General features: G+C 39.1%; 3 protein-coding genes across 5 annotated transcripts; all 3 read left to right on the forward strand.

Annotated features, from left to right (window-relative positions):
• The first annotated feature begins 49,900 nt into the window (after nucleotides 1-49,900).
• On the forward strand, nucleotides 49,901-73,133 carry LOC149149442 (cyclin-U2-2-like). Of its 2 annotated transcripts, XM_089443574.1 has the most exons (5): nucleotides 49,901-50,268; nucleotides 50,411-50,689; nucleotides 50,822-50,954; nucleotides 51,166-51,306; nucleotides 72,917-73,133. In XM_089443574.1, exons 2-4 carry the CDS (start codon nucleotides 50,595-50,597, stop codon nucleotides 51,229-51,231), a joined length of 294 nt encoding a protein of 97 aa, XP_089299700.1. In that variant the 5' UTR covers nucleotides 49,901-50,268; nucleotides 50,411-50,594; the 3' UTR covers nucleotides 51,232-51,306; nucleotides 72,917-73,133. The 2 variants fall into 2 exon arrangements, with proteins under 2 accessions (XP_089299700.1, XP_089299701.1); XM_089443575.1 differs by lacking the exon at nucleotides 72,917-73,133 and having other exon boundaries at nucleotides 50,822-50,940; nucleotides 51,166-51,214.
• A 14,530-nt stretch (nucleotides 73,134-87,663) lies between these two features.
• On the forward strand, nucleotides 87,664-88,727 carry LOC149149443 (uncharacterized). Of its 2 annotated transcripts, none has more exons than XM_089439569.1 (4): nucleotides 87,664-88,025; nucleotides 88,134-88,235; nucleotides 88,366-88,494; nucleotides 88,605-88,727. In XM_089439569.1, the coding sequence occupies exons 1-4, from the start codon at nucleotides 88,020-88,022 to the stop codon at nucleotides 88,647-88,649; spliced, it is 282 nt and encodes a 93-aa protein (XP_089295695.1). In that variant the 5' UTR covers nucleotides 87,664-88,019; the 3' UTR covers nucleotides 88,650-88,727. The 2 variants fall into 2 exon arrangements, with proteins under 2 accessions (XP_089295695.1, XP_089295694.1); XM_089439568.1 differs by having other exon boundaries at nucleotides 88,625-88,727.
• An 8,716-nt stretch (nucleotides 88,728-97,443) lies between these two features.
• Nucleotides 97,444-105,378, forward strand: LOC149149444 (uncharacterized). Its single transcript, XM_089439567.1, has 2 exons — nucleotides 97,444-97,476; nucleotides 102,713-105,378. Exon 2 carries the CDS (start codon nucleotides 103,398-103,400, stop codon nucleotides 104,295-104,297), a length of 900 nt encoding a protein of 299 aa, XP_089295693.1. The 5' UTR covers nucleotides 97,444-97,476; nucleotides 102,713-103,397; the 3' UTR covers nucleotides 104,298-105,378.
• Nucleotides 105,379-144,179: the final 38,801 nt, after the last annotated feature.

Below are 144,179 nucleotides of genomic sequence, written 5' to 3' on the forward strand. Positions count from 1 at the left end.
GTATTTGCTTTCCATAGTTTAATAACTCATGTTGTAAGTGAATATTTCCGAAAGCCCTTGGTTCACTAAGTGGTGAAGTATTTCATTTATGAATGAGTCTTTCTCTGCATTTTTATGTTTACTTTTTTTTAGAACAATGAAGTATTGGATCCCTCCAAAATGCTATCACAAGGAGGTAGTTCTCCCAAAATTGTGTAGCAAAGTGATAAACACTTCATTTAGCTATTATAGTAGATTAGTTGCAATTTTAATTTCAGTTAGTCTTTCATTTAAATCTCATTTTCAGTTTTAGAACAATGAAGTATGGAGTCTCTCAAAATGATATGACAAGGAGGAAGTTCTCCCAAAATTGTATAACAGAATGATAAAACACTTCATTTAGTTGTTATCATTTTTGCTTTCATTTCATAGACATTTTTCCGGCTTAGATTAATCTAATTGTTCAAATTTTTGATTTGTTTTTATCTAATGTTCATTTCCTTTTCTCCCTTCTTTAGAAATTAGATTTTAACATTAAAAGTCATTAGATTTAGTTGTCCATTAACATTTATAGATTTCACTTAGAAGCATAACTTGTCTTTCTTAGATTAATTTCCTTAAGCATGAGAAACAAAACCCCAAAAAACAACATAAACTATAAAACAACGAAGTAAGAGAAATGTTAACTAAGCACATATAGTGCACCACACTTCATCAGTTTACGATACCCGGATTGATAATTTATGTAGAGCAATTTAGGACACTAAATTGACTAGACATTTTGGCGTCGTTGCCGGGGAAGTGTAATTAGGAGACCTTATTTCTTACATCTAAAAAAAAAATTAATAATTTCTTGAGTATGCTCTCCTCCTGCACTTTGTGTGATCTGGAGGATCAGAAAAATAATTTTTATGTTAATAATAATAATAATAATAATAATTTCATCATTTAATTTGATTCAATGAAAAAAAAGAATATAAATCCAATTGCTTTGATAGGTTCAACTGTCCAAGATTGACTGGTTAGGGTTTGTAGTGACCCTAAAAACACTGTGTCTTGTTTTAATAAGATTTTGCAAATTAGCTGCGGAACGCAGCCCTGTTCCGCGGCTATTTCCAAGGTTTAGCATGCTACAAGCATCCAATGAAGAAACCAACCACATGGGCATCTCTGGAATCGTCTCAACATGGATCCTATCCTAGTCACCCAACCCAGATTGATAAAAAAAACCAACTTAAGACCTCAGTCAAAGTCTCGTTTTTAGCACATTTACTTCGAAGCCTTTGCTCCCTGAAATTGGGAACCATTAGATTCCAATCTGTTGTTGTGATTACGACTTCATCAAAACCTGTCAATGGAAAAATCTAATTGTGCAAATCATCTGAGCTTTAGTTCAATAGGAAAATGTTGATTTGTAAATAAGAATGGTGAGAGACAAATCCAATTTTTTGTGCAAGCAAGACAAGTTTCATTTGTGCGGTGGCATTTTAACAAATTTCAAAGTGTCATTTACCGGCAAAGAATTTATATCAAGTGCCATGATTTTTTGTTGGCTTTGTTTTATCCACTATGTCTTATCAGTGACCATGGTTGATATCAAATCCTACTTCAAAACATGTGTTTAACTGGGCTTCAAACGACCATCCAGAGGACTCTCTAAGGCCTTTGCGAGAGTTATCGAAGCTGTAAAATCTCTGCAAGAATTTCCCAAGATTGGATGGAATATTGTTGATGCCATTGTCTACGCTGTGATCGCATCTAAAAACAAATTTGTTTCTTTTTGAAATCAATTTTATAGAGGATGTAATTGACAAAAACACAAAAAAAAAACCCATCAAACTTTAACTGCACGATTTGGCCAAATGAAAATGAATTAGGAAAAAATAAAACATGGGTTTTTTCGAGGACAAGGTCAATTAGATAACTTAGAAATGGTTTTAAGAAATTTGCGGCGGTTTGGGAGAATTTCTCAGTTTTCTGAAGCCTCTTTTTGCATGTCGTGTGAAGAAAAACGAATTTTAATTGATAGACAGTCTATTGTTTTAATTCGGCGTCTTGGAGAGGGCAAATCCAAACTAGGAACTTATTGTGCGGTGGCATTCAATCCTGATTACACCATGCCTCTTGTCTTTAATGCTAACGGTCTCATGCAAATCTCCATGACTTCATTATACACCTATTTAACGGCAAGATACATGATGTATCCCAATTGAATACGACTCTTCCAAATTGATAAATGATCGAGTCTTGAGCTTTTCACATCTGTTGGCTGCACAGTTCGAATCTACCTACTGATGGTTTTGATATTGCCCACCTTCCCCCCTCAGAGATCCGAATTCTACCATGCAATTATGGCGACCCTCTCCTCTCCGGAATGAAGAAAGCGTGATCGGTTAGGTGTTGAAAGGGCCTAGAATGGCCTCTGAGGTGTTTTTGGTAATCCCTCTTCGTTTCAATATTGTGATCGGATCTAGAATTTCAGGAGATAACATGCCCATAAAAATCAGGATTATGATTCAATTATGCTATCAGTTCCATTAATCATAAGAAAGAGGGAAAGGAACGAAGTGTGAAATTGCTACAACAGTGTAATCTTCAAAGTTTGGCCCAAAAAAAAAGTTAAGATAAGCCTAATACACTTAAATAATCACCACAGTAAGTTAAAGGCTCAATAAGCATTGTCTTGTTTGATTTTCAAGTGAAATTTTAGGACTGTTTGCATGCTAATTGTGGGTTGATCTGAATCATATCAAAGTCTGGTGTGTTATCATTGCACTCTTGAAATCATTGGTTGACTTGTTGCATTGGTTTCTATTTGATCTTGGGAATAAGCTATCATTCTTGCATACTAGCTCTTGCATCCTTGCACTCTTGCATAAGCATCTCATTGGTAGTTGAATGCATTTGTTTGTCTTCTCTTGCATTGCATATCACTATTAGAAATCTCATATTTCCTTATGCTTATTGGTTACATTGCATATCTTTTCTTGTGCCATGATCTAAGTAATAAGAAGAAATTGCTCTCATTAGTGCTCTAAAATTGTTCCTGTGCCTAATTGCTAAGTAACCAAAAGATTGAATTCATCTTCAAGGTTTATGATTCAGATGGCAAGGGGAAAGTGACACTTCGAGTATATCCCAAAAAAATAAAAAATTTGAATCAATGAAATAAGTAGATTATTTGCTCATTTTTCTGAAAGGTATTGATTAATTTTGGACTGATGCTGAAAAATGAATGGCTAACTTTCTGTTAAGATTTTTAGTTACAGAAACTGTGCATGTCCTGCAGCTAAAGTCGTTCCGTAGCTAAAGCCATTCCGCAACTAAACATCAATTTTGCAACTAAAAAACCTCACTGTTCAAATTGTTGAGATTGCAACAAGATGATGGAGCTTAGTGAAAAGATTCGTCTTCACTAAGTGGGCCCGCAGGCAAATTATGGCGCAAGTTCTATTTTTGATCACAGTGTGGGTGATCAAAGTCTATTTTTAGACTGGCTGTCAAAAATAGAAAAGTCAAATATTATTGTCTCATAATAATATTTGGACTATAAACTTGATCTTATTCTCTTGGAGCACTTCAGTTTGAGCTACAGATGTGGCCCATGCAGCTGTCAGAAGGAAGTACGCTTTTCTTATGAGTCAGTTGACTTGTTGCATGCATGACTTCAGTTAGAACTCAATCAGTTGAGTTTGGTGGAGTTGATTATGGAGTTGATGGAGTTGTGTTCAGTTTGACTTGGTTAAACTAGTTGTAGTTAGTCTAACTGCAAATAGACTAATGATGAGTTGTTAAACTAATTATTAACTCATAATACAACTATAGAATACATCAGTTAACTCAGTTGCATGTCAATGCATGTTCAGTTCAGCAGGGACAAGTGTTAGAGAATCAGATTGCTATCAGTCGTGACTATAGTTGTGCATCAGATCTTGCACAATCAAGGGATTGAGTATGCCAATGAGTTTGCTCATGTATTTGCCCAGTTTGTAGCTTCTGCTCACGTCTTACACATTGTGAGTGATTATTTGGAGGTGAAATACGAGTTTGGTAGACCATTCTCATTCATTCTTGAGTAGGTATTGAGCAGTGGAGGCAGGCAAGCAGTGGAATAGATTTGGAGATCAGATCTTAGCTGTATTGTGTGTAACAGGTGGAGCTGGTACTGGATTTCTTGTGATAAGCATTGTACTTTGTAATGTTACATGGTCTCAATCATTAATATACATATAGTGTGGGGTTTTTAGCGAGATGCTTTCCCTGGGTTACATATTGTGTTAATGTGTGAATGCTCTTGATGTTTTATTGTTATTTATGCTGCTATATTGATGATCAACGTAGAGGAGCTTATGTATTGTGTATGTATTCTGCAATAGTGCATGATCAAGATAATCTCTGTTGAATATGTGTTAAATTATTCAAAATTTCTACATGGTATCAGAGCAGTTGATCATCAGATCTACTATTCAGGAAGTGTTTACATTCTATTTCTTCAGGCAGAGTCTGTAATCGGGCCAGGTAGCCTCTGGATTCATCCTTCCTTTGGAAGGTAAGATATCTGGTGAATGCCCATACAGTCAATCTCTGTATGAGAAATATTGTGTTCTCACGAATCTTAGATCCGAGGCGGTTGAGTTGGTTGCTGGTGGAATTCGAATTTGCAGCAATGTTTTCTTGGTGACAACGCAGCAATGTCTTTCAACGGATTGCGATTGGAGTATGCTCTTGAGGGCAGCTCAAACTATATTGCATGGAAGGACAGGATGGAAGCAGTATTGGATGATAACAGGCTGAAGGAGTTCATAGATATGGATATCCCAAAGCCTACTGATGCTGCTGAGGCGGAAGTTTGGAAAAAGAAGACCGCAAAATGTCGAAGGATTCTGTTGGAGGGCATGAAGGATCACATTGTGTCCAACCTCCATGGAAAGGCTACTCCATATTTGATGTGGAAATCATTAATAGAATTATTCCAAAGCAAGAGCGATCAGAGGAAGCTGGCGCTCAAAGATAAACTCAGAAACATCAAATGCGAGAAGGGTGACAGTATTCCCAAGTATCTCACGAAGTTCACTCAGTGTCGAGATGAGCTGGGAAGTGTGGGGGTTACTGTCGATGATGAGGACTTGGTGAGCTTGGCTCTCCTTGGTCTTCCGAAGAGTTGGCATTCCTATCAGGACTTTGTCAATGGTCGGGAGAAATTGCCAGGATGGGAAAGACTATGGTCAGATCTTGTGCAGGAGGAGATCAGGCGGAGTACCAGGGACGGATCTTCGTCAAAGGGAGTTGATGAAGAGAATTGTGCTTTGGCTGCCAAAGCAAAGAAAGGGAAGAGCAAGAAAGCTTCTCAGTCTGGTGCGAAAGGCAAGAAGCAGGATATGTCCAAGGTGAAGTGTTTTCACTGTCACCAGCACGGACACTATGCCACTAATTGTCCGCAGAAGAAGAAGAACAAGCAGGCTGCTGGATCTTCAGTAGGAGAGGCTCTAGCCTCACAGTTTGAGCTTGATTTTTCATTGATCGCATGCTTGGTTTCAAGTGTGATGGGATCAGTGTGGTTCTTGGACAGTGGTGCGTCTTTTCACATGACGGGAGATAGAAATTTGTTCTCTGATCTGGAGGACAAAGATCTTGGAGTGCACATCGAGATGGTCGATGATGGTAGATACAGTGCGACCGGTATCGGTATGATTTCCTTTGAGAGGGAGTCTGGTAAACCCTTCGTATTGAAGGAAGTCATGCATGTTCCAGGATTGACGAAGAATCTCATCTCAGTGGCAATGTTAGAAGACAAGGGGTATGATGTTGTTTTCAGCGAGGGAAAGGCTTTCTTGCGCAGCAAGACAACTGGTGAGACCCGGAAGATAGGGGTTTGAGTGAGGAACCTTTATTAGTTGCATGTAGATGGATGCGCAGCAATGGCGTGCAAGGCAAAAGGATTGGTGAGCCGGGATGATGGCGAGTTGTGGCACAGGAGATTGGGTTACCTTCACCATGGAGCCTTGAAGATACTGCAGCAGATCAGTACAGGGCTTCCTAAAGGCACACTTGCACAGTCAGATCAGTGCAAGGGGTGTACTTTGGGGAAGTTTGTGAAAGCCACCTTTCACGAGAAGGATAGTCGCGCCACGACGATCCTTGAGAGAATTCACACAGACGTTTGTGGACCTTTCTCAGTTTCTTCGACAGCAAAACACAGGTATTATGTGATTTTTGTTGATGATTTCTCTCGTAAGTGCTGGATCTTCTTCATGCAGAAGAAGAGCGAGACATATTCAAAGTTCTGTGAATTCAAAGCACTGGTCGAGAAGGAGTCGGGGAAGAAGGTGAAGGCTCTTAGGAGCGATAATGGTGGTGAATACATCTCGGACGAGTTCAAGGATTTCTGCAAGGCAGAAGGGATTCGTAGAGAGCTCATAGCTCCCCATAACCCACAACAGAACGGGGTAGCAGAGCGGAAGAACAGAACGATTGTGGGTGCTGCACGGGCAATGTTGCATGATCAGGGCCTACCCCTTCACTTGTGGGCGGAAGCATGCAATACAACAGTTTATGTGCAGAACCGTTGTCCTCATAGGATACTTGGCATGAGTACACCTGAGGAGACTTATTCTGGTAAGAAGCCTGATCTTTCTCATTTGAGGATTTTTGGTGCTAACGTTTACATGCATGTGACGAAGGATGCCAAGAAGAAGTTGGAGCCGACCACAGAGGTTGGGATATTTGTGGGGTACACTGATACGCCCCACAACTATCGTGTGTATTTGCCAGACAATGGTAAAACTGTTGTGCGACGGGATATAAAATTTCAGGAGGAGAACCATGAAGTGTTCGCTTGAGAGGGAGCTACACTTGCATGCAGATGAGGAGCTATTAGTTCCTAAGGATGAGCTTCAGGATGTGGATCAGCCACAGGATGAGGTTCATGGAGTGGAAGAGACCACTCATGCAGCGCCAACCATCAGAGGGCGAAAGTGCTTGACAGAAGCTGAGTGACTGGCTCAAGATGCAGAGAAAGTTGTAGGACCACCTACAGCCCAACGCAGGCAGAGACAGTCACCTGATCGGTACATTGGATACATGGCTCTGATGAGCAAGTGTGTTGTGACTGAGCCATCCTCTTTCGAGGAAGCTGTGGAGGATCCTGCATGGGTAGACGCCATGGTGGAAGAGTATGATTCTGTTGTCAGAAACAGTGCATGGGAGATTGTTCCTAGACCGGAAGGGAAATCAGTGGTGGGTTCGAGATGGATCTACAAGGTCAAGCAGGCAGCTGACGGGGGTGTGGAGAAGTACAAGGCAAGATTTGTTGCCCAAGGCTTTTCACAGATAGAGGGGATCGATTATGAGGAGACCTTTACACCTGTCGCAAGGTATTCTTCCATACGGACGATTCTTGCTCTCTCAGCGCAGATGGGATGGCACATTCATCATATGGATGTGAAGACTGTGTTCCTCAATGGAGTCATTGAGGAGGAGGTGTACATTGAGCAGCCCGAAGGCTTTGAGGTCTTCAGCAGCGAGTCACATGTGTGCAGGCTCAAGAGAGCACTGTATGGGTTGAAGCAAGCACCACGTGCTTGGTACACACGGATAGACAGCTATTTCACAGGACTTGGATTCTCCAAGAGCGAGGCGGATCCTAACCTATACCAGATTGTGGTGGAGGGTAAGTTGCTTATCATTGTACTGTATGTTGATGATTTGATTCTAACGGGTGATGAGTTGTTGATACTGTCATGCAAGAAGGATCTTGCTACAAAGTTTGAGATGAAGGACTTGGGCCTCCTTCACTATTTCCTAGGATTGGAAATATGGCAGCGCAGTGGTGGACTGTCTGTTTCTCAGGGCAAGTATGCTCGAGAGATACTGGAGAAGTTCAACATGCATGGCTGCAAGCCTGTTGATACTCCTCTTCCTGGAGGTTGGAGGAAGGAGGATGCCACTTCGGGAGAAGAAGTGGATGCCACTGTTTATCGACAGTTGGTGGGGTCGCTGATGTATTTGGTCAATACACGACCCGATATATGCTATGCAGTTAACAAGCTTTCACAAGCTATGGTTAAGCCTACCAAGCTCTTCTGGAAGGCGGGCAAGCATGTATTGCGCTACTTGAGAGGCACATCGGGATATGGTTTGTGGTACAGACAGGAGGATGAGGTGAAGCTATGTGGCTTCACAGATGCAGATTGGGCAGGGAGCCCAACGGACAGAAAGAGCACATCAGGAGGGGTCTTCAGTATTGGATCGACAGCAGTTTCTTGGTACAGTAGGAAGCAGAGATCCGTGGCATTCAGTTCAGCGGAGGCCGAGTATATGGCAGCAAGTTTGGCTGCATGCGAGGCTATATGGATGAGGAAGATCCTGGTTGGTTTGTTCGGTTCTCATTTGGATCCTACTGTGATTTACTGTGATAACCAGAGTTGCATTAAACTCTCGGCTAATCTTGTATTTCATGATAGATCTAAGCATATTGACATCAGGTACCATCATATCAGAGATTGTGTGCAGCGGAGGATCATGTTGCTTTCATACATTCCAACGGAGGATCAGGATGCTGATATTCTGACGAAGGCTCTCACCAGGAGCAAATTCGAGTACCACCGAGGCAGGATAGAGGTTGCTGATAATCCATATCTTGTCGAGAGGGAGTGTTGAGATTGCAACAAGATGATGGAGCTTAGTGAAAAGAGTCGCCTTCACTAAGTGGGTCCGCAGGCAAATTATGGCGCAAGTTCTATTTTTGATCACAGTGTGGGTGATCAAAGTCTATTTTTAGACTGGCTGTCAAAAATAGAAAAGTCAAATATTATTGTCTCATAATAATATTTGGACTATAAACTTGATCGTATTCTCTTGGAGCACTTCAGTTTGAGCTACAGTGGCCCATGCAGCTATCAGAAGGAAGTACGCTTTTCTTATGAGTCAGTTGAGTTGTTGCATGCATGACTTCAGTTAGAACTCAATCAGTTGAGTTTGGTAGAGTTGATTGTGGAGTTGATGGAGTTGTGTTCAGTTTGACTTGGTTAAACTAGTTGTAGTTAGTCTAACTGCAAATAGACTAATGATGAGTTGTTAAACTAATTATTAACTCATAATACAACTATAGAATACATCAGTTAACTCAGTTGCATGTCAGTGCATGTTCAGTTCAGCAGGGACAGGTGTTATAGAATCATATTGCTATCAGTTGTGACTATAGTTGTGCATCAGATCTTGCACAATCAAGGGATTGTGTATGCCAATGAGTTTGCTCATGTATTTGCCCAGTTTGTAGCTTCTTCTCACGTCTTACACATTGTGAGTGATTCTTTGGAGGTGAAATACGAGTTTGGTAGACCATTCTCATTCATTCTTGAGTAGGTATTGAGCAGTGGAGGCAGGCAAGCAGTGGAATAGATTTGGAGATCAGATCTTAGCAAGGTGTAAATTCTTTTGGTTTTCCTTTGTGAACTTGTTTCATTAATACGAATTCTTTGTTTTGTGTGTAAATATGATAACTAGAGAGATTGATCACCTCTCTCCTTTAATAATCTTACATTCCATTACAGAAGAAGTATTAGTTTTTTTGCAGGTTCCAGGAAGAAGGACAAATGACTACAAGTGAATAGTGTCTCTCTTAAGAGACCAATTTGTCTCATAAGAGGATGATCAGCAACCAAGAAGAAACATGCTAATGCAAAATAAGATCCAAACACTTGAAAAACTTTCAGATACTATTGTCTCCATTACATCCATACTTCATAATAAACCATTCACCTCATGTCCCTTCATATTTTCCATTTACATTCACATACACTTTCCATTGCTTTTTGTCCACTCCTAGCCCACAAATAAAAGCAAGAAGCTCAGTTACATGCTTACTGCCCATTGCCATTACTACTTTCCATTGCCATTTTCCATTTTCATTTCACAAATAAACCCTGCTTCAATGCAAATTATTGAGTCCATAGTCCTTTGAATCTAAATTCCTTGCAAAAACACCTTGAGGCTTGCATGCCTTAATGGCAAGTCCTCATGCTGATGAACAATGGGAATACATTAATGTCACTTGTTCATTGGATCTTCTAGGTGACTTGACATCGACAAATTTATTCGTACCTAGCAAGATGTGTTTGGTCATCTTGACTCTCATTGTCATCAATGATGAGAGTTCTCGTGTTGACTAGTGGCATCCATTAATGGCCACTAAGTTAACAATTTCCTGCTATGTTCGACATCAGAACATCTCTTCACATAGTAGGAATTGTGCCAATGAGTTTGGAAGACATAAAGACTGTTATTTTCAGCATTTTTGGAGCAGATATAAAATAGATCAGCACTATTCAGCAGTAGATTCAACAAGTTCTAGAAGAAGCAATAAAAAGTCATCTTGACTCTTTTATCCATGACTCTTTTTGTCCAGCCACTTGAAGAAGATTATGATGAGAATTTTGTAGCCACCACACATACAACTCATCCATTTCAAATGGTAAGTTAAGGTACATCATTTTCTAACTTTTACCATAGAATTCCATAAAAAGCTAGAATGATAATTGTTGGAAAAACATTTCTCTTCCTCATTTCATAAAATTGCCCATACCATTAGTGGGGGGTGGGGAATACATTCATATTCGTATCTTTCCATGTTCATATCATATTTAGAAGCCCACATACCTCCAAAATATATTAACTATTACATTATTATAATGAGCATACATTGGTTTTTCAAAAAGTTCTTAAAGGATAATTGGATACAAATACAATCATGGTTTTCACACAAGAACCAACCATCATGCAATCCAATAAAGATATACTTTGCAACAATAATCAAATTATCATTATGCAAAGTTCAAAGATCAAATTTGAATACAACAACAAAATATGGTTGTAACACAAGGACCAACCATGTTGCAATTCAAGTAAAACACTTTGCAGAAGTATGAAGTTATCAAATGATATCATGCAAAGTTAAGCCAGAAGCTCAAGGATCAAAAGAATTAATGTAATATAGATTGCATGAGGACATGCAATAGCTTTAGTTGGGGGTATTTTGGGTCTTGAAATTGTCATTCACTTCCATTAAACTTTCACTATTATGTCCATTATATCACCTCCATTTCACTACCATGTCACTACATTCATCTCACTTTCATTATCATTGGGTCACATTTATGTTTTTCCAAACTTCATTAATTCTTAGCGTTTTTAAGTGAATTTGTGGTTAAAAATTAGAAAATAATATGCATATGCTTATACCTAACAAGTGGGTTGAGATTGTTGACATGTGTAGGTCAAAAGGAAGCTTTTAGAAGACCTTTATGTGGCACCCTAAGGCCAAATTCGAATTTGAGAGGAAAGGATCATGGGATCATGAGGATATGTATCACATTTCCTATTTGTATTGAAACTCTAAGAAGACATGTGTCTTATCATTTCCTATTTTGATTAGAACTCTAGAGGTATAGGGAGAGATTCATGGACTCTCATTAATGAGATGACTTCTCATCTTTTTGTATAAATATGAAATCTCTCTCCTTCATTTGGTAGCTTTTTAGTTTTGAAAAGTTTTTTTCGAAAGCTTTGGAGAGCTTTGTAAACTTTTGTAATTTTGAAGAATTTTAATAAAGATTTCATGTTCTCAACATGGAAGGAGATGTGAAGTAGATGTCATGGAGAATATTAGAATGTAAGGTAGAGTAGATTGTATTTTGTAGCTTTTCTTTGATTTCATTCAAGTATACCATTTTATTGTTTTCAAGTTTAATAGTTTAGATTTTCCATTCATTCAAGTTTAATTCATGCAAGCGTGTTCAATCGGTTGATTGTATATTTATCTAACTGTGTAATCTATGCTTAGCAAAATAGTCCAAGAAAGTATTTTCCAATTGATGCTTGGAGCATTAGAGCACATAGTAGATTAGTTTTCATTTACATGTTTTGTATTTTCTTTCCATAGTTTAATAACTCATGTTGTAAATGAATATTTATGAAAGCCCTTGGTTCACTAAGTGGTGAAGTATTTCATTTATGAATGAGTCTTTCTTTGCATTTTTATGTTTATTTTTTCTTAGAACAATGAAGTATTGGATCCCTCCAAAATGCTATCACAAGGAGGTAGTTCTCCCAAAATTGTGTAGCAAAGTGATAAACACTTCATTTAGTTGCAATTTTACTTTTAGTCTTAGTATTTTATTTAAATCTCATTTTCAGTTTTACAACAATAAAGTATGGAGTCTCTCAAAATTCTATCACAAGGAGGAAGTTCTCCCAAAATTGTATAGCAGAATGATAAAACACTTCATTTAGCTGTTATCAATTTTGCTTTCATTTCATAGACATTTTTCCAGCTTAGATTAATCTAATTGTTCAAAGTTTTGATTTGTTTTTATCTAATGTTCATTTCCTTTTCTCCCTTCTTTAGAAATTAGATTTTAACATTAAAAGTCATTAGATTTAGTTGTCCATTAACATTTAGAGATTTCATTTAGAAGCATAACTTTTCTTTCTTAGATTAATTTCCTTAAGCATGAGACACAAAACCCCCAAAAACAACATAAACTATAAAACAACGAAGGAGGAGAAAGGTTAACTAAGCACATATAGTGCACCACACTTCATCAATTTACGATACCCGGATTAATAATTTATGTAAAGCAATTTAGGACACTAAATTGACTAGACACCCATTCAACCCCCACTTGAAGGTTATATAACGGATATTGACTCAAATAAACCTAAAAGCATGAAGAACATGCTTTACCTAATAATAATAATAATAATTTATTTTTATTCTTTTGCTTTTACATGAAATACTTAATGAGACAAGTACAATGATAATTATGAAGACTAAACATAGTTACATTTCCAAGAGGAAGTTTCATTACAATTTGTCATAATTCATTTTTTCACATTGACTTTTGGAAACATGGAGATCAATTTTTAAATTTTGATCCTCTGAAGAACCTCTACAACCATCATGATTAGCTAAAGTAATAACCTAGTGACTAAACTACATAGGAATTATTATTTTCAATTTAGAACATAGACTATTGTTCAAATTCAATGAAATCTACCTAGGTTAGTCCTTAGTCAAAGGAGAATGTAGTGAAGACCCTAAAGTATGTCTATGCAAAGTAGGTCACCGTACTATATTATAATGTTGCTTCCTTCAACTAGAGTTGGGAAGATAATTTGCATCATAATGAAAATACATTGTTCCAATTGAGAATGAAATGCTTGATCAATAGGGAGAGATAACAAACCCTTGCAAAGTATAGTGGGATTAAGGGGAAGTTATTATCACCAAATTGTGTTTCTTTGACATAGGATGATTCCTCCTCACATTGTCCTACTCCTCCTATCTCCAAATTGACCCATATTCTCACCATATGGATAGTTTGCATGACCATGGTGTTCAAGGCTCTCTACATACAAAAGAACAAAAGTTATGTTTCATGAAACCAACCCCTACAACTTGAGCCCAAAAGACACTTAAAATAGTGTACACACCCACACATGCGTGAGATTAATCTAAGCTCCATCTACGACACACCACCTCAAGGTAGTTGTATTTTAGCATTTCCTCTATATGATGTGCACTACTTGCGATAGTTTTTATATATTGGTATGCATGGCATCTATGCTTATATTCTCCCTTGATAAGCCATGTGTCTTTGATCGAAGTCGATGGAAGCATTGTTTGGGAAGGAGGATATTTGTGAGTGGGGATGCAATCAAATTCTTCCAAATGTTGCAGACATGACACAACAATAAATGAGAAGGAAAATTGAAACTATAAAAATCAGAACATATAATGACATCCAATGAATCTCACTTTGTTGCATTTCTTGATTAATTCATTAAGAACTACTAACACCAAACCTATCATCAAAATTTCACATAACCTTTATAGATATCAACAATATATTTTAAATCTAACTATTAAATTAATTTTAATTTTTTTGTCTAGCCCAACTCTCTTAGGCTCTCCCTCCCCCCTTTTAGGGATATGCATTATGAAAGGAAAAAGGGTCTTGGCTCTTATTTCTTTAAAATCTAATTGTTTATTTTAAAAAATTTAGTGACAAGATGATAAAAGATTGGTGGATTTTGATTTAAATTTTAGTATCAAGATGATAGTGGATTGATGGATTCTATGTTCACTTAGATGAAGTGGATTGTGTAGCTTAGATGGCATGGATTGTGCTTTTGTTGTTTAGCTAACGTGGATTATGCTTTTATTATTTAGATATAACTTTGACTACATCATCCTCCATTTGAAGAGGAATATTTTTCAAATACTGCAATCCCATCCCTATGATGGAAACAAAATTGGCAATCTTTGATAGATCAATTGGTAGTTCCAGAGAGACAATCGGTAGTACTTATCAAATTCCAAAGGTGGAATTGGTATTGAAAGGTATTGCAACAAATAAGGGATCTTGATTCTTCTGATTAATTTCATTTTTGAATTCCCAATGGCTCTGATGCAGGAGCATCTAGCACCATTAGACAAAGGGAGGAATCCAAAGCGGAGCGAAGAGGAGCGCGTGGACCAGGGGAGAAAAACAAGGAAAAAATATGTTCTAAAACAGATTTAAAGATGGAAGCGATAAGTCTCAAAGACTTGATCTAAATGTAATCTGCCATGTGTTGTATGCATGCATGTACCGAGAGCTTTAAGGGCTTTTGTTAGAGGGTTGATTGGATCCTTCCATGATCCGATCCAACAATACTTCCTTATATATATGTGATTGAACCTGCGTGTTCAAAGTAGTAGATAGAAGAAAGGAGAGACAGAGTTATATGTGTTGTGTGAATTCAGAGTGTTGCAATGTAGTTGAGGGGAGAACCCGTACTAAGGCTGAAATGCCTTAGGATTGTAATCGTGCTGCGTTAATAGAATATAGTGTGTTTATGTAGAACTGTGCGCCTGTCTGTGTTACATATATATGCATTAATGGTCTTTTCAACTCTGTTTCGTATATGTGTGCCGAGGGTTTTAAATCCCGATTGCATGCATGTGTTCGACCATCGACCATTGTAGGGTCAATGGCGATCCAACGATATATATATATATATATATATATATATATGTATATATATATAATTGTTATGTCATTTGTGGAAACCAGAGTTTGGCAGAAAACTGTGTTTAAAGTGCAGAAATCCCATCAAAATGGCAAGAATACACAGGAGCCGTTTGATCCCATGGATCAACGGTCCAGAACCTTTATCGCGTTAGCGGCAGAACTCTTTATGAGTTATCGGAACCGACCTTTCAATATAGCGATAGTGAATTGCGATTTAAATCGCAACTGTCGGATCGAGGCTCCAGATCGACAGTTTATATGCGATCGATGATCGCATGTTGGAGAGGTCGAAGGCGGACGACAATGGGACGCCGATAGTGCGATGGCCTATATTGTAATATCGCCGATAAGCGATTAGAGCGATCACTATCGGAGATTGGAGGTTGGCGCGGTACAGAGGAAAACGATGAGAGCGGACCCGCTGACAATTCTAGTTGCGGGCTTATATAATTTGAAGTCCGGTTATGTGGGCCGGAGCGGGTTTTCACCATTATTCCTATGTAATTCAATTAATGTATGGCCACGAAGTTTAAGGCTTAAAAGCATTAATGTAAGCTCCCGATAATGTGAAAAGACCCGATAGTGGAATGGTTGAAAGGGTCTAATGTTTTTGAAGTTCGATGCATGGACTCTAAGTGGGGTTCCTTTGTAAATCCCGTGTTCCCGTGTTTTCCGATAGTTGTGTGGCCACAAGGTTTTTAAGGCTTAACGCCTATATTACAGCTCTCGATAGCTATATTGGCTTCGATATGTGTTGTGGTCCATGGTTTTAAAGGCTTAGAGCCTAAAGAACGCTTCTGATAAGGCTTGTGGGCCATAACCCACAGGTCTCAGAATCAATTTATTTAAGGGAAAGGGATTTTGGTTAACCCCCAAAATCTCATTCCCATCACATTGGCATTCCCCCGCCTCTCCTCCTCTCCTCTTAGGGTTGTTGTGTTGTGGTTTGTTTAGTCTCATTTGATTTGTATATTTGTATGTATGTACGAGTCTGATCTGTTGTAGTTTGTGTTGTTTAATTTGCATTTGTCTACCTTTATGTATCATTTGTTTGGTGTGCATGTGTGCTCTGCAAGGTGGAGGTGAGATTGCCTATAAATACTCTGTTTGGTATGCATGTGTGCTCTGAGAGGCTGTGTACATGTGTGCACTTCAATTTTCAAAATAGTAGAGGAACACAATGAATCAAATGCATTTAAGCGAGATACATGCTTTGTGTGTCAAGTTTTGACTTTAAGGACATGTATACATTGTTCCTAGAGATCTATATCCTTATGCACATTGTATGGTTTAGGCCCCTAAGAATGATAAATCTAGCATTATCCTTTCTTTAGTGACTCTTAGTATGAACATTACTCGTATCCATTCATGCCATTTTGTATACCCCCTAGAGTAGCAATAAAGTGAGCCCATAAATATAGACACACTTGCCTCTATTGAAAATTGTCTCTATCTTGTCATAGATGAGGGTGTTCCTTTGAAGTTTAATTGTTTTTCCCTTTCCTAGTTGTTATAGACATTTTTGTGCCTTACAGCTATAAGCATGAAATGTCCATAATTCAAGAGATCCAAAGTCCCTAAAGATGTTGTTACAGCTCCTAAAGGAACAAGGTCAACCAATGACACCTTCTCCCAGAAGTTCTCCACCAAAAACCACTCAGAAACAGTCAATTCAGGATCAATTCAGAAGCTCTTCTAGCTGCCTGCGTTGAAATGCAGAGACTACACTGGCTAGGTGCACTGCAACGCAGGTGGAAGCACTACCAGGGTGCACTGAGCGGGAAATGACAAATGGCAAGCTCATTCAACAGGGTGGAAAGACCCTGGAAGCTTCCAGAATCTTCTCCAATGACACTTGCCTCAATGAATTCGACTAGTGATGAGTAAGAGGCTCTCAAACTCCAAGTGGAAGCAAGAACTGACAGAGAGAAGCCACAAGTCAAAACATAAGCTGACTCATCCTCTCTACTTCCATCTATATATGGATCTCTCACCCAGAGGTTCAGGAGGCTGGAATTTTGTACTTTGCAGAGAATTGCTGTTGGTTTGAGATTGAGATTAGTACATTGGGTGATTTATGCTTTATTGGAGGAGAGGAAGGGATTCCTTTGCTGGGAGGTAGATGCTGGATCGGAAGTCACTTGGTTGTATCTCCTCTTGGACTTTATTATCATATCAATAAACTACTTGAGTTTCTCCTACATGCTGTGTACCAATGATGTTTTGTTATGCTTACATGTTTAGCTTAATCTGATCTTGAGCTTTTTATGAATGTATATCTGTATCTTTGTGTAGTTTCTCTCTCTTGTGATCTTGCAGGAATTCGGTGAAGCTGAGCTGGTGAAGGAGCAAGAAGCTGGGAGCTACTGAAGAGAGGAGTGATTTGGATCGACAAACTAGCGGAAGACACAGGTTAGTTACATCCTTCTTCCTCATTTACATTTCATAAAGAAGAATACTCAATTAGTTTACCTTGTTTGTTGCTAAGGCACTATCACACCTTAGAGTGGGATAGGGGCATTCCGAATTGGATACTTTTCCCAACAACAAATTGGTGACTCCACTAGGGAACGTATCTTGTTAGTTTATCTGTGTTTCTATTGTTGTTCTTCTCATAAACTCAGGAGTGCCGAATCGAAATGCATTTTCCATTTTCAAATGCAAAGTAGAGATCTGCTACTCTAGTCCACTCACTGGGCCTGTTTTTATGATCTGAACATCTGATCCACAAGTGCTCTAACAGCCCTTTGTGATAGATCTTAGTCCTCCTTTAAATCATCCTCCTAATTGTACCTAATTGATAGCTTTTATCCGGCCAAAAACTGTAGATTACACTGCAAACCGTGACCCAGAACCCAGAGACAACTCTCGTTTCTGCTTCAGCGTAGACTCTGTGAAGAGGTTCTGCATTTCAACACAGGTCCCGTGAAGGATACTTGCGCTGAAGTTCAGTTTCTTTGTGCTGAGGGTGCGCTGATCAGCCCTTGCCTTGTGCAGCTGTGGTTCCCTGCTTCCTTTTGCTCAGTTTTATCTATGTTTTTTGCAGCCTGTTATCAGTCAGTGTACCTATCTGAAACCCCTTTTCTTTGCCTCAATTCCGCCTCAGTTGTATAAAGAAACTGTATTTGTTCTTTGTGTATTTGTTACATCATTTGCAGTTTCCCATTACAAAAGTAAACTAGTCATATTGTCGCCCTTAGATCTAGACCTGTCGTAAGTGTCGTTTTGATCTTAGGAGTGAGTTTGTTTGCTGTTCACAGTTGATTGAGCTTTTACTTTTGTCGTTTGGTTTGAATTTATGCATTTCTAGTGTCGAAACAAGTAAATCATAAAGTGTTGTAATCGTCTTTTTTTATTTTGAAAAAGGAACTTGTTTATGTTTTCACTTGAAATCGAAATCAAATTTGTACAATAGCTTTCTTTTTAGGCATCAATATTAAGAAAGCGAAAACAAATACATGCATATGTGCATTTGCATTTTGATAGCTTGCATGGTTTGATTTAGGGAAAAGTGCATTATAGTGTGCTCTATGCTCTTTGAGAAAAGTTTGTGTCTTCCTTTTCCCCTTGTAGCTAGGATTTTCATTGTTGAAAAGATATAAAAGCTTGCTTATCGTCTTTAGACTGCATTTAGGAATTGTATCATACATCTCGTGGTGATCCAAAAAGGCAAACTTCTAAGAAATATCAACCTAAAATAAATTGAATGAACTTAACAACGCTTTGTAACTTAACGCACAACATAGAGGTCTAGGCTAGAGACGTGTTCCGGCGTTGATGAGCCCCAAAAATGTACAATTATTTGGGCTCATTCAACCTCCTAATTTGGCTTAGTCCACCATTCTCATTTGTTTATTGCATGTTTTTTATTATTTTTATGTTAATAGAGTGAATTTGGTTAGTCATTATGCCAACAAGTCTAATGGGTGCTTTGTGTAGCCTTTTTGGTCAACTTGGAGACAAAATTGAAGGTCTTAATGAGCACTTGGCAGCCAAATTCGTGGGAGAACAAGCTAGAGGATTTGTAGGAAGGTGTCCCCCTCATTTATGGGCCCTTACCTCGAATTCTCCACCATCAGCTCGGAGTTCAAGGGCCACCGAATCAATCAGCTCAAGGGCAGCCAAGCAAGTCAAGTTGGACTGCTGTTAACTACAAGTCTTGGGCAGCCAAGTCCCTAAATTTTAGGAGGACTGTTGGGTCCTCAAATTGTATAAATAAGAAGGCTTAGGGCCTCATTTTGGTTAGCTAGTGGTTAGTAATTTTTGTAGCCAATAGTTAGTCATTTCATAGTCTTGTTGTAGTCATTTTGTAGTTCGATTTTTAGGCCATAGATTAGTTTTGCTGTCAGCTCATTTTCGAGTTCTTCTTGTGGACAGTTTTGATGTAACTTTTCATTTCTTGATCAATAAAGATGAATCCAGCTTTGCACCAGCTCTAAATCTCTCTTGGGAGGCTGTAGCTCTTGGGGTTGGGCCCATCTCAAGCGCCCAGTACCTCCCTTGTTTATCTTTATGTGTTTGCTGCATTCTTAGAGTAAAATCTGCTATTTAGATTTAAAACTTGTTGTGTTATTTAGGTTGCTTTTGATGATTAAAAAGGTTCTTCATGTTCAGATTTACTTGATATGTTAATCACAGGGAATATATTCAGAAAAAGGCTACCAAGTACTTTGGATCTCACCTCCCCTTCAGTGGAATCATGAGCTGGGACCAATGTAACCTTGTTGCCCACAAAAACACATTCTTTGCTTCACCATGCAATTAGTAGTGTTGGATTTTTAGTGGTCGAACTTGATATCAGTTTTGATTGCATGCTTCAGTTTATGATTGCTTAGTTGTAGAGTCATTTCACGTATTTCATTTCGAATAAACTTCTATCCATTTCCTTTTGCTGTTAGGTCCGATTAGATTAAAGTAACTAGGTCATAGGTTTTATATGTGTGTGTTCGTTCAGTTTGGAAAACCACTTGCAGAGTACCTATTACCCTTCCTTACCTGCACATACCCCATCCAACCGACCTGTTTCATCCTTCACTCAGAACCCTTACCTTGCATTTACCTCATTCGCTTAATTTGCCATGATTCTCATCTTTTTGGTGCAACCTTACTTCAGTCTTCTTGTAACAAGTCCAGCCATCCACACCTTCTCCTCAACTCCATCCTCCAAGTCCTAGACCTCTTCACACCCCTATTTCACCCCCATACTCATTCCATCATCTTTTTCCCTCCATCCATGCTCCAAAATCCTCTTTTCAGAACATCCTGTAGAAATCTCTGAACATCCTGTAGAAACCCCTGCAGACATCCTGTAGAAGCCTGCAAACTCGGTTGCTGAGCATCTGAATGTGTGGAACTTCTGTGGGATGATGTTAGAGATCCCCTGGAACCTCTCCTAGCCCCCCTGACCTTTCCCAAGCTTTCCTTCCCTTCGCACCACCTCTGCACAACCAAACCCTAATAAGAAACAAAATCATCATCACTCCAACCATTTAAGCAAAAATACAAAAACATGTTCTTTTCAATAGAAGTAGTTTAAGTTCATGCATTTCACATCATTAGAAGTAATGGCATCATTTCCAGACACTTGCACTCCCACCATTGCATCATAGAGGTTAATCTAGTCAGATTAGGGTTTACTAGGGTTTCCATGTTTTGGTTGGCTTTCAGTTCGTTTTTGCAAAGTAGATTAATTTCCTCTGAGATAGCCTTCGTCCATCATTTAGAAAGCTTCTTCTGAGAACATATAGAAGTTGGCTTGAGCCCTAGCGGACTTGTGCCAGCTGACCAAGTGACAGCTGCGACAAGAGCTAGTACTTGTGCATACAGCACTGTCGCTTCCAAGTTTGTACAAACTACCGGGTTGATAAAATTAGAGATTGGAAGCTCCAGGAGTTGTAGCATTATTGCTACAATACTGGAGCCCACCATCTTTTTGGCGCCGTTGCCGGGGAAGCGTCAGAGTATTGGTGATTGTCGCTTTTCTTCTATTTTCCACTACAATCTTCTTCTAAGTAGTTTATTTCATTTCCATTATGCAATTTCGTTTATGCAAAAGTAGATTAGCATTTCCCGCTTTCATAGATTAGCATTTCTTGCTTTCATAGATTAGCATTTCAATTCCGCAATTTCATTTCTGCAAGCGTAGATTAGCATTTCAATTCCGCAAGCGTAGACTAGCATTTCATTCCTGCAATTTCATTTGAGCAAAATAGATTAGTCTTTTCCTGCTTTCATTTCAATTTCGCATGTTTATTTTAGCGAGATAGTTAGTTGTAGTTCAATTTATTTCAGTTTTGCAAGTAGAAGTAGAAAAAAAGCAAAAATCAAGCAAAAAGATTTCATTTCATGTCTTGTAGGAGTAGAGATAAGTTAGAAAAATGATTGCACAACACCCCCACTGCTTCACACAACCTTCTCTCTTCTTCGATGGCTGTGATTGAAGAACCCCTGGGTGGACATCAAGACATATTTAAAGAACCTCTAGGGGAGAAGGAGAAGAAAACATTCCTCTGGAGCAAATGGCTACAAGCAAAAATGTTGGGAGCAACATCTTGTCCAAAGATGAATTTGAAAATCAGATCAAAGATTTCAAGAGTGATATGAGGCAGTTTCTTGCCATGCAACTGGATACCTTGCGGATCCAACGGAAGCAAGAGGAAGCCAAGAGGGCTTTGGTCATTTTTTGTCCTAGGTGCACTAGAAAGCATCCTAGGAACGAATGTCCATTGCACTCCCTAGAAGTGTGTTTTGTCTGTGAAGAATACCATCCTACAGATCAGTGCCCTTCCTTACCCAGATTCAAAGCTGCATATCAGAGAGCCAAAGGAGCCACTGAATCACTTTATTACATGAACCAAAGTTGGCCGCATGGACCTAGATCTTACCAGCAGGAACTACAAGGGACACCCGAGACCTATTATGACCCTTACCAAGCCACCTTCATGCCTTCTTGGGGTCCCCCTGCTCATCCTTCCTGGTTCACACCTCCTCCTTATTCCTTCACAGATCCATATTATGCCCAACCAACTGCTCATTCGTTTCACTCTAATGCTCAGCCACAGCCTCAGTGGAATGCACCTTATCAGGAGTGGAGGCCCTAGTACAACTCTCATCCCGCTCATTTTCCTCCACCACCTGCTCATCCACAACCATCGCCTCCTCCTCCACCAAGGCAACCCCAAATGCCTACCCAACCACAATGCCATCCATCTCCATCTCAATTTCACACCTCCACTCAGCTACCCGTACCATTTCCAAAACCACACAATGGAGCAACTCAACCCCATTGCAAATCTGAGGCACAACATATGCAAACAACTCCTTTTGAGCTCAATAATGTTCACCATAGCTCAGGAAAAGCATTGCAAAAAAGAGATCATCTTGAAAGCATTGAAGGACCAAAGGAAAAAGAAGGTTCCAAAGAGGAGATCAAAGAACCATGGGCTGCACTTGAAGAAGAGAAGACATCAGAATCAGAGATCGAGAAAGATTCCTCATGGTTACCATCAAATCTTCCATGTATTCAAGAGAAAAATCAACAACAAGAGGAAGATCAGAAGGTCATGATAGAAGGTGACATGAAGAATGATCCAAATCAGCAAGATGACCAAGGATATCAAAGCTATATGGAGATATGGTTTCAGAAGGTCACTAAGTTGCAGCAGTACTCTCCTCCTCAGCTATGTTTTGTACTTTCAAAGTCAGATCATTTTGTCTCTGAAAGTTGGATAGTTGTCAAAGCATGCATTCCGAGCCTTTACATCATCTTGTCTCTAATCTTGATGTGCACATGGCTCCATTTGAAGTATTCTTATACTTGAAAATGATTTTGTTTTTCAAGTAGGGTAGGATAGAAAAAAGAAAAAAGAAAAAAAAGGAAAAAAGTAAAGAAATGAAAAAAAATGAAAACAAGAGGAAAATAGAAATCTAAGGTGAAAACCTCCTCGGAGGCGCCTTAGATTGGCTCATTGATTGAAAACCTCCATGAGGTGGTCAATGGGTTGGAAAAAAAGAGAAAATAAAAGGGAATAAGATCTTTGGGTGAAAACCTCCCTTGGAGGCGCCCAGGGCAGGCAATTAGGGTGAAAACCTCCATGAGGCGCCCTAGTTGTTTTTCAAAAAAAAAGAGAAAAAAAGAAAAGAAAAAGAAAAATAAAGCTAATCTCCATTGAATAATTTCATGTTGCAGCAATGACATTGCAGGTTGCAAGAAGGACATGTCATGACAGGAGGAGCACTCAAATCAAGGTCAAAGGACTTTTTCTTGTGCCTTCTACAGGAAGCTCTGTATTTCTACAGGAAACATCCTGTAGAACCTTTGGACGAGCCAAATCCAACTTCAAAAGTGAATCTAATGGTGGGAATCTGTTGATTAGGCCTACAAGCACTTGTGTGTCCATCCCTTGCCTTCATCCATCACTTTTTCCACCTCCTTGTGCTTCTCGTTGTGCTTCTACAGGAACTTCCTGTAGAAATTGTGGGAAACTAGGCATGCATTTCAAAAAGTGGTTTGGCAAGCATGGTAGCTTCCTCAAAGGTTCAGAAGTCCTCCTGCAATCTCCAACTCCTCCTCCATCATCTCCATACCTGCATCACAACCAAAATTCATTTTGTCATCCCATGCAACCAAAATGCAAAGTGCCTTGAAGCAAAAACACATAGAGCAGAATTTGTTTTTGCCATAACTTGAAAACCATGCATCCATTTGACAAACCGTTTTATGGGGAATTTTACAAGGTTGATGACAACATGCCTGAGCAGTTTCATGCAATTCCGGTGCACGGTTTCCAAGAAATCAGCCTCCATCACCATCAGCCATTTTTGCATTTTCTCCATATCCGCGCATCCGTTTTAAAACCTGTTTCATGGGGAGATGCACATGGGTGATAGTAACCTACCCAAGCAGTTTCAGCCGATTCCGATGCACGGTTTCCGAGAAATCGAGCTCTAAAATCTTCAGCCATTTTCCATTTTTCTCCAAATCCGTGCATCCATTGATCACGATTTTGCTATGGGAGATGCATAATGATGGTAGGAACATGCTCACTGAGTTTCAGGTCAATATGATCTACCGTTTGGGAGAAATGGCAAAAAGAAGTTCTGGTTTTGTGACCATGCAGCAGCAGCAGCTTGAACGGACAGAGTTGAACGTGTAAACGATTGCATGCAGCTCAGATCCGGCTAGAGGACACTTGCACAAGGAAAAGCAATCAAAAATCATTAGCCAAGCCTCATGCAATCAAAGGATCAGAGCATGCAGCAGCAAGAAGCTTCACAAGCAGCCGTTTGGCTTCAGGTACGTGACAAAACCTATTCCTCTATTGCATGAATCTAATTCAAGAACTGCATGAATGAATGGAGTGATGGAATTAAGCCACGAATGGAATAAGTTTAACCCGACATCCAGTTCTCTAGCACTCCTGAAAAATCACGTAGCATGCGTGGATGAGATTCACGTGGAAGTTGAAAAATACCGGCAATGGTAGATGTGTTGAACTCCAGTGAACAGGGCATCAGTTGATTAACAAATAGAAGGGGACTACAGTTCATAATTACACTGCAGTGGAGACAACAGTTGCATGGGCCAGCACACGTCTTGGCCACCTCACTCAACCAAAAATCACGCAGAATTCTGAGCGCTCAGCTGAAATTCAAAGACGGTTGTTCAACTTGCACTTGCATCATGCTCACTCAAAGTATACATCCTCTGCTTCCACAATCGGCTTAATCTATCGACCTCCGCTGAGTTTCCTACCTATTTTCGAATTTCTCTAGTGCGTCGGGCTCACTCAAAGGCCGAATCACGTTCTACAGGAAACGGGTGAAGTCTTCTACAGGAAACGCAGAGAACAGCTCTGCAGAATGAAAACCTGAGATTTTTGTCAAAATTCAAGCTTGAAATGAGGTAGGCTTGGGGAAATCTATCTGCATATGACTTATTTGAATGATTAAAAACACAGCAGTGGATTGAAAAAGAGTCAAGTTTGAAATTATGCATGCACATTTTCCCTGAGTTCTACACAGTTCTCTGTTTCCTTCTCTGCACTCAAAGTTTGTCGCCTTCTTTCTCAAATTCCACTGTAAAGAAAACATATGCAACCATAGAAACCAGCCTGTGTGAAAAGAAATGAATTTGCATATCTGCCTACTCTCTGAAAAGAACCTGTGTTATTTATCCATTGTTCTGTCAAAAAAATTTGTTTTTTCAAAAAGCAGAGAGTCAAATTCGGGATAAAAGCAGTTTAAAACAAAGGGAAATATTGCAAGGTAATCTCGTAAGGAGAAGCACATGGGAAATTCCTTATTTGGTTTTAGAAAAAGATGACAATTCAGCTATCCCTCTGTTTTCAGTTCTACCTGCTTTCTCACCTGAGTATTTTATTTAGAAAAAAAAAACACTCAACACCACATGGAGGACAAGCTAAAGGAATTAAGAGAACAATTGGCCATGGTGAGACACATTGGAAGCATTAAAAAAAATCCCAGCTACAGGAGGAAAATGCACTGCTAAAAAAAACAGTTAGAGCAACACGAAGGCATAGAGGTTTCTACAGGAAGTGAAGGGAAAGAACAACAAAAAGAGCAATCCCCTGAAATGTTGGCAAGGGAGGCAGCAGTTGTGCATGCTGCATTAAGCACACCTACAAAACAAAAAGGAAAAAAGAAAAAGGCAGGCATCTATGTATTTTAAGGCTAGGAAAAGCATAAGAATTCAAACAAGCAGAATAGGAGGAGCAGTGGAAGGACATGGAAAAGAAACACAAGACAGACCACCACAAAAGGAACAAGAAGAATGAGTGAAATGCCAAGCTGCTGAGGCCAAAACTGTGGGAGGAATGAAGGCACAAACACCAAGGGAGAAATGGTTTCAAACACGGGCAGAGAGGACTAAAAATGTCAAAACAAGTAGGGACACACCCAAGGCAACCACAACACAGTCAAGGAGAAGGCACCCTCAGCCAAGCAGGCCAAAACAGTGAAGATTGTTTCTACAGGAAGACAGAAAACAACCACTATAGGACTTTCTACAGGAAGTTTGGAAAAAGGGCAGCAAAAGGAGAAATCGGCCGAGATTTTAGCTAAGGAGGCAGCACCTATGTTGGCCACCCTAAGCTCATCCATCCCCTCTATGAACACTCATTCTTTTCAGGGTTCGGACATAATTTACTCATGGTTCAACTTTCTACAGGAAGTTCTGTATTTTTACCAGAAACATCCTGTAGAAGCCTTTGGGTAGGCTAGAATCAATTATGGAGAGGGATTTGAAGATTGAAGACTGTTGAGGAGACATGCAACCACTCTTTTCTTCCATCCTCCACTGGTCTCATCTCCTTTCGCCACCATTGCTGCCATCAGATTGAATATACTTGCACACTCATACCAAGGCTGAGAATTCCCTAGGAAAAGGAACAGGCAGTGGGAAGAAGCAAAGAAGCATGGTTTCATGACAGAGAAGAGGGCATCACTTCAGAAGCTTGGCATCACAGGGAAGCCACCAAGGCCATCAAAGATGAGGAGAGAGATTGGTTGCTCAGAGGATGAGCAACACTTTCAGTAGGGGGGTGATGATGAGCCCCAAAAATGTACAATTATTTGGGCTCATTCAACCTCCTAATTTGGCTTAGTCCACCATTCTCATTTGTTTATTGCATGTTTTTGATTATTTTTATGTTAATAGAGTGAATTTGGTTAGTCATTATGCCAACAAGTCTAATGGGTGCTTTGTGTAGCCTTTTTGGTCAACTTGGAGACAAAATTGAAGGTCTTAATGAGCACTTGGCAGCCAAATTCGTGGGAGAACAAGCTAGAGGATTTGTAGGAAGGTTTCCCCCTCATTTATGGGCCCTTACCTCGAATTCTCCACCATCAGCTTGGAGTTCAAGGGCCACCGAATCAATCAGCTCAAGGGCAGCCAAGCAAGTCAAGTTGGACTGATGTTAACTACAAGTCTTGGGCAGCCAAGTCCCTAAATTTTAGGAGGACTGTTGGGTCCTCAAATTGTATAAATAAGAAGGCTTAGGGCCTCATTTTGGTTAGCTAGTGGTTAGTAATTTTTGTAGCCAATAGTTGGTCATTTCATAGTCTTGTTGTAGTCATTTTGTAGTTCGATTTTTAGGCCATAGATTAGTTTTGTTGTCAGCTCATTTTCGAGTTCTTCTTGTGGACAGTTTTGATGTGACTTTTCATTTCTTGATCAATAAAGATGAATCCAGCTTTGCACCAGCTCTAAATCTCTCTTGGGAGGCTGTAGCTCTTGGGGTTGGGCCCATCTCAAGCGCCCAGTACCTCCCTTGTTTATCTTTATGTGTTTGCTGCATTCTTAGAGTAAAATCTGCTATTTAGATTTAAAACTTGTTGTGTTATTTAGGTTGCTTTTGATGATTAAAAAGGTTCTTCATGTTCAGATTTACTTGATATGTTAATCACAGGGAATATATTCAGAAAAAGGCTACCAAGTACTTTGGACCTCACCTTCCCTTCAGTGGAATCATGAGCTAGGACCAATGTAACCTTGCTGCCCACAAAAACACATTCTTTGATTCACCATGCAATTAGTAGTGTTGGATTTTTAGTGGTCGAACTTGATATCAGTTTTGATTGCATGCTTCAGTTTATGATTGCTTAGTTGTAGATTCATTTCACGTATTTCATTTCGAATAAACTTCTATCCATTTCCTTTTGCTGTTAGGTCCGATTAGATTAAAGTAACTAGGTCATAGGTTTTATATGTGTGTGTTCGTTCAGTTTGGAAAACCACTTGCAGAGTACCTATTACCCTTCCTTACCTGCACATACCCCATCCAACCGACCTGTTTCATCCTTCACTCAGAACCCTTACCTTGCATTTACCTCATTCGCTTACTTTGCCATGATTCTCATCTTTTTGTGCAACATTACTTCAGTCTTCTTGGAACAAGTCCAGCCATCCACACCTTCTCCTCAACTCCATCCTCCAAGTCCTAGACCTCTTCACACCCCTATTTCACCCCCATACTCATTCCATCATCTTTTTCCCTCCATCCATGCTCCAAAATCCTCTTTTCAGAACATCCTGTAGAAATCTCTGAACATCCTGTAGAAACCCCTGCAGACATCCTGTAGAAGCCTGCAAACTCGGTTGCTGAGCATATGAACGTGTGGAACTTCTGTGGGATGATGTTAGAGATCCCCTGGAACCTCTCCTAGCCCCCCTGACCTTTCCCAAGCTTTCCTTCCCTTCGCACCACCTCTGCACAACCAAACCCTAATAAGAAACAAAATCATCATCACTCCAACCATTTAAGCAAAAATACAAAAACATGTTCTTTTCAATAGAAGTAGTTTAAGTTCATGCATTTCACATCATTAGAAGTAATGGCATCATTTCCAGACACTTGCACTCCCACCATTGCATCATAGAGGTTAAGCTAGTCAGATTAGGGTTTACTAGGGTTTCCATGTTTTGGTTGGCTTTCAGTTCGTTTTTGCAAAGTAGATTAATTTCCTTTGAGATAGCCTTCGTCCATCATTTAGAAAGCTTCTTCTGAGAACATATAGAAGTTGGCTTGAGCCCTAGCGGACTTGTGCCAGCTGACCAAGTGACAGCTGCGACAAGAGCTAGTACTTGTGCATATAGCACCGTCGCTTCCAAGTTTGTACGAACTACCGGGTTGATAAAATTAGAGATTGGAAGCTCCAGGAGTTGTAGCATTATTGCTACAATACTGGAGCCCACCAGGCGTCGTAAAACCTGGTGACTGTCGATCTCGCTGATGGTTGGGTGATTCCTCCTGAGAGACGATAGTGCCAGTACGGATTGTGCTCCCACGTACCATCGAGTATATATTGGGAGACCCCTATAGGCATAAAACCTTTATCCTTAGGAAGCCGTGTCGGCCGCCCTACTGATCGCAATGTACTGAACACAGCATTCGGGAAGATTGACCGCCCGTACCTTAAAAAGTATTCTGCGGTTTTGCGAAAAGTTTGGCACACCCTCTACCTAGAACTCCAGAGCAATTCCTTTTGGCCATTTTCAGACTCTATAACGGAAAAAGTCCATCCGATCATTTGTCACTTCGGGCTCGTTAAAACATCGAAGGAGACTAGAGTCATCTTTAGCTTTTTCTCGACTCTTTAAAATTGAAAAAGCAAGTTGTGTCTAAAGCGTCTAAAAAATTCATTTAATTCGGAAACACACTTTCCCCTTTTTGTATTTTGGTTTATCGAGTAATCCGCAATCGTGGAAGAAAGTCAATTGAAACCCCGTCGTTCGCGGAGGCTTACGAGTCAACCGTCTTTGTCTCCAGAATCGAAAACAGTACGGACAAAGCGAACTCGTTTAACCGGTTCGAAATCTCCTATCAAAGTTAGAACAAGTGTTCCAACAACATCTGAGATTCAGGTTACTCCAAACATTTCTGGAAACCCTGCCTCTACAGAAGAAGTTCAACAGCCACAGAGGGACAGTGATACTGACCCTAGTCTGAGAACAAACACTTGTGTTACTGAACCAGTTCCATCTGTAACCGGTTCAGAGAGTCTTGTTCCTCAAACATCTGTCGATGTTGATTCAACCCCTTCTTCGACACCAGAAATATTTTACAGACCTGACGGTCTTCCGCTTCCACCTGGTTTGATTGCGATAGAGGAAATTGTAGAAGATTCGCAAGCAAGTACTCCAACACATTTTGGAGTCGGGGTCACTCTATTTCCTTCGACATCAGAAGTTAGTCTACCACCAGTGGAAGTTCCTGTAGAATCGCTAGGTAATCTTTTGGATAGACTCAAAATGTCTGAACAACCGTCAACATCTAGGACTGTGTCGACTGACACAGCGACAGCAGAACTCCCTGCCGTCACTCCGACAATGTTTGCCGGCATACCATCTGTCCCGACTAGCTCACAACCGCTAGAAGGAGTCCATCCAGGGACTATTTCGACAGTGTGGTCCGTTCCTGTTTGTTCCTCTGGAATAATATCCGGCAACTCTTATGTTGAGACTCACCAAATTGATCCATTTGGAGGTCAATTTGGGCAATCCAGTCCCCAAGGGCAGACAATCCCCTTGAGTTCCGGATTGCCACCGTATGGGGGGCAGTATGCCCTTTCATTACCCCCTTCGGGAGGATATCCATACGAGAGTTCACAACAGTATTCAGGTTATACTGGAGTTACATCAAGTGGTTGGGTACCTATACTACCCCAACAACCAAGGGTTGTGTATTCTATGCAACAATGTGTACCTATGTCGAACATCCCGACTACACCAGCTATTGTGACAGTGTCGCAAGTTCAAACGTTGCCTGTTGTATGTCAACCTCAAATTTCTCAGGTTATAATGCAACAACCCCTTGACGCTGTGACTCAACCACAATCGCCTACTGGTGGGGTGACACAGGTCCAAACGGGTACAATTACTCCACACCTTGGTCCAACGGTTAGTATAGTGCAACAGAACATGGCTTTGCAACCGTGGCTGGTGCAATATCAACAACCACAATTCCAACAGGTATACCAAGGTTCTGAGCAGCAGATCTTTGCGAACAGTGGACAACCGTACATTCAAAACGGTCAAAATCAACCACTTTACGGTGGTCATGTCCACCAACCGTATCAATCATACCAGCATCAATTACATTATGCTGGTATGCAAAGGCCAACTGCTCAGGCAATTCCATCGTATCCTGGGTATGCTTCACCTAACCTGAATCAACAGTTACCATTCGTGGCAACTTTAGAGTTACCCGAATTACACCGGTTAACAAACGATCCAATTGCTTACGCCCCTTGGTGGCCAGTGATTCCTCACAAACTTCCTTCAGATATTCCTAAATTCAATGGAAATCTAGGTGAAGACCCACCGAATCACGTGATGACATTTCATCTATGGTGTTCATCAAACACCCTAAACGATGATTCGATAAGGCTTCACATTTTTCAGAGGACGTTAACGGGTCCAGCGGCAAAATGGTATATTGAATTGCCTAGAGCTTCGTTCGACAATTTCAGCACCTTAGCCACGACTTTCTTAACCCATTTTCAATTACCGATAAGGTATGAAACGGGAACGGAAATCTTAACCAACTTCAAACATACAATGGCCACTCACATATCTGATCATATACATGAGTGGCGACGTCGTCGTAGGATGGTAAAAATGTACATTCCCGATCAGCTATTAGCTGAATGGTTTATCAAGTCATTACTTCCTGCTATAACGGAAGATGTGGCGAAGGGGGGGGGTCGTAACGGAAGAGCAAGTTATCGCTCGTGCGCAATATCTAGACTTAGTATATACTCAGTCTGGCACGCTCTACGACAAAATACCTGACGCCCCTAGACCGGAATTCTCAATTCCTCCTCCTCCTAAATCAAACAATGACTCTCATGCCAGTGACGGCGTGATTGGAACGACAAACGCGAAATCTACAAAGGCCAACTCCAAGAAGGCCCGTAAGATTTCAAATCAAAATGCAAAAGATGAAATTCTTGCTTCGGAAGTAAATGTCGTATCAGTAGATAAGGGCAAAGAAACCAAACAACCAGGAAGCAAGAAGAAGCAAAACAAAGGGAAGAAGAAGAAACAGGGTGAGTCATCTCCTGAAAAAACTTCTTCAAACCCTCCTGGAAACAGGAAACCACCCCCCTCAGGGTGTCAGATATGTGATGAGGATCATTGGACCTCACAATGTCCATAGAAAGCTGAGCTTAAAAGGTTCTTTAAGAGTTCGCAAACCTCAGCAGTGTTAACTGATCCGTTTCCAAATCCAGGAACAAATCTGGTTGAAAGTGGAAATGCTTCCCCATCGCAAGTGCTAATGTTGTCGATTTCGAAGCAGCAAAATGATGCTTTGATTTCGACAAGGAACAAAGATTACGGGAATCTGCAGCTGTCGAACGACAAGGAAAAAGATCAACCAAGCAGTTCGACAACAACCTCGACAGAATTTGTACCACCCATCATTCCTGAATTAACAATAAAGCCGCCAAAGGGAGTAGTACACAAGTCGACATTTAATCCTCGCGCCAGAGCAGCGCAGCATTATAACATAGTGGAAGATTTGGCCTAGTCGCCATCCGCTATGTCGACTCTTGAAGTACTACAAAATTGCCCATCCCAAAGGCAGGCTTTGTTATCAGCCATTGGTGGGGTTGATCCTAAGGATTCCAATCTTGTATCCTTTGACCACAAAGGATACGATCCTCAGTTACCAGCTCAACTAGCTTTCCTTATCCAAGTGAAAGCCCTCAACAAAACTGTTCATCGAACAATTATTGATGAGGGGGCATCTACATGTATTATGTCGATGAGTTGCTGGAAAACTTTAGGATCTCCAACCTTGTCGCGATCCTCGACAACATTAAAAGCATTCGACGGAAGGACATATACCCCATATGGTATCCTAAATAACTTGAAGGTTGAACTAGGGGGAAAAACAGTAGAAATAGATGTTGAAGTCATCGATGGGAATCTTGATTACAACATCCTACTAGGAAGACCGTGGATCTATGCCATGGCAGCTGTTGTGTCGACCTATTTTAGAAAGATTGCATTCCCCTTTCAAGGGGGGATTACGATCGTCGACCAACAAAACTTCCTCCCTAATGGTTCACAAGTTACAGGAAGCATTCCCATGATCCATGGAAGCCCCCATTCGCTTCAGAATATCGGAGTAGGCCTACTAAAAGATCCTATACTAATGGGAACTTTCGCTCTTCCACCTCCAATCGACTTGGCGGAAGTAGCGTCGATAGGTACCTGCAATATGATATCTTCCACGAAGATCTCAGAAGACGATATCGACATGGATCATGCAATGGTTTTGCCCCCAAGCCCAATAGAAATATTGTAGCAATCAATTTTTCTGACATGGGAGGCGAACCCAAATCAACGCTTATCAAGCGTTTGGGTAGATAGGTCTAGAGAATATGGTACCCCTTTAGATCCTTGGTCGAGAGTGCATGGAACCGACGAAGGAATTCTACAATCAATGTTGATTGAAGGGACACCATGGAATGATTGCCACCATCGTTCCCTTCTTCCAGAATATGAAGAAGATACTCAAGATGACCTTTATCACCCTACAGTTTTTGAATTCCTATCAAATACTGTAAATACGGTGGATTCCAAGCGAAACTTATCCAATATTGAAGAGACTATAGCCATAAATATCTCGACTAAAACAAATGTTGTAGAGAATATTTATGTCAGCAAAGGTTGTTCTCCTTCAGAACTAGAAATATATAACGCTCTTTTTCGCGAGTTCAGAGATGTCTTTGCTTGGTCATATGATGAAATGCCAGGCATTGACTCGAGTATCGTTGAACACGAAATTAAGATGTATCCAGATGTCAAACCGGTACGACAACGGCTCAGGCAGGTGCACCCCAAGAAAGTCGCTGCCATTAAGGCAGAAGTTGAAAAACTTCTCCATGTTGGTTTCATCTACCCGGTTCCTCTAACCGATTGGGTATCGAATATTGTCCCTGTTATGAAGAAACAAGGGACAATTAGAGTGTGTGTCGATTATAGGGATGTAAATCAAGCTTGTCCGAAAGACAACTACCCTACACCCTTCATCGACCAGATAATTGATGAATGCGCCGGATGTGAAATCTTTTCATTCATGGATGGATTTTTCGGGTATAATCAAATAAATATCCGCCCACAGGACCAGTCAAAGACTGCATTCATTTGTCCGTGGGGCACATTCGCATATCGAAAATTACCCTTTGGTTTAAAGAACATAGGGGCGACGTTTCAGAGGGCAATGAATTATGCCTTCCATGACATCAAGAACATCGTTCAACCATACCTCGACGACCTTCCGGCTCATTCGTGAAAGCGGACTGATCATCTGCAGCATTTAAGAGCGATATTTCTACGTTGCCGACACTACAAGAAACGACTCAATCCGCATAAATGTGTATTTTGCGTCAGTTCTGGTCGTTTACTTGGCTTTGTAGTCTCAAAGGATGGGATTCGTCTCAACCCTTGCAAGGTCCAGGCAATCATCAATTTGCCTCCACCTTCAAATTTGCTTCAGATTCAGAAACTCCAAGGGAAAGCAAACTTTCTGAGGAGGTTCATTCCAAATTACGCCGAACTTGCTAAAGGTTATACACATCTTTTGAAAAAGGAGGTACCCTTTGTCTGGGATCAGGTTTCGCAAGCTTCCTTTGATGCTTTAAAGGATTCCTTAATAAAAGCATCATTAATGTATGCACCCGATTATCAAAGAGACTTTAACCTGTATCTGGCTGCAGCAGATACAACCATCACAATGGTTTTAGTTCAAGAAGTCGATGGAATTGAACACCCTATATATTATTTAAGTAGAAACTTAAATGATACAGAAAGTAAATATTCTTATGTTGAAAAACTAGCGCTTGCAGCTGTTCAAGCGATACAAAGGTTTCGACACTATGTCCTCTTTCGGAAAACTACCATTTTGTCTGATTGCAACCCCATGACTTATATATTGTCGCGACAGTTGCTGGGGGGCAAATATTCAAAATGGATAGCAATCCTTCAAGAGTTTGATCTGGAATTTGTAAAATCCAAATCAAAGAAAGCTCTAGTTTTCGCAGAATTATTGTGCGATCTCCCATCGTCGTCCAACGATGAAACATCCGAAGAATCAATCGTGGATGAGAATTTGTTTCTGATATCTACAAGCAATGAGTGGTATGGAGATATAATAATTTATCTCCAGACCCAAAAATTCAGGCCAAATACCTCTCACTCTGAACAAAAGCATATACGATACCAAGCAAAAGACTACATGATCGTCGGTGATACACTTTACCGTCGTGGTATTGATACAATTCTGAGAAGGTGCCTCACCCATGAGGAGGCCGAAAAAGCCCTGAATGAGTGTCATTCAGGCGCGTGTGGGGGGCATCAATCTGGATATGCTACAAAAAATCTTACGAGCAGGATACTTCTGGCCAACCATGTTCAAAGATTGCATAACCGCAGTCAGAAGTTGCCATGCTTGTCAAATTTTTGATAGCAAAACCAGAAGACCACCCGCACCTTTACAGCCAATAGTTGCTGTTGGGCCTTTCGCCAAATGGGGCATCGATTTCATGACATGTAACCCCACCTCGACCGGGGGGCATGGGTATATTATAGTCGTCGTTGACTATTTTACCAAATGGGTTGAGGCGATGCCTACATTAGATAACACTGGTGAAACAACTGCCCTTTTCTTTTTCAATCATGTAGTCGCCAGATTTGGCGTACCACAGGCTATAGTTACGGATCATGGATCGCATTTTCGCAATCACATGATGGTTGAATTAGCTGCCAAGCTAGGACTATCTCACGACAGATCTACCCCGTATTATCCGCAAGCCAACGGACAAGTTGAAGCGATCAACAAGGTCCTGAAGCGTATGTTGCAAAGGATGATCGGAGTTCACAAAAGAAGGTGGCACCTAATCCTGTACTCAGCCTTGTGGGCTTACCAAACATCGGTAAGGAATGCGACCGGGTTCACGCCTTTCCAACTGGTATATGGCCTGGAAGCAGTCTTACCAGTCCAGTGTGAAATCTCGTCTCTTAAACTCGCAATTGATCTCCTCCCCGGAACTTCGGAAGAAGAGGCCCGTTTCTTGGAATTAATCCAATTGGATGAAACCCGTCATGATGCCGCTTTGGCTAACGAAGCCCATAAGAAACGAGTCAAGGCGCAGTTCGACAAAAATGTCAAACCCCGTGTCTTCTCAGAAGGTGACTTGGTCTTGCTTTACGACCAAGAATCCGATAAATTGGGAACAGGTAAATTTAATTCTTTATGGATGGGCCCCTATATTATTAAACGAGTGTTAGCGAAAGGAGCCTACGAGTTAATGGATTATGACGGAATTCCACTGGCGCAACCCCGTAATGGGTTGTACCTCAAGCGTTACTATGCTTAAATAGTAAACAATATGCTTTTGTTGTATTTTGTTTTTGCTGAAGTGTTTGTTTTGGTCGAGTAATCCACCTTTTTACATTTATTGCAGATGTCAAACCTTTTGGGGACATGTGTTGGATATGCCGACGGAGCGAGTCGTAGTTCGCGGAACCTGTCCTCCGCAGCCTGGGCCATTTTCGATCCAAGCGGCAAGTTAGTAAGTTTCAGAGGTGTATGTATTGGTCGATCAACGAATAACATCACTGAGTATAGCGCGTTGATAGAACTACTCTCTGATGCCATCATCCATGGTATACGCCGACTAATCGTCAGGCTAGACTCACAACTCGTAATACTACAACTCAATGGTATATATTCCGTCCGAAATCCAGCCATTTATCGCATGTTTCTAAGGGTTAAGATTTTGGAAAGACAGTTTGATTTAATTCAATACCAACATATTTCCAGAAACTTAAACACATTAACCGACTCATTAGCAAACTATGTGTTAGATAGACATTTGCGACATTTATAAAAGAAACACATCATCAATGTTGTACATGTGGATCACATAACTCAACCAGAATAAAACCCCGAAAATCAAAATATATATATATAAGTTGTTTATGGTTTACATATAATGTTCTGTAACCAAGACAAAATCGGTCACATGACCCAAAAACTCAAAATGCTAGGGGGCACCCTAGTCTAGTGATGCTCGTGATAGCACGTCACAGCCTGTGCGATCATGCGTAAGAGACGAGTCCATCGTCTAGGCACACCAGTAGTATGCCGCTGCAACTGTAAAGGTAACTCGTCGATCCTCACATCTGGAATACCGAGAGTAAGGCTCTCAACCTGCTCCTGCACAGCTGTAAGGGTCTCGGCCACATCAAGGTCACGAAGGATAACCCTCCCGGCGGCCTCTCCTGCTGGGGCAGCGGCTGGCACTCTCAGGCGAACTACTGGACGAACAGGACCAACATCTGCATGCACACATGAGTTTGATTAAAGTCTTGATAGAATAAAGCACAAGGACATTATGAATAAAAACAGTAAACAGTGATATGGTCGAAGATTTTACCAATAGCGCCCCACTGCTCGCCGTCCGGCAGTACTAAATCTGGATCACCCCGGAAGTCCATGCCAACATATGGATACTCGGAATAGACCATCTCCTGACGCTCAAACCACCTGAAGAAGATATCAGAAAAATAAATCTGAGATTGACCAGCATGCCTAGACATGTGGTCAACCCATCTCTGCATGCGTGGTTCAGTAGGAGAAGGCAAGTCGAGTGCAATGTACTGTGGCTGCATCAGTGGTATCTTCTCCAAAGCAAAGGTGGTCAAAATAGAACCGAACCCAAAGTTCTTCAACCTCCCGTCCTTTACCTTGGTCAACTGATTTTTCATATGAAGAAGTACTGCATCACACCAGTTGAATATTTTCGGTTGGAGGCACTCCAAGGCATGCTGCATATAGGATCTGTTGGCTACATGAAGAGACGCACTACCGGCCATCCTACCAATAGTATACAGGATAGACCTAAGGGACCTGTCAGCAACCTCAGGGATAACGATCTTGTCGTCTTTACTCGGCTGAGATCCTTCCCTGCAATACTGGCGGACATAGTCTCTCACGGAGTCACTCCCTCGGGCCGAACCTGACAAAGAAATGGGGGCACCCCACCTCGACAAGCCAGTCAAGAAGTAAATGTCTACTGCGATCAAGGGGATAGATTTGCCCCTAATCTGGAAAACTTGGTTGATAGGATCCCAAGCATCGAGCAAATACTGCAGTAGGTTGATCTGCTGTCTCATGCTAGAGATGCGGAAGAACTTCAACAGACCACAGTTCCGCAGCGCGTTCACCGTAACCGGATCATGTAGGGCAATCATGTCCTCTTCTTCATGTTCCCATTCTCGCCATGTAAGGGTCATTTTGCTCCAATATCTCTGAAAAACAAACATGAGATGAGTTAGATCCTGGTTTTGATGAGAAACAGGCAAAAGTTTTCATCAAAAACTGTGCAACAAAATCCTTTTCTGCGCCCAACGCACCCTGCACAGTGTTCCACCTGCGTTGAAGGTCAGACTGCCTTCATGCTGCTTGACATTCAGCGCAGGTTTCGAGTGCACTAGGTGCGCTGATGGCAGAGTGACCCCATCAAACCCCAAGGGCTCAGAAAAACAGGAAATCAAGCACAGAATACAGAAAGGAAACCATGAAATGAAGGAGCTCAGGATTAGCTCCTACCTGGTCCAGACGGCGCCGAGAATCGTCCACAGAATCTCCCGAAATCAGCTGATGAAAATCAAGGGGAAAAGGCACCTCCAAAGCTCCAACAAACCAAGTTCAAATGAAATGGTAAAATGAGAGGTAAAAACACTTTTTAATAGCTTTTTACTTAGTTCAAAGTGAAATATTAGTGTTTTTATCTCATTTTCAAGCAAATGTTATTCATTTCTAACTAGTTTGATGCAACAATTGAGGGTACAGTACTATCTTTGAAAAGGCAAAGCTATTTATGGTAAAAAATCAAAACTAGACCATGTTATCGAGCAGTTTTAGCACATAGTTCATGCTCGTTAAAAAATAAACATAAGACCGAGCAGTGTTTTTCCGCGTTTAAGCTCGTTAAAAAATGAACTACCCTCCGGTAAATAACCACCGTGAATGTAACATTATCAGCCATTAAAGCCTTGGTCGTGTTTGCACCGTCACCTCCACTTTTCATTTGGCCGATCATTCACCTCCATATTGATTGTTTACCCATTTTGAGGAACAGCTGCGAAGAGTGATTTCACTAGCCATCCTTGTGACACTGCCGTGATTGGAAAATTCCAACCCTTACCTGGAATCATCTGCTAACCCGTTTTATCACTCGTTCCTCAAAAGACGGGTCTTCTTTAAGCTCTTTTCATCTGACTCGTAAAATATGAAAAGATTGTTGAGTTTTGGCCTTCCAGCTCGTTAAAGCGACCGGAAGTGCTATCCCTCCTCTAGATTTTAATCTTTTTGGACTTGAGGGATTATTGCACAAAAAGATCGAGCGCTTGTTTTGTTCGGCTCGTAAAAACTATCGAAAAGTCATCCTTTCTGTATTGTTTTATACTTTTTCGGACTTAAGGGATTAGATGACGAAAAAGGAACTTTGGAGTTATCTTTACGTACCTTTTTAGACTCTCTAAAAATGAAAAGGGACCAAGTTATCTTTGTCGTTAAACTCGTTAAAAAACATTAATAGCGACAAACTTGTCTTTAGACGAGAACGAGTTTCACTATCGCTAGGCTCGTTAAAACATAGCGATGGGTTTGCCCGAAGGGCAAATTATAGAACAAGCATATGTTATCCTCCTCAAGCTTGACAAAAATAAAGAGGTACTGGTCAGCAATGACTGGGGAAAAATTGGGAAGAAACTCAAAGAACTTTATTGGTAGCAAGTCGCTCTTGAACATGACACTTCCGCTCCGTGCCTGAGTCGGGTTGGGTTGTTTCATTCACCGGTCACATCACCATGGTCTCGCCATACCATCCACCTTTGGGGTAAATGCTACCAATCCATCACTTAAGTGTCGCCGATATGTTCAAGAGAAGTCATCCAGAGAAGTCAACCGTGTCCCATCCACTACCATACATTATCCTTCATTCTTTCATGACCGCCACCCTGAACCATATATCATCAGATCGTTTTCACCTCCATCAAAATCATTTGCTCCGTTTCGTGTCACTGATGTGGGATACATTAAGGCCCTCCTTTGACGGATCGCTTCTTGTCGACATCAGCTCATTATCCAAGAAGTTGATCTAGGGACACCCCCTTCAGTACTTTGAAGCTTGCATGCCTCAATGGCAAGTTTCTCACTTCCGACGACAGGTATACATCAATGACCTTCAACCGAAAGATTTTGCGTGGTGTTCGACGCCAAGTCCTTTATTCACACCACGTGAATTGTACTACAGTACCTTGAGGGTCATTATCATTATCGGTGATTCCTCTCGCGCTTGTTAACGGTTTACCTCATTGACTGGTAATCAAGCGATGTCTTTCCATGTTCGACTTCAGAACATTTCTCACATGGATCGACTTGTACTTAGAGTGAATCGAACGAGATTGAAGACCCCGGATCTAGTTTCATCCATCCGGGCTGCGATATATATTCAAGAAAAATAAAGACATTGACATGTACAACATTGCAGCACAAACAATCATCCTACCAAAGGATGATGATTTCAGCAGGATCATCAGTCTATCATCAGACAATTGTCTGTCCTATGTACATAAAAATGAATTTATAAAGCTGAGCATGGGAATGCCCGCCTCGGCTAGATCATGAAAACAGTATGAAAAATAATGTATTGTATTGTATCTTATTACAGGTCTCCTCCCAGCATTGAATGAACTTCGGATCCTCCTAATAAAGCATTTCACCCGATAAACGGCCTCATACTTTAGGGGGCAACTGTTATAGACATTTTTGTGCCTTACAGCTATAAGCATGAAATGTCCATAATTCAAGGGATCCAAAGTCCCTAAAGATGTTGTTGCAGCTCCTAAAGGAACAAGGTCAACCAATGACAGCTTCTCCCAGAAGTTCTCCACCAAAAACCACTCAGAAACAGTCAATTCAGGATCAATTCAGAAGCTCTTCTAGCTGCCTGCGTTGAAATGCAGAGACTACACTGGCTAGGTGCACTGCAATGCAGGTGGAAGCACTACCAGGGTGCGCTGAGCGGGAAATGACAAATGGCAAGCTCATTCAACGAGGTGGAAAGACCCTGGAAGCTTCCAGAATCTTCTCCAATGACACTTGCCTCAATGAATTCGACTAGTGATGAGTAAGAGGCTCTCAACCTCCAAGTGGAAGCAAGAACTGACAGAGAGAAGCCACAAGTCAAAACATAAGCTGACTCATCCTCTCTGCTTACATCTATATATGGATCTCTCACCCAGAGGTTCAGGAGGCTGGAATTTTGTACTTTGCAGAGAATTGCTGTTGGTTTGAGATTGAGATTAGTACATTGGGTGATTTATGCTTTGTTGGAGGAGAGGAAGGGATTCCTTTGTTGGGAGGTAGATGCTGGATCGGAACTCACTTGGTTGTATCTCCTCTTGGAATTTATTATCATATCAATAAACTACTTGAGTTTCTCCTACATGTTGTGTACCAATGATGTTTTGTTATGCTTACATGTTTAGCTTAATCTGATCTTGAGCTTTTTATGAATGTATATCTGTATCTTTGTGTAGTTTCTCTCTCTTGTGATCTTGCAGGAATTCGGTGAAGCTGAGCTGGTGAAGGAGCAAGAATCTGGGAGCTACTAAAGAGAGGATTGATTTGGATCGACAAACTAGCGGAAGACACAGGTTACTTACATCCTTCTTCCTCATTTACATTTCATAAAGAAGAATACTCAATTAGTTTACCTTGTTTGTTGCTAAGGCACTATCACACCTTAGAGTGGGATAAGGGCATTCCGAATTGGATACTTTTCCCAACAACACTAGTAGTTTAGAGTATGATCTTCATGGTCACGTAAAAATCTTTCTCTTAACCTTGCCTTTGATTCGAGTGACATGGGGAAATACAATGTGGTACATCCTAAAACCATGAGGGTGGATCCATCAATATTTTCTCATTTATTTCCCTAACTTATTCTTCTTTAATTGTATTTATGTCACTAAGATATTGGACTTAGACTGAGGGCATGCTACCACTCCTATTGTTTATCTAAATTATCCTTCTTTTAGGTCTTCCATGCTAATATCCTCTATCTATGGCCTATGTGTAATTCATATATTCTATGGGATTTCCATGCTAATGAATATCTAAGCGTCTATGATTCATAAAGATCCACACATGAATAAATATCCTTTTGGTTCTTTTTGAGGACAAGGTATTATTTATTTCAGAGAAGGACAAATACCCTGCAATTTTATTTTTTTTTTTCCATGTAAAGCAATGTTTGATCTTTCTTTTTTTGTTTAATTTGACTTCTCTCTTCTTTTTTTGTATGTTAAACAATGTTATTTATGGTGCACCTAACTTGAATGATGTTGTTTATTTACTGTAGTGCCTACTTGCTTGAAGTTGTTTTAGCAAGCAATAATTTCTGATGATGGTTTGGTTAGCGGGACTGTGACTGATGTTGTTTATTCACTATACTTTGATGAAAGCGATAACTAGAGCTTTGGTCATGGGAGAGCTATTTAATCAACGAGATATAGAGGAAGAGTCAAAGTTCAACGTAGCCCCCTGAATGAACCTCATCAACCACCTAATACTCTTTCTTTTTCCCATAAGGAAAAAGTCGTAACTTCTATTAATGGAGAAATTACATTTTATAGATGCAGTAGCATTCATAATTGTGGGACGATAACCATCCTGTAGGAGCCTCGTTTATCATGTCTTCTGATAAGGAGTCCTATCAGCTAATGTTGAATATGCCTGAAATAACGGCTCACATTCCGGCTCTGCGCAGAGAGCCCAGCAGTTGTTGGTTCAGCTACATAGATGTTATACATAAAAAAAACAAATGGTCAAGTAAACTACAAAAAAAAAGCATTGGTTATATGTGGGACCAAGCCCAGTCCTAAGGTATATCGTGAAATGGTCTGTGGTAGTATTGATGGGATGATCCATCAATCTCCTCTTGGATTAGCCAGCCATCCCTTTGAATTTGCGCTGCTGCTTTGGATAGCTGGTCCGCCACAGTGTTCTGTTCCCTGTATATGTGGCTGCAATTGAAGGATTCAAGTGATGCGATCAGCCTTTTTGTCTCATGGAGAATGTGACTCAGAGAGTAAGAATAACAGTGTGCTGTATCGTTCAACCAATTGCATACAATTTGTGAATCTCCGAATAACTGAAGATGGCTGCAATGTTTTTGTATGGCAAAGTGGATGATATGCTTTGCTGTGCATAATTCAACAAAATTGTTGGTGCCACGACCAAGATTAATCTGAATTTTATAGAAATGGGTATCGCTGAGATATAGGAGCGCTCCTCCACCACATCCTATTTCTTGGGCAGAGCCGTCGAAAAAAGCCCAAGGCATCGATTTATCCAGATTAATATGCCTGAAGGTGCGCGTAGTATTTTTTGGAACAGCTGTAGGAAGTAATTCAAAATCTGCAATGGTGTGGCTCAGGATGACAGGCCAATGAGGCTCCTTGTTCTGAAAAATAACCTGGTTTCGAGCAATCCATATTGCCCAGCAAACAAGTAAGGGCATGTTGACGGATTTGCCTGTGTGAGATCGGCACCATTCGCTCCATGTTTCCATGAGATTCTGTCCCTGCCAGACCTTGAGGGATGGATAATGTGAAGCGATGCTTTGCCAAAATGATATAGTGACCTGACAAAAAAGGAACAAATGCGCTGTGCTTTCCTCACCTGAACAGCACAGGTGGCATCTGAACGGGCCGTGGAATGTTCGTTTCATGAGGTTGGTACCTGTTGGTATTTTATCAGCTAAAATGTTCCACATAAGGAGTCGAGTGCGGGGGGCAGCGTCCAGTTTCCAGAGCTCTTTCCAGACGGGGAGAATAACCGTGGGCTTGAATGGCTCCATAAGAGTTATATATCCCAACCTGGGAGAATAGTTACCATGGGGTGCCATTGCCCAGATTATGTCATCGGGGCCTTCAGTGAGTCGTATGTGGGCCTGCGAGAGAGCATCGGTATAAGCCTGCCATTCTTGATGCCATTGATCAGGTAACTCTAAGGTACGGGGGGATGCCCACGCTTGATGAAGAAAGGTGGTGTTCGCCCTGTCTCCTATTTGCTTGATATGCGAGATGCCTTTGGCATGGAGGTGCGCTATTAACTCATCAGGTAACCTGTGCGAATTATCGCACCCGACCCACGGATCCACTCCAATCCTAACACAGTTTCCCTCTTTGATGCGACAGGTGATTCCTTCCCTCAATAGCGGCAACGATTGGAGGACAGCTTTCCAGATATTTGAAATGTTTCGGCCAGGGTTTTGTTGTAGGCGTAACCAGTCCATAAGGTGCATTGGCTTGATATATTTAACCTGTGCGACTCGAGACCATAGGCTATCTGTGGTCAAGAGGCACCACCCAAGTTTGGCAGCCAGCGCCTTGGCAAAGTAGTCGAGGTTTTTAATGCCCCATCCGCCCCATCGCTTGGGTTTTGCTATGGTAGCCCAATTCACCCAGGCAAATTGCTTCCCTGTGTGATGCCCTTTCCATAAAAATTTGGCACATATGGCTTGTAATCTGTTCAGGATGCCCCGAGGTATCCATGCCAAGGTCATCCAGTATACTGGAGTGGCCTCAATGACTGCTTTTATAAGAGTCAATCTACCAGCTCTGGAAAGATATCGGTGATACCAAACCTGCAGTCTTTTCTCCACCTTTGCTATTAACCAAGACCAATCTGCAATCCGATAGCCAAGAGGTTTTAATCTGTACCCCAGATATTTGATGCCGTCAGCTAATGATAATGAGATGAAAGGGAAGCGCTGTAGTGCAATAGTACATTCATGTTGAGAGCAACCTACAACCGTGATTGTAGATTTGCTTTCATTGATCTGCATGCCTGTGGCCTGTTGAAAGAGAGCAAATATGTTCTGGAGAGTAGTGGTGTCACCTGTGCAACCATTAAGAAAGATGAGTATGTCATCAACAAACAAGAGGTGTGTAAGATGAAAATTCCCAGAGATGTTGATGCCATTGAGTTGATTCCTGTCTCGGGCAGATATGATACGCTGGCTCAATCTTTCCATGATAAGGAGGAATAGAAGTGGAGATAATGGGCATCCTTGCCTGAGCCCTCTTTCAGAGGTAAAGAAGGATGTGGCTTCACCATTAAGAAGTATGTTGTAGGACACATCAGAGATGCAGCTCATTATCCATTTAGTGTAGCTATAGGGAAAGCCTAGGTGAGTCAGGAGAAGCCTGATGTAGAGCCAGTTGGCTCTATCGAAAGCTTTTGACAGGTCAACCTTTAATATCAGGCCCTTTTGTTTTTTGGTATGAAGAGTATGAAGGAGCTCTTGTGCGGTGGCGATGGCCTCATGAATCTGCCAATGATGGAGGAAAGCGAATTGTTCAAGGGATATGTGGCGAGATAAAATGGGCTTAAGACGATTGGCGATGATTTTAGCAATGATTTTGTATAGGCAATTGCAGAGGGAGATGGGGCGGAAGTCATTGTAGGATGACGGGTGATTGGCTTTCGGGATGAGAGCGATGAAGGTGGATTTAATAGCGGATGATATTCTGCCATTTCTTCTACTTTGCTCAATAATATTGAGGAGATCATTGCTCAGCAGGTCAAGGAAAGCGATGTAGAATTCGATGGTCCAACCATCCGGACCAGGGCTTCTATCCTTCTTGAACCATTTAATGGTGGATTCAAGCTCCTCCATGGTGACTGCCTTTGTGAGATCCTCTGTTTCATCTTGAAGGACGAATCTGGGAAATTTCTCTGCCACTCTCATAATCTCCAGGATGTTTGCCTCTCTGGGGGCATTATAAATGCCTTTGAAGTGATCGATCGCTAAATTGGCCAGGTTCCTCTGTGATGTAATTGGCTGATTTTGTTCATCCCTTAGCTCCCAAATAGAGTTGATAGCTTTTCGACCGTTGGCGAACTTGTGATAGAAATTTGTGTTAGCATCTCCCTCAGTAAGCCATATGGCCCTACTGCGAAGCCGCCAGCTTTCCTCTCTATTTTTCAGAATCTGTGTGCGCTCGGCAATGAGGGAGTTGAACTGTTCTTTGCTCCCTTCGGTAGAGAAGATGCCGTCAGAAGAGGTCGCATATGCTGCAATGGCTTTCTCAGCCTCTTTTAATGTGTGATCGTCCCGGACTCGCTTCTGGTGTGCCCAAAGTTTGGTTAATCGCTTAAGTTCAGCTAGTTTCCTCACGAAACCAGTCGAAAGATCCTCATGTTCTCTTATTGGATTGTTCTGCCAATATTCGGTGACCAGGTGAATATAGGAGGGGTCCTTTAACCATGTAGAATTGAATTTAAAAGGGCTCTTGATCTTGTCGTAGAAGTCGGCTGTCTCCAGGAAGATAGGGCGATGATCCGAGATGCCGCCGGAGCCGACCCATTGCCTTGTGCGAGGGAGATGGTTATAGAGGGATTCTTTAAGCAGAAACCCGTCTAATCTTCTAGCCAAGCTCTGATTTCCACTTCTGTTGTTCGACCAGGTGTGTTGTAGTCTGGCAGAGGGTATGTCTACCCAATGATGCTCCTCCAACAGGTTGGATATGGTGTCCGAGAAAGGGTCTGTCAGGGCAGAGTGACCCCATGATTCACACAGACCCAATGTGAAGTTTAAATCGCCACTGAGCATAATATTGTCCTCCTTCAATAAATCAGATTCAAGTAGCGCACTCCAGAAGGGAGCCCTGCTAGTACATGGACCATAGACGTTGACGATTCGTAGGTTCATTTCCAAGGAGTGAACATAGACGTCCAGGCTTATGAAGCCCCTGCCGCCCCAAATATTACTGATCTTGACTGCTTTGTTGAGGATCCCAATAGCTAATCTGCCCGATCTCCCTGATGCGTCAATAACATGAAATGTCCAGTAAGGCATACAAGATTTGAAGGACTGGATTAGGGTGTCTGTAGGACAGAGGGTCTCTTGAAGAAGTATGATGTCTGGTTGAGATATGGTGAGCAATCTCCCGAGAGCTATTTTTTTGGGGGAACTAGCAAACCCCCTGCAGTTGAATGAGAGTACCTTCATGAGGGAAGAGGGGCAGGGCCTTGCTTCGCTCTAAGGGCCCGGAGGATGGTTTGCTGTCGCCCAATGGCAACTTCAGCGTCAGCAGTGTGTCTGGCTTTTGTAATACGAGATGGTCGACCACGAGATGGCTTAAGAGGAATAGGAGCTGATATAATGTCAAGACCGAAAGCATCGCAACCTCTGTCTTTAGATCTGGATCTGAGGGCATATCAAGGGGAAGCAGGGGGGATGGGGCAAGGGAGGCGGATATGGATGAGGTGATCAAGGAGGGCGAACACGGGGGTATGGCGGGAGCAGGTGGCGGAATGGAGCATATGAGGGAGGGAGGGGGAGGGGGGGCAGAGAGACCGAGGGGTACCCCCGAGAGAGGATCAGGTAAGCATCCGGTAGGGCAAGTGCTCAGATGAGGAGCAGTAACAACAGAAGGAGATGTCGGATGTACCTGAGGGGAGGAGGTATGAGGGACCGATGATCCATCGCCCAGCTGATTAGGGACGTCGTGCGCTTGGTCTGACATTGTGCGAGGAGAGGGATCAATAGTGCTACCCGGAGGGTCAGGTGTAGCATCTGTGGCCTGGTTATGCTCCGATGAAGGCTGCTCCGACTCTTGCCGATCAGGAAAGTGAGGGGGGAGTTCAGAAGCCTCATCCTGATATCTCTTCTTACCCTTGAGTAGGAGAGGACAATCCCGGTATAGATGTCCAACTTGGTGACATTTGCGACATCTATACGAGATCCCTTCGTAATCGATAATCTGCTTACGCACCAAGTCCCGCCAGTGCATAGTAATGTATTCTTGTAGACCACCCCTGGTGTCCAGGTTGATGAGAAGACGTGCATAAGTCATCACACCTGAATGGAGGAAGGATCGATCATAATCCAAGAAGGTACCCAATGCATTCCCAATTCTTCTGAAGATGTCTTCAGACCAATACTGTATTGGGAGGCCTGGGAACCGAACCCATATAGGCCCAATGCCGATCTGCTCAGATTCGGGGTCAAACATGGGAGTCCAGCGTTTAAGGAGAACTGGAGCATGTTGAAAATGCCATTGAGAGGATAAGACCCAGTCAGTGTGGTCGGCATGAACAAATTTTAAAGCAAACCATCCTCTTACTAAAATCTGTACTAAGGGGGGATCCCTCAGATGGTGTCCCCAAATATCAGAAGTCCAGGCCTTCAATCGAGAAGCCGAGTATTTCCGTCCCCTGATGCGGCCCACCAAGACTTTGTCAGATTGATCCATGATATCACCCCACTGGACATCCTCCTCAAGTCTGAGAAAGACATCTTCTGCTTTGGACTTAAAACATCTGGATTTCCTTTTAGGGTCTGGAGCCAGGGATGAGCTCCGAGCTCGATACGGTGGCGGGGAGGCTCCAGAAACAGGAGGAGGGACAGAGGAGGATGAGGGGACAGCGAAACCGCCGGAGGTGCACATCGGTTATGAGGGAGAAGTATTACAAGGGTGACCGCCAAGGAGGGGATCTGAAGACAGAGAATCGGAGAAAGGGTTAATGGGAGGCGGCGCAGTACTAGAGAGCCACGGAACTGAAGCAGAGAAGGAAGTGGGAGGGGGGAAAGGGGGAGCGCAATCCACCGTAGATCCGAGGGTCGCCGGAGAAGAGAGGACAGGCCAGGAAGGTGTATGGATCGGAAGAGTCGCCGGACAAGAGAGCGACGGATCCCCAATAGAATAAGAAGCCAGATTTGTGGGCTGGCTATACATACCTCGAGAAACAGATGGAGTACGCCAGATAGATACGCCTTCCAGAGGATCAGCAGAGTAATCGACAACTTCTTGTTCTTCCATGAGGACAGCAGGTTCCAGAGTGACAGAAGATCAGAGAGCAGGTGTCAGGGGCCTGTAGCAACGAAGCGAGATCGTCCACCAAAAGAAGGGGGCAGGTGCGCCCGTTGAATGCAGGTCAAGGAAATCTCGCAGGCTCAGGAAACTGCAAAATGGATCAAACCCTAGCTAGCCATATCCCTCGCATTCGACACCCCTACGCTCCATCTTTCTGCATCACCTAATACTCTTTCAATAGAGTCTATTCCTAGTTTAGTCTAAACATAACAAACTAGGTTTTCAAGACCTTGCCTTGACTTTTTAAAGACATGGTTTTCCCTAGGGTTTAGTAAAGATAAAGGAGCATCGATGATCCATCATAGGGGCATAATAGTCGTTGGCACGAGCAGAAGTTGTTTTTTCCTTACTTTTACCCTGCTTATGGTACCTATACCTAGTGGTTGACTAGTTACAATTTCTTTATGGGGTAACAAATGACCTATAAAATAAAATACAATTTGAAATACAAATAAAAAAAATAAAAAAAACATAATATTCTCCAACCCATGTTTTTTTTCCATGGTATTCTTCTCTAATGTGGTCTATTTAAAGGCAAATAATTAAACAAGCATATATCCATCTTAATTTTTGACCTACAAAGCACCAAGAGGGATCAAATCTCTTTTCACTCTAAAAGAGATTTGCACCTCAAGAGAGAGATTTGATCTCTCTAGGCTTGATAGATCCTGAGTTAAGATGAATCTAGGCTAATTAGTTAACTATATATCAAAACAACTATAATTCTCATGTCCATTATATGTATTAGTTATCGTACAATTACAAATAACATGACCTTGAGCCATTACAAATGTTAGCAAGTAGACACCCCTTGACACGTTTCTCCATCAAACAAAAATAACAAAAACACCATAAATTCAAAATATCAATCTTTACTTAAAAGATTGTTTTAAAATGTTAATGATTACTTAAAAACGAGATTAAAAGATGAAATTAAATTTAAGTTGTAAATTTAAATTTTGTCGAGCTTTTTAGTTCTGTTTAATGGCACATATGGTTGCTTTTGCTGTGCGTTAAAAATTAATCTTTGCTTAAAAGATTGTATTAAAATATTAGTGATGACTTAAAAGATCAGATTAAAAGATGGGATTAAGTTAAAGTTTAAAAATTAATCTTTACTTAAAATATTAATAATTACTTAAAAGATCTGATTAAAAGATGGGATTAAATTGAAGTTCTAAATTTGCATTTTGTCGACTTTTTAGTTATGTTTTAGTTCTGTTTTATCGTGATCTGCCACATTTGGAACAGGTGTTGCTTTTGTTGTGCGCTAAAACATGCATCCACCGCTGTTACTTTCAACCTTTGGCTTTTATGCCACTTAAGGAAGGGATTCGGACACAGGAGGACCGCTCCACTTGGAGTTGTCCAGAACTCCACCATCTTCGCTAGCAGGGCAGTACCCTTAGCATTCCATATATCTTTGTAAATAAGTCAAATGCTGCTCTAAAGGGGATGTTACAGAGGAGAGGCAGGAGCCAGACATCTCTATATAGGGCGACATCTAAAGGGACTGTTACAGAGGAGAGGCAGGTGCCAGACATCTCTATATAGGGCGACATCTAAAGGGAATGTTACAGAGGAGAGGCAGGTGCCAGACTTCTCTGTATAGGGCGACATCGACTGCCTCATTCAATTACATCAGCAATTCTGCATTGCGTCTGTGGACGTCCACAGGCTGCTCATCCCCACCGTCATGGTCGCCTCCAAGTTCCTCGAAGACCTGTAAGCGAATTCTCGAATTCAATACTTTAATTACCATCTACGTTCTCTATTTCCTGTTTTTCAGCAGTTTTTATAAATCCCATTAGTTTCATCAGTCTCTAGATTTTAATATCGGTTTTGATTTTGTGAACAAAAATGATAGGAATTCGTATTACGCGAGGGTAGGAGGCGTGAGCAGCGAAGAAATAAATAGAATGGAGATGGATTTCTTACAGCCCCACCTCTTTGCCTCCCAATACCGCGTGTTCTACGGTGTGCAGGTGCCAGACCTCTCTATAGAGTGGCATCTAGAAAGCACTGGGGAGGATTTTGAAGTATGTTAACCTATGCTTACATCGACCGCCTCATTCAATTCCATCCGCAATACGTCTGCGAACGTCCTTCGGCTGCTCATCACTTCCGTCATGTTCCTCGAAGACCTGTAAGCGAATTCTTGAATTCAATACTTTAATTACCATCTACGTTCTCTATTTCCGGTTTTCAGCAGTTTTTATAAATCCCGTTATTTTCATCGGTCTTAAGATTTTAATATCGGTTTTGATTTTGTGAACAGAAATTATAGGAATTCGTATTACGCGAGAGTAGGAGGCGCGAGCAATGGAGAAATAAATAGAATGGAGATGGAATTCTTACAACCCCACCTCTTTGCCTCCCAATACCGCACGTTCGACGGTGTGTTTGTGCAGGTTTTATAGGCTATTTCACTGCATTGTTGATATTTAGGACCTAAATTCTGAAATAATCCTTTTACTCTAATTTCAAAATCCTTTCACTGCACTTCCATAACTGTATTGCATCTAGAAATAGAAACCCAACTCAAACTTAGAACAGATAACCCAGCGGTTTGTTTTCCAGGCCTGGGATAGTATTCAGATGACCCAGCGGTTTGCTTTTCAGGTTCGGGATAGTGGTTGGTCTGTGGGAAGTCTTCTGTTGAATTTGTCCAGCGAAGGGAGGCTGTAAGAGATCCAATGTCCATATCACTGCTGCGGTAAAAGATCCAGACAGTGTAGTGAAGATGGTACAGATGGTCCAAAGGTAAGTTCAATTGTCAACTACCTTGAATTTGTTATGATCCCTTAAATGCATTTGCTTAATAATGTTTTAAGGTTTGAGAGTGAATTTTGAATTGTTTCTTCTATTTTAGAAGCATTGAGTATGCTGACATGAAATAACGACTCCCTGAAGTGAGTTCATGAATCATGATAGATAATCAAGTATAGTAGAATTGAGTTGTTGCCAAACTTAGAGGCCAACTCTGTAACTCTTCTTTCCCATATTTTGACATGTTGATGGCAAGCTTTTGTGTTGCATCAACTGTTCCATTTTTTTTTAATTTTTTTTGTAAGACGTATCTTAAGGACTCCTCTGGAGTTACCTTACACATTGAGTTCCATTGACCTACCCTTGTGGTCATTCATTGGCCATTCATATAATTATCGTATCGTATCTGGTATAGTATGATCATTTCCTGTAGCTATCACTTGTTCTGATGGAAAAATAGGTTGTAAGGTCTATTCCTAAATCTTTGCCTATGAAGATAACCCAATTTGTAATCATTTCTGGCCTAGATACAAGACTACAAACATGCTGGAAAAATGCCTTGAATTTCATAAATGCTAGCCGTGGAACTTCATCATAAAATGTTTGAAACTATCTCATAAATAACATTAAATTTGGCTTGCTCATGTATTTTGGTAATAACATAAACTGATGTAAACTTCCCAGTTTATGCTTAATATATCCTTCACTCTGCAAGTCCAAGCAACAACAACTCCACCATGACCTAATGATGGGGTTTATAATATTTCTAGTAACATTACCAGGGCTGCAACAACATTTCGATATAAGCGTCCTTCTAATGTTATATACTAGGGCTCCTTTAATGTTGAATCTATCTGTGTATATGGATCCAATGAAAAATATACTACTCTTAGAGAACCTAGCCTTTGATGCTAAATCTATTTACCACATCCTAGCAACTTTTTGGTCTCAAAATGGTTGAAACTTTTTTTTCTCGCAAAATACATTTTTGCTTTACAAATGCACCCGAAATCCTTTGACAATTGAAAACTCCCACATGCATTTCAAAACATTAAGTAAAATGGTATATGGTGAAAAAAATTCAACCTATCTTGCCACTACCCATTAAGTTGGTAATATACGCATGTGAAGTTTTGATGCAATTTAGTGAATTTGAACCCAAGTTTTAACTCAATAAGCCTATCCCACGACTCAAGTTGACTTGCGAATTTCTTTTTCGCTGAAAGCTAGAATCAATAGAAGGTCCTTAATCTCACTTAGGCACATCAATGTTACCTTACGCATTGAGTCTCATTGACCTACTCTTGTGGTCATTCATTAGCCATTAATATAATTATTGTATCTTATCCAATGTTTTAAAAACCGGAACCGTTGACCAGACCAGTCCACCTAATGAACCGGGTTTCGAACCAGAATTGGTCGAATCGACCGGTTTAAAAAAATACATTAAATAATTAATTTTTAATGAAAAAAACTATTTTTAAGATTTAAAACCGTGATTCCAAGCCAATAGAAACAAAATATGCAAGGTTTGCTCATCTATATACCATGTAAAGGTGAATATATCAAAATGGCATTGAGTGCAATACATATCTGCGACGAAATACATAATCAATGAGGCTCTAAATGGCCTCTAGAGTCCGAAAACAATGCTCTAAGCTATGGGGTCACTGAACTACTACAAGTCTACATATCAGTGATCAACAACATGATCACTCCTCATCATGATCGATCATCAAACTCATCACCACTACTAGACAAGAGATCATCAACATGAGCTACATAAATAATCTGCCTCCGAGTTTGAGGACTCTTAAAACTCCTCTGCAACTTTAGTAGTAGCAAAAATAGACATCAAAACTACAATCATTGATCAACATGGTCAGTCATGAAACTCATCATTGATTCAACGCTACTAGAAATACATAAACATCATCAACAAGAGATACATGAACATCATCTAGCTCAAAGTCTTTAGACTTGGATTGCTCAACCTTATAACATGATGGAAATTGAAAAGGTTTAACATGCCTAACCAATGATTTTGGTTTGAGTGAAGGGTTCATTTCCTCAACCTTATAATGTGGTAGAAGCATGCCTAACCAGTTGTTTTCCTTTGAGTGAGGGGTGCATTCTTGTTAAGGCCATGGTAGAGGAGTTCAACAATCAGTACCACCAACATGAACAAAGTTCAACAATCAATGCCACCACAATCAAGGTTCTTAAAGGGCTTCATGCTCTTGATCAAATGCCAATCTCATACCCCCATGCATGATAGAATCAAATGGAAACATTGCAAACCCCCAAACCATGAAATCCTGAAAACCATTACGTCTGTTGAATTTTGAGTGAAATCTAAAATTCTAGTTTCTGCATATGAAATCCAACGAGGTCAAAACCACTCTCAAACATCCTGAGTCATTTCATGGTAATGTTAAAAATTTAAATAAAAGGATGAAAATGAAAATCCTTTAATTTTCATTTTCATCCTTCTACTTTAAGAATTTAACATTACCATTAATTGCCAATATTGTTAGGGTTGACATGTGTGAGGAAAATGAGAGGGTAGGCATGTTTTTCTTGGAGGGACTATTTTTGGAGGAAAAGTTGAAATCAATCCCAAATTTCCCTCATACCAGCTTCAAAACTCACAAAAATGCATTTTGTGGGGGTTATAGTTGCCCCGGCAATAAACCGGTCGGTTTGGGACAAAACCGGTCGGTTTGGGACAAAACCGGTCGGTTTGACCACAAATCGGCCGGTTCTGTCCTAAACCAACCGGTTAGGGCAAAAAAAAGGCGACATGAGGAGGTAAACCGGGTTTTTAAGCCGGTTTGACTCGGTGGGCTTGCTAACCGGCCGGTTTGATCAGTTACCAGTTCAGACCGGTCAGTTTTTAAAACACTGACCTTATCTAGTATGGTATGATCATTTCCTGTAGCTCGTAAGGTCTACTCCTAAAGCTTTCCCTATGAAAAGAACCCAATTTGTAATCATTTCTGGCCTAAATACAAGACTACAAACATGTTGGAAAAATGCCTTGAATTTCGTAAATGTTAGCCGTTATTTGGAACTTCATTATAAAATGTTTGAAACTATCTCATAAATAACATTAAATTTGGCTTGCTCATGTATTTTGGTAATAACATAAACTTATATAAACTTCCCAACTTTATGCTTAATATTTCCTTCACTCAGGTCAAGTCCAAGCCACAACAACTCCACTATGACCTGATCATGGAGTTTATAATATTTCTAGTAACATTATCAGGCTGCAACAACATTTCAATATAAGTGTCCTTCTAATATTATATACTAGGGCTCCTTTGATGCTGAATCTAACTGTGTATATGGCTCCAATGAAAAATATACTACTCTTAGAGAACATAGCCTTTGATGCTAAATCTATTTACCATATCCTAGCAACCTTTTGGTCTAAAAATGGTTGAAACTTTTCTTTTTTCCTGCAAAATACATCTTTGCTCTACAAATGCCACTCCAAATCCTTTTGACAATTGGAAACTCCTACATGCTGTTCAAAACATTAAGTAAAATGGTAAATGGTGAAAAAACTTCAACCTATCTTGCTACTACCCATTAAGTTGGTAATATAGGCACGTGAAGTTTTGATGCAATTTAGTGAAATTGAACACAAGTGTTAACTCAATAAGCTTATCCCATGACTCAAGTTGACTTGCTAGAAAAAAACTTGTCGAGTTTCTTTTTAGCTGAAAGCTAGAATCAATAAAAGGTCCTTAATCTCACTTAGACACATCAATGTTACATTACACATTGAGTCTCAGTGACCTACTCTTGTAGTCATTCGTTGGCCAATAATATAATTATTGTATCTTATCTAGTATGGTATGATCATTTCCTGCAGCTATTGTTAATTTTAGGTATGTTCTATGCTAGAGCAATTTATTTCAATTTTCACAGTTAGTTCAATATCTTTTCCAGATTAGCAATCACATCAGCATTAAAGTAAATTGCAGACAGAACATAAATATAAATCGCAAAAGACAAGTCAAGACAAGAGGACACAAGATGTGGCGCTAGCTAGGGACAAACCCCAATGTGGGGAAACCCTTCGTCAATTCTTCTTATATGTTCTTCAATAGTTTAGCAGAGAGAGAGATAGAGAGATAGTACATTTACAACAGAAGTGAACACTTTGACTTATCTAGATAAGAGCATAGATCATCTCCTAAGATGATGTACATGAGATCAGTTGAAGACATGCTGCTTCAACTGATTCTCCAAGGTGACTCCTTCACCTCTCATAGTGACACATCTCGTCATCATGCTGCACCCATCATCACAATGCTGGACCTCATGCTGCTGCTGACCCAGTGTTTAAAATTGCTGTACGTAGTGTCACTGCTACAGCATGCTTACTGCTGTCCCAATGTACTTGCAACACTGTACTTGTTGCTGTCCATGCTTTACCATGCTACTACTGTTCATGATTCTTCATGCTTGTAGCTATCCCATGTTGCATCATGCTTTACCATCACTATTATTATGCGCACTATGCTGCACTGTACATTGTGCTATGTATTGTTGCTCCTATGTGCCATCGCTGCATCAATGTACAACTACTATGCCAATTACTATTGCTGTTATGACTATGTTCAGGTTAGGGCATGACTTGTAGTCTACCACACAGTCAGGAGATAAGTCCTTTTAGAACAACGGTTTAACTTGGAGACCCTTATGCCAAGATGCCTTCCAAAGGTCTTGTCCACCCTAGACTGCTTTTATCACAACCTCTAGCTGTGTGCTATGGCCTGCGGCCTAGCACAACAACTAGCTGTAGATTTTGGTCTGCCCAAATGACACTCAAACAACACAGTTTCCTCCCTGAAGATCTCAGCTTAGTTGACTGCTCTTGGCAACACCCAAACGCAATATAAATCGCATACACAATTCAGCGCTACATTGATCTGTTCTTAGACTTGAGTGCAGACTTCTTTAACGCACAGCCTCACCTCTTGACTGTGGCTCCCTATCTTGTAAACAATCCTCAAAACATGCCTAGAACAGCTTCTATTGCTGCGCTGTCACCTACAGCAACTCGAATTCTTTCACGCTATAAACATGCTTCTACTTGTTGCATTGGGGCTCCTTTGATATGTGGCTAGGTCTTCTTTTGCTGTGGTTTAGGGTCTCTTCTTAGCTGCGTATAGGGCTCCCTCTTTGTTGCGGATTAGGGTCTTTTCTTGTTGCGCATTAGAACTCTTGTTGACTATGGCTAGGGCTTCTTAGATCTGCGGCCAGATCTCCTTCAAGACTGCGGCTAGGGCTTTTGTGATCAGCGTATAGGTCTCTCTCCTTAAGGTTGCGTATAAGTGCCTTTTAGGACAACAGATAGGGTCTCTTCTAGACCAGCAATTAGATCTTTCCTTGCTGCGTTTAGGTAGGCTTCCTTCACCATTCTAGATCTACCTTCCTTTTTGCGTTTAGGGCTTCTTCATTAGGGTAGCATAGATCTCTATTAGGGCAGCGTAGATCCTTTCTCCATCACTGATCAGGGCAGCATTATCCCTTAGGATCTCTCCTCCTACTAAACCCAAAGACAAGTAGAGAGGAAGAGATCCCAAGTGAGTGTGTAGAAATGACTTGAAGGCCACCTCTATTTATACTAAAATGTTGAGTACAAGTGGGGTTTGTTTGGTTGCTGGCCGACCTTGACAAATTGTCCCATAACACAAATAAAATTTAAATTCATATCTCCATGAATACTTATCGGAATCGGATGATCTTTAGATCAATCCTACGCCTCTCGATGAGAGGGATCCATGAAAAATATCAGCTGCCATTAATAAGATGACCCACATGGAGTTTGTCCCTAGTTGCCAATCTTAACACTCCCTCTCAACTAGGGAGAACTCCATCCGTTGATCCATATGTCCGACTGTACTATCTCTTCCATCAGTCCCCTGCACTGCTCTGCTCTGTTGAACCATGAAGAAGAAGAATTGATCGAGAATGTCTCATACCATTCTCTACTGACCCAAAGTCAGTTTCATCTAAAGAGAGTGTGTCATATCACTCTTACTGACCCGAAGTCAGTTTTATTGATCCTAGATCAATATCACAAGAGACCGTCTCAAATCACTCATGCTGATCCCAGATAAATGGAGGTCATCCTAGCATAGGGAGTACGGTAGATACAATGATGCGTCCATCGATAGTACTACTATGGTCCCTAACCCCATTTCCTTGCTCATTGATCAGATGAGAGGTACTTCCCATGAGTCCCAGACTGCATGGGTAGGATGCCTCAACAGGAGAACTAATCATCCTCTCCCATAGGAGAACTAATCATCTTGTTCCAAAGTCGCCACGGGGTATCACAAGGGAAGGTTGAGCCATTCACCCTGTACACAACACACCATTATGGGAGGGTGAGTCGCCTTATGGTTGTGTGTTGCTCCAGGAAGTACCCCAAGCCCCCCAAAGCTCCCAGAGCTCAATGCATGCAACATGCAGGACCCTTTTCTCAATGACTCCAAGTCGTTCGGGAAAGTCACAGATTTGACCTTTCCCCAGGGCTTTCACAAAATGTTCTACGACCTGTACATCAGTCTCAATATGATGGAGCCTCCTCGCTCATCGACTTACCATATCCTAGATAAGGTAGTATCTGATGTCTATCTGCTGGAGCAATCATCGAATATGGGATTCCTCAACAATCGAATCCCCCTTGGTTGTCATAGAGAATCACAGTGGTATTCATCATGTGTACAAACAATTCACTGAAGAGCTTCGCAACCAGGCAGCTTCACACGAGATCATACTTGTAGCTATGTATTCGGTCTCGACGGTGCTTATAGCAACCAACTTCTTCTTCCAGCTCATCCATGATATCGAGGCAGAATCTAAAGAGAACTAGCACTGAGAAGTGCTCTAGTGATACTCCACATTCCCTGTCCAGTCAACATTCGAATAATCATGCAGCTTCATATTTCCGGCAGTGTATCTCAATCCATGAGAGATTGTGCCCCGAAGATATCTCAGAGGATTCTTGGCACCAATCCAATGAGGCTTAACCAAATATAGGCTCACCATGCAAAACATATATCCGGACGAAAGTTCACCAAGAACATCAATGCAAATGAGTTTATGAAACTTAGGCATTTCCCAAATCTGGTCTGGCATCATCACCATATAATTTCTGAAAGTTAAGATCCTCGAGGTAGTCACAAGATTGCAGTTTACCATTCCACATTCGGAAACCAACTCCCTCTTACTTCTGCAAGTGAGAGGGTCTGCACCTATTAGAAATAGGTCGTTCTTAGAAGGTGTTGGTATGAGAGGTCTATCGTCCACAACCTTCAAACAACGGTTCAGATCAGCTTCACTCTTAGTGAATCTCAGCTTCATTTGAAAGCTATCAATCCTCTCATATCAAACCCGGGGTGATTTGCTTCAAGCCATAGAGGGCTTTCTTCCACTTGCATACATGAGATTCTCGATGAATCTCAAACCCCTCGGGTTGTTCCAAGCCTGTGAACCTGCTACATGAGGGGAATGGTCCCTTTGTAAGATTTTCCTTCGGTACATCTCAGACATGTACCTTCATGCTCCTTTTGAATTCAGGCATCAGAGTCACCATCCGACTCGCATTAGGTAGGGTCCCATAATAGACTTCCGGTGCTATAGATGAGATGTGTCAATTGACATGGTCCCCAATGGACCATCCTGCAACTTGATACAAATTGCCAACCTTGAACCCATGAGAAAAACATCTTAGAAAATTTCATTTTCATACACGTACCTTTCCATCGATGAATGCCACCCTGAAACCTTTGACTTCCATTGCCGAAATGGACATCAGGTTCTTCTTGCGATCAAGTACATAAAAGAGATTCTGTAAATGAATCGAGTTACCCTCATTCAATTGAGGGGTAACACCCTTTCTGGGATAGGTGGCATCGGCTCCAAGTATAATCCTACGAATGTTTCCATCTCTACCAAGTTAGAGAGAGGGCACCCTTCTGGGGTTCCTAGTTTTCTCTGAAGAGTCAGTCGTTTCCTTGATGACCTGCATTACTTGTTATTCCTCTGATCATTGAAGATGTCCCTGGAATGATTGTTATCATCATCAAGTGATGTGTCCCTGCTAGTCGGACACTTCTTCGCATAATGGCCGAACTTATTTCAACCAAGGCATCTGCCTTTCCTTCCACCTTTAGATCTAGACTTCCCATAGAAGTGATCTTCAGGTAGGCCATTAGAAACTTCCGCTGCGCCATTCTGATAATATTCTTCATGGGATTTGTCTTCACCTCAGCTCTGATACCATGTTAATTTTAGGTATGTTCTATGCTACAGCAATTTATTTCAATTTTCATAGTTAGCTCAATATCTTTTCCAGATTAGCAATCACATCAACATTAAAGTAAACTGCAGATAGAACATAAATATAAATTGCAGAAGACAAGCCAAGACAAGAGGACACAAGATGTTGCGCTATCCAGGGAAAAACCCCAATGTGGGGAAACCCTTCGTACAGTTGAATCCCCCCCTGGTTGTCACAATGTACTTGCAGCACTGTACTTGCTGCTGTCCATGCTTTACCATGCTGCTGTTGTTCATGATTCTTCATGCTTGCAGCTGTCCCATGTTGCATCATGCTTTACCATCACTATTATTATGTGCACTATGCTGCACTGTACATTGTGCTATGTATTGCTGCTCCTATGTGCCATTGCTGCACCAATGTACAACTGGTACGCCAATTATGCTGCCAATTTTAACAGCTATCACTTGTTCTGATGGAAAAATAGGTTGTAAGGTCTATTCCTAAATCTTTGCCTATGAAGATAACCCAATCTGTAATCATTTCTGGCCTAGATACAAAAATACAAACATGCTGGAAAACTGCCTTGAATTTCGTAAATGCTAGCCGTTATGTGGAACTTCATCATAAAATGTTTGAAAATATCTCATAAATAGCATTAATTTTGGCTTGCTCATGTATTTTGGTAATAACATAAGCTGATATAAATTTCTTAGCTTTATGCTTAATATATCCTCCATTCTGCAAGTCCAACCAACAACAACTCCACCTTTACCTGATCATGGAGTTTATAATATTTGTAGTAACATTATCAAGGTTGCAACAACATTTCAATATAACCGTCCTTCCAATATTGTATACTAGGGCTCCTTTGATGCTGATTCTATCTGTGTATATGGCTTCAATGAAAAAAATATTACTCTTAGAGAATCTGGCCTTTGATGCTAAATCTATTTACTACATCCTAACAACCTTTTGGTCTCAAAATGGTTGAATCTTTTTTTTTTCCCGCAAAATACATTTTTGCTCTACAAATGTACTCCAAATCCTTTGACAATTGGAAGCTCCCACATGCAGTTCAAAACATTAAGTAAAATGGTAAATGGTGAAAAAAATTCAACCTATCTTGCCACTACCCATTAAATTGGTAATATAGGCATGTGAAGTTTTGATGCAATTTAGTGAATTTGAACACAAGTGTTAACTCAATAAGCCTATCCCATGACTCAAGTTGACTTGCGAAAAAAACTTGTCAGAGTTTCTTTTTAGCTGAAAGCTAGAATGAATAGAAGGTCCTTAATCTCACTTAGACACATCAATGTTACCTTACACATTGAGTCTCATTGACCTACTCTTGTGGTCATTCATTGGCCATTAATATAATTATTGTATCTTATCTAGTATGGTATGATCATTTCCTGTAGCTATCACTTGTTCTGATGGAAAAATAGGTTGTAAGGTCTATTCCTAAATCTTTGCCTATGAAGATAACCCAATTTGTAATCATTTCTGGCCTAAATACAATACTACAAACATGCTGGAAAAATGCCTTGAATTTCGTAAATGCTAGCTGTTATGTGGAACTTCATCATAAAATGTTTGAAACTATCTCATAAATAACATTAAATTTGGCTTGCTCATGTATTTTGGTAATAACATAAACTGATATAAACTTCCCAGCTTTATGCTTAATATTTCCTTCACTCAGGTCAAGTCCAAGCAACAACAACTCCACTATGACCTGATCATGGAGTTTATAATATTTCTAGTAACATTATCAGGGCTGCAACAACATTCCAATATAAGTGTCCTTCTAATATTATATATGAAGGCTCCTTTGATGCTGAATCTATTTGTGTATATGGCTCCCATGAAAAATATACTACTCTTAGAGAACGTAGCCTTTGTGCTAAATCTGACCTTTTGGTCTGAAAACGGTTGAAACTTTTTTTTTGCCTGCAAGATACATCTTTGATCTACAAATGCACTCCAAATCCTTTGACAACTAAAAACTCCCACATGCAGTTCAAAACATTAAGTAAAATGGTAAATGGTGAAAAAACTTCAACCTATCTTGCTACTACCCATTAAGTTGGTAATATAGGCATGTGAAGTTTTGATGCAATTTAGTGAATTTGAACACAAGTGTTAACTCAAAAAGCCTATCCCATGACTCAAGTTGACTTGTGAAAAAAAATTGTCTGAGTTTCTTTCTTTCTAAAAGCTAGAATCAATAGAAGGTCCTTAATCTCACTTAGACACATCAATGTTACCTTAAACATCGAGTCTCATTGACCTACTCTTGTGGTCATTCATTGGCCATTAATATAATTATTGTATCTTATCTAGTATGGTATGATCATTTCTTTCTAAAAGCTAGAATCAATAGAAGGTCCTTAATCTCACTTAGACACATCAATGTTACCTTAAACATCGAGTCTCATTGACCTACTCTTGTGGTCATTCATTGGCCATTAATATAATTATTGTATCTTATCTAGTATGGTATGATCATTTCCTGTAGCTATGACTTGTTCTGATGGAAAAATAGGTTGTAAGGTCTATTCCTAAATCTTTGCCTATGAACATAACCCAATTTGTAATCTTTTCTGGCCTAGATACAAGACAAAAACATGCTGGAAAAATGCCCTGAATAATGCTAGCCGTTATGTGGAACTTCATCATTAAATGTTTGAAACTATCTCTTAACCCAATTTGTAATCTTTTCTGGCCTAGATACAAGACAAAAACATGCTGGAAAAATGCCCTGAATAATGCTAGCCGTTATGTGGAACTTCATCATTAAATGTTTGAAACTATCTCATAAATAGCATTAAATTTGGCTTGCTCATGTATTTTGGTAATAACATAAAGTTTAAACTAATATAAATTCCCCAGCTTTATGCTTAATATATGTTATGTAAAAAAAATTAGTTAATTTTAGGTTATTTTTTAATTCTATGTTTAATTAGATGAAAGGGCACGATCATAAGATCATGCCCTTTCCCAAAGGGTGCCCATGGCGGTATATAAGCCAGGCAACCCATTGTAAACATCATCATCTGTAATTTATCTAATTATTAATAAATATTTGCATATCTATTTCTGCGTTCATAAGTTCTCTGCTTCATCTGGTATCGGAGCGAGTAAGATCGTTGCCGTCCTGTGTTACGCTGCCTCAGTTGCTGTGTACAACATCAAGCATCTGCATACCCACCGCTGTCATAGGTCCGCTGCCACACCACCGCCATCATTCCTGTTCCGTCAAAGCCTTCCACATCCATCTTAATCCAACTGTTCTGTGTGTGCCGTCTCACTACCACCGCTACCAATTCCCTCACGCAATTGCCATCGGTCCACTCTGCTGACCACCGTCCGCTGTCCAACTGCTGTGCAATCGCCGGAAGACCTATCACTGCTGTCGTCGAAAATATCTGCGGTGATATCCGTTTGATGTTCATTTTCCTTTGAACGGTCAACGGAGGTGACCCCATCTGCAAACGTGACGTTCAGCGGAACTATCCAATATATACACAACGTATAACAGTTATTTGTATATATATAACATGAAACATTTATTAAAACGTTAATTTATATATTATATATAACACATATATATAATTATATTTTATATATAAACATTTATATAACGTTAATTTATATATATTATATAATATATATATATATATATATAATTATATTTTATGTTATATATAATACAGTTATAAGTTTTATATATATATTAAAATTAATTTAATTAATTAAAAAGTTATATATATATATATATATATATATATATATAATTTAATTAATTAAATTTATTTTAATTAATTAAAATTTATATGTATAAAATTTATTTTAGCTAAAAAAAAAAGGAGGGAGGAAAAATATTTTAGCTGGCAAATAAATACACGCCCCCGCAAACCTGCTCAATGTCGACAATGACAATGGCGGATTTCCAAAAAAGGTTGTTGGATGTAGAGCATAAGATAAATAACAACCACGACGAGGTCAGTAAAAGATTAAATGAAGTCGAGAGCAAGCTGGGGGAGCAAGCGGACAAAATCAAAAATCTTGAAGATACGACAAATCGAATAGAGATAAAAATGGAAAGTCAACATGTCCAAACAGGAGTAAACTTCAAAGAGGTCTTAACAATGCTAAAAGTTCTGTGTAAAAGGTCGAATTGTACGCCTGAACAACTCCTAAAAGGAGAGGAGAATCAAGAACACCTTTCGTCAGATTCAACTAAGTCCACAGACTCTCATGACAAAGTTGAATCCCCAAAAAAATCAGTGACACCCCACCAAGAAGCGAGTAACACAGCCTTTACAAACAAGCAACTCTGGGATAACTTTACCAATCAACACCCTATTTTCGCTCAACCAGTAGCAACATACCAGCGACGGGCAAAAGTCGAGATGCCTAAATTCGATGGAAACGAAAAAAACAATGTTGCATGGATAAATAAAGCAGAAGAATACTTTGAAATATATGACATCACTGACGATGACGAAAAGCTCAGACATGCATCCATGAAAATGGAGGGAGAAGCATATAACTGGTATATGTGGTGGAAAAAGACAACACGTTCTTCTTTGAAATATATGACATCACTGACGATGACGAAAAGCTCAGACATGCATCCATGAAAATGGAGGGAGAAGCATATAACTGGTATATGTGGTGGAAAAAGACAACACGTCATTAGCTGGAGGAAATTTAAAGATGCATTCTTTAAAAGATTCCAAGGTGTAAAGGAAGAAGAGTTCTTTTCAAAACTCATCAAACTACGACAAAAAGGAAGTGTCGATGAATACACTCAAGAATGGGAGACCTTAGTAACACGAGTACCTGGGTTATCAGAATCTCGTCTAATTCAGTCATACATCTCAGGACTCAAAACCCATTTACAAGCAGAACTTGAGATGCATGACATTACATCTATAGAAGTAGCAAGACGAAAAGCAAAAACAGCCGAAAAAAAATCCGAACCAATATTTTGGTCAACAGCGGAAAAAGCTTATGCAAGACGAAGGATACCTCAGTATGTGGACTCAAATAATACAAGATATGTTCCACCACATCGTCGTGAAGATGAAAAATCTAATGTGGAAATGCAAAGGATAAAAGAGGGTAAATGTAAACGCTGTGGTGAGAAGTGGGACCCCAAACATAGATGTGCTAAAGGAAAAGAACCAAAGAACCTAACAGGAGTAAACTTCAAAGAGGTCTTAACAATGCTAAAAGTTCTGTGTAAAAGGTCGAATTGTACGCCCGAACAACTCCTAAAAGAAGGAGAAGAGAATCAAGAACACCTTTCGTCAGATTCAACTAAGTCCACATACTCTCATGACAAAGTTGAATCCCCAAAAAAATCAGTGACACCCCACCAAGAAGCGAGTAACACAGCCTTTACAAACAAGCAACTCTGGGATAACTTTACCAATCAACACCCTATTTTCGCTCAACTAGTAGCAACATACCAGCGACGGGCAAAAGTCGAGATGCCTAAATTCGATGGAAACGAAAAAAACAATGTTGCATGGATAAATAAAGCAGAAGAATACTTTGAAATATATGACATCACTGACGATGACGAAAAGCTCAGACATGCATCCATGAAAATGGAGGGAGAAGCATATAACTGGTATATGTGGTGGAAAAAGACAACACATGTCATTAGCTGGAGGAAATTTAAAGATGCATTCTTTAAAAGATTCCAAGGTGTAAAGGAAGAAGAGTTCTTTTCAAAACTCATCAAACTACGACAAAAAGGAAGTGTCGATGAATACACTCAAGAATGGGAGACCTTAGTAACACGAGTACCTGGGTTATCAGAATCTCGTCTAATTCAGTCATACATCTCAGGACTCAAAACCCATTTACAAGCAGAACTTGAGATGCATGACATTACATCTATAGAAATAGCAAGACGAAAAGCAAAAACAGCCGAAAAAAAATCCGAACCAATATTTTGGTCAACAGCGGAAAAAGCTTATGCAAGACGAAGGATACCTCAGTATGTGGACTCAAATAATACAAGATATGTTCCACCACATCGTCGTGAAGATGAAAAATCTAATGTGGAAATGCAAAGGATAAAAGAGGGTAAATGTAAACGCTGTGGTGAGAAGTGGGACCCCAAACATAGATGTGCTAAAGGAAAAGAACCAAAGAACCTAACAGGAGTAAACTTCAAAGAGGTCTTAACAATGCTAAAAGTTCTGTGTAAAAGGTCGAATTGTACGCCCGAACAACTCCTAAAAGAAGGAGAAGAGAATCAAGAACACCTTTCGTCAGATTCAACTAAGTCCACATACTCTCATGACAAAGTTGAATCCCCAAAAAAATCAGTGACACCCCACCAAGAAGCGAGTAACACAGCCTTTACAAACAAGCAACTCTGGGATAACTTTACCAATCAACACCCTATTTTCGCTCAACTAGTAGCAACATACCAGCGACGGGCAAAAGTCGAGATGCCTAAATTCGATGGAAACGAAAAAAACAATGTTGCATGGATAAATAAAGCAGAAGAATACTTTGAAATATATGACATCACTGACGATGACGAAAAGCTCAGACATGCATCCATGAAAATGGAGGGAGAAGCATATAACTGGTATATGTGGTGGAAAAAGACAACACATGTCATTAGCTGGAGGAAATTTAAAGATGCATTCTTTAAAAGATTCCAAGGTGTAAAGGAAGAAGAGTTCTTTTCAAAACTCATCAAACTACGACAAAAAGGAAGTGTCGATGAATACACTCAAGAATGGGAGACCTTAGTAACACGAGTACCTGGGTTATCAGAATCTCGTCTAATTCAGTCATACATCTCAGGACTCAAAACCCATTTACAAGCAGAACTTGAGATGCATGACATTACATCTATAGAAGTAGCAAGACGAAAAGCAAAAACAGCCGAAAAAAAATCCGAACCAATATTTTGGTCAACAGCGGAAAAAGCTTATGCAAGACGAAGGATACCTCAGTATGTGGACTCAAATAATACAAGATATGTTCCACCACATCGTCGTGAAGATGAAAAATCTAATGTGGAAATGCAAAGGATAAAAGAGGGTAAATGTAAACGCTGTGGTGAGAAGTGGGACCCCAAACATAGATGTGCTAAAGGAAAAGAACCAAAGAACCTAACAGGCGTAAACTTCAAAGAGGTCTTAACAATGCTAAAATTTCTGTGTAAAAGGTCGAATTGTACGCCCGAACAACTCCTAAAAGAAGGAGAAGAGAATCAAGAACACCTTTCGTCAGATTCAACTAAGTCCACATACTCTCATGACAAAGTTGAATCCCCAAAAAAATCAGTGACATCGCACCAAGAAACGAGTAACACAGCCTTTACAAACAAGCAACTTTGGGATAACTTTACCAATCAACACCCTATTTTCGCTCAACTAGTAGCAACATACCAGCGACGGGCAAAAGTCGAGATGCCTAAATTCGATGGAAACGAAAAAAACAATGTTGCATGGATAAATAAAGCAGAAGAATACTTTGAAATATATGACATCACTGACGATGACGAAAAGCTCAGACATGCATCCATGAAAATGGAGGGAGAAGCATATAACTGGTATATGTGGTGGAAAAAGACAACACATGTCATTAGCTGGAGGAAATTTAAAGATGCATTCTTTAAAAGATTCCAAGGTGTAAAGGAAGAAGAGTTCTTTTCAAAACTCATCAAACTACGACAAAAAGGAAGTGTCGATGAATACACTCAAGAATGGGAGACCTTAGTAACACGAGTACCTGGGTTATCAGAATCTCGTCTAATTCAGTCATACATCTCAGGACTCAAAACCCATTTACAAGCAGAACTTGAGATGCATGACATTACATCTATAGAAGTAGCAAGACGAAAAGCAAAAACAACCGAAAAAAAATCCGAACCAATATTTTGGTCAACAGCGGAAAAAGCTTATGCAAGACGAAGGATACCTCAGTATGTGGACTCAAATAATACAAGATATGTTCCACCACATCGTCGTGAAGATGAAAAATCTAATGTGGAAATGCAAAGGATAAAAGAGGGTAAATGTAAACGCTGTGGTGAGAAGTGGGACCCCAAACATAGATGTGCTAAAGGAAAAGAACCAAAGAACCTATATAATTGTGAAGCAACCAATGATTCAAACAGTGACGATTATGACGTAGAAGACACAGAAGACGCCCCAGAATTCTCACCAGAACTAGATGATGGAAGTATTCCACAAGTATCATTATCAGCTATGACAGGTATATCACAACCTCAGACTTTAAAGTTAAAAGGACACATAAAGAAGAACAACGTAGTGGTTCTCGTCGACTCTGGAAGCACACACAATTTTCTAGATGCAACCGTGGCAAAGAGACTCAATATATTTTCATTTCCCTTACCAAACATGAAAGTGATGATAGCTAACGGTAAGAAGATTGAAAAGGTGGGAAAATGTCATAACGTTAAATTGCAGATTCAAGACTTCAGTTTAGAGTCTCCGTTTTTCACAGTACTGTTAGGAGGAGTAGATGTAGTCTTAGGTATCCAATGGCTACGAACTTTAGGTACTTATGCCGCCAACCATCAAGTACAATTTATAAAATTCAAATGGGGAGGTCAGAAGTACAAACTACATGGATTCCAAGCACCAGAAAATCATGCTGTATCATCATCTCAGATGATGAAGCTGAGTCGAAGAAGAGCACCTGCTTATGCAATACAATGTCACCAATTAGAAATGTTATCTGCAAATATGACCAGAGAAGAATCACCAGAGATTCAAGACCTACCTATGAAGATGCCGCCTAGTAGGGAAATTGAGCATAGAATAGAAGTTAAAGCAGGGCCAGACCTTGTCAACATCAAGCCATACCGATATCCACATCTCCAAAAAACGGAAATTGAGAGATTAATCCAAAACCTTTTACAGTGTGTGACATTGATTATCTTGGAATATCTGCTCAAGTGGAAGGACTTCCCAAAGAAGACGTTTCTTGGGAGAATGAAGCATTTTGTCAACAACATCCGTCGTTGCGCATGCTTTGAGGACAAAGCATTCTTTCGAGAGGAAGGCAATGTTATGTAAAAAAATTAGTTAATTTTAGGTTATTTTTTAATTCTAGGTTTAATTAGATGAAAGGGCACGATCATAAGATCATGCCCTTTCCCAAAGGGTGCCCATGGCGGTATATAAGCCAGGCAACCCATTGTAAACATCATCATCTGTAATTTATCTAATTATTAATAAATATTTGCATATCTATTTCTGCGTTCATAAGTTCTCTGCTTCAATATATCCTCCACTCTACCAGTCCAAGCAACAACAGCTCCACCATGACCTGATCACGGAGTTTACTACATTATCAGGGCTGCAATAACATTTCAATATAAGTGTCTTTCCAATATTGTATACTAGGGCTCCTTTGATGCCGAATCTATCTGTGCATAAGGCTTCAATGAAAAAAATATTACTCTTAGAGAAAGTAGCCTTTGATGCTAAATCTATTTACCACAGCCTAACAAATTTTTGGTCTCAAAATGGTTGAAACCTTTTTTTTCCTTCGGAAAATACATCTTTGCTCTACAAATGCACTCCAAATCCTTTGACAATTGAAAACTCCCACATGCAGTTCAAAACATTAAGTAAAATGGTAAATCATGAAAAAAACTTCAACCTCTCTTGCTACTACCCATTACGTTGGTAATATAGTCATGTGAAGTTTGGATGCAAATTAGTGAGTTTGAACACAAGTCTTAACTCAATAAGCCTATCCCATCACTCAAGTTGACTTGCAAAAAAGACTTGTCGAGTTTCCTTTTAGCTGAAAGCTAGAATCAATAGAAGGTCCTTAATCTCACTTAGACACATCAATGTTGTTGGCTAGAGGACCTGAACTATACAAGAAGTTGTCACTTGGATTTATGGAAGGCAGGAAAGGAACATTCATGCTTGAAAAGGAAGAAGATTTTAAGTTTTACATAAATATTTCGGAGTTGGTCTTTGTTTCAAATCTCACTTAGACACATCAATGTTGTTGGCTAGAGGACCTGAACTATACAACAAGTTGTCACTTGGCTTTATGGAAGGCAGGAAAGGAACATTCATGCTTGAAAAGGAAGAAGGTTTTAAGTTTTACATAAATATTTCGGAGTTGGTCTTTGTTTCAAAAGAGAAATATTTTGCTTATGGGTTTGGTTTAGAGTCCAAAGATGGCATTGGGACTGGAAACAAGTTCCATGCTTCTTTGTGACAACCTTAAGTCTTGTGCTTTCTTTGCTTCAACTGAGCATGTATGTTGCAAATCTATGCTCATGTTTTCCAAAAATAAGCCATTTAAAAGTATGTATTTGGAGTATGTTGCTGATTTTTCCTGTAAATGTAGATGCCAATGAATCAAGTTTATCTGCCCAAACTCTATGGATGGATGATTTTGCCAAAATACTTCATGATCACATGATGTCACTGGTTCTGAAATGTTTCCATACAATAAACTTATTGAGCTTGGTGCTATCTCATCTCTGGTATGGGTGGTCATGTTTGAACTTTGAACAATATGTTAGTGACTCACTGCTTTATGTGCAGATATTATGCAAATAAATGTGTCCTTTATCAGCCCAACCATAACATCCAACATAGAAAGTCTCGAGTTTGTGGATGTGATATGTCACAACAAAAGAATGCACTTTGTTACTCACTTCTATTTGGCTACACCATGGTTGTTTCTTTTTTTATTTTTATTTTTAAATTTTGTATATAATCATTTTTATTACCTTTACTGCATTATCCCATATGCTAGCTGCAGTATACATGCCATAGAGTGCGACATATGTTTTGTTGTTTTGGGGATTTCACAAACATTTTTGTTGGGCAACAAGATTTCCTAGTTTGGTGTTGTTGTGGACTCTACAAGGACTGAGCAAGGCTCCCCACACATTTGTGCCTAGTTCTACTTATTGATGAAGGCATGTGTCTCCTCCAAGTTGCAGAGCCTCATTTGCGTGCTCATGCTTTCCAACTCCATTGATCATCGTAGTCCCAAAAATGACATTTCTTTCCAGCATTTTCTCAAACATTCATCGTGCATCCTCTGTGTTCTGCATTTTCCATAGATGTTAATAAGTCTGCTACCTAAAACCACATCTTCCTCATATAAACAACATTTAACCATGTGGGCATGTACCAATTTGCATTGTTCTAGTGCTGCTATACCACAACATACACCAAGAATGGTGGCAAATATGGAGCAACTGAGTTTCATGCGAGTAGAGCTTTATCCCCAAGACCATGCTCTGCATATCCTCCTAAAATCTGTTGATTGATTGTCAAGTTTCATGTTGGCCCTATATAGTCCAAACCTTTTATACATTTATAATTCAATTAAACAATCAAAGCAATAACCTTTCCCATTTCTTATCAAAGATACATATAGAGATACTTATTGTTTTTTTTCCTTGCTACTTAATTCCATCTTCTATTGGGTCAGATTGACTCTCACTCTTCAAGATCATCGACATGCATGCTTCCGTCCTTTCTTGCTCTAGTCCAATGTTTTGTCTTGCATATACCCCCTTTGAAGGTGGGTATATTAGGTAATTGTAGGTTTATTCACCTAGTTATCTTCCTTTGAGGGATCTTTAAAAGTAAAATTTTCATAGTTTAATTTTTGCTTTCATATGATGCCTCTAATCTTCAAAGAGAGTACTCTATACCTTTTATGAGGTCCATTTTGACAAATAACCTTGCATAGGTTGTAATATTAGTTCTTGGGGAGCATAAATAAATTTTCCATAGAGTGTTTTCAATGGGTGATAGGGAGTTAGGATCTCAAAAATGTAGGGCTGGTTGGGAAGATAGAGATTTAGAAGAGAGCTCAAATGAGGGGACTTAGGGTTTCATGCATAAGATAATATCCTGATAACCAAGGTTTGGCTCCTATGTAGAGGCAAACTCTACTATGAAATGCCATGAGAAAAAAGATGGATATAAGCTTCTATTGAGGAGTTTCCAGGATTGGGAATTCCATTGTAGGTCTATTGTAGGTTTGATAGTTGAGCCTAGAGCCCGTTTGACCCATATATTAAGTCAAGGTCCAAATACAATTCCGTTTGTTCCAGGGCCTCTTGACAGAGGGAAATAATAGGGATTGAGGCTGCTTTCTCAATGATAAAACATCGATTAGAAAGAAATTGAGAGGTTTCACTAGAACCTATAGGCACCACATCCTCCTTAAGGTTTGTGGGCTTTTTATGAGTGATTCTGTGGGCTTTTTATGAGTGATTCTGTGTACAAATATTTTCCTGCAAGATTTTCCCTGGGAAAAAGAGAGTGCCAATGTGAGTGGAAAATCACTTCCTACAAATACCACTTCCAATAGCTCTAGCTTTATGCATAGAATGCAGTGTAAATGTAGAAAATCCCGAGTAGTTCCTTTTATGATTAAACTCTCATGTTTGGAGGGTGCGTTTGGTTGTAAATGTGTTTTTCTTCCTTTTTTCAATTCATTCTAGTCTCCATTTTTATTTATGAAACTTTAGACTGCTTTAGGTGGGATTGAATTGGGCCCCGTTTGCATTTGAGGTAAGTAGGCAAGTTGTATTGGGGGTTTATAGTATCTTGGCAAAAAATGAGGGTTACTGTAGCATGTTGTTATGTTGCTGGGACCATAATTGATGATATCAACTGATGTTACTGTTGGGTTCTTAGTATTTACTTTTGCCACATTCCTTGTCTTTGTTTTGCCTAAGCAGTGTGCAATGTTGAAAATGGGTGTTGCGATATGATTCCTACTAGACTTTGCTAATTTCCAAATTGATAAAAGTGAGTGCCAGTCACCACTTTGATAATTTACAAGTTACAACTTGGTAAATGCAGCTTGTGTTCATTGTTCACTACTGGGATTAATTACAGGGAAGATGGAAAGCTGAACTAGGGAATTGCTGCACCTAGTAATAAGTATCAAGACATATGGTCTACTTGTAAGAATTTTAAGATAACTTCCAAGACCAATTTGTAGAACGTTACAATTTTTTTGATATGTCATCATGATCAAATCCTTGGTTCAAGCTTGCTCTTGCAATGTTCTCTCTCATCTTTTTGGTTATAACACCTATAGTTGTGTGCCTCCTCTTGTTCTTAAAGTGGTGTGCTCTAGCACAAAAGTTTGTTTCTGGTGTTTCATTATTGAATATCTTGTTTATTATATATATTTTTTTGCTTTCACTTTATATTTTATTGTGCTTAAACCTCTAAATGGAGAAGAGTCATGCTCGTGTATTTTCTATGTTAGCAGAATCTGCAACTGCAGTCTCTGAAGATTCCCAACACTTCTCCAGGCAACTTGGAGAGGCTACTTGTTGTACTATTATAATACAGTTTGTGTTAAGGTTATAAATTTTTTTATGTTGGTATATGTCCTCTTGTCCTGTAAGGCTTGAGTGATATTTATTTAATTTTTTGTTATGATTGGTTTGATGAACTTGTTCTGTAATGTCAAAATCATTTCAAAGTATTCCTCCTATTGTACATGATTGGTATAGGTAGCATTTTGTACTTCAACTAGAGTTGAAATTGGATTGTTTTCTTGTTAAATTATGACTTCTTGATTTTTTCTTTCTTGATAAAATGCTTCATATTTTAAATAATATACTAAAGACATACATATATTTTACAAAGAAAGGGCCATGAGAGAGCCACAAACTATATCCTCAAAGAAAAACCTTGAACCATTCAAAACTGGCCAGGCAGGGCCACAAAAATTAAAATGTCATAAACTGTCATAATGCTTAAAGTAGAAAGCAATAAACACATGGACAACCAGGGTATCAACCCAGGCTAGTACAAAATATAAAGCTACCATCAGATCCTTTAAGTACCATCAGATCCTTTAAGTAGAATGAAATCATATATAAATGTCAAGAAACACCTAGTATGGCTAGGGTTCTATCAAAATGGCCCTTGTCATGTTTTACCTTTAAGTAGAATGAAATCATATATAAATGTCAAGAAACACCTAGTATGGCTAGGGTTCTATCAAAATGGCCCTTGTCATGTTTTACCCTTGTCATGTTTTACTTGGGTCACTTGTCTAGGCCCTTGTCATGTTTTACCCTTGTCATGTTTTACCTGGGTCACTTGTCTAGTTAACTGTTCCATTTATTTTAATTGGGAAGTCTAATTTTTGAAGATTCTTCGGCGAAAATCACATAGAGAAACTTTTGTTGACGCGTTTCGAACCAACCAGTGTGGTTCATCGTCAGGACAAGTTGAATGAGCAGATCTCACTATGCACTTTAAATAGATAGGGCAGAATATCCAATGACTCAAATTTCTCGATAAGGTAACGGCTAGAAAGACAACAGCTCGATTTGACTGTATAACGGCTAGTTTGACTATGATAAGGGGTATTATATATATATATATATATATATATATATATATTTTTATATATTTTTTTTTGACTGTATAACGGCTAGTTTGACTATGATAAGGGGTATTATATATATATATATATATATATTTTTTTTTTTTTTCAGTAGAAAAAATCAAGGGGTATTATATATATATATATATATATATAATTTTTTTAAAAGAAAATTCGGCCAGAGTAAATAAACTAATAAATATATAATATAATAAGTAAATTAATATATTATAATAAGTAAATCATTAAATAAATTAATTTCAAATATATTAATAAATCTAAATTAATTTATATTATATATATATTATTTTTTTAAAAGAAAATTCGGCCAGAGTAAATAAACTAATAAATATATAATATAATAAGTAAATTAATATATTATAATAAGTAAATCATTAAATAAATTAATTTCAAATATATTAATAAATCTAAATTAATTTAAAATTGTTAGAAATATATAATAGAATAAGTAACTTAATATATTATACTAAGTGAATCATAAAACGATTAATTTCAAATATATTAATTAATCTAAAATTCTTAGAATAAGAATAAAATAAAATAAAATAATTTTAAATTGTTAGATAAAAATAATTTTAAATTGTTATATATTATACCAAGTAAATCATAAAACGATTAATTTCAAATATATTAATTAATCTAAAATTGTTAGAATAAGAATAAAATAAAATAAAATAATTTTAAATTGTTAAATAAAAATAATTTTAAATTGTTAGATAAAAATATTAGTTAGTTATAAAACCAAAATTAGAGTAATAGTTAATTATATTTATTAAAATATAAGATGTTAATTATATTTATTAAAATATAAGATTAATAAGTTAGTTATAAAACCAAAATTAGAGTAAGATTTTAATTATATTTATTAAAATATAAGATTTTAATTATATTTATTAAAATATAAGATTAATAAATATTTGTAAAAAAATTAGAGAATTCAAGAGTTGGAAATATAAAAAATTAGAGTAATAGTTAATTATATTTATTAAAATATAATATGTTAATTATATTTATTAAAATATAAGATTAATAAATATTCGTCAAAAAATTAGAGAATTCAAGAGTTGGAAATATAAAAATTAATTCATGGTCTATTTAAGGATGAAAAATAGTATATTAGTTTTAAATAATTAATAATTAAGGATGAAAAATAGTATATTAGTTTTAAATAATTAATAATAAAATAGATTAATTTTAAATTTACATAATAGTATATTAGTTTTAAATAATTAATAATAAAATAGATTAATTTTAAATTAACTTTATGTAAATTAAGTTTTTTAATAATAATAATAATAATAATAATACCATATTAAAAATAGATTTAAATTAATTTTTGTAGATAAATTAAGTTTAATTAAATAATTAATAATAAAATAGATTAATTTTAAATTAACTTTATGTAAATTAAGTTTTTTAATAATAATAATAATAATAATAATACCATATTAAAAATAGATTTAAATTAATTTTTGTAGATAAATTAAGTTTAAATTAATAGTCAAAGAGTTTTCACATATAAATAATTATTTAAAAAAACAAATAAAATAAAATAAATAAATAAATAATAATAATAATAATAAATAAATAAATAAATTACCATATTAAAAATTAATTAATCGATAGTACAAGGGAGGGGAAGAAAGAAAACGACTAGGAGGAGAGGGTTGGGACCCAACAACTATTGATCTTCCAGCCATCCTCTCTATTGAGATTGTTCGGTCTTTTTTCAATCTCCAAAGCTTCCTTATATTTCCGGTGATGGAATTGCGACACTCTAGCAATCACACTAGCCTCCTTGATGCAGACATGATGATTGGTTTTCTCCACATGCTCTGCTAAAGTGGAAGACTTAGTTCTCATATGCTTGAGGTCAGCGGCGTGCTCACTAATCCTTTGTTTAATGGAGCGACCAGTCTCACCAATATAGGGGGTCCCACATGAACAAGGAATAATATAAACCCCTTTCATGTCCTTGGGGTCAATGGGTTCCTTCACAGATCTGAGGGATTTACGAATGGTGTTAAGAAGTTGCGGGGACATTATGCTTTTTAAGAATCCTCACAATCTTATCTGTGGTCCCCTGGACAAACAGAAGATGGACACCAGGAATCCGCTCTTTAGGTCCTCTTTTGGTTAACGAATTCTTAGCTGCTTTGAGGAAAGCCTTTTGTCCCAAGTGTCTGCTATAACCGTTTTCAACAAAGACATTAAGGAGATGGGATTTCTCCTCGAAGCTCTTATCATCAGAGATTCTTAAGGCATGAGTTGCAAGGGTGTTGAGAACCCCCAACTTCTGGGCCGGGAAATGGTGGGAACTAGCATGAAGATACTGCTCCGTATGAGTTTTCTTGTGAAACACTTGGTGGGAGAGGGAACCATCCTCATTCTTAGAGATAAGAATATCAAGGAAAGGGAGGCAACCATCGACTTCTTGTTCCTTAGTGAACTTAATAGCCAATGATTGATTATTGAGATGATCGAAGAAGAGATCTAACTCCTCTTGGCTGTGAGACCAGATGACATTAGTGTCATCTACAAACCTTTTCCAAAGCTTGGGCAGGAGACGGGCTGAGTTCAGAGCCTTAGATTCAAAATCTTCCATAAAAAGATTAGCAACCACAAGGGATAGGGGTGAGCCCATGGCAACCCCACAAGTTTGCTCAAAGAACTCACCTTCAAAACTGAAAAAGGTTGAGGTGAGGCAGATCTCAACTAACCGAGCGGTATCAGGATCAGTTAGACGGTTGATCACATCCATGGCCTCATTTATAGGGATGCAAGTGTAGAGGGAAACAACATCAAAACTGACCAGAATGTCTCCAGGGTCCAGCTTGATGTCCTTGAGCTCCTCAATAAAGGAAGCCGAGTCTTTAACGAAGGATGCTGTATGACCAACTAAGGGTTTAAGCTTCAAGGCAAGAAACTTAGCAAGAAGATAGGTAGGACCTCCAATGGTGTTGACGATAGGCCTAAGGGGAGCTCCTTCCTTATGGATTTTAGGGAGCCCATAGATTCTAGGGGTGATAGGATTGCTGTCAATGAGTTTTTGGTGCAGGGGACTCAATGAGTCACAGGATTTAATGGCAAGGGACACAATCTTGGAGATCCTCTTTAACGGGTTTTTGGGAAGCTTCTTATAACTACTACTATTATGAAGATGATCTAACATTTTATTGCGGTAGTCTTCCTTGTTAAGAATGACAACAGCCCCATCCTTGTCAGCTTTCAGAACAACAATATCTTTGTTCTGATTTAAGGATTTTAGGGCTTCAAATTCATCTCTGTTAAGGTTGCTCCTCGGAGGCTTAGCCTTCCTTAGGATAACAGCACAATCTTGCCTAATAGTATTCTTAATATTATCAGGTAAACCCCGAATCCCAAATTCTAGATACTAGATGATCCACGAAGGGGAAGTAGAGCAGATCCATGAAGAGACAGGAGCAAGGCCATCAGGATAGCCAAGCCATGAGCAAGAGTCTGTTAACGGAGGAGTTAACAAAGGAGACATATCAAAGCTATTGCTTATGCTTCAGAGTATTGCAGAATATCAGAGCAAGAGAGGCATATTGGAAAAGATAGAAGCCATCAAGGTATGAAGGTATCAGAAGAGGTCAGTGAAAGGCATTGGAGCAAGATGTAATACATGTCCAAGAAGAACCGAGAGGAAGAAGCCATCAAAAGAAGTGTTAACATATCAGAGGAGCAAAACAGAGCTATCGGAGCTACAGGAGGAGCCATATATATATGTCATATATATATGCCAAAGAAGAACATATTGGAGGAGCAAACAGAGCTATCGGAGGAGCAAAATAGAGCTATCGGAGGCATATCAGGACTATCGGGAGCAATATATGCCAAAGAGAAAAAGCAGAGCGGAATACATATATATATGCGGAAGAGTTAAAGGATGCAAAAGAGTTAAAAGAGGCAAAAACTTATATATATGCAATATACACTATCAGAGGCCGAAAACATATATATATGCAATATCACTATCGGAGGCGGAAAATAGTGTATATATCAGAATACACTATCGGAGGCGGCAAATATATATATATATCGGCGATATTGTAATCGGCGGGTTCTACTATGAGCCACTACCCGAAACCCCTGACAGCGATATATATGTGCGGACCCGATGCTATATCTGTCCGAGTGTATAAACAGGTGAAGTCCACTAAGTACTTCGATGCATGTTTTTTAGTGTTTTTCATATATTCAGGCTTAAAGCCTTGCCACATTAAAACATGCGAATTGCGATATATATATATATATATATATATATATATATATATATATATATATATATATTATATGATTGCGATAAGGAATGCGGACCCGGTGCAACACTGCAATATGACCTAATGCTATGTTGCATCCGCCATATCGCAAGTGCTTAAGGCCTTGCCGCATTGGAAGCGCCAATTGCGATATATGTTGTAGACTTGATGGTCCCATTGTAACGTAGCTTAATACTATATCGTGTCCAGCAGGGCCATTGGCCATCGGCGATGCTATGGGCTCAACTTATATAGGATTTCCGGAAGCTGCGACTGCCGATTGCGATTACATAGCGGACCTGATGAAGTTATAGATGCGGGCGTAAGGCATTTGAAGTTTGTCCTTAAGCGTTCGGTCGGGTTTTTCCATATATTCCTGTGTATTTCACATTTGCATTGCCCGGGGTTTTTTAGGCCAAAAGCTTATAATAACGGTTCTGATAGTTCAGGAGGCCTGAACGATGGCGATTGCGATTGCATTGGTGACGTGGCATGTGGGGCCTTCTTGATTGGTACAGTCTCTCCTTTAAACAGTAAAGTCCTATGTATGAACGTTATTAAAGGGAAAAAGGGCTCTCTCTGATATTGTTTAATAAGCATCATTTCCTTTGTAATTCGGCCTACTCTTCTGAATTAACGTGTCTGTGAGGCATTGGTTAATTCGAATAGGTAGAGGAAACTACAGCGACCAAGGAGGGAAGCCGAAGGATCAAGTGAGCGCAGAGGAAACTACAACGACCTAGGAGGAAGACGAAGAGCTAGCAGAAAGAGGAAACCGACAGTCAGAGGCATTAGGAAGATACAAAAATAGAGAACAAGGAAAGTTGTATGTTGTTGAAAAAGCTGGAGGAAACAGAGGCAGCTGTAGGGTCCAGCAGAACAGAAAAGGGCCGAAGGACCAACAGGACAGGAGGCATTCGAAGGGGAGAAGTAGTCAACAAAGAAGCAATCATGCTGAAGCATTTACTTTGACAGTAAGAACAAATGCTTGAACAGAAGGTTGGTTCTTATGCAGAGCTTAGTGCAGCTAATAGTAGACTCACTAAAGCTGTGTGGAGACATTATCAGAGGTCATGAAGGCTATTGGAGACTCTGTGTGGACAGTATGAAGAGTTGTAAGACTCCATCATAAGAAGATTGGTTGTCGTTGATGCTGTAGCATGGAGACTACAGTGAAGATGTAAACAGACAGAACTCAGTAAAGAAGAGTTTTGAGAGCAAAACATTACTATCAAACATGCCTTGACAAGATTGGGTCGGAACCCTTAGGGTTGGTGCCTCAGAAGTAAGAAGGATTGGAGTCCTTGGGGTTGATGCCTCAGAAGTAAGAAGGATTGGAGTCCTTGGGATTGGTGCCTTAGAAGTAGGAAGGATTGGTTTCCTTGGGACTGGTGTCTCAGGAACTGGAAGGATTGAAGTTCTTGGGAGTTGGTGCTCCTAAGTCCAAGGTTGGTGCCTTGACAAAAATAGAGTTGGTGCTTTGGAGGTTGGAGCCTCACAAAAGTCCAAGTTGGTGTTTGGCAACTGATTGCAACCATTTATATATTGTATCTATTTTACTACAAAGATTATATTAATAAAAGCATTTATTCTTGTTGTTCATCTTGTGTTCTGAATATAAATGTTTTAACTGGTAAAATAATAGTTGAAAAAGAAATACTGATTCACCCCCCCAATATTTCCAACAAGTGCAAAGCCAGAGGAAAAGGTACATGTGAGTTTTATTTTGGTGCAAATGTACATATATACTCCGCTATTCGCCTATGTACCTATATATGATGATCCCTACTTATCTATTTAGGGTTTATGCTTTTTAGTCTTTACATAAGATGTACTTTCTAGTGCATAAAATTATTCATAATATCTCGCAACATTTTGTGTGTATTTAGTATTTTTCATAATCTCTTATTGAGTGCAATGCAATGCAGATAATGGAATGTGAAGAATCACTAATGAAAGTACTAAAATATCTTTATTTGAGAGAGATTATAGTAGAGTGTAAAGGTAAAGACAAATGTAGAGGTGAGTTATTTTTTGTTACAAAATTTGTGTATGATTTGTTATGAAATCCTTCTCATTTCAAATACAATAGTTTTCTTCCCTCTTAATGATTTAGGTTTGATTTCTAGTGTAGAAGGTTACTCATAATATTGTTGGTCTCTAATTAAGATTTCTCATAAGATATTTTGATATTCTTTCATGTTACAACATTTTGTGTATTTAATATTACTCATATTTTTAGTGTGCAGGGTGTTCTTTGTTGGCCATCGACGCATTTTGGGGTTGCAAAGTGGTGTCTCCATTTGTTGTTTATCTTTTCTTGTTTTCTTTTTATTAGTTTTGTTATTTTTTTTGCTATAGTTGTAATATTTTTTACTCCTACAATTTTTTAATTTTTCTTTCACATTTGTGAGCATGGCCATGCTAATTTGTGGTTTGATATTTTTTTCTTATTTGGTCTCTCTTCTATTTTTCTTGCTTTCGATCTTTTTCCTGGGTTTGGCGGTGAGGGTGGAGTAATTAAACAAGTCATTACAACCTATGTTGTTGGTTTAGTTCCTAAAGTGTAGTGGACAAAGGCAATGGAGGTATGTATTAAGGAATTTGCTTGTTTATGTATAGAGGTGAACAAGGTATGTATGGGGAACTTGTTTGTTACTACATAATTATATGCTTTTATGTCCTTTTTCATTTAACTCATATGTTGTTTCATCATTGTACCATGTTTCTTTGTTGAAATGTAGATGCGATATCTGTTAAAAAAGGTGAAGGAACACTGTGAAATTACTATGTGAAATTACTATTAGAAACTCTTTGCATGAGAGATATGTGAGTGGCCATAGCAAAGATAGAGGGTGAGTTATATTTTGTTGCAAAACTCATGTTGAGATAAGATGCATATTATATTACTTGAGATTTATTTATATAATGAACATTATGCAAATGTTGAGATTTATTTATATAATGAGAGCATTGTGCAAATCTGGGTAAAAAGGAAGGTGGTGGAGTATGATATTTTTTTTATGAGAGAGACTTGCAAATGTGCAGAAGAACGAAGGCAAAAGGTGCTTTCTCTTTGGTTTCGACATGGTTATATGCTTGTTTCAATACAATGGTTCTCCTTCCCCCTTATTGAGGAATTATTGATTTTTAGGTGCTTTCTCTTTGGTTTCGACATGGTTATATTCTTGTTTCAATACAATGGTTCTCCTTCCCCCTTGTTGAGGAATTATTGATTTTTGGTCATTACATAAGATGTACTTTTGCATAATATTATTCATAAGACAATTTGTTTTGCTTTATGATTTCTCATAATATATCTAAGTGTCTGTTTGGTACATTGTGCAGGAACTTAAGGCAGGTCCTAACAACCCAAGATTACACAAGCATAGTGGGTGAAGGCGAAGGTTGAGGTGATATGTATGGTTCCATTTGTGTGTATTTAAATTCAAGGCATCTTACATTATTTGTCATCTATATATTATTTGTCATCTATCTAATTATTGACCACATTGTAATACACGTAATGTAATGTGGAAAATCACTAAATAAAATGTTGAAATCTGAATCAAGCCCTATACTTCATCCATCGAGAGGTAAGGGAAAGCCTTGTGCACTCCACTATAGGAGAAAACCTATAAGGCGATTGGGATCACGAACAATACAATATTTGTGAAGAAGACACTGCAGTAGAGTGGAAAGGCAGAGGAATAGGATAGTGGAGAAAACCTATAAGGTGGTTGGGATCACGAACAATATAATATTTGTGAAGAAAGACACTGCAGTAGATTGCAAAGGCAGAGGAAAAGGTAGACGTGAGTTTTATTTTAGTGCAAATGTACATATATGATCCACTATTCACCTATTTACCTATATATGATCATCCCTACTTATCTATTTAGGGTTTATGCTTTTTAGTTTTTACATAAGATGTACTTTCTAGTGCATAAAATTATTCATAGTATCTCACAATTTTTTTTTAGGGTTTATGCTTTTTAGTCTTTACATAAGATGTACTTCCTAGTGCACAAAATTATTCATAGTATCTCACAATTTTTTTTTTGTGTATTTAGTATTTTTCATAATCTCCTATTGGGTGTAATGCGATGCAGGTAATGGAATGTAAAGAATCACTATTGAAACTACTAAAATATTATTCATAGTATCTCACAATTTTTTTTTGTGTATTTAGTATTTTTCATAATCTCTTATTGAGTGTAATGCGATGCAGGTAATGGAATGTAAAGAATCACTATTGAAACTACTAAAATATTTTTACGAGAGAGATTGTAGTAGAGTGTAAAGGTAAAGACAAAGGTAGAGGTGAGATCTTTTTTGGTGCAAAATTTGTGTATGATTTGTTATGAAATCCTTCTCATTTCAAATACAATAGTTTTTAGGTTTGATTTCTAGTGTAAAAAGTTACTAATAATTTTGTTGGTCTCTAATTAAGATTTCTCATAAGATATTTTGATACTTTTTCATGTTACTCACAACATATTGTGTATTTAATATTACTCATATTTTTAGTGTGCAGGGTGTCCTTTGTTGGCCATTGACGCATTTTGGGGTTGCATAGTGGTGTCTCCATTTGTTGTTTCGGGTTGCATAGTGGTGTCTCCATTTGTTGTTTCTCTTTTCTTGTTTTCTTTTTATCAGTTTTGTTGTATTTTGTCTCCATTTGTTGTTTCTCTTTTCTTGTTTTTATTTATTATCAGTTTTGTTGTATTTTTGCTATTTTTTTGCTATTGTTGTGAATATTTTTTTTTACTCCTACGATTTTGTTTTTATTTTTTTATTTTAATTTTGCTTTCACATTTGTGAGCATGGCCATGCTAATTTGTGGTTTGATATTTTTTTCTTGTTGAATTGAGTCTTCTGAAATCCATATTAGTTTTAAGCGAGATTTTTCGGCGTAAATCACAAGATATTTCATTTGTCGACACGTTTCGAACCAACAAGTGTGGTTCATGGTTCATCGTCAGGACAAGTTGAATGAACAGATCCGGCTAAGCATGTTAAATAGATAGAGCAGAAACCCCAACGGCTATGACCAAGTAACGACTAATTTTTTATTATTATCTGGTCTCTCTTCTATTTTTCTTGCTTTTGTTCTTTTTTCCTGGGTTTGGCGGTGAGGGTGGAATAATTAACCAAGTCATTATTTTTCTTGCTTTTGTTCTTTTTTCCTGGGTTTGGCGGTGAGGGTGGAATAATTAACCAAGTCATTATGACCTATGATGTTGGTTTAGTTCCTAAAGTGTAGTGGACAAAGGCAATGGAGGTATGTATTAAGGAATATGCTTGTTTATATTTAAGGGTGAACAAGGTATGTATGGGGAATTTGTTTGTTACTACATAATTTTATGCTTTTATGTCTTCTTTTATTTAACTCATATGTTGCTTCATCATTGTATCATGTGTCTTTGTTGAAATGTAGATGCGATATCGATTAAGAAAGGTGAAGGAACACTCCGTGAAATTACTATTAAAAACTCTTTGCATGAGAGACATGTGAGTCGCCATAGCAAAGATAGAGTGAGTTATATTTTGTTGCAAAACTCATGTTGAGATTAGATGCATATTATATTATTTGAGATTTATTTATATAATGAGTGTTATGCAAATGTGGGTAAAGGAAGGTGGTGGAGTATCAAGGAAACTACATTTTTTTGTATGAGAGATTTTTTATATGAGAGATGAGAGAGACTTGCAAATATGCAGGAGAACAAAGGAAGAAAATGCGTTCTCTTTGGTTTCGACATGGATATCTTCTCGTTTCAATACAATGGTTCTCCTTCCCCCTTCTTTGATAAGGAATTATTGATTTTTGGTCATTACATAAGATGTACTTTTGCATGATCTCTTATTGAGTGCAACACAATGTAGATAATGGAATGTGAAGAATCACTAATGAAAGTACTAAAATACTTTTATGAGAGAGAGATTGTCGTAGAGTGTAAAGGTAAAGACAAAGGTAGAGGTAAGATCTTTTTTGTTGCAAAATTTGTGTATGATTTGTTATGAAATCTTTCTCATTTCAAACACAATAATTTTCTTCCCTGTTAATGATTTATGTTTGATTTCTGGTGTAGAAGGTTACTCGTAATATTATTGGTCTCTAATTAAGATTTCTCATAAGATATTTTGATATTTTTTCATGTTACTCACAACATTTTGTGTATTTAATATTACTCATATTTTTAGTGTGTAGGGTGTCCTTTGTTGGCCATCAACCTAAGTCACCTGACACGGGGATTCGGGACACGTAGGATTCGAGATTCGTGGTGTCGGATTCGGACATGCTGACCCCCCAGAACAGGACACGCTATATATTATTTTATTAAAATATATATATATATATATATATATATATATATATATTAAAAATTAGATATCATCATATTTCTTCTACAAATTTTAATTAATGATACAAATTTATTGATTTCAAACATAGATCTTCATCTATAGCTATTAGCATGCATAGTACATACAAAATTCAAATAAATGTCAGTGGTACTGGTCACATCAATGATAAATCTATTAAAAATTTAAATCATGATTCATAATTCATAACTGAAAGACAACTTACAACTACGAGATAGTAAGATAAACACACTGACAATTGTAGTTTTCTCATTAAGTCATCAAATCAAAATGTGTTACATAGGTAGTGTTGGTGCAATGCCAATGGAAAATAGAAATAGAAAATATAAAACAACTACAAGTATACAAGCCTCAAGGCATCAATCAGCATCAGAATCAGCATCACTGTCCCCATCATCATGGTCCCCACTGCTCTCCTCTGCATCCTCCTCCTCCCCCGTATCCATAGTCGCCTCTGCATCTGCTGGTATGGAGGTTGACCCCTCTAAGTCATCAAATCTAATAGGCTCTAGCACTGGATCATTGAGATCCATGTTGGCCAATGCCAACTCAACAGTGGTGTCCAGACCCATATCATCAGGGACAGTGTTACTTGGGAGCGAGAGTGAAAGCGGGGAGCGGGAGCGAAAACGGGAGCAGGAGCGACATATTCAGAAGCAGTGTTGCGGGGGAGCGCCCCCCCCCTCGCTCCCACTCCCGATCCGCGCTCCGGGCGGGAGCGGGTCGGGAGCGCGCTCCCTAAAATTTTTTTCGCTCCCTGCCTTTTCGGGAGCGTTTTGCCTTTTTTGCATTTTTTTTTTGTAGTAATGTTCGAAATGCAATTTTTTTTGAAAGAAACAAATAGTTTTTGAGTGGGGCAACTTAATGATCAAGTCTAGGCCCTAGTATTGATATGCTATTCATGGTAATGTTAAATTCTTAAAGTAAAAGTGACATTTTCTTTAATTTTCATTTTCATCCTTTTACTTAAATTTTTAACATTACCATGAAATGACTCAGGATGTTTGAGAGTGGTTTCGTCCTCATTGGATTTCATATGGAGAAAGTAGAATTTTAGATTTCATTCAAAATCCAGCAGACTTATCAGTTTTTCAGGATTTCAGGATTGGGGGATTGCAATGTTTCCATTGAATTTTGTCATGTATTAGGGTATGGAACTCATATTTAATCAAGAGTACCAATCCCTCTATGTACTTTGATGTTAGTGACATTGGTTGTCGAACTCCTCTATCATGACCCTTCTAAAAATGTACGCATCACTCAAACAAAATCTTGACTTGACATGCTATGCTTTTTCTATCTTATGTTAATGCTTAGAGGGTGATATTAATGACAAAGATCCCTATACAGATACAAAGGTAATGACAAAGATACCTCTGGATATTAATGCTTGGAGGGTGATATTAATGACAAAGATCCTGATTTTGCAACAAGACTAAAAAATTAGACATTTCTCGTGGTGGCAAGAGGCCCAAGCATAAGAAATAGATAATAGATTTACTTCTCTTCTCTAGTTTCTAGTAGCTTTTATAACTATTGACTCTTTCATATTTATTATGATATTTTTTCAAACAATATATGACAATTTAAGTTTGAAGTTGGCAATTATAACTCATTAGTAATGAATTATGAATATGATGCTTCATGAAAGTTGAAAGTTGTTTCATTTCGTTTCATTTTATAACATTTCATTTCATGTTGGATATTATTTGTTGTAATGGTTACACTTAGCTTACAAGTACAACTTTGGTGATCAATGATGATAAATGTTATATATTGAATTTTGAAAGCTTGGAACTTTAAGATTGATGAATCATGAGACTCAATATGTTGTATGTTACTATGTTACTAACTTGCGGATGTGGTTGATGAAGATTATAACTTCTAGATGATTGTTGTTATATGGTTCAATCTATGCTTTTTTATGTTTTTTATATCTAATTCATCATTCTACATGTTTTTGTTGACATATATGTATCAAAAATTAAAAAATATAAAAAATATATATATTTTTAGAAAATCGCTCCGGGATTCGCTCCCAAACCGGGAGCTTCTGAAAATGGTCGCTCCCGCTCCCGCTCCCCGCTTCCGCTAAGCGCTCCCGCTCCCAAGTAACATTGTTCAGAAGCTCTTGGTTTGGTGCTCTTGATTAAATACGAGTTCCATACCCTAATACATGACAAAATTCAATGGAAACATTGCAATCCCCCAATCCTAAAATCCTGAAAAACTGATAAGTCTGCTGGATTTTGAATGAAATCTAAAATTCTACTTTCTCCATATGAAATCCAATGAGGCCGGAACCACTCTCAAACATCCTGAGTCATTTCATGGTAATGTTAAAAATTTAAGTAAAAGGATGAAAATGAAGATTAAGGAGAATGTCACTTTTACTTTAAGAATTTAACATTACCATGAATAGCATATCAATACTAGGGCCTAGACTTGATCATGAAGCTGCCAAAATGCTCTACTCCTTGCTGCAACAGCACAAATCACTTGCCAAATGAAAATATTAATGAGCAAACACGCCCTTTTCTTTCCCGCACTGAGCTTAGCGAGTCCTAGAAACAGGACACGTGTCCCAAAATCGCGACACGCTTTTGAAAATCGTGACACGACCTCGGATTCGACGTGTCGAAAACGGACACGATGTGTCATATGATTTGGACACAAATCCGGACCGAATCGTGTCGGATTCGCTGGATTCGGGATTCGTAGGGGGTTTAGGACGAATTCGGTGACTTAGCCATCAACCCATTTTGGGGTTGCAAAGTGGTGTCTCCATTTGTTGTTTCTCTTTTTTTTTTTTTCTTTTTATCAGTTTTTATTTTTATTTTTTTTTGCTATGGTTGTGTTTTTTTTAACTCCTAGGTTTTTTGTTTTTTGTTTTTTTTGTTTTTGTCTTTTTTGTTTTTTGTTTTTTATAAATTATTTATATTTTTAAAAATTTTCTTTCACATTTGTGAGCATGGCCATGCTAATTTGTGGTTTGATATTTTTTTTTCTTATTTGGTCTCTCTTTTATTTTTCTTGCTTTCGTTCTTTTTTCCTAGGTTTGGCAGTGAGGGTGGAGTAATTAAACAAGTCATTACAACCTATATTGTTGGTTTAGTTCCTAAAGTGTAGTGGACAAAGGCAATGGAGGTATGTATTAAGGAATTTACTGTTATATAATTTTATCCTTGTTTCAATTTAACTCATTTTTTGCTGGAGTAATTAACCAAGTCATTACAACCTTTGTTGTTGGTTTTGTTCCTAAGGTGTGGTGGAGAAAGGCAATGGAGGTATGTATTAAGGAATTTACTGTTATATAATTTTATCCTTGTTTTAATTTAACTCATTTTTTGCTTCATAATAATTATCACATCCATTTAAATTTAAATGTTATGTAGGTTATTTTCCTAGGTTTGGCAGAGGGTGGATTAATTAAACAAGTCATTACAACCTATGTTGTTGGTTTAGTTCCTAAAGTGTGGTGGACAAAGGCAATGGAGGTATGTATCAAGGAATTTTGCTTGATTATTGGTATATAGTTTTATCCTTGTTTTAATTTAACTCATTTTTGCTTCATAATAATTATCGCATCTGTTTAAATGCAATGTAGGTTAAGGAAATGCAATGTAGGTTAAGGAAGGTGGACGAGCACTGATGAAAGTTGAAACAATTGATTATCTTTGTGAGAGAGAGATGTGGGGCATTACAACCTATGTTGTTGGTTTAGTTCCTAAAGTGTGGTGGACAAAGGCAATGGAGGTATGTATCAAGGAATTTTGCTTGATTATTGGTATATAGTTTTATCCTTGTTTTAATTTAACTCATTTTTGCTTCATAATAATTATCGCATCTGTTTAAATGCAATGTAGGTTAAGGAAATGCAATGTAGGTTAAGGAAGGTGGACGAGCACTGATGAAAGTTGAAACAATTGATTATCTTTGTGAGAGAGAGATGTGGGGCGCTATAACAAAGGTAGAGGAAAAGACATAAAGGGTGAGTTTCTTGTTTTGTTTTTGTTTTTCAACTACTATGGACTTGCTTCCATTTTCAGTCCCAACCTTATGTGCAAATCATCATTTCCAACAATGCATTTACAAAAAAGCAGGCTATATCTACAGATAATCTCAAGTCATAATGACAAAGAAATATTTCCATCTACAGATATCTCAAGTCATAATGACAAAGAAATAATTCCAGCACGTCCTCAAACCAAATCATACAACCAATCTCAACTTTATGAGTACTTAAATATTCAAGAGGGAATGATGGCAATGACAAAATGATCAGAATCAAATAAAATCAATGAAATTGCATCCCTTATAAAATACAAAAAAAGGATCTGCACCTTGACCTAGTTTACAGATTTTGCAAGTGTTTATCAAGCCCAACCCACATGTTTTGGCATGCTGATATAAATTTTTCATGCATTCATTGGAAACATTAAAGAGTGGTTCTACTATCAGCTAATACAATGAACAACAAATAGGCACACACAGATTTAGATACAATGGTTTTTGGTCAAGATGACCTTGGAAAACCTCATTGCCTCTTAGGGAAAACCAGTGTTGAAAAAGGAATTTTATTTCTTCTTTGGAGAAATTTTATTACAATAAAAAATACAAGAGAAATTCTACTTATCTCTCCCTTGAAGAAGCATTTTGAAGTCCCTTTTACACTGGAATTTTTGGGCTGATTTGTCTTTCACATAGTCCTCTCCCTCCGACAAAAGCTCGACCTCTTAGGTTGCTCCTTCAACTCAGAAAACTAACCTTTGTCACTGTCAACAACTACCTTAAAACTAGGGCTTACATCACTGTATTTATACAGGCTGAATCTGGCTGTTATTTCCCAAAGAATCATGTTGATACACACTCGGAAATTCTGCTTAAGTGTCACGAGTTCTCTCTCCCAAACTGTCCTGATATTTTTGCTGAGATAACCTGAGAATCTTGCTGTAGAATGCAGGGATACGAGCAGACTGCTCTAGAGATGAAGTCATGGTTTTAGAGCTTTAGAGTTTTGGCTCACGCTGGGAAATGTCAGAAAATTCTTCTAGACTTTTGACTTGTGAGATGACAAAGGATGCTACCTTGAAATTCATGCTCCCTTCTCAACATTAACTCAACCTCCTTGGGATTAGATTTGTTGTAGCTGTTGTACTATTTCTCCAAGTTTTTTCCTCCTTTCTCTTTGCTCTTCTTCCCAATGTTCTCATGAAAATAATGAATGAACTCACCTTCCTTTTCTCCCTTTATTTTCTTGAGAAAATATTGGAACCTTATCCTTATGGTTGAGATTTAATCTCAAACCATTAGATCGAAGGTTGAGATGAGTCCTGTTAGCTTTGGAGGCGTTTGGCCCAAAAATGGACCCAAAACACTCAAATTCTCCAAAGTTTGCTTAAAATCATGCCAAAGGATCCAAGTATGCCCCAAAACTCTTCAAAATCCTCTTAAGGATCATTCAAAGTCAAAACCATCGCATGCCAAGTGTCCTTGGAAGGGCGGAAATACACTATCGGGAGGCAAAAACACTCCAAAACCATGAAAAAAACCAAAATCGCAGGCTTAACAGTCCAAATGCACGACAGTTGTCTGATCTAGCCGATCAACGGTCTAGATCTGATCGGCGGATCACATCGGTGGATCTGATCGGCACAGGCGAGCAATGGCAATCGGCGCAAGACACCCCGATCAGCGATCGGTGATGATCGGATCGGCGGGTCGCAATCGGCGGAGGCGAGTCGGCAATTATCGGCACAGACCAGGGGGAATGAGCGATTGTGATTGGCGATGTAATGTGGACTGTCGATCGCGCGCGCAGATCGACGACCCACGTTACATCGCTGGATTGCTATTGGCTGAAACCTTAAGGGGCGGGGCCTTTACATGTATATGTGCGTGATGCGATAAGACCCAGACCTGATGGGTTTCCGGAGTGAAATTATATATTATGTCAAGTCCGCCCAAGCCCATTTTCAATGCATTTTTGTGTATTTTCGTTGTTTAAATGAAATACAAAGGGAAACAGGGCAGCACCGATTGCGATGAAGCTCGGACCCGAAAAGGTTCGGGAATGAAAATGTATAATCTTTCAAGTCCGGGGAAAGCCATTTTCCAGGTATTTTCAGTGTTTTACGTATTTCATAATACAAAGGAAATATGCAGGGAATAGGCCGAATGCGACTTGCGATAACCCGAAGGGCGGACCCGATAGAGGAATTAATCATTTTTGAGGACTATTGAAGTCTGAAAGAAACAGAAATGGGCGGGTTTTTTCAGTATTGCATCATTTCTTTGTTTATAACAGAAAGCAGTCATTGTTTGCATTTCAAAGGGAAAACAGATGCCTGCGGACCCTTTCCACCTCACAGCATAGTCCGATAGACAGTCCGCCGGGAAAACAGAGGCCGGAAAGTGATCATGGAGCCACAACAACGCAGCTTGTCCAAACAAATAGAATGGTCATGGAGCAGACAACACAATTTGCCCAAAACATCAGCTCATCAAAACCAACATCATGGGGCATCTCTGGCACGAGAGAGCTCCTAGACAGCACAACAAACCACCTGAATGCGTTTATTCCTCTGTCAGAAGGAGAAAACCTCTGGGCCACGCTTGCCTATTTAGGGAATCAAACAGACAGGGACAGAGAGTATAGATTAAGACTCCGAGCCTTTGAGAGCTGAGGCGCATTGTAAAGAGCTATAAATAGCTAAAAGTAAGATGTAATACGGGTTCAACTTCTGGAGACTAATGAGACTTTGTTACTCAAGCTTCTCATCTTCATTAATTAGTAATACAAGCTCCTTTTGCTGTTATATGTTCAATGTCCATTTTCTTTTCTACTCTAAGCTTGCACTTGAATAGGTTGTTCATGTTTCTTTTGTGTCTAATGCCAGATAACTGTCATCTTATCTCTGCGTTGATGAATTAGATTTGCAAGCTTCTTTAATGCCTGTAGCCAGCCATTCATATGTGGTCATATATGCATCTGCCGGTACAGTCGGTATTCTCTTTTGCTGCCTGTAGCTAGCCATTCATTTATGTTTATGTATGCATCTACCGGTATGGTCAATATTCTCCATTCATTCATTGAATCTACAAACTATTGAGCATTAGTGGTCTAAAGCCTTGTAAGCTGAGGGTGTTCATGCATGTCTTGAGTAAAAACATAGTTGAAATGGTTATCTGACTTGATCCAAACCATCATTTATTCCAATAGTTCTAAGAACAATATTGAAGATTATATGTTACCAGGCATCTCCGAGCTACAACCTAGGAGAGTTTCCTAGAGTGATAACATAATTGGCGCTGCTGCCGGGGAGAGGAAACTGAAGCTCAGCTTCCCTGGGAAACGACATAGATCCAGCTTTGATGATAGACAAAGTCTGGGCACTTTTTGGTTGTAATCATCTATCTGGTGACTCTATTGGAGGCCGAACCTCTTGGCGACTCCACTTCATAGTTCTGGCTCAGTTTTTGAGGCATACTCGGAGAAATCCTCAGAAGCTACAAGCTGACCCAATACCTGACCCTGAAAAAATCATCAAAGAGAGAAAGGTATTGCAGAAAGGAGCATCAGTTTCAGGTAAACCTAAACAATCTCCTATATTTCTTCAAGAAAGGCCTGTAATAGAACAAATACATGTTGAGAGTATAGCATCTAATACTAGCAGTGAAAAAAGCTCTCTGAGATTCATAAAGCTCCTTATTCTTTAGGTTCTCCTTTTGTTGTAAGCCCAAAGGAAACCTCACCTCCTATCCATCATACTCCTTTAGTCTTATCAGTCACTCCTCAGGCCTCTATCATTTAGACTGCCAGTACTCTTTTAGCCACCACAGCTATGGCAAGTCCACAAGCACCTACCAAAATGGAAAGAATCATAGCTGCTAGGTATGGACCTCTAATACTACCCACTCCTTTGAATGCTATGCCTATTGGAGAATATCAGAAGTATATGCTTAAGTTCACTGGGACTGAAGGTGTTTCAGCTGAAGAACATCTTGAGTCATTCTATAGCTACGCTGATAACTTGGACATTAGTGAAGATGATGTCTGGATGAGAGTCTTTGTTCAAAGCCTAGATGGAGAGGCTAGAAAATGGTTCAGGGAGCTGACCCCAAGATCAATAGCAGATATTGAGGCCTTAGGTGATGCATTCCTAAAGCAATGGGGGGATAAGAAGGATCTCCTTTACTATCACACTGAGTTTGGGAACTTAAAGAGGGAAAATGGTGAGCTGCTTTCGGATTTTAATAAGAGATTTAACCGCATGTACAGCAAGATAACAACTGAAGTGAAACCCACCACTACCTCTGTTAGACTCATCTATGCCAGCGCCTTTGATTCTGACTTCTGTTTACTGTTGAGGGAGAGGCAATGTGCTTCTTTGGCTGATATGCAAGATGCAGCCCTGGAAGTAGAATCAAACATCATGGCTGCAGAAAAGCTCAAAGGTAATGCTAATAGAAGGAGACAGAGGGGCGAGCCTTCATCATCTTCAGATCCCAAGATCGATAAAATGGCCAAGATGATAGAGTCATTAGCCTCTGAAGTTTCCAAATTAAAGGTTGAGCAGCATTCTGGGAAAGGAAGGGTTCCTAATACCTTTGCTCCTCCAAATCCAAATCCATATAGAAGGGAAAATGACCAGTTGCAGATCTTGCAAAGAAACAAAGATGCCAATGAAGACCAAAGGGTGAAGGTCCCTTTTCAGAATGCAGTCATGGAAGAAGAGCAGTTCGAAGAAGATGATGAGATCCATTGTATGGAAGACAAAGGCAGTGCCCCCTTTTTGACCTTAGCTGCCTATGAGAAGTCATTATTCAATGACCAGATCAACCAAGAGTGGGACGGTGCAGCTGTTCTACAAACTGAAGATCAACAAAGATATAATCTGAGGTCAAAGATGAATAATGCCAAGGAAACTTCTATTGAAAGCGCTGCTGTCCCTTGTATTACAACAAGCTAATAAGCAGAAGCAACTAGCAGTTGATCCTATCATCCTCAAAGCTCCAGCCATAGAGGTAAGAGGCCTTGACAAGTCCCCTTCTTCTTTTAGTTTTCAATCAGAAATTCAGAAGCTAAGAATACCTATGCCTTTGATTGAATCAGTGAAGAATGAGTCCTTCAAGAAATCTATCCTTGAGGCTCTTGAGCCTAGTGCCATCCAAGCTTCCACTGAATATGTAAATCTGCAAGATGACTAACCAGCTATTATTTTGAGCCCAATGATTGAAAATTGTGAAGACAACTCCCAATCTTTCTATGTCTCTCTGACTATTCATGATAAAATCCTTCATAATTGCCTTCTGGACACTGGAGCTAGACATAATCCAATGCCCAAGGCTATCATGGATAAGTTCGGTCTTGACATTACCAAGCCTTATCAGTTGGCCTCTACATAGCTTTAAAAACCAGTTTTCCAGATCACAGAGGAAGAAGGCCCACAGATTTGGGACATGTTCATTGATGGGGCTTGCTCTAAGGAAGCTGTAGGAACAGGTGAAGTCCTTGTGTCCCCCACATAAGAATGCATTGATTCATCTTTTATATTAACTTTTCAGATCACAAATGACACAGCAGAGTATGAAGTAGAACTTATCATGCAACAGGTGTACAAAACCTTCCAAGCAAATCATCCAAGGCTGAAAGCATACAGAGATGAGGTGAAATATAGACCATCTCTGGCTGATAATGTCAAATGTTGGAAAGTTTTTGAAGTAGATGATCAAATCAATAGGCTTTTGCAAGTCTTTGATGATTTTGCTGATATACACATTGACCAAGAGAAAGAAACCTTTGATAGAAAGGTAAAAAGGGTCAATTTTCAGTTTGGTGACTGTTTTCTCAAAAGGGATGCATTAAAGGAAGGAGGAGATGTTTTTGATGGCCCAGTCAATGGGCTGTTCTTCAAACTTTATTTCAGTTAAGGCTTTCAAGCCTTGGTATTGTAAATATGTTGTTTTCAAGTTTTATTTCATGCTAAATAGACTCCATGCCCAATGCAACACTAGGAGGAAGATTTGATCTTGTTTTTTTACAGGAAAGGCATTGTTCTGTAGTTCTTGAAACCTCACAGGGAGGATTTCATCCCCAGAAGGAGCTAGTGTTAGCCTTGGAGGCGTTTGGCCCAAAAATGGACCCAAAACACTCCCAAAGTCTCCAAAGTTTGCTTAAAATCATGCCAAAGGATCCAAGTATGCCCCAAAAGTCTTCAAAATCCTCTTAAGGATCATTCAAAGTCAAAACCATCGCATGCCAAGAGCCCTTGGAAGGGCAGAAATACACTATCGGGAGGCAAAACACTCCAAAACCATGAAAAAAACCAAAATCGTAGGCTTAACAGTCCAAATGCACGACAACCGTCCGATCTGACCGATCAACGGTTCAGATCTGATTGGCGGATCGCATCGGCGGATCTGATCAGCACAGGCGGGCAGTGGCAATTGGTGCAAGACACTGTCGATCAACGATCGTCGATGATCGGATTGGCGGGTCGCAATCGGTGGAGGCAAGTCGGCGGTTATAGGCATGGACCAAGGGGAATGAGCGATTGCGATCGACGATTAAACGTGGATCGTCAATCGCGCGTGCAAATCAACGGCCCACGTTACATCGCTGGATCGTTATCGGCGGAAACCTTAAGGGGTGGGGCCTTTACATGGATATGTGCGCAATGCGATAAGACATGGACCTGATGGGTTTTCGGAGTGAAATTATATATTATGTCAAGTCCGCCCAAGCCCATTTTCAACACATTTTTGTGTATTTTCGTTGTTTAAACGAAATACAAAGGGAAACAGGGTAGCACTGATTGCGATGAAGCCCGGACCCGAAAGGGTTCAGGAATGAAAATGTATAATCTTTCAAGTTCGGGGAAAGCCATTTTCCATGTATTTTCAATGTTTTACGTATTTCATAATACAAAGGAAATATGCAAGGAACGGGCTGAATGCGACTTGCGATAACTTGAAGGGCGGACCCGATAGAGGAATTAATCATTTTTGAGGACTGTTGAAGTCCGAAAGAAACAAAAATGGGCAGGTTTTTTCAGTATTGCATCATTTCTCTGTTTATAACAGAAAGCAGTCATTGTTTGCATTTCAAAGGGAAAACAGAGGCCTGAGGACCCTTTCCACCTCACAGCATAGTTCGGGAGACAATTTGCTGGGAAAACAGAGGCCGGAAAGTGATCATGGAGCCACAAAAACGCAGCTTGTCCAAACAAACAGAGTGGTCATGGAGCAGACAACGTAGCTTGCCCAAAACATCAGCTCATCAAAACCAACATCATGGGGCATCTCTAGCACGAGAGAGCTCCTAGACAGCACAACAAACCACCTGAATGCGTTTACTCCTTTGTCAGAAGGAGAAAACCTCTGAGCCACGCTTGCCTATTTAGGGAATCAAACAGACAGGGACAGAGAGGACAGATTAAGACTCCGAGCCTTTGAGAGCTTAGGAGCATTGTAAAGAGCTATAAAGAGTTGAAAGTAAGATGTAATACGAGTTCAACTTCTGGAGACTAATGAGACTTTGCTACTCAAGCTTCTCATCTTCATTCATTAGTAATACAAGCTTTTTTTGCTGTTATATGTTCAATGTCCATTTTCTCTTCTTCTCTAAGCTTGCACTTGAATAGGTTGTTCATGTTTCTTTTGTGTCTAATGCCAGATAACTGTCATCTTATCTCTGCGTTGATGAATTAGATTTGCAAGCTTCTTTACTGCCTGTAGCTAGCCATTCATATGTGGTCATATATGCATCTGCCGGTACAGTCGGTATTCTCTTTTGTTGCGTGTAGCTAGCCATTCATTTATGTTTATGTATGCATCTTCTGGTATGATCAGTATTCTCCATTCATTTATTGAATCTACAAACTATTGAGCATTAGTGGTCTAAAGCCTTGTAAGTTGAGGGTGTTCATGCATGTCTTGAGTAAAAACATAGTTGAAATGGTTATCTGGCTTGATCCAAACCATCATTTTTTCCAATAGTTTTGAGAACAATATTGAAGATTATATGTTACCAGGCATCTCCGAGCTGCAACCTAGGAGAGTTTCCTGGAGTGATAACAAGTCCCCTACTTGACTCCTCTTCATGTGGTCCCCTTTTCTATTAATGAGCCTCCCTAATACTTTTTGATGTTTTAGTACCATGTGGTCCCCTTTTCTATTAATGAGCCTCCTTAGTACTTTTTGATGTTTTAGTACCTTGGTCACTTTTCTTTCTCATAAAGTCACTTTAGATTATAAAAGTCACTTCAAAAAAGTAAAGTGTCTAGTACTTTTTCACATAAAGTAACTTTTAACTCACGGGGGACTTCAATAATAAAGTAGCCAGTACATCTCCACATTAAAGGTACATTAGCCCCCTTGATATTAATAAACTCATAATATCACTTAGACAAAAAGGTGATTTAAGAGTCTCCCTAGGCCATTTTTGGCCTAGGAAACACCTCCTTGTACCATTTCCAGGGATAGGAGTTATTATTCAGAAAGACAATTCCATGCCACCTAATGAACTAGATGTTAGTCCAACATTTTTAAGTTGTACAGAAGAATGTTTGGCCTAGGAAACACCTCCTTGGTACCATTTTTTACAGAAATTTCACCCTCTTGAATCTTGCCATTTTCCAGGGATAGGAGTTACTATTCAGAAAGACAATTCCATGCCACCTAATGAACTAGATGTTAGTCCAACATTTTTAAGTTCTATAGAAGAATGTCCTGGAGGTCTTGCTGCAAATGAAGTATTATTCGCTAAAAATTCTTCTCCAGAGATAAATTTAGATATTAGATAAAATGGAAATGATGCAGCCTCCCAACTCATATTGAAAACAAAAGATTCAATTGATTTAGGAGCTCCTCTTATAGAGGCTTTTGAAGAGAATGGAAACATCTAAATTGATGATGGTTCTAATAATTTTTCTGTTACAAATATGGATATTTCCTATATTAATGTGGGTGATCATGCCTCGATATTTAAGAGTACTTATGTTCTTGATTAGCCTATATAGAGAGAAAGTTCAGATCTTTCTCTGTCAGTGGGTACCTGCCTATCACTTGTAGACAGATGATGATAATTGTATTCATCAAACTTCACTTGTGCCTTCCATGGATATTCGAAATGCCATGTCTTCAAAGAGTTCAATTCGAGGGTGATCGTGCCTCCATAGTTAAGAGTACTTCTGTTATTGATTAGCCTATATAGAGAGAAAGTTCAGATCTTTCTCTGTCAGTGGGTATCTGCCTATCACTTGTAGACATAGATGATAATAATTGTATTCATGAAACTTCATTTGTGCCTTCCATGGATATTCGAAACACCACCTCTTCAAAGAGTCTTCAATTCGAGCTTCAGAGCATTATTTCAAATGATCAATGACAACAATTTTCCTTAACTTAGGAAACATTTCTTGAATCAAACTCAGCCTCATGGATTGATACTCAATGTAGTAAATGGCATGTTAATGTACCGCTTAAATAAGCGACATCTGCTGTCCAACTACAATGTGAAAAACCAATCATAAAAGAAAGTCAATGCATGCACCAAGAAACTAGAGAATCTTCCTTTGCATATTATGGCTGCAAAGTTTGTGGGAACATGACAGTTAGCCTTGTAGGGTGGTTAAACCCTACAATAAAAGATCCTAAACATATCTAGCAAGAAACTGCTCTCATGGATCTTTGGAAGGGAAGTGCCTGTATTGCATTCTTTAGATGAAAAGCATATTATGGCTGCAAAGTTTGTGGGAACATGACAGTTAGCCTTGTAGGGTGGTTAAACCCTACAATAAAACATCCTAAAACATATCTAGTGGGAAACTGCTCTCATGGATCTTTGGAAGTGCCTGTATTGCATTCTTTAGATGAAAATACTTAGTGTTTGGAGCCCAGAAAGAGGCAACATGAAATTAGTTCAAAAATATCATCATCTATGGTCATCTCCTGGATAAGTTCAGCCCAGATCAAAAAAATTAAACAAGGAATTAATGCCATGCAAACATTCGTTGAATATGGATTTAGAAAATGGGGTCTTTAGAAAGCTGCTGTCACCAATCTCAAAAAGAAGTGGGAGTTCTATTACCTGGAAACATGAACCGGATCTTGAAAGACTACCTTTAGAAAGCTGCTGTCAGCAATCTCAAAAACAAGTGGCAGTTCTATTACCTGGAAATATGAAAGGCTACCTTTAGAAAGCTGCTGTCACCAATCTAAAAAAGAAGTGGCAGTTCTATTATCTGGAAACATGAAAGGGTACCTTTAGAAAGCTGCTGTCACCAATCTCAAAAAGAAGTGGCAGTTCTATTACCTCGAAACATGAACCGGATCTTGAAAGGCTACCTTTTGCTACACCAGAGACACAGCGTAGTCATCCAAGTGCATTAACTTCACCTACTCATCCTTTGATTTCATAGGGTCTTCTTCACTATTCATGCTAGGATGGATTTCCATATTGTAACTTTTCTTTGAATGAGTCCGAAAAGGCTTTTGTAGCCGAAAAGTGGAAAGTCAACAAGTGTGGTAGAGAAGGTTTTGACTGGTTGTACACGTTTCATTCTGGTCCTGATAATAAGACAATTTTAAATCTTAAAAAAAGACAAAATTAAATGGGTAATCTCAAAGGACGAGCTTGTTCTTGATCTTGTGGGACACATGATAGTCACCAGTTCATTATGCCCTGAGATTAACAGTTTTGGGAGCATGTTCTTGATCTTGCTGACACATTATAGTCAGCAATTCGTTATGCCTTGAGATTAACAGTGTTGGTAGCTTAGAAATTGCTGTGGAAACTGAATTTGTTCTATTTAAACATTGAACATATCAAAGAGAGACCTACAAGACAAACATTCTATTTCCTGATCAGTCAGACCATACGAGTATTCCAAACAGAAACTGTGGCGATTCTTGTTCTACATCAATAACATCGTCTAGTCCAATTGCCGACAATACTAGTTAGTTTTGTCCTAAGCTATGTTGCCTCAACTAAACAGGTCATTGAGAACAAAATGTTGGACTTAAGGTTGAATCAACCTTCACAACAAAGACACGGTGCATTCTTTCATTCCAGTCTTATGTCTCGATTTGTAGATGGAAATGCAGTTTGTGTGGAGAACTAAGGTAGTTGGGGTATCTCAGATGCCAAACTTTGTCTATCTCAGCCATTTTCTCCTCATCTGGAATTGATAGCTACAGTGATCATAGAGACAAACTATGAACTGTGGAACTGACAAAGACACTCTTTGAAAGAGTTGCCTGAAATTTCTTGACAAAAGCCTTCATAATTCAAAGTCAATACATGTGACGAAAGCCTTCATAATTCAAAGTCAATACATTCACATGATCAAGATGACTTTCAGAATGCAACAATAATTTCGCAATGAGCCCTACCCCAATTTCAACATGATGTCAATAAAAATGTTATTATGATGGTCCTCCCAAGAATGATTGGACTGAATTTCAACTTACAGTTCAGTCTTTCCACTACTTGTAAACATGGATATTTTCAATTTTGAGGGTTTATATGTTGCTTCATTGTGAAGGAAAATGTGTTTTTTAATGCTCCAGATGTTTGACTACTTGTAAACATGGATATTTTCAATTTTGAGGGTTTATATGTTCTTTCATTGTGAAGGAAAATGTGTTTTTAATGCTCCAGATGTTTGACTACTTGTAAACATGGATATTTTCAATTTTGAGGGTTTATATGTTGCTTCATTGTGAAGGAAAATGTGTTTTTTAATGCTCCAGATGTTATTAACAAATGGGGTTTATGTTTTGCAGGTCAGGCATTGTGCTATGATATCACCATTTTGACAACTTATGATGGGACTTGCTGCAACAAATAGTCCATGCTCAATGATATCAAAATCTTCTATTCATGAAAAAGAAAGAGGGTGGTTTCGTATAAAGATGGAAGCCTCTCAAAATAGTCCTCCGGAGAAGAAGGTTAAAGATATTGTTGAGAAACTGGCTAGGGATAGGTCACTAAAAGAACCACCAATTTGTATCTTTTCAGGACGTAATCTGGGTATCTCTCATCTCAAGCGTTCTTGTGGTAATATGCCATTGAAAATAAGACGTCCTAACATTTCTGCCCAGAAAGTGCAAGGTGAAGATGTTTCGGAAGTGATAAAGGTTTATGCTTATCAATGTACTTCAAAGAACATCAAGACAAGACAAAATGATGTCAAGGCTGGAACAATGTTAAAGAGGACAAGGCTGGAACAATGTTAAAGAGGACAAGGATATGGAAGCAACAAAATGTAATGGTGAGAGCTTGTATTTTTCAATCTTGTACATTTCTTTTATAATTTTATTCCTATCATATAACTTGAATTGCGAAAAAGTGCTCTTAAGACATTGTGTTCTCATTGTGCAGATTCATGCAAAGCTCATGTCATGGTTGGCTCTCCTGCTTGCCACTTGTCCTTGCAAGTTTAGTTTACTCCATACTTATTAAGTCATCTATCACAGTATTATAGTTCATTGGTTGATAAAAATGCTATTATGATGGCCCTCCCAAGAATGATTGGACTGAATTTCAACGTATTCCTTACACTTCAGTGTTTCCACTACTTGTGAACATGGATATTTTCAATTTTGAGGGTTTATATGTTGCTTCATTGTGAAGGAAAATGTGCTTTTTAATGCTCTAGATTTTATTAACAAACGGGGTTTATGTTTTGCAGGTCAGGCATTGTGCTATTGAACAAAATCTTATGACCATTTTGACGACTTATGATGGGACTTGTTGCAAATAGTCCATGCCCAATGATATCAAAATCTTCTATTCATGAAAAGGAAAGAGGAGGGTTTCGTATAAAGATGGAAGCCTCTCAAATTAGTCTTCCTGAGAAAAAGGTGAAAGCTATTGTTGAGAAACTGGCTAGGGATATTTGTATCTTTTCTGGACCTAATCTAGGTATCTCTCATCTCAAGCGTTCTTGTGGTAATATGCCATTGAAAATAAGACGTCCTAACATTTCTGCCCAGAAAAGTGCATGGTGAAGATGTTTCGGAAGTGATAAAGGTTTCTGCTTATCAATGTACTTCAAAGAACTTCAAGACAAAATGATAGGTTTCTTCTTAACAATGTACGTCAAAGAACTCAAGACAAAATGATGTCAAGGAGCTGGAACAATGTTAAAGAGGACAAGGATATGGAAGCAACAAACTGTGAAGTGAAACCTGTAGTGCATGTCAAACAAAACCTCCCAAAAGTGGCTGAGAATATTATGGGTGAAGAATCTTCTGAAAATTGTCAAAGTAGCACAACAGAGAAGGGACAAGAGTTAGAAGACACTACAGAATTAGATTCAAAGTCATATCATTGTCCTAAAAGCATGGAAACAGGAGAGACATTTCAGGAAAGTGATGTGCATTTTGGGGAAGAGGACTGGTCTAATTTGCCTATGTGGTGTAGCAGTGAAGGAGATGCAGAAGGTGACATGACCTTTCACTCCTCGTCAACTTTAGAATTGTCAAATTTCTCCCGTAGGAGTGAAGCTAGCTCCTTTTCTGGGAGGGAGAATGAGCCATCATCTTCCATTTAATGTTCTCTGGGTCAACAGATGCTTCCATTTTCAGTCCCAACCATATGTGCAAGTCATATTTTCCAGCCGCGCATTTACAGAAACAGGCTATATCTACAGATATCTCAAGTCATGATGACAAATAAATATTTCCAGCACATTCTCAAACCAAGTCATACAACCAATCTCAACTTTATGAGTACTTAAATGTTCCAGAGGGAATGATGGTAATGACAAAATGCTCAGAAGTACGCAAAATCAATGAAATTGCATCCCTTTTAAAATACAAAGAAATTTCACCCTCAACTCGTACAAATCCTGAATCTTGCCATTTTCCAGGGATAGGAGTTACTGTTCAGAAAGACAATTCCATGCCACCCAATGAACTAGATGTTAGTCCAACATTTTTACGTTCTACCGAAGAATGTTTGGAGGTCTTGCTGCAAATGAAGTATTATTAGCTAAAAATTCCACTCTAGAGATAGATTCAGATTCAATGAATATAGGATCTCCTCTAACAGAGGCTTTTGAAGAGAATGGAAACATCCAAATTGATGATGGTTGTAATGATTTTTCTGTTACAAATATGGATAGTTCCTATATTAATGTGGGTGATCGTGCCTCCATAGTTAAGAGTACTTCTGTTCTTGATTTTCCTATGCAGGGAGAAAGTTCAGATATTTCTATGTCAGTGGGTACCTGCCTATCACTTGTAGACATAGATCATAATAAGTGTATTCATGAAACTTCATCTGTGCTTTCCATGGATATTCGAAACACCATGCCTTCAAAGAGTCATCAATTCAAGCTTCAGAGCATTATTTCAAATGATCAATGGCAACAGTTTTCTGCTACTGAGGAAACATTTATTTCATGAATCAGACAGCCTCATGGGTTGATCTAGTCCAGCTACCTGTAGGGTGGTTAAACCCTACAGTAAAACATACTGAAACATATCTAGCGGGAAGCTGCTCTCATGGATCTTTGGAAGTGCCTGCTTTGCATTCTTTAGATGAAAATACTATTGGAAGTGCCTGCTTTGCATTCTTTAGATGAAAATACTAGTGTTTGGAGCCCAGAAAGAGCCAGCATGAAATTAGTTTAAAAAAACCATCATCTATGGTCATCTCCTGGATACGTTCAGCCGAGGTCAAAAAATTAAATAAGGAATTAATGCCATGCAAACATTCGTTGAATATGGATTTAGAAAATAGGGTTTTCAGAAAGCTGTTCTCACAAATCTCAAAAAGAAGTGGCAGTTCTATTACCTGGAAACATGAACCATATCCTATTGCTACACCAGAGACAGAGCGTAGTCATCCAAGTGCATCAGCTTCACCTACTCATCCTTTGATTTCACAGGGTCTTCCTCACTGTTCCTTCAAGGATAGATTTCCATATTATAGCTTTTCTTTGAAGGAGTCTAAAAAGGCTTTTGTAGCCAAAAAGTTGAAAGGCAACAACCGTGGCAGAGAAGGTTTTGACTGGTTGTACACATCTCATTCTGGTCCGCTTGTTGATCTTGTGGGACACATGAGAGTCACCAGTTCATTATGCCCTGAGATTAACAGTTTTGGTAGCTTAGAAATTGCTGTGGAAACTGAATTTGTTATATTTGGTGTAGACATTGAACATATCAAAGAGAGACCTGCAAGACAAACATGTTCAACAGAGAATAGCATTCTTGTTCCTGATCAGTCGGACCATACGAGAATTCCAAACGGCAACTGTGGTGATTCATGCTCTACATCAATAACATCCTCTAGTCCAATTGCCGGCAATACTAGTTTTGTCCCAAGCTATGTGGCCTCAACTAAACAGGCCATCAAGAACCTGACGTTGGACTTACGGTTGAGTCAGCCTTCACAACAAAGATACAGCGAATTCTTTCAATCCAGTCTGACGTTTCGATCTGTAGATGGAAATGCAGTTTGTGTGGAGAACTGGGGTATCTCACGGTTGAGTCAGCCTTCACAACAAAGATACAGCGAATTTTTTCAATCCAGTCTGATGTCTTGATCTGTAGATGGAAATGCAGTTTGTGTGGAGAACTGGGGTAGTTGGGGTATCTCAAGACTCAGATGCCGAACTTTGTCTATCCCAGCCATTTTCTCCAAATCTGGAATTGACAGCTACAGTGATCAGTGGAACTGACAATGACACTGTTTCAAAGAATCCACGGGGATGGGGACAGAAATTTCTGAACAAAAGCCTTCATAATTCAAAGTCAATACATTCACATGATCAAGATAATTCTTGCAAGTCAGAATGCAGCAATACTTCCGCAATGAGCCCTACCCCAAGTTCAGCAGGATGTGCTTTTGATGACCAGTCTCCAGTCTCCAGGTGAAGGACTTGGAAGCTGTCACTTAAATTGTGAAAAGCAATGCAAGAAAAGTATAACGGCTCGAGTACCAGCAGGCATACATGGTTTGGCCAAAATTAAATCAAGTGGACCTTCACCTCTGAAAATACCGGGAAGTTTGTCATTCTGTAAATCCTATCTGAAATTTTGGTTCATGTCGGACATTATGTGAATTACAGGGAGAAAGGGAAGATACAACCGCATTAAAAATGGCAGCAGTTGCCGACGGTCCGTATTCTATTTGTTCTCAATCACAATTGAAAACCTTACAGGTTTTCTCTATAGTTTTATCCATGCTGCACAGCAGAGAAGAGATCTTCATTCCTCCTGGCATGCATAATAATAACAGTAATAATAATAACGGATTGCAGGAGCCCTGGGTACCTTGGGGTGGGGACGAAGAGGGAGGATATCAAATCTATTACCAAAAGCAAAAGAAAAGAGCCTGGGCACCTTGGGGATGAGCGGGGAGGATATCAAATTTATTCCTAGATAGAGGTGCAAACCGATTGCAGTTGGTACCAAAAGCAAAAGAAAGGAGCCCTGGGTACCTTGGGGACGAGCAGGGAGGATATCAAATTTATTACCAAAAGCAAAAGAAAAGAGCCCTGGGCACCTTGGGGATGAGCAGGGAGGATATCAAATTTATTCCTAGATAGAGGTGCACATTGTACTGTAAAGTTTGGTTTGTCAATTTGTGGATATTGGGCTTTAGGTTAAAGTTGTTGTCATCCATGATCCCCTATTTTGGTCTGGGTACATGGAAGATCCTGTCATCCAAATGCTAAGAGCATGCCAAATGTATATGCAACGATGGCTATTTCCATGTTGCGGGTCTTACAACTTCCGCATCGGTATTGGTTTCTTGTACTATCCAAACATCCTGGCAAGATGTAAAGGTTATGATTTGGGAACAAAATAATAGAGCAAAAATATGTAAATTATATTGTTTTTGATCAAATAAATTTCATCAATTCCTCGCAGATCTTTCTGGTCTGGTTCAAGGTTCAAGGTCTTTACACCTAAGTTTTCTTATTTTTTTAAAATACCCCATAAAATAAGTAGGATACCAAGCACTTTTTGGAATTGTTTCTACTGTAGAAACTGCTTTCTATCATATTTCCTTTAAATCAAAGAACAATACAATTTTATTGCTGCACATTACCCATTTCAGCGTCCTTGTGGCCCTTTTATTTGTACGTTGTAGCTTCCTTTTAACTTTTGTGATTTTAAAACCTGATTTGTTCATTGTGTTGAGGCAAATTGGATGAGAGCTAGAGTTCATTGTACTATTACAACAGTTTCTTAGTTCTTCTCTATACAACCACCAATTCATTGTGTATTGCAATTCGTGAACTGGTACTTCAGTTTGCTTGCTTATCTCGCATATCGTTAATACTTTTAATTAGCAACTTATGTGCAGTTCTAATTAAAATTATTACCCAGAACTGCTTCGTTCTTCTTATATACTAGCGCAGCTCTGTTACAGTTTGATATTTAGAAGTTCAGTGCAAAGAGTATGCCATATTTACTAGCGCAGCTCTGTTACAGTTTGATATTTAGAAGTTCAGTGCAAAGAGTATGCCATATTGGTCCTTCAGATTTCTCCTCTTCTTGGCAAAACTGTGCTTAGTCAACCCAAATGTCAATTTCTAGTTTTTTCACCTATGTTTCCTTAGTCAACCCAATTGGCAATTTCAGGTTTTTCACCTTCTCAAGATTCATGAATCTTGAATTTTTATATAAAATCTCTCTTTCTCTAGCGCATGGGGGAGTAAAGGTAGTCCAAAATTGTTTTTCGTATTGGCAAATCTCTGGACAAGTTAATTGAGACAAAGTTTGTTCACCTCAGGCTTTGAATTGATTTACCACGCAAACAACATCCAAAACATATCTCCACCTAAAACACCATCGAATTGGTTTGGATATCTCCACCTAAAACACCATCGAATTGATTTACCACGCAAACAACATCCAAAACATATCTCCACCTAAAACACCATCGAAGTGGTGAATACAAAACATATCTCCACCTAAAACACCATCGAAGTGGTGAATACTATATAGTCATTGTAAACATTCTTAAAAGTATATCTATGGAAATGTCATAGAAAAGACAATTATCATTGTTTAGCAGGAGTATGGCCATGTACCCACTTTTATGGCCATGTACCCACTTTTGATTGACCACTTTGGATTAACCACACAACCTGAGTAGCACCCAAATTAAAAGTGTCTAAATTTATTTCAGAATATCCATGGAAATGTCATAGAAAAGATAATTATCATGATTAAAAGTGTTTATTCCAGAATATCCATGGAAATGTCATAGAAAAGATAAATTATCATCATTCAGCAGGAGTATGGCCCAATTTTGATTGAGTACACAGCCTGAGGGGGAACCCAAAAAATTTCTCATACTGAGAGCATATGTGGTGTGTACGAATAGAGTGTAAGAGCATTTGGGATACTTTTGATCGACCTCATAGCCTAAGGAGGGACCCAAAAGAATTCTCTGTGGTGTGTGTGAACAGAGTGAGGAGGGACGCAAAAGAATTCTCATGCTGAGAGCATGTGTGGTGTGTGTGAACAGAGTAAATAGAGAGGAAGAGCAATGTGTGGTGTGTGTGAACAGAGTAAATAGAGAGGAAGAGCAAAGGATAATAGTGAGAGCATGTGTGGTGTGTGTGAACAGAGTGAATAGAGTGGTGTGTGTGAACAGAGTGAATAGAGAGGAAGAGCAAAGATAACAGTGAGAGCATGTGTGTAGAAAGAATAGAGAGGAAGAGCAAAGGATGTGTGTGAACAGAGTGAATAGAGAGGAAGAGCAAAGGATACTCAAAATAACAGTGAGTAGTGCAATGAGATTGTGTATGTGTGAGAGAGATAGAGTAGTAGTGGAATGGGAATGTGTATGTGTGAGAGAGATAGAGAAGGGTATGCCAGGCATGAGAGAGATAGGGAGAGATAGAGAACCAGGTATGTGTGAGAGAGATAGAGAAGGGTATGCCAGGTATCTGTGTTCAAAAAGTTGAACCAGCAAAAAGATGAACGTGAGTGAAAAATTGAACCACATGGTGGGCTGAAGTGACTGCGCAGGGTGATAGAGAACCCTCAAGTTAGTGTTGAAGCCAGGGCTGAAAGTGTGACACTGCTCAGGGTGATAGAGAACTCTCTAAGTCGGTGTTGAAGCCATTAGCTTGAGCTAGAAGGCTAGATGATAAAACTAAGCTAGAAGGCTAGATGATAAAACTAAGAAAACTTGTTGAATATATGCACAAATAGTAGTAGATGATTTTTTTGAACTAAGGTCTTTCTGGGCTCCAAACACTAGTTTTTCAATCTAGAGAATGCAATGCAGGCACTGGGCTCCCAACACTAGTATTTTAATCTAAAGAATGCAATGCAGGCACTTCCAAAATTCCATGAAGTAACTTCTGTAGTAGATGATGATTTTTTTGAACTAATTTCATGGTGGGTTTGAAGTATTTTCATCTAAAGAATGCAATGCACTTCCAAAATTCCACGAGAGAAACTTCTGTAGTAGATGATGATTTTTTTGAACTAATTTCATGCTGGGTTTGAAGAATTCAATGCAGGCACTTCCAAAATTCCATGAGAGCAGCTTCCTGCGAATTATGTTTTAGGGTGTTTTACTCTAGGGTTTAACCTATTGGTAGATATCAATTCATCATCCCCACATAAATTATTTTAATATTTATTAACGAGGGGGTAATTGGTAAAAATCTGAAACGTATCAATATCAATTCATGATCCCCAAGTAAATTATTTTAATACTTATTAATGAAGGAGTAATTTGCAAAAATTTGAAATGAACGAATACTTGCCGAAAATATTGAAACAAAAACAAAACCAAGCAAAACAATGAAACAATGAGGATATGCTTGGACTACCCAATGTGGACCTGTCCAATAAGCACTTCCAAAATTCCATGAGAGAAGCTTTCTTTTGAGGGTATTTTACTTTAAGGTTTAATTTATAGATAGATATCAATTCATGATCCGCACATAAATTATTTTAACATTTATTTTAACCTTTTTTAACCACGAGTAGTTAGCAAAACTCTGAAATGAATATTTGGCAAAAATATTGAAACAAAAACAAAACCAAGAAAAACTGACTCTAATTTTAATGCTAAAGGAAGCTAACAACCACAACCATTTGACTATAACGTTACCACAACCATTTGACTAAAACGTTTGGAAAAATGAATAGTATAAAATTGAAAGTCGAAGTAGAACTTCACTGGTAAGGTGAAAGGAAGTAGAACTTCACAACTAACTCTAATTTTAATGCCCAGGGACTAAAAAGTTTGGAAAAATGATAGAAAATTGAAATTGCCAAATATTGAAACAAACCACAACCATTTGACTAGAACATTTGGAATTTGAAAGTAGAAACTTGAAATCGCCAAATATTGAAACAAAAACAAAATCAATCAAAAATAACTCTAATTTTAATGTTATTGGAAGCTAACAATCACAACCATTTGACTAAAACATTTGGAAAAATGAAAGTGGAATTAAAACATTTGGAAAAATGAAAGTGGAAGTAGATCTTTACAACTAATTCTAATTTTAATGCTAAGGGAAGCTAACAACCACAACCGATTAAACGTTTGCAAAAATAAAAGTAGAAAATTGAAAGTGAAATAGAACTTCACTTGTAAGGTGAAAGGAAGTAGTACTTCACTAAGGTGAAAGGAAGTAGAACTTCACTTAGGTGATATTATGTGTGTCACAAAGCATAATGTAAGTTTTAATTCACATCAAAATTGGTTTCATTATGCAACATGTTTACTGTTGATGCCTCTTGGCTTTATCTACTACCATTGATGTGTAATGGGTTTATCATAGAGTCTTACACTTCCTCTATTGTCTATAGAGAGTTATTCTTTAGGTTCTGCTCTACAGTTCAAGCATAAGAGAATATAAAAATTTAGTAACAAATAATTATTAATTAGAATTGAATAAGTTTTTCTAAGAATTTTTTCTTTTCCACTCTTAAGCATAAGAGAATATAAAAATTACATACAGAATTATTTAGGTTTTTCTACTCCACTCTTCCAGCGTAAGAGAATATAAAAATTCAGTAACATGCAATTACTTATTGTAATTGAGACAATTACTAATTGTAATTGAATTAGTTTTTCCGAGAAATGTTTCTACTCCACTCTTAAGCATAAAAGAATATAAAAATTCAGTGACACGCATATAAAAATTCAGTAACGCGCAGTGAGCATAAAAGAATATAAAAATTCAAAAATTCAGTGACACGCATGTAAAAATTCAGTAACACGCAGTCACTGATTGTAATTGAATCAATCAGTTTTTCTAAATCCATGAAAGTCCCTATTTCTTTGTGTCACTGGTTATAATTGAATCAATCAAATTTTCTAAATGCACGGAAGTCCTTATGGCATTGCCCGTTTCGCTTGGGTTCATCATTGGGAAGATTGGAAGTGCAAGTCATTGATGAATTCGACTAAAAGTGGAAGAAACAAAACGATGTTACGGCTCAGCCCTGCAATTTCACATCCCATCTGGGATGACAGTCGTATTATTTTAACGCCTTTCATTTTAGCTTTTATACAAATTCATAAAACATATTTGAACTTCTAACTCTTATGCTTATGTGGCTGTCTAGGGTTATCAATTCATAAATGTATTTGAACATCAAACGATTGTGCAACTGCCCAGGGCCACGATCACGATTTAGTCACCATAAGGAACGCATTATAGTATTCTAGTTGGCCACCATCACGATATTGTCACCATAAGGAACACATTGTAGTATTCTAGTTGCCAATCCTTACTATTTTAGCTGACAATAGTTTGTGTAGTGTAGGTTAAGAAGCTTGATTTTCTAGCCATTATGGATTTTAAAGGACCATGAAAACATTCAACAAAATGATGCGAGTTCTTATTTATTTATGATAGGATGCATTATAGGTCCCATTCGTAATTTATTTTTGATTTCCTTTCTGAATTTTATTCTCTCTGGATTATTATTATGATAAAAAATTGAGGATAAATATAATATAAAAACAATAAAGTGTTTATCATAAATTTTTAAACAATATGGATATGAAATATAATTTGCCAACAAAAAGTTATAACTCTGATATGACAATCTGAAAACTTTATTTTAACATTTTAGAATTGCATTCCCATAAGCTACAATAGATTTGTGTTATGTTCATGGCCAAATTGAAAATTCTAAATCGAAGAACTAGATGTAACCCTAAAACAAGAGGTGATGTCATGCTTTGGTGACTAATGACATGAGAGTTCATGAGCTCATGAATGCCTTTGAGAGTATCAATGAGGCAGTCCATCGTTTGAAGAAGATTCATTATGGTATTTTGATGGGTCTCGTCAACAAATTTCAATGCAAGAAAGTTACTAAAGAACACTTCAATGTAAACTACATAAGATATTATCACCCATGGAAGCTATATGGAAGTGCTTATTGAAACGTATCATATGGGGAAGGTTCACAAAAGAGGATGCGACCTTAATTCTGCCTTTGAGAGCTCCCACACAATGTATGCTTTGAAGGCAAGTTCTTGCTTGGGTCAATGAGTGAAAAGAAAATACTACACATTGCTCGAGAACAATGGAGATTCTTTGCCATTGAGATAGATGTGAGGAGTCCAATCCTATTTTCAAGAATGGTGAAGTTATTTCATGAATGCAATCCAACAGATGCGAGTTCATTAATGCATAATCAATGACTTCACATTTGAAGATGAAGAAATGGAACAAACATAGCTCCTTGCATGTCCATTGGAACAATTCTATAATTTCATCTTGCAATGAAGAATTTGCGACAATTCAAATTTCTCAAATATTTATTTCAGCACAAAAAGTGGGGTTTGATTCTACTTGAGAATTTTTCACTTTATACATACACCATTCCAACTGTACACTTTCTGGTCAAATAAGACATATATAAGAAATAACGAATCTACCATTTTCTGTATTCAAGATTTTGTGATCCATAATGAATTAAGCAAAGTTTTTCGGTAGAAATCACATAAGATAAATTTTTGGCTGATGTGTTTCAAACCAACAAGTGTGGTTCATCATCGGGACCAGATGATGAACCACACTTGTTGGTTCGAAACACGTTAGCCAAAAATTTCTCTTATGTGACTTCTACCGAAAGACTTTGCTTGAATCTACCATTATCATTGTTAGCACTTGGATTGAACCTCAGGCTGAAGGAAGGCAATGCCAGGGTAACCACAAACCACGCTCAGCCAAGTAGCTAGCCCTACTAGGCCGGGAGAGGGCTCTCTTCGTAAGGATCTCAGCCAAGATGACTGGATTAGGAAAATGATATTAGGCTAGGTATAGTAGCACAAGGTTTGATTTGATTTTGAAAGGGTTTTGTTGGATTAGGAGGAGCCAGACAGTTAGGGCTAGGAAATTAGGTCAAAATTGCAGGGTGTTCGATGGGGCAAGGTAGGTATAAAGCTTAGCACTCTAGGGTTTGATGGGTGAGGTGATTCAAGACTGGTGAGAAGCTAGGAAGAGCATGTGATCACCATGGATCCTTCCTAAACTGTAGAAAACATAAACTGGTGAATATTTTCCCAAAGTAGAGCATTAATGTTATGGATTCTGCCTATCAACTTGAAAACATCCACTTAGAAGCAATGAAATGATTAATGAAGTACACAAAATATTTTAACATATGATCACAAGAGAGAAAAATGAACTAAACATCATACCACATGGATCCCAAAGAAATAGCTGAAATTTTTCATTAATCTCCTGCTAAACTGATACAAAATGATGTACAATCAGAGCATAAGCATCCAGCTGAGTCCAACCCTTTACAATGAGAAAGAAGAAGAAGATATAGACATTGTTTCAACCTCCTCCCATCCTCAGGGGTCGAATCCCTAAGATGAGGAGCTAATCTAACCAACACTGAACAAGAAACTAGAATCTAGGCATCCTAACAACTTGCCTCTAAAAGTGAGGAAACTAATTCATTTGTGCTCAAAATGACTTTTAATCTAATGAATCTACCCTCTACTACTAATTATCCATCATATTTACAAGCCAAGTCATAATTTACATTATTAAAACATCCTCCATGAGAGAAAATCCATGATCACAGTCAAAACACAGTGAAATGGCAATCCTGTGCAAAATTTGTCCTATGCACAGCGCCACTGGCCCTACACGTAGCGCCACTTTCAGGTCCCTTTTGGAGGCCTTCCTGACATCCAAATTGAGCTCATGATAGCTCATTGGAAATCTCTTCAAGTCTAATTTCCAAAACATCTAGAATTTCTTCATTTGAAGCTCATTTGACCCCTCAAAAGTTGATTCTCCCAAGACTGCTTCTGTGTGTCCAAAAAGTGGCAGAAAGGTCATTTTTGGGGTGTTTTTTGACCTTTTGGTAGACCAGTTCTACTCCAAAAGATTATCAAATGTATAGGGTGCATGTACTCATCGCTTTGAATCCAAAAATGCAAGCCATTTTTCCATTGGGTGTCCCTAGGAAAAGCGCAACGCTAGTGGCATTGTGCATAGAGCCAAGTTTCCTGTGTTAAAATTTCCAAAATTTGCCAAAGACAAAAATTCCTCCAAATTTGATCAAAATTGGTGAGCAACACCATCATCAAGCATCTTTATGAGCCAAGGAAGCTTCAACAAGCAACCTAAGCCTATCCTCCTCCTTTTTTCCTTTGAGAGCCCATCTTAGCCTTGCTTTCATCTGCTTGACCCTTATATTGCAAATTTTGTTCCGGGTCCTGTAGTGGTAGGCCATGTGCCTGATGATCTGGTTGTCCCTATTGGCCCTTTGCAGCAACTTTTCTAAGTGCAAATTGACTCTTTCAAGCCAAATTTCTCTATCACCCTCAATTTCCTTCTTAATTGATGTTAAAGTGACCAATGCTTCTTCCTCTTGCATTGCTGATTTACCCTTGACACTTTGTCTCTTTGCCTTGAGAAGTTCTAGCTCCATGAGGACCTGCTTATCACTTAGCTGCTTGTTCTCTTGTTCCAGATATGTGATGACATACTTGGCTCTCTCCAAGTTGTCCATCAATGCTTGGATTTGAGCCTCTTTCTCCTGTATGATGATGTTTTCTTTTGTTGCTTCATCCTGAGCCTCCAAGTCAATTGTCTCTATGCCATGATGAATATGATGTTGTTCTAGCTCATCATGCTCCATCAAATCAAAATCTCTCTCCTCCTCATCATCAAGACTTTCCTCCAACATCTTTTCTTTCCCTTTATGCAGCTGCTGCACCTGTACCTGTTGTGTTGATGAAGAAGGAAAAGCCCCTTCCACACCCTGTGGAGCAAGCATTTGCCTATGAGTTGATGAAGAAGGCAAGGTCCCTTCCACACCAAGTGGAGCAAACACTTGCCTATCAGTTGCAAACAATTTTCTTGTCCCCCTCTGGTATGGCCAATGAATGTCTCCTAGGATATGTTGAGGAGGTTAAGATAATGTAGCACAATCATCTTGATCAAGGAATAGTGGTAGAGACTACTCATCTGCTGGGGGTATGGATTTTTCTGTACAAAGTAGGCCATCTTCTAAATATTCCTGAACAAGAAATAAGGGATTTCAACATCCTCACCCTTGTAAAATGCATGGGAATCCTGATGTGATAGGTGTAAAATCTAGAAAATCTGCCTCACAAGTGAAATATTTCATGATGATTTTCATCATGGGGGCATACTTGTCTTTAAGGAACCTGAAAGGAAAAAGCCTCTTTGCTTCATTTTTGTACCTAGATTTGATGTAGGGCTCATAATAGTGTTCATCTAGGTCCTGTGCCTTATACCATTTCTCTCCCACATTTGGAATCCTGGTTGCCTTTGCAATGATGGAGGGTGAAACTGTGAATGTCACCCCAGCAAGAGTCACCTTGTTGTCACGAAGATTGGCTACAAAAATCCTGGTGAGCTCAGGATGGTGTTGAACTCTCTCCACTTGCTCACAGAACTCATAACACCCTAGGTGCCTGAAACAAGTGACAGCTAAATGAGAGGCCTACAACTCTCTGAGGTTTGATGGCTCTTCCCTGATAATTCTACCCCCCTTGTGTGGTTTTCTCTGATGCCAAGGTCTACCTGCTGAATTGTCACTGCTAGTGTTTTCCTCCTCCTCATAATCTCTATCTCCTCTATCCATGTTTGCCAAGCTTTGAGGTTGTGTACTCCTAGAAAAGGGATGGAGGGGGTGAGTAAGGGTGATTAGGAATAAGGGAAGGGGAAGTGATCTTGTGGGGTATTTGGTGGACTAGGTAAATATCAAAATGAGTGCGACGGTATGAACCATGAAAATGAGGGAAAGGGGCCAAGGTTTTAGGGTATTTCTTTGGGGATGAAGGAAAAAGGGATATGGAGTGATATGGAGTGATATGTAGTGTTATGTAGGAGGGGTTTAGGGATAAGCGATGGGAGGAATAATAAGGGTTAGGGTTTTAAGGCATAAAGAGGGGAGATTCTAGGGTTTCACATTTAGCATAGCAAATTATCTTCAAATGCATTAATTAAAATCCAAGGATGAAGTTCAGGGGCAACACTTACTTGTTTGAGGGGTAAAGAAGACAAATTTGGTGTTTTTGGGTGGCAGGAGGTTGTTTTGGCCCTTGTTGGCCCTACGCGCAGCGCCACCTACAGGTGCGCAACGCCTTTATCTATGCGTAGTACCGTTGATTTTTGTACTGGGAAAACTGGCCTATGTGTAGTGATTTGTCCCTACACGCATTGCTCTGGCCTCAGTGCGCAACGCCACCTCCAACTGCCCTGTGCGCAGCGCCAACCTCCCTATGCGCAACACCACTTCTCCTTGGCCAAGAACTTGCTCAATTTCTCCTCTCTCCTTCAATTTTTGTCTTCTTCTTTGTCAAATAAGAATGATAGGCTTGAAAATAACTTGTGACATCTTTATTTTCTCTCATCGCAACACTACATCTTCCAGCTGAAACTTTTCTACCTTGGTCTTGCGGTCATAAATCTCCTTTATTTTCTTTTGCAGCTGGAAAGTGTTTTGAGAAACCTCTTCCCTTGTTTGCTGAAGGCGAATCATTTGATTAATTCGGTGCTGAATATCATCCTCTTCTTTGCCGGATTCCTGTAATAATCTCATGACCGGGACTGCAAGTGATGTGGGAAACACCGTATTAGTACCATAAACCAACTCAACAGGTGACATACCTATTGATTTTTTGCTGCTCACTCTGACGACCCACAAGGCATTGACAAGCTTTCGGTGCCAATTATTTTTGTTTGCCTCCAACATTTTCTTAATAATGTTCACCAAGGATTTATTTGACGACTCAGCTAATCCATTTCCCTGCGGTAGTATGCCATAAAATGACCCAATTTGATATTGTGCTTGTTGCAAAACTCGACCATCCTTTTTGACTTAAATGCTGTTGCATTATCTGAAATAATCTTGTGAGGGAAACCAAAATGAGACAAGATATTAGACTCTAGGAACTGAATAATTACCGTGTCTGTAGCTTGCCTTGTTGGAATGGCTTCAATCCACTTGGTAAAGTAAACAGTAGCTGTCAAAATCCATATGTGCTATGTTAATGATGTAGGATGAATTTCTCCTATGAAATCAAGTCCCCAATGCTGGAAAGGTGCATTTACTTCAATTGGATTCACAGGAAGAGGAAGCAGCTTCCTTTTTCCTTGAAAAACTTGACATTCATGGCAGCTCATGATTGTCTTATATAAATCTGAAAACAAAGTTGGCCAATAATATCCTGCTCTCAACACTTTGTTAGCTGTTGTTTTCCAAAACAAGTGACCGCCACAATCCCCTCTATGGAAATCATTCATTACCTGTTGAGCTTCATCTTCAACCAAACAGTTAAGAAGAACCCCTCCCAGATCTTTCCAATAGAGAGCACTATTTAAAATGCAAAATTTTGCAGACTTTAGTTTTAGTGATCTACCTTTACTTCTTGACATTCCAGGAGGCGATGAAAGATGCTGAAGAACATATACTATATCAGAATACCAAGGTGAGTTGAGAAACATCTCTGATACCTAAATGAGTGTGCCACCATCTTCGTCATCTGACATTGCTGCAATGAGATTTATGTCTAGAGCATGCAGATTCGATTCAACCATCAGTTTTTCCAAGCCTTGTCCTTTGATCAGTTTGGTAGGCTTAATCTCAAGATCGTACTCTAACATTGCTGCTATCCACTTACCTCTTCTTCCCTCCGGATCAGTTTGCATGAGAACATCTTTGACAGCTACGTTAGGAACATATGCTATGGTATGTGAATGTAGAATGTAGACTTAGAAATCCTTCAATGCCTTTATAAGAGCTAAAGCTTGTTTCTCAATGATGTTGTAGCGCAAAGCAGTATCTCGAATAGTCCAACTGAAAAAAGAAATGGGTTGTTCCACCTGATCCTTCTTTTGCATCAACACTGCAGCCAAACTGTGCTCAAATGAAAATGAAAATATGATAAAATCATGAGTATAATTGGGACTGATCAAAACTGGGGCTGTGGTCAAAGAAAGCTTTACCAAGTTGAAAGATTTCATGGCATCCTCGGTCCATTTCATAGTGTTTTCCTTCTTCAACATATTAGTTAACTCACGTAAATGCTCAACCAAATTTGGTATAAATCTGCATAAGAATTTCATCTTACTGTTGAAAGCTTGAATCTCCTTTTTGTTACACGGAAAGTATATTTGCTGGATTGCCTCCACCCTTGAAGGATCAATGTGAATACCATCTTTGGAAATTATATGACCGAGCAGTTTAACTTCCTCCATGGCAAAAAGACTCTTCTTCAGATTTAAAGAAATCTCGAACTTCCCGCATTTCTGAAAACAATCCTTAGGTGGTGTAAATGCTCATCACCAGAACCAGAAAATACTGTCAGATCATCTAAATAGACTACCAAGAAAACATTGTTCTCATTAGCGAAAGATATGTCCATTGCCCGCTGGAAAGTGGCTCCAACATTCTTCAGCCCAAATGGCATCTTGACATACTGAAAAGTTCCCCATGGTGTTGTGAAAGCAGTTTTGTCTTGGTCTTTTTCATGCACCAAGATCTGATTATAACCCGAGTAGCCATCTAGTAGTGACATCCGTGATGCTCCAACTACTCTTTGCAGAATATGGTCCATCTTAGGAAGAGGGTAATTATCCTTCAAGGATACTTTATTGAGGTTTTGGAAATCAATGCACAACCTTATCTCTTCGGTCTTCTTTCATACCGGGACCAAATTTGAAATCCAATTAGAAAATCTAATTGGAACAATGATACCAACTTTAAACAATCTATTTACCTCTTTCTCAATGGATGGCAACAACTTTGGATTGATTCTCCTCAACTTTTGTCTAAAAGGTTTTTGATCTGGCTTGATAGGAGTATTATGCTGAATGATGTTCTTGTCATACACTTTCAAATCTGAATAATCCCACACAAAAACATTAGAAAATTCAGAAAGCAACTTAACATACTTAGCCTTTGCTTCAAGAGACAATGTTTTTGACAACTTTACAAACTTGGGCTGGTCTGTTGTTCCAAGATTTACATCTTCAAATCCCTTGTTTGTAGGAACCAAGGTTGGTTTTCTTGCCACATCATCTTGATCAAACAACTCCTCTAAAGGTATGAGACCTCTAGCAATAACATTATCCTTAAGCTGTAAAACCTCCATCTGATTTACCTCAATGTCTTGTTCATCAGAATCAAAAACATCATCAATGAAAGCATTCTTAAACTTCCCTTAATTATGAAAAAAGGCATTAATTTCATTGTCATCCCAAAAAACTTGCCAATATCTCAGATTATCAGGAACAATAGGTCTATGTTTGACATGAATGATAAATTTATTGCTAGAATTCATTGGAATCTTCAAATTGCTTGCTACTGTAGCGAGTGAATCAACAATGATGTTTTGACTTCGTGGCACCGCTGTCAAGGTGTATTCTGGAAACATTTTCAAGACATCTAGGACTGCGTTCCTGTAGGCTTTCATCCGCAAATGCTTCGCTTGATATTCTCCCTTACTTGTTTAATCACCATCTCTGAATCACCATAAACATACATTTTTTTCGCACCCAGTTTCTTCAAAATTTTTAGACCTGTAATTAATGCCTCATACTCCGCTTCATTATTAGAGAAATTGAAAGATAATTTGTAAGAACATACTCTAACATTACTTGGGACTTTGTAAGGCTGAAAAGCATGACTTTGAATCCAAATTCCAATACCTGCACCGTCTTTACCCAAAGCATCGTCGAAGTCCATGCTCCAAAGGTCGGCTTCATCTTCTAGATGTTGGAACTCTGCTTTATTTTCAACCTTATCTTCGCTGATTACTTCATTTTTTTGCTCTTCACTGACCTTCTGCTGTTGTGGAGGCTGCTCAGAAGAAATTCCTATTTTTTTATTTTTTATTTTTGATTAAGAATTGCTCTAAAATTCTCGAAAATTTCTGTTACATCATCTACTTCTACAAGTTGAATATCTACATCACTCAATCCACTATCAGAGTACAAAACAAAAGACTCTAAATCAGTATGTACAACATTTATTGGATGATTCACAGGCTTCTCTTTACTAGTGATCATATACTTCATTTTATTTTCCCGGTACAACTTCCTCAATTGACCGAAAACAAGGATTGTAGCATAAGAGAAGTCAAGTTGTAAAGTGCCTTTGAGTTTGGCTCCCCATGATCTAGACAAGAGCATACCAAATCGTGGTGGTATATCAGCTACTACCACATCCATCAAGACATTTTTGTCTGGGATTTAATCTAAAGAAACCACCAAATATTTGATGAGACCAATGCAACGAACTCTACCAGAGTCAAATGAGTACAAATCATGATATTTCCGAGTGATATCCAGGCCCAACTTTTCCATGATGGCCTTGGGCATCAAATTGTGGGAAGCTCTGGAATCAAACATAACATTATGGAGAATATACTCATGTAGTCTAAGACTCAAATAAAAGGGCGGGACTTCACTATCTTCAGGCTGACCTTCTATGGCTAGACCAAAAGTAAGTTCAGGATGATCCTCCTCAACATTCACCATGTCAGACAAAGGATCGATTTGTAGTATTCTAGATACATGATGTTTATAGTTGCTATTCTTAACAAGCTCAGTCAAAGGAATGGACACTTTCAATTTAGCAATTTCACTTTCAAAATTAAAATATGAAACTTTTTCTACCTCTTTGACACAGATGTCCCTCTTATCTGTTTGCTCCTTCGTTGCACTATCCTTTTGCTAATTGTTTTTCTCGTTTGCATCTGTACTTGTTGATCGTACCTTGCTATGATTCAGATCAGCAAGCTCTTTTCCTTTCTTATGAGTGTTTGAGGGATCCTTCTTTGAATACACATCCTTTCTTTTCTGAATAGGATTGACTAATACATCTCTGCTCCTTAAAGGGTATTGCCTCTATTGTGCACTCAAGATATTCATGTAACCACGTCGATAATCATCAGATTTGGCCTCCAAAGCAACATCATTTGCCAAAATGTAATCTTCATCCTTTTGAATGTTGGGACCCTCTGCATACTCTTCATCTTCAGTAAAAAATATGGGCAAACCATCAGCAGTGAGAAAGTGATTTGTTTCAATTACCGAATCATCCTCATCTTCCTCTTAGATTCCTTGAACATAATTGTGTTGTAAGGGAGTTCTGATCTGCTATTGTTGTTGTGCTTGTTTCTCTGGCACTTTTTGTTCTCTTTGCTTTCAAAATTGGGGCTGATGCTGGCCTCTAAAATTTGGATTCCGGATTTGAGGTTCAGGTCTATCTATGATGGATAACCAGTCAACCATCCTTTCCATTGTTTGAATTAGTGTATCCATTTTTACATCCGAAGTAGATGATTCTTCTTTCATGGCCACTCTTTTTTCGGATCTCATTCTTGCTCTTTTGGCCAGAAAATTTGCTTCCACGCTCACAACATTCTTTTGCATGTCTTCTAGAGTTGTAGGATCACGTTCCCACAACTGATATGCCATATTCATATCAAATCCATCTGGAAACTTAAGCAGAGCCAATCCCTCTGGTGGTTTGATGTTTGCAGGGATAACATTGTATACTGCATAAATCTTACACAATTGTCTTGCACTCTCTCGTCAACATTTCTTTTGATGTTCTCATACTTGACAAAATTTGAAGAGGATTTTTCTTCACCTCCCATCGATCTAGGAACTGTCTATGGAGGATTGGTAAAGTAGTGATAGAAGCTGCTGGTAGGGCTCTGAACCATTTCTAAACTTCTCCTCCAAAACTTTGTACAAACAACCTCATCGTCACATATTCAATTTCAACTTCATGGAGGTCAAAGAAATCATTCATTTTGTCTACGTGCTACTGAGCTGTAATGGTTTGGGTGCCGTCAAAGAAAGGTATTTTGGTTTGATAATCAGTGGGCATGGCACCAGGATTTTGAGGTAAAACAAGGGGTGCATATCGGGCAGCCATAACTGGAGGTAGGGGAGGTGGTGGATTTAAAGCAAGGATTGGGGTACTTGGTATATTCAAAGGGGGATTAACGACAACTTGAGTAGTGTGAACAATCTGTAAAGATGAAAGCAGTGGGTAAGGGATTGTTTGAGTTGCAGTAGATGTAAAGGAGCTATTTTGAAAATTAAAAGATGGCGTATTTTTCACCCAAGTGTCTACGTTTGAAGAAAGGTTCTGCCATTGATCGAGAGCACGAATAAACTGTGACCTTGATTTACTTTGTGTAAACGAGTATTCAACGGGGTTATCAAAATATATATAGGAATCAACAACTATTTGATTAATCCAACTCAAAGATTTACTGCGAAATAGACTTTGCTCAAAATGAACATCAAACTCAATATCTTGCAAAGTGTCTAACCTTTCCGGGAGTGAATGAACACGAGGAATGAAAACTCCACTTGATTATTATTTGGCTACACTGAATTTCTATGTAGCTTTCTTAGATTTCTGCCCAATTTTATGAGGATCACTGACAATGGTTGGAGGATTCAGATCTGGATTGGATCTGGTGTACTTTCGAGAAGCCAGTATGCTTAATTTTGAAATTTTATATATTGCTTTGCAACTTTCCAACTCATTCTAGTAATTTCTAAAACTTATCATCCACAAGCTTGAGAATTCAAATGAAGGATATTACTGGGGTGATCAATCTTTCATTCCCAAGTATGGTCGCCACTATGTTAGCACCTAGATTGAACCTCAGGTTGAAGGAAGGCAATGCTAGGGTAACCACAAACCACACCTAGACAAGTAGCTAGCCCTACTAGGTCGGGAGAGGGCTCTCTCCATAAGGATCTCACCCAAGATGACTGGATCATGAAAATGATATTAGGCTAGGTATAGTAGCACAAGGTTTGATTTGATTCTGAAAGGGTTTTACTGGATCAGGAGGAGCCAAACAGTTAGGGCTAGGAAATTAGGTCAAAATTGCAGGGTGTTCGATGGGGAAAGGTAGGTATAAAGCTTAACACTCTAGGGTTTGATGAGTGAGGTGATTCAAGACTGATGAGAAGCTAGGAAGATCATGTGAATACCATGGATCCATCCTAAACTGTAGAAAACATAAACTGGTGAATATTTTCACAAAGCAGAGCATTAATGTTATGGATTTTGCCTATCAACTTGAAAACATCCACTTAGAAGAAATGAAATGATTAATGAAGTACACAAAAAATTTTAACATATGATCACAAGAGATGAAACTGAACTAAACACCATACCACATGGATCCCAAAGAAATAGCTGCAATTTTTCATTAATCTCCTGCTAAACTGATACAAAATGATGTACAATCAGGGCATAAGCATCCAGCTCAGTCTAACCCTTTACAATGAGAAAGAAGAAGAAGATATAGACATTGTTTGAACCTCCTCCCATCCTCAAGGGTCAAATCCCTAAGATGAGGAGCTAATATAACCAACACTGAACAAGAAACTGGAATCTAGGCATCCTAACAACTTGCCTCTTAAAGTGAGGAAACTGATTCATTTGTGCTCGAAATGACTTTAATCTAATGAATCTACCCTCTACCACTAATTATCCATCATATCTACAAGCCAAGTCATCATTTACATTAGTAAAACATCCTCCATGAGAGAAAATCCATGATCACAGTCAAAACACAGTGAAATGACAAAAAGGGATATGGAGTGATATGGAGTGATGTGTAGTGTTATGTAGGAGGGGTTTAGGGTTTTAGGGATAAGTGATGGGAGGAATAGTAAGGGTTAGGGTTTTAAGGCATAAATAGAGGAGATTCTAGGGTTTCACATTTAGCATAGCAAAGTATCCTCAAATGCATTAATTGAAAGCCAAGGATGAAGTTCAGGGGCAAAACTTATTTGTTTGAGTGGTAAAGGAGATAAATTTGGTGTTTTTGGATGGTAGGAGGTTGTTTTGGCCTTTGCTGGCCCTACGCGCAGCGCCACCTACAGGTGCGCAACGCCTTTCTCTACGCGCAACACCGTTGATTTTTTCATTGGAAAAACTAGCCTACGCGCAGTGCTCCGGCCTCTGTGAGCAGTGCCACCTCCAATTTCTTTGTGCGCAACCCAACCTCCCTATGCGTAGCACCACTTCTCCTTGGCCAAGAACTTGCTCAATTTCTCCTCTCTCCTTCAATTTTTGTCTTCTTCTTTGTCAAATAAGAATGATAGGCTTGAAAATAAAATGTGACATCTTAAATAGGAGTAAATTTTGATTTTTCATTAGAAAAACTCACTTTCTAATGTTTTGGACCTTATCCCAATCTCTGTTTTAATGTCTTTTCTTCATTGTCCTTTTTCAGGTGGATGATACTAAATTTGAATTGATTTTTGCGGTGGTTCATTGTCTTGTAGCAAGGAGATATGCTTGGTGCAGCCGAGATCATTTATTACATAAGTGACTTAAATTACATATAAAAGAATATAAATGAACTAAAAATACTATGTTTTCATCTCAAAAACATGTTTTCGAGATGAAAATTACATTAGTGAAAAGAGATATTTGTACAGTAACCATGACTTACTAACAATCACTCTTGGTTTATTTATCATCCTCATACCTTTTCTGCCCTTTATTTACAATTTAAATCATGCTTTTGACCTTGGAAGTGAACCCTAAAACCTAATGGAAACATGACCGCTTTTGACTCTGAAACTATGATTGAATACAACCTGGAGATGGGTCAGAAAGTGTACCTTATGAGGGAAAACTTGGTTTTTGAGGAGAAGACAACCATCAATGGACCAGTTTGACATGAGCTAATGAAATGATGTAAAAATTTCAGTATGAGACCCCTAAAATGAAAATGCAAAGAGCAGATTTGATCCCTGATGGAAGTATGCAGATAGTAACACTAACAACCATGAGAGTAAATTTCTTAGAATCCCTACACTCTAATGATTGGCGGCCATCAATTATAGAAGTGCTCAAACTCCGACTGTAATCATTCAATCATTGCGAACATGTCAATGAGAATGTGACATTGTGAAAATCTACCTCCATGTTTTTTTCAAGTTTGGGTTTATGATACTTGTAAGATCCTAGTGAGATAAATTAAGGAATGGAACACTCTGGATTGCTGCTCAACATAGCCATCAACAAATGCATAGGTGGGCCATCCTTTGTGGCATGCTTTCCTCAGTTTCATGAAAAATGATTTATACACTTTATTTTTTCTTTCCACTTGAGAATATACCTACTTTTATTTTAATTCTAACAAAAAAAATCCAACTTAATCACATATTGTTATACAGCAAAATGACCCCCTCATCAGCTCAGAGGGGAAAGACATGATAGCTGAAGCAAAGACCAAGATCACATGCCTTGTTTCCACACTAACGCTGGCTATACACTGACAACCTACTTTATAAAGCTTCTCAGTAAGCCTAAGGGTGCGTTAGTGACCCTACTAACTCTAGTTGTTAGTTCGGGAACAATGTTAGTGGATCCTAATGAAGTTCTAAAGGTCAAAGGAGCGAATTGACTCATAAATATCTAGATATTTGCTCCTAAATCTACTCAAGAAAAGCAAGGAAACATCTCAAGTTTGACCTATTTGGGGGATTTCTAATCCTAATGAAGGAGGCAAATGGGAAAGAGCTGAAAAGCATGGCAACTTCATTGCTTTTACCCTAAGGAACTCATGGAGGAACTTGGCAACCCTAACTCAATTGCTACATAAGCAAAGATAGGGCTATGGTGATAGAGGTCAGATCATTTGAAAGGATGGCTTACTTGATTGTTGAGCATAGTCTCAAATCTAAGAATAAGAAGTTGGTAAGAAGGGAGAGAGAGAGAGAGAAGCCGGAGGGCTAAGGGAAGGTTGATGCAACAAATGGTTGTAATCATTCTTCCGATGTTAATATAGAATTGCAGTTATACTGTCTACTCCATGGTGTTGGTACTATCATTCATTTACTTGTTTGTCCAATACCTTTTAGCATGAGTAGCTTAGTTATATGTAACTAGATGTCTTTTATGTATTCATGTATTAGTTATCAAGGACATATGGTTATTTATGTGGCGGGTAGGAATCTTCAAGGAGGTCCCAACCAATCCATGGGGGCACCCTACTCACAAATTCAAATGAATCAAGGGGGCACTGCTTATCCTGGGGGCAATTCTATACCCCAACATCACATTCCCCATGGAAATCCACACTACAACGCCATACCCCAAGGAAACTACTATACCGAGCAACCTATGTATAATATTGGGACTCAAACGATGGGAGGATTGCAAGGTTCCTCAAGTCATATGTCATCGCCTTGGTCTGAGTCGGGGGTACCACACACTTTGCCTTACTTGGCAACGTTAGATATCCCCGACTTGTACAAACTTACAAATGACCCCATCTATCATAACTTACTTTGACCGCCGATCCTGCATAAAATACCAACTGACATCCCCAAGTTCGAAGGGAAACAAGGGGAGGATCCGATCACCCATATTACAACTTTTTCCCCGCACGCTCACTGGCAACGCAACTAACTGGTACATTGAGTTACCACACACATCAGTAAATGCCTTCGACACTCTAGTGATCGAATTCTTAAAGCACTTCTAGCTACCCATCCGATTTCTTCTATCACTTAGAAGAGTTCTAGCAGCAATGAGAAGAGCTCTATCTGACCGGCTATGAAACTGTTGCCTATGGGCTATGACTGGCACTGACACCTACCTGGCATTGATTGCATTGTGGGAATGGTATCGGAATAAAAGGACCCGCCATGAAGTGGCCAACCAAACCAATAGGTATCACCTTTACAACCTCTCCTACCCCGATTGGGTGGAGCTTTTAGGCTTGATATATTGACATTTAGGCAGTCAGTTGTGCTTGGAGCTAGACCATCAGGAAAGATAGATCATAAGGAGGCTCATTAGGCTGTTGCATTACCCTGACGGACCTTATGGTCGAGCAACTCAAGTTCCTCTTGGGTTTACTTATTGGGTGGGGGGGCTTATGGTCGAGTAACTAAAGTTTCAATTTACAGTCTTTGTTCCCCCTACTGCTGGTTTCTTTTCTCAAAACCCCATTCCATTTTGTTCGACCCAAGTCTCAATGCCAGGTAGGTTCCAGCATTGATTTCGATGCAACTCATATACGTGCTATTTCCCTAATATAGATAAACCTTAACACTGCAGAAATCAGAGATTCTGGCGCTGTTCGACTTGCGCAATTGGATGGAGTTATCAGACCTGGATGGGTGGGACAGAGCTCCTCACTTCATTACGTCAAGATACCGCCACCCGCATCTCTTATCATATACATGAATGGAGACGTAGGCAGAGGTTAGTCAAAGCTCCCCTCCTAGACTATCTCTTAGCGGACTGGTTCTGCAAGTCCCTACTCCCGCAAATCGCTAAAGATGTCGCTTTAGGTGGTGCGGTCACAGAAGACCAATCCATACGTCGTGCCCAACACTTAGATCTAATATATTCACAGTCTGGCACTCTTTATGACGTAATCCCCAATTCCCCTTGTAACTCCAATGTTTCTACTACTCAGCACCCTGGAGTGCACGCCAATGGGATTATCAGCGCAACCTCTGGGGCTGCTGTAAAACAACTCAGCGGTCACATTGCCCAGATGTCAGTGGACCCCTCTACCAAATTGACTGCTCTTCCTACCACCGTGATAAACTCTGTGCAGTCTACGCAAAAACCCGGTGGTAAGAACAAGAAGAATAAGAAAAAGGCCGCTCCTTCTGTGTGTCCAAAAAGTGGCAGAAATGTCATTTCTGGGGTGTTTTTTGACCTTTTGGTAGACCAATTTTGCTCCAAAAGCTTAGCAAATGTATACGGTGCATGTACTCATCACTCCGAATCCAAAAATGCAAGCCATTTGTCCATTGGGTGTCCCTAGGAAAAGCGCAACGCTAGTGGCGCTGTGCGTAGAGCCAAGTTTCTTGTGTTAAAATTTCCAAAATTTGCCAAAGACAAAAATTCCTCCAAATTTGATCAAAATTGGTGAGCAACACCATCATCAAGCATCTTGATGAGCCAAGGAAGCTTCAGCAAGCAACCTAAGCCTATCCTCCTCCTTTTTTCCTTTGAGAGCCTGTCTTAGCCTTGCTTTCATCTGCTTGACCCTTATATTGCAAATTTTGTTCCGGGTCCTGTAGTGGTAGGCCATGTGCCTGATGATCTGGTTGTCCCTATTGGCCCTTTGTAGCAGATTTTCTAAGTGCAAATTGACTCTTTCAAGCCAAATTTCTCTATCACCCTCAATTTCCTTCTCAATTGAAGTCAAAGTGACCGGTGCTTCTTCCTCTTGCATTGCTGATTTACCCTTGTCACTTTGTCTCTTTGCCTTGAGAAGTTCCAGCTCCATGAGGACCTGCTTATCACTCAGCTGCTTGTTCTCTTGTTCCATATATGTGATGACATACTTGGCTCTCTCCAAGTTGTCCATCAATGCTTGGATTTGAGCCTCTTTCTCCTGTATGATGATGTTTTCTTTTGTTGCTTCATCCTGAGCCTCCAAGTCAATTGTCTCTATGCCATGATGAATATGATGTTGTTCTGGCTCATCATGCTCCATCAAATCAAAATCTCTCTCCTCCTCATCATCAAGACTTTCCTCCAACATCTTTTCTTTCCCTTTATGCAGCTACCGCACCTGTACTTGTTATGTTGATGAAGAAGGTAAAGCCCCTTCCACACCCTGGTGAGCAAGCATTTGCCTATGAGTTGATGAAGAAGGCAAGGTCCCTTCCACACCAAGCGGAGAAAACACTTGCCTATCAGCTGCAAACAATTTTCTTGTCCCCCTCTGGTATGGGCAATGAATGTCTCCCAGGATATGTTGAGGAGGTTAAGATGATGTAGCACAATCATCTTGATCAAGGAATAGTGGTAGAGACTACTCATCTGCTGGGGGTATGGAATTTTCTGTACAAAGTAGGCCATCTTCTCAATATTCCTGAAAAATAAATAAGGGATGTTCAAAATCATCACCCTTTTAAAATGCATGGGAATCCTGATGTGATAGGTGTACAATCTAGAAAATCTACCTCACAAGTGAAATATTTCATGATGATTTTCATCATGGGGGCATACTTGTCTTCAAGGAACCTGAAAGGAAAAAGCCTCTTTGCTTCATTTTTGTACCTAGATTTGATGTAGGGCTCATAATAGTGTTATCTAGGTCGTGTTCCTTATACCATTTCTCTCCCACATTTGGAATCCTGGTTGCCTTTGCAATGATGGAGGGTGAAACTGTTAATGTGACCCCAACAAGAGTCACCTTGTTGTCATGAAGATTGGCTGCAAAAATCCTGGTAAGCTCAGGATGGTGTTGAACTCTCTCCACTTGCTCACAGAACTCATAACGCCCTAGGTGCCTAAAACAAGTGACAACTAAATGAGAGGCCTGCAACTCTCTGAGGTTTGATGGCTCTTCCTTGATAATTCTACACCCCTTGTGTGGTTTTCTCTGATGCGAAGGTATACCTGCTGAACTGTCACTGCTAGTGTTTTCATCCTCCTCATAATCTATATCTCCTCTATCCATGTTTACCAAGCTTTGAGGTTGTGTACTCCTAGAAAAGGGATGGAGGGGGTGAGTAAGGGTGATTAGGAATAAGGGAAGGGGAAGTGATCTTGTGGGGTATTTGGTGGACTAGGTAAATATGAAAATGAGTGGGAGGGTATGAACCATGAAAATGAGGGAAAGGGGCCAGGGTTTTAGGGTATTTCTTTGGGGATGAAGGAAAAAGGGATATGGAGTGATATGGAGTGATATGGAGTGATATGTAGTGTTATGTAGGAGGGGTTTAGGGTTTTAGGGATAAGTGATGGGAGGAATAGTAAGGGTTAGGGTTTTAAGGCATAAATAGGGGAGATTCTAGGGTTTCACATTTAGCATAGCAAATTATCTTCAAATGCATTAATTGAAAGCCAAGGATGAAGTTTAGGGGCAACACTTACTTGTTTGAGGGGTAAAGAAGACAAATTTGGTGTTTTTGGGTGGCAGGAGGTCGTTTTGGCCCTTGCTGGCCCTACGCGCAGTGCCACCTACAGGTGCACAACGCCTTTCTCTATGCGTAGTGCCCTTGATTTTTGTACTGGGAAAACTGGCCTACGTGCAGTGCTTTGTCCCTACACGCATCGCTCCAGCCTCTGTGCGCAACACCACCTCCAACTGCCCTGTGCGTAGCACCGACCTCCCTATGCGCAACACCACTTTCCCTTGGCCAAGAACTTGCTCAATTTCTCCTCTCTCCTTCAATTTTTGTCTTCTTCTTTGTCAAATAAGAATGATAGGCTTGAAAATAAATTATGACATCTTTATTTTCTCCCATCACAACACTACATCTTCCAGGTGAAACTTTTCTGCCTTGGTCTTGTAGTCACAAATCTTCTTTATTTTCTTTTGTAGCTGGAAAGTGTTTTGAGAAACCTCTTCCCTTGTTTGCTGAAGGTGAATGATTTCATTAATTCGGTGTTGAATATCATCCTCTTCACTTCCGGATTCCTATAATAATCTCATGACTGGGACTGCAAGTGATGTGGGAAACACTGTATTAGTACCCTAAACCAACTCAACAGGTGACATACCTATTGATTTTTTGCTTCTCACTTTGACAGCCCACAAGCCATGGTCAAGCTTTCAATGCTAGTTCTTTTTGTTTGCCTCCAACATTTTCTTAATAATGTTCACCAAATATTTCTTTGACGACTCAGCTAATCCATTTCCCTGTGGGTAGTATGTCGTAGAATGACCCAATTTGATATTGTACTTGTTGGAAAACTCGACCATCCTTTTTGACTTAAATGCTGTTGCATTACTTGTAATAATCTTGTGAGGGAAACCAAAACGAGACAAGATATTAGACTCTAGGAACTGAATAATTACCGTGTCTGTAGCTTGCCTTATTGGAATGGCTTCAATCCACTTGGTAAAGTAAACAGTAGCTGTCAAAATGCATCTGTGCTATGTTAATGATGTAGGATGAAGTTCTCCTATGAAATCAAGTCCCCAATGCTGGAAAGGTGCATTTACTTCAATTGGATTCATAGGAAGAGGAAGCAACTTCCTTTTTCCCTGAAAAGCTTGACTTTCATGGCCGCTCATGATTGTCTTATATAAATCTGAAAACATAGTTGGCCAATAATATCATGCTCTCAACACTTTGTTAGCTGTTGTATTCCAAAACAAGTGACTGCCACAATTCCCTCTATGGAAATCATTCATTACCTCTTGAGCTTCATCTTCAATCAAACAGTTAAGAAGAACCCCTCCCAGATCTTTTCAATAGAGAGCACTATTTAAAATGCAAAATTTTGCAGACTTTAGTTTTAGTGATCTACCTTTACTTCTTGACATTCCAGGAGGCGACGAAAGATGCTGAAGAACATATACTATATCAGAATACCAAGGTGAGTTGAGAAACATCTCTGGTACCTAAATGAGTGTGCCACCATCTTCGTCATCTGACATTGCTGCAATGAGATTTATTTCTAGAGGATCCAGATTCGATTCAGCCATCAATTTTTCCAAGCCTTGTCCTTTGATCAGTTTGGTAGGCTTAATCTCAAGATTGTACTCTAACATTGCTGCTATCCACTTACCTCTTCTTCCCTCCGGATCAGTTTGCATGAGAACATCTTTGACAGCTGCGTTAGGAACAAATGCTATGGTATGTGAATGTAGAATGTAGACTCAGAAATCCTTCAATGCCTTTATAATAGCTAAAGCTTGTTTCTTAATGATGTAGTAGCGCAAAGCAATATCTCGAATAGTTCGACTGAAAAAAGCAATGGGTTGTTCCACCTGATCCTTCTTTTGCATCAACACCGCAGCCAAACTGTGCTCAAATGAAAATGAAAATATGATAAAATCATGAGTATAATTGGGACTGATCAAAACTGGGGCTGTGGTTAAAGCAAGCTTTGCCAAGTTGAAAGATTTCATGGCATCCTCGACCCACTTCACAGTGTTGTCCTTCTTCAATATATTAGTTAACTCACTCAAATGCTTATCCAAATTTGGTATAAATCTGCGTAAGAATTTCATCTTACCGTTGAAAGCTTGAATCTCCTTTTTGTTGCGTGGAAAGTCTATTTGCTGGATTGCCTCCACCCTTGAAGGATCAATGTGAATACCATCTTTGGAAATTATATGACCGAGGAGTTTACCTTCCTCCATGGCAAAAAGACTCTTCTTCAGATTTAAAGAAATCTCAAACTTCCCGCATTTCTGAAAAAAAATCCTTAGGTGGTGTAAATGCTCATCACCAGAACTAGAAAATACTGTCAAATCATATAAATAGACTACCAAGAAAACATCGTTCTCATTAGCGAAAGATATGTCCATTGCCCACTGGAAAGTGGCTCCAACATTCTTCGGCCCAAATTGCATCTTGGCAAACTGAAAAGTTCCCCATGGTGTTGTGAAAGCAGTGTTGTCTTGGTCTTTTTCATGCACCAATATCTGATTATAGCCCAAGTAGCCATCTAGTAGTGACATCCGTGATGCTCCAACTACTCTTTGTAGAATATGGTCCATCTTAGGAAGAGGGTAATTATCCTTCAAGGATACTTTATTGAGGTTTTGGAAATCAATGCACAACCTTATCTCTTCGGTCTTCTTTCATACCGGGACCAAATTTGAAATCCAATTAGAAAATCTAATTGGAACAATGATACCGGCTTTAAACAATCTATTTACCTCTTTCTCGATGGATGGCAACAAGTTTGGATTGATTCTCCTCAAATTTTGTCTAAAAGGTTTTTGATCTGGCTTGATAGGAATAGTATGCTGAATGATGTTCTTGTCATACACTTTCAAATCTGAATAATCCCACACAAAAACATCAGAAAATTCAGAAAGCAACTTAACATACTTAGCCTTTGCTTCGAGAGACAATGTTTTTGACAACTTTACAAGCTTGGGTTGGTCTGTTGTTCCAAGATTTACATCTTCAAATACCTTGTCTGTAGGAACCAAGGTTGGTTTTCTCGCCACATCATCTTGATCAAACAGCTCCTCTAAAGGTATGAGACCTCTAGGAATAACATTATCCTTCAGCTGTAAAACCTCCATCTGATTTACCTCAATGTCTTGTTCATCCGAATAAAAAACATCATCGATGAAAGCATCCTTAAACTTCCCTTCATTATGCAAAAAGGAATTAATTTCATTTTCATCCCAAAAAACTTGCCAATATCTCAGATTATCAGGAACAATAGGCCTATGTTTGACATGAATTTCAAATTTATTGCTAGAATTCATTGGAATCTTCAAATTGCTTGCTACTGTAGCGAGTGAATCAACAATGATGTTTTGACTTCGTGGCACCACTGTCAAGGTGTATTCTGGAAACATTTTCAAGATATCCAGGACTGTGTTCCTGTAGGCTTTCATCCGCAGATGCTTCGCTTGATATTCTCCCTTTACTTGTTTAATCACCAACTCTAAATCACCATAAACATAAATCTTTTTCGCACCCAGTTTCTTCAAAATTTTTAGACCTGTAATTAATGCCTCATACTCCGCTTCATTATTAGAGAAATTGAAAGATAATTTGTAAGAACATACTCTAACATTACTTGGGACTTTGTAAGGCTGAAAAGCAGGACTTCGAATCCAAATTCCAATACCTGCACCGTCTTTACCCAAAGCACCGTCGAAGTCCATGCTCCAAAGGCCGGCTTCATCTTCTAGATGTTGGAACTCTGCTTTATTTTCAACCTTATCTTGCCTAATTACTTCAGTTTTTTGCTCTTCATTGACCTTCTGCTGCTGTGGAGGCTGCTCAGAAGAAATTCCTATTTTTTTTTTCTTGATTAAGAATTGCTCTAAAATTCTCGAAAATTTCTGGTACATCATCTACTTCTACAAGCTGAATATCTACATCATTCAATCCACTATCAGATTACAAAACAAAAGACTCTAAATCAATATGTACAACATTTATCAGATGATTCACAGGCTTCTCTTTACTAGTGATCATATACTTCATTTTCTTTTCCCGGTACAACTTCCTCAATTGACCGAAAACAGGGATTGTAGCATAAGAGAAGTCAAGTTGTAAAGTGCCTTTGAGTTTCGCTCCCCATGATCTAGACAAGAGCATACCGAATTGTGGTTGTATATCAGCTACTACCACATTCATCAAGACATTTTTGTCTGGGATTTGATCTAAAGAAAACACCAAATATTTGATGAGACCAATACAACAAACTCTACCAGAGTCAAATGAGTACAAATCATGATATTTCCGAGTGATATCCAAGCCCAGCTTTTCCATGATGGCCTTGGGCATCAAATTGTGGGAAGCTCCAGAATCAAACATAGCATTATGGAGAATATACTCATGCAGTCTAAGACTCAAATAAAAGGGTGGGACTTCACTATCTTCAGGCTGACCTTCTATGGCTGGACCAAAAATAAGTTCAGGATGATCCTCCTCAACATTCACCATGTCAGACAAAGGATCGATTTACAATATTCTAGATACATGATGTTTATAGTTGCTATTCTTAACAAGTTCAGTCAAAGGAATGGACACTTTCAATTTAGAAATTTCACTTTCAAAATTAAAATATGAAACTTTTTCTACCTCTTTGACACAGATGTCCCTCTTATCTGTTTGCTCCTTCAGTGCACTATCCTTTTGCTGATTGTTTTTCTCGTTTGCATTTGTACTTGTTGATCGTACCTTGCCATGATTCGGATCAGCAAGCTCATTTCCTTTCTTCTGAGTGTTTGAGGGATCATTCTTTGACTGCACATACTTTCTTTTCTGAATAGGACTGACCAGTACATCTCTGCTCCTTAAATGGTATTGCCTCTGCTGTGCACTCAAGGTATTCATGTAACCACGTCGATAATCATTAGATTTGGCCTCCAAAGAAACATCATTTGCCAAAATGTAATCTTCATCCTTTTGAATGTTGGGACCCTCTGCATACTCTTCATCTTCGGTCAAAAATATGGGCAAACCATCAACAGTGAAAAAGTGATTTGTTTCAATTACCAGATCATCCTCATCTTCCTCTTAGATTCCTTGAACATAATTATGCTGTAAGGGAGTTCTGGTCTGCTGCTATTGTTGTGCTGGTTTCTCTGGCGCTTTTTGTTCTCTTTGCTTGATTCAGAATTGGGGCTGATGCTGGCCTCTAAAATTTGGATTCCGGATTTGAGGTTCAGGTCTATTTGTGATGGATAACCGGTCAACCATCCTTTCCATTGTTTGAATTAATGTATCCATTTTTACATCCGAAGTAGATGCTTCTTCTTTCACAACCACTCTTTTTTTGGATCTCATTCTTGCTCTTTTGGCCAGCAAATTTGCTTCTACGCTCACAACATTCTTTTACATGTCTTCTAGAGTTGTAGGATCACGTTCCCACAACTGATATGCCATATTCATATCAAATCCATCTGGAAACTTAAGAAGAGCCAATCCCTCCGGTGGTTTGATGTTCGCAGGGATAACATTGTATATTGCATTAAATCTTACACAATAGTCTTGCACACTCTCGTCAACATTTCTTTTGATGTTCTCATACTTGAAAAAATCTGAAGAGGATTTTTCTTCACCTCCCATCGATCTAGGAACTGTCTATGGAGGATTGGTAAAGTAGTGATAGAATTTGCTGGTAGGGCTCTGAACCATTTTCGAACTTCTCCTCCAAAACTTTGTACAAACAACCTCATCATCACATCTTCAATTTCAAATTCATGGAGGTCAAAGAAATCATTCATTTTGTCTACGTGCTGCTGAGTTGTAATGGTTTGGGTGCTGTCAAAGAAAGGTATTTTGGTTTGATAATCAGCGGGCATGGAACTAGGATTTTGAGGTAAAACAAGGGGTGCATATCGGGCAACCATAAATGGAGGTAGGGGAGGTGGTGGATTTAAAGCAAGGATTTGGGTACTTGTTATATTCAAAGGGGGATTAACGACAGCTTGAGTAGTGTGAACAATCTGTAAAGATGAAAGCAGTGGGTAAGGGATTGTTTGAGTTGCAGTAGATGTAAAGGAGCTATTTCGAAAATTAAAAGATGGTGTATTTTTCACCCAAGTGTCTACTTTTGAAGAAAGGTTTTTCCACTGATCGAGAGAATGAATAAGCTGTGACCCTGATTTACTTTGTGTAAACGAGTATTCAATGAGGTTATCAAAATATATAGAGGAATCATCAACTATTTGATCAATCCAACTCAAAGATTTACTGCAAAATAGACTTTGCTCAAAATGAACATCAAACTCAATATCTTGCAAAGTGTCTAACCTTTCCGGGAGTGAATGAACATGAGGAATGAAAACTCCACTTGATTATTCTTTGGCTACACTGAATTTCTCTGTAGATTTCTTAGATTTCTGCCCAATTTTATGAGGATCACTGATAATGGTTGGAGGATTTAGATCTGGATTGGATCTGGTGTACTTTCGAGAAGCCAGTATGCTTAATTTTGAAATTTTATATATTTCTTTGCAACTTTCCAACTTAGTCTAGTAATTTCTAAAACTCATCATCCACAAGATTGAGAATTCAAATGAAGGATATTACTGGGGTGATTAATCTTTCGTTCCCTAGTATGGTCGCCACTATGTTAGCACCTGGATTGAACCTCAGGCTGAAGGAAGGCAATGCTAGGGTAACCACAAACCACGCTTAGCCAAGTAGCTAGCCCTACTAGGCCGGGAGAGGGCTCTCTCCGTAAGGATCTGAGCCAAGATGACTGGATATGGAAAATCATATTAGGCTAGGTATAGTAGCACAAGGTTTGATTTGATTCTGAAAGGGTTTTACTGGATCAGGAGGAGCCAAACAGTTAGGGCTAGGAAATTAGGTCAAAATTGCAGGGTGTTCGATGGGGAAAGGTAGGTATAAATCTTAGCACTCTAGGGTTTGATGAGTGAGGTGATTCAAGACTGATGAGAAGCTAGGAAGATCATGTGATCACCATGGATCCTTCCTAAACTATAGAAAACATAAACTGGTGAATATTTTCCCAAAGCAGAGCATTAATGTTATGGATTCTGCCTATCAACTTGAAAACATCCACTTAGAAGCAATGAAATGATTAATGAAGTACACAAAACATTTTAACATATGATCACAAGAGAGGAAACTGAACTAAACATCATACCACATGGATCCTAAAGAAATAGCTGCAATTTTTCATTAATCTCCTGCTAAACTGATACAAAATGATGTACAATCAGAGCATAAGCATCCAGCTAAGTCTAACCCTTTGCAATGAGAAAGAAGAAGAAGATATAGACATTGTTTTAACCTCCTCCCATCCTCAAGGCTCGAATCCCTAAGATGAGGAGCTAATATAACCAACACTGAACAAGAAACTGGAATCTAGGCATCCTAACAACTTGCCTCTTAAAGTGAGGAAACTGATTCATTTGTGCTCAAAATGACTTTTAATCTAATGAATCTACTCTCTACCACTAATTATCCATCATATTTACAAGCCAAGTCATCATTTACATTAGTAAAACATCCTCCATGAGAGAAAATCAATGATCACAGTCAAAACACAGTGAAATGACAAAAATGGATATTGAGTGATATGGAGTGATATGTAGTGTTATGTAGGAGGGGTTTACGGTTTTAGGGATAAGTGATTTGAGGAATAGTAAGGGTTAGGGTTTTAAGGCATGAAAAGAGGATATTCTAGGGTTTCACATTTAGCATAGCAAATTATCCTCAAATGCATTAATTGAAAGCCAAGGATGAAGTTCAGGGGCAACACTTATCTGTTTGAGTGGTAAAGGAGAAAAAATTGGTGTTTTTGGATGGTAGGAGGTCGTTTTGGCACTTGCTGGCCCTACGCGCAGCGCCACCTACAGGTGTGTAATTCCTTTCTCTACGCGCAACACCGTTGATTTTTGCACTGGGAAAACTAGCCTACGCGTAGTGCTTCGGCCTTTGTGCGCAGTGCCACCTCCAAATTCCCTATGTGCAACCCAACCTCCCTATGCGTAGCGCCACTTCTCCTTGGCCAAGAACTTGCTCAATTTCTCCTCTCTCCAATTTTTGTCTTCTTCTTTGTCAAATAAAAATGATAGGCTTGAAAATAAAATGTGACATCTTATATAGGAGTAAATTTTGATTTTTCATTAGAAAAACCCACTTTCTAATGTTTTGGACCTTATCCCAATCTCTGTTTTAATGTCTTTTCTTCATTGTCCTTTTTCAGGTGGATGATGCTAAATTTGAACTGATTTTTTCGGTGGTTTATTGTCTTGTAGCAAGGAGAGATGCTTGGTGCAGACAAGATCATTTATTACATAAGTGACTTAAATTACATATAAAAGAATATAAATTAACTAAATATACTCTGTTTTCATCTCAAAAACATGTTTTTGAGATGAAAATTAAATTAGTGAAAAGAGATATTTGTACAGTAACCATGACTTACTAGCAATAACTCTTGGTTTATTTATCATCCTCATACCTTTTCTGCCCTTTATTTACAATTTAAATCATGCTTTTGACCTTGGAAGTGAACCCTAAAACCTAATGGAAACATGACTGCTTTTGACTCTGAAACTATGATTGAATATAACCCGGAGATGGGTCAACAAGTGTACTTTATGAGGGAAAACTTGGTTTTTTGAGTTGAAGACAACCATCAGTGGACCAGTTTGACATGAGCTAATGAACTGATGCAAAAATTTCAGTATGAGACCCCTAAAATGAAAATTTAAAGAGCAGATTTGATCCCAGATGGAAGTATGCAGATACTGACACTAACAACCATGAGAGTAAATTTATTAGAATCCCTACACTCTAATGATTGGCGGCCATCAATTATATAAGTTCTCAAATTCCGACTGTGATCATTCAATCATTGCAAACATGTCGTAGAGAATGTGACATTGTGAAGATCTACCTCCATGTTTTTTTCAAGTTTGGGTTTATGATACTTGTAAGATCCTAGTGAGATAAATTAAGGAATGGAACACTCTGGATTGCTGCTCAACATAGCCATCAACAAATGCATAGGTGGGCCATCCTTTGTGGGTGTGATTTCCTTAGTTTCATGAAAAATGATTTATACACTTTATTTTTTCTTTCCACTTGAGAATAGACCTACTTTTATTTTAATTCTAATAAAAAAAATCCAACTTAATCACATATTGTTATACAACAAAATTGACCCCCTTATCAGCTCAGAGGGGAAAGACATGATAGTTGAAGCAAAGACCAAGATCACATGCCTTCTTTCCACACTAACGCTGGCTAGACATTGACAACCTACTTTATAAAGCTTCTCAGTAAGCCTAATGGTGCATTAGTGACCCTACTAACTCTAGTTGTTAGTTCGGGAACAATGTTAGTGGATCCTAATGAAGTTCTAAAGGTCAAAGGAGTGATTGACTCATAAATATCTAGATATTTGCTCCTAAATCTACTCAAGAAAAGCAAGGAAACATCTCAAGTTCGACATATTTGGGGGACTTCTAATCCTAATGAAGGAGGCAAATGGGAAAGAGCTGAAAAGCATGGCAACTGCATTGCTTTTACCCTAAGGAACTCGTGGAGGAACTTGGCAACCCTAACTCAATTGCTACATAAGCAAAGCTATGGCTATGGTGATAGAGGTTAGATCATTTGAAAGGATGGCTTACTTGATTGTTGAGCATAGTCTCAAATCTAAGAATAAGAAGTTGGTAAGAAGGGAGAGAGAGAGAGAAGCCAGAGGGGTAAGGGAAGGCTGATGCAACAGATGGTTGTAATCATTCTTCTGACATTAATATAGAACTTCTGTTATACTGTCTTCTCCATGGTGTTGGTACTATCATTCATTTAATTGTTTGTCCAATACCTTTTAGCATGAGTAGCTTAGTTATATGTAACTAGATGTCTTTTATGTATTCATGTATTAGTTATCAAGGACATATGGTTAGTTCTGTGGCGGGTAGGAATCTTCAAGGAGGTCCCAACCAATCCATGGGGGCTCCCTACTCAAAAATTTAAATGAGTCAAGGGGGCACTGCTTATCCTGGGGGCAATTCTATACCCCAACATCACATTCCCCATGGAAATCCACACTACAACGCCATACCCCAAGGCAACTACTATACCATGCAACCTATGTATAATATTGGGACTCAAACGATGGGAGGACCGCAAGGTTCCTCAAGTCATATGTCATCGCCTTGGTCTGAGTCGGGGGTACCACACACTTTGCCTTACTTGGCAACATTAGATATCCCTAACTTGTACAAACTTACAAATGACCCCATCTATCATAACTTACTTTGACTGCCGATCCTACATAAAATACCAACAGACATCCCCAAGTTCGAAGGGAAACAAGGGGAGGATCCAATCACCCATATTACAACTTTTTCCCCACACGCTCACTGGCAACGCAGCTAAGTGGTACATTGAGTTACCACGCACGTCAGTAAATACCTTCGACACTCTAGTGATGGAATTCTTAAAGCACTTCTAGCTACCCATCCGCTATGAGACTGGGACAGAGCTCCTTGCTTCATTACGTCAAGATACCGCCACCCACATCTCTTATCATATACATGAATGGAGACGTAGGCGGAGGTTAGTCAAAGCTCCCCTCCCAGACTATCTCTTAGCAGACTGGTTATGCAAGTCCCTACTCCTGCAAATCGCTAAATATGTCGCTTTAGGTGGTGCGGTCACAGAAGACCAATCCATACTTCGTGCCCAGCACTTAGATCTAATATATTCACAGTCCGGCACTATTTATGACGTAATCCCTAATGCCCCTCGTAAGTCCAATGTTTCTGCTACTCAGCACCCCAGAGCACATGCCAATGGGATTATCACCGCAACCTATGGGGCTGCTGTAAAACAACTTAGCGGTCACATTGCCCAGATGTCAGTGGACCCCTCTACCAAATTGACTGCTCTTCCTACCACCGCAATAAACTCTGTGTAGTCTACGCAAAAAGCTGGTGGTAAGAACAAGAAGAATAAGGAAAAGGCCGCTCCTTTTGAGGAGTAGTCAACAAAGGAGCGAAACCCAAAGCAGAAGGCTGATGTGCCTCCTGACTATGGAAAGGATAAATGCGACTGATTCCCTTCCAAAATCTGTGTGCAAGACCACATGACATATCTGTGTCTGCGTCTTCTGGAATGCACAGATTTCATTGCTAAAAATGACACTGGAAGGACCCCTGCTGTCCTGAATAATCCTTTCCCCGCTCAGCAGCAACAACACCTTATTGCAAACCAACCCCAACCCCCGCAAGGGGGCAATGGTGGTTCAAAACATCCTTCAGCTGGTGAAGGATCTTCTACCGTTTACACCTTTGAAACGATAGATCTACAAACAAGAGCCAAATCCTATGGAGCTCCTGTCGCTCATGCAGAGGAACCTTCCTCAAGTCAAAACCCATCGCCGCCCAATGATTTGCATATCGAAAGGCCGGTTACTGACCTTGTAATTCACCCCCCTAAAGGGGCACTTCGACGCACAACGCACAATACATCTGCACGTGCCGCCCAAAACTATAGCATTGTAGAAGACTTTGCACAAGACCCATCAGCTATGTCGGTGCTCAAAGTATTATAAACATGTCCAGGACAAAGGAAAGCTTTGCTTTAGGATATTGGTGGTATCGACCGACAGGATTCCATGCTTGCAATTTTCGACATGGAAAAGTGTAAACCTCCCCTTTCCCACCAGCTTGCATTTCAAGTGCAATTTTTTTTGAAAGGTAAAGGTATACACAGAACTGTCATTGACGAAGGTGCTTCTACTTGCGTCATGTCAACTTCATGTTGGCTCACTTTGGGTTCTCCAACCTATCTCCTTCTTCGAATTCCCTTAAAGCTTTCGACGGCTACACTTTCATCCCAAAAGGTTACCTTGCTGATTACCCCATCACTCTGAATGGGAAAACGGTAACGGTGGATATCAAAGTCGTGGATCATCTGCTTTTGGGCCGCACTTGGACTTATGCCATGAATGCCATTGTCTTCGGTCTTCTGTATCATCCTATTTCCCTTATATGGAAAGATAGTCACAGTAGATGTTACACTAAAAAATGTCACCATGGCTATTTACAGTCGGTATGGCTCAATCAACAGTCATACTACCCTTTTGAGCAAGTCTTATGCCTCTGCTATTCATGTCAAAATCCAAGAAAGAGAGAAAGTCCTTATAAAATATGTTTATCTCTGGGTACGCAGGTTCTCTCAAGCCTTGCCTGCGGGTACGCACTTTTTGTTCACAAGGTCTGCGTCCAAGGACGCTCTGTATCTAAAGGGGCAGGTGCGTCCCTCTGAAAAGGTTAAAATGCGTGAGTTTCATCTTCAAAAACTTACTTGTGGTCACTTCTAGAGCTTTCTAGAAGGTTCTTGGATGAATATTGAGCGCCTCCAGATGGTTCATGCACTCCTATCAAAGAGGAACTTATCCCATCAATAAGGGAGTGATCCCATCCAAAGAGGGGACTATCCCATTGATGGTGGACCTGATTAACTTCCTCTTGAGCACTATAAAAAGAGGCATTGAGCCAGAAGGAAGAAGGTTGAAAGCTATAGATTTCTAAGTGTAAATGCTGCAGGAATTAGGACTCCCATTTAGAAGTTTGTGAGGAGAGATTGTCACCCTTACTTGTTCTACTTGGAAGTGGGTGAGCTTTGTCAAAGTAGAGGAAGACTCTTGTGGACCCTGGAAGGAGCTTGCACAACACCAAGGCTCAGGTTGTAATGGTTCCTTTTGATTACCTTTAATGCAAATTGGTCCATTCTTCTCAATAGCTTGTTGTTAATGGGTTATTTCATGTACTCCTTGGTCTATATGTTGAATATGCTTTGTTTTATGTTATAATCAGGTGCTATTTAATTGTTTGAACTGTTGGTGATTGCAGGTTTTGGAGAACGGAGGAGCTCATCCGGATCAACAAAGCTTGGACTTCTACAATAGCGTTTGGACAGAGGTAAGAACGAAACACTTGATTTCTCATATCATACTGTATGTTTAGAGAAGGATAGCTCTAGTTTGTTTTGTTTGTCATTAGAATGTCTTAGACTTCTAGGAAGGTCAGCTGTGTCCGCACCCTTGACTGATTCCGTGTGACAGTAGACCAGCTGTCCTTTTGCACCCCAAATTACTCCCCGTTACCTAGCGGCTCTGTACCCTTAGTGGGTGGTGTACCTGACTCTTATGTCAGTATCGGCACTGTAATATTGAAGGGCTCTTCCCTGATGGGTTGTTTCCCTCTTCTGCTGCCCGCGGTTCCACATACGGTCTTTATTGTTTCATCCATTCCTCACGAACCTACTGATCCTTAGATACTCATGGCCCCTTCAAACATTGACACTTACAAAGAAAAAATGTCACTGTCACCAGCTGAATTGGCCTACCAGGCCATTCAATCTGCATCCGAGTCTTCGGTCACTTTGGTCATGGCTAACGGTACGATCGCCCCTCCCATAACTGCTCCTTTCGATCCCCTCAATCAAGTCCTACATAAGGAAGAACCTATTAGAGAGATCATGAGTTTAGAAGAGTGACCTTGGGAGGACTCACAACATCGTGTTTTTATATCTGATTCAGACATGATGCCTCTACAAATCCTATCACCTGACTCACCTGAAATCGTTTCCTCACCATATACGACTATCCAAACTTTGGACTCGCAAGGAAACATGAGCAATATTTCAAAGACATTGTTCATTGATATTTCTGTCACAACAGGCATTGTGGAAAACATACAGATTGGAGCCAATCGCAATCTTGAGGAAATTGTGAGCTTCACCTGCCCTTTTAAAGACTTCCGCGATGTTTTTCCTTGGTCTTATGAGGAAATGCACGAGATAGACCCTTCTATTGTCAAGCATGAGATCAAGAAATTTCAAGCATTGTTTTTATGGTATTTTTCTTGCTTATTAATCCAAAAAATCCTCGAGTCTCCTTCTTTGGGCTCGTTAAACTACCACGAAGAAGATCGAGCATTCTTGTTATGGTATTTTTCTTGCTCGTTAATCCGAAAAAACCTCGAGTCTTCTTCTTCGGGCTTGTTAAACTACCACGAAGAAGACCGAGCATTCTTTTTATGGTATTTTTCTGGCTCGTTAATCCGAACAAACCTCGAGTCTTCTTCTTCGGGCTCGTTAAACTACCACGAAGAAGACCGAGCGTTCTTTTTATGGTATTTTTCTTTCTCGTAATCCAAAAAACCTTGAGTCTCCTTCTTTATGCTTGTTAAACTTCTACAAAGAAGATATGAGCGCTTTCTTTTATGGGATGTTTTCTCACTCTAAAAACTGAAAAATCCTTGAGTTTGTCATCGTTGGGATCGTTAAACACATACGACGATGGTCTGAGCAACTCTTTTTCGCTCTTTTTCTAGCTCATTAAACTGAAAAAGATCTTTAGAGAATTCTTTTTGGGGGATTTTTTCTCGCTCATAAAATTGAAAAAATCCCGAGTTTTTTCTTTAGGCTCATTAAACATATATAAAGATGACATGAGCATTCTTTTAGGTAGTTTTTTCGCTCGTTAAACTGAAAAATCTAAAGTTTTTTTCATCGGGCTCGTTAAAAATCTACAGCAATAGCAAGAGCATTTGCTTTTTTGGGACTATTTCTCGCTCTTAAAATAAAAAAATCCCCGAGTTTTTCCCCTTCTTCGGGCTCGTTAAATCTACGAAGAAGGAATGAGCAGTTATTTTACCTCTTTTTCCTCGCTCAATAAACTGTAAAAGATACCTTGATTTTTCTTCATTTGACTCGTTAAAATTTGATGAAGGTATTGAGTTTGTTGTCGCGTGACTCATTAAAAATTCATGACGAAAAATGAGTTTAGTCCGTCTCCTCGTACTCGTAACAAAATGAGGTCAACATCTATTGAACATAGGTTTCTCTTTATCCATATTCAATAGATTAACTCACGGAAAAGTAACCGATCCGGGTATACTATTAATATTTTGTTACACCCGGTTAACAACTATGATAAAGGGACCACCATGGAGTCGTTCTTTACGATCTTTTCAGACTCTCTAAATATGAAAAGACCACCGAGTTGTCTAG

The sequence above is a fragment of the Pinus tabuliformis genome, chromosome 9 (genome assembly GCF_031772625.1).
Source record: "Pinus tabuliformis cultivar Carrire ecotype Pingquan chromosome 9, CPIR1, whole genome shotgun sequence".
In the NCBI taxonomy this organism is placed as follows: domain Eukaryota; kingdom Viridiplantae; phylum Streptophyta; class Pinopsida; order Pinales; family Pinaceae; genus Pinus; species Pinus tabuliformis.

Coding starts and splice junctions, on each gene's coding strand:
- LOC149149443 (XM_089439568.1), top strand. Junction 88,236..88,365: donor GGTGGACAAAGGCAATGGAG/GTATGTATCAAG, acceptor AATGCAATGTAG/GTTAAGGAAGGTGGACGAGC. Junction 88,495..88,624: donor GGTGGACAAAGGCAATGGAG/GTATGTATCAAG, acceptor AATGCAATGTAG/GTTAAGGAAGGTGGACGAGC.
- LOC149149444 (XM_089439567.1), top strand. CDS start 103,398: ATGGTCATCTCCTGGATACGTTCAGCCGAGGTCAAAAAATTAAATAAG.
- LOC149149442 (XM_089443574.1), top strand. CDS start 50,595: ATGCTTACATCGACCGCCTCATTCAATTCCATCCGCAATACGTCTGCG. Junction 50,690..50,821: donor GTCATGTTCCTCGAAGACCT/GTAAGCGAATTC, acceptor TTTTGTGAACAG/AAATTATAGGAATTCGTATT. Junction 50,955..51,165: donor TCGACGGTGTGTTTGTGCAG/GTTTTATAGGCT, acceptor TTTGCTTTTCAG/GTTCGGGATAGTGGTTGGTC.